Below are 121,075 nucleotides of genomic sequence, written 5' to 3'. Positions count from 1 at the left end.
TTACTTTTACTTGAGAGCTCATCATTCAGGGCTTATAAAATATCAGTTGGGGACTTTGACCACCAGAACACTGACAAGTAAAATCGTACCCCTTGCGGAAACAGTAAATCGAGATCTCTTGACAAGGATTACAATTCCAAATAATGACCCTGAATACCCAAGAAGAAGCTGGCTCAGCGTCTTCAGGATGCTGAGGAGGCTGTGGAAGCAGTAAATGCTAAATGTTCCTCTCTGGAGAAAACAAAACACAGACTGCAAAATGAGATTGAAGATTTAATGGTGGATGTGGAGAGGTCAAATGCTGCTGCTCTGGACAAGAAGCAAAGAAACTGACAAAGTCAATATATATATATATATATATATATATATATATATATATATATACATACACATATATTTTACCATAAGCTCAATATCTTTGTTTATTATGCTCATTTAGGGCCCATACACTGGTGGACTCATAGTATGATGAGTAAATTTTATACAGGTTCACTTCACATACTTTCTCTTGCAACATTATTTATGCGCACAATAGATTGCAATTCTTGAACTCTTGCTTTACATCTTCATTCTCAGGTTCTGTCTGAGTGGAAACAGAAGTATGAGGAATCTCAGTGCGAGCTGGAGGGCTCCCAGAAAGAAGCCCGAAGTTTGAGCACTGAGCTCGTCAAGTTAAAGAATTCGTACGAAGAGTCTCTTGATCACCTAGAAACTGTCAAGAGCGAGAAAAAGAATTTACAGGGTAATATGAGGACATCTACCTGGCACAGATGATATTTAATTGAGTTATTAAGAAACCAACTAATTGTAAACATTTGCCGACAATAGAGGAGATCTCTGACCTCACTGAGCAACTCAGTGAGGGAGGAAAGGCTATTCGTGAGTTGGAGAAAGTTCGTAAACAGCTGGAGCAGGAAAAGGGAGAAATTCAGCCTGGTCTTGAGGAAGCCGAGGTAAACTCGTCTAAACTTGGGTTTGTTTGTGCCATTTACAACCATTACACAACTGCATAAATGATTCAACAATTTGGGATTTGTGACAGGCCTCCTTGGAGCATGAGGAGGGCAAGATTTTGAGAGCCCATCTTGAGTTCAACCAGATCAAGGCAGAGATGGAGCGCAAACTAGCAGAGAAAGACGAGGAGATGGAGCAGTGCAAGAGGAACATGCAGAGGACTATCGAAACTCTGCAGAGTTCTCTAGAAGCTGAGTGTCGAAGCAGAAATGAAATGAAAATAACATTTGAAGAAGAAAATGGAGGGCGACCTCAATGAAATGGAAATTCAGCTAAGTCAAGCCAACAGGCAGGCATCTGAGGCTCAGAAGCAACTCAAATCTGTTCATGCACATCTGAAGGTAAATTGCTACAAATACACTATAGAAGTACTGGTTACTAAAACGAATATGGTTGATGTCATCATATGAAGGATTGCCAACTTCAGCTGGATGAGTCTGCCCGTGCCAATGATGATCTCAAAGAGAACATTGCCATTGTGGAGAGACGTAACAACCTCATTCAGGCTGAGCTGGAGGAACTGAGGGCTGCTCTCGAGCAAACTGAAAGAAGTCGCAAACTTGCTGAGCAAGAGTTGCTGGACGTTACTGAGGGTGCAGCTGCTGCACTCACAGGTGAAAGACCTTTATTATTGCACGGCAAAAACACAGATGGTTTACAGAAATATTGCACATTTTTCAAAGCCTCTGAAACTGTGAAGCTAAAGTTCTTTGTACACTAATATTTCTTATAATATCTAGAACACCGCTCTGATAAACCAAAAGAAAAAACTGGAAACAGATAAGCCAGCTTCAGACAGAAGTAGAAGACGCAGTCCAGGAGTGCAAGAATGCTGAAGAGAAGGCCATCACAGATGCTGCCATGATGGCTGAAGAGTTGAAGAAAGAGCAGGACACCAGTGCTCAAAGACCTGCAGCACCGTCTGGATGAAGCTGAACAAATTGCAATGAAGGGAGGGAAGAATCTTGAGGCTAGGGTAAGAGTAAGAATTTTGGTTTGCCATTGGAGATACCATTTTTTTTATTCTGATGCTTATTGTCAGAATAACTACAAGGGTTTAAAAAAGACATAATTTGAATTATGAATATTTGATTAACTATTGTAAACAATTTTAAAAAGCTTGTTAAATTTGAACACCATATTGCAACTAGATTCAATATTTAAAAGTTAAGTTTGTCTGTCCGTTATGACTTGTTAGTAAGTAGATAGAGGTAGATATCATCAATGTCTTTCTGGCTAGTCGTAATTACATTTTGAATCGTTCAATTTTGGCGTCATGAACAAGCTTTACACAGTAGCTGCAGTTACGCTTTAGGCCAGAGGTGTCAGTCACGAGTAAAAAAGCAACCAAGTCCACAATGATCATTTAAACCAAAATTAAACTTAAGTTTCATCTTACATACGAGTATAGCGTTAATATTTTAGATCATTTGGGCGAGAATAATATTAGATCACAAAATGTAAATTTTCTTTGGAACACACTTACTTTGTTGATCAGCAAGCAGACACTTTTTGGGGGCTTTTTCCACTCCTGGTGTAATCAATCCCTATCAATTGTGTTATTGGCAATAAGTTATACAGTTCATCATAAATTAGGAGATGAAAGTATCTGAAAATGTTTGGGGAACACTATTCTCTAGTAATGCTATAGAAACTAAGTTGTTCAAACTTGCTTTTGTGTGTAAACATTTTTTTAAGAGCTTTGTCCTTTGTTAGGTTGAAGAACTGGAGAGTGAGGTGGAAATAGAACAGAAGAAAAGCAGTGAAGCTGTGAAGGGTGTGCGGAAATATGAACGTCGTATCAAGGAACTCACTTATCAGGTTTGATGTTCATCTTTACCACAGAGACACACTCTTTCCAAATTATGCCAATTTCGCTCTGATTTTGACAGACTGAGGAAGACCGCAAAAACCTTGCCCGTCTCCAAGATTTGGTCGACTGAAAGTTAAAGCCGTTTCCCACTTTTTATATTTATACATATTTAAAACAGGAGGAACAAGCTAACGTTCATCTAGGAAAGTTCCGGAAGCTGCAGCATGAACTGGATGAGGCTAAAGAGCGTGCCGACATTGCTGAGTCTCAGGTCAACAAGCTGCGCGCCAAGAGCCGTGATGCTGGTTCCAAGGTTGGAGCATGATGCACCTTGCAGCAGACACACCACCTGACCTTTACACATGCTGCATTCTCTTGGCTGCATTTCATTTCCATGCTGCTTTGAAACCAAATCATTACTACAAGTCTCCTATTTTAGCACCTCACATGATTGTAGTCATTATTTTGTTTAGTGGTACTAAAGCAGCACTAATCTGAAGACCCAAAAGCTGTTTTGTTTTGACCCCCCCATTTCCAATGGCAGCAGCAGAAAGGCTTTGAGGAAGAGTGAAGCGTGGAGTGCCCCTCAACTGTCACCATTCACTATCTGTAGTGTCTAATAAAAGCTCATCAAGCATTGCACCGCCCTTGTATTTGTCATTGTTCTTATTTCTTGTCAAATGAGGTTCACTGTTAATCTATTTCTTTGGCGATATTTAGTTTTAGAGTTTTGAAACATATCTTCAGCTGGACCAGTGTGGCTAGGGTCAGAAAGTGGTTGTCTCTCAACCCGTTAATCAGTGGCGTGCACAGACATTTTGGGGGTGCAAGTGCTCTGGGGGGAAGAAAAGGAACACTTTTGCGCTTTTTATGGAATACCTTATTGGCAATTACCGATGCAACACAAGCCAAGATGGCGGTCAATTTGCTGAATCTATCCGCTCATTGAAAAGCACTGGACTTCGGATCGTTGTAATTTGACTTGTGAGGATTATTTAGATTTAAAATGTGATGAGATGTCATTTGACTACTATAACAATCGGTGTGACTTGTATGATGGTCACAGCCAAAAGCATTACAATGCGCCGTTTGCTTTCACCATATAAAGGAAGCATTTGCATTGCATTGCGGAAGTGTCAGAAATGCCCGGATGTTCAGAAATGTCAGTACAAATAATAGAAAAAACAACTAAATAAACACTACACACACATATATTATTATTAATAATAATAATTAATAATACTGTACACCACAGCTAGTTTTAATAACAGCCTATTAGGGCAACACGACTGCAAGACTTGAAGCATATAAATAACTTAAAGTTATGGTTTGTACAAAATAATAGCTAATAATTTAGCTAATAATAGCTTCATGCCTGCTGATTTAGTACAAACTACTTACAAATAAAATATGAACAGCTTTTAAGATTTTCAATAAAACTAACCTTAAGGAGCAAATCAATATTAAAATGGGAGCTTTAAAATGTGCCAAACACTAGTTAACATGATTCTCTCTGGCTTAGACTCTGACCTTTCATCATCATGTGTCTTTGGTTTCATCCAAGAGAGCAGAGAGATGCTTACCTTGGCTGCTTGTTGTAGCTCATTTTCTTTTTCCCTTTTCAGCCTCTTGTTTCTAGTCATTATGCTACAATTAGTAAACAAATAGACCAATTGTAGCCAAACAGACCAATGGCATGAAAATGAATAAGACTGATTGTTATCATTATCATTCATAAGGCAAAAGGGTATTTTTCACAGGCAATTGACAATTCCAAACATCCATGCATTTCTGATATTTCCACAATGCAACTCAATGCAAATGCTTCGATCACCAATGACGTATTGGATTGTTTTTGCCTGTGACTACTAGCATAATACAAACCAGACACAAACGGCAGTTCATCACATTTTGAAGTCAAAATAATCCCCACAAATCAAATTACAATGATCCAAAGTCCAATGCCTTTTGAAATGTATCTTCTGCCCAGATTTAGTCATAACTGTTTTAATTTCCTCATTTCCCCAGTAGAGCTTTGTTCTGCGGATGTATCCTTGTGAGTGTTATCTCAATTTCTGCCAGGTGCAGTCATGACTGAATAACCTCCTCTATTCCTCAAATGGGCTTTGTTCTGTGTTTGAATGATGTCCTTGAGTTTTATCTCATGTCCGGTCAACTCCGGTTGAACTTTTTACTGGAAACTGTGTGGTACCGCCCTTCAAGATAGTATAAGAATATTGTAAATCCTCTGTAATCTTCTCACTTGTGAGAGGCTACAGCCATTGTCTGTAACTCACCTGTGCCTGGAATATTCTGTAGAAATAAAAGCTTTGAATGAACTGTTCATCGATCTCCAGCCTGTATTCAGATAACCAACATTCTCACTACCCGAAAGAAAACGAACACGCGGAGGAAAAGATCTACTCCACAACACTTTCAAAGCACGGACAACAGAGCTTCCTTTCATGGTCATTAGTTGTACCCTGTGGTGGTCATTACGTTATCTATTATTGATTTAGCGTATAGCGTTAACTAGCTAATTAGGTGGCCATTCGGCTAATTTACTAAGTTGTTGTTTGTGCTGTATGAGACATGCGACTACACAACAATACACAACTAAATGTTTATAGGTAGAATATAGAGGGCAAACAAACAATACAATTTCACTAACACAGTTACCTGGCTGGGGTGGAGCAGGGGAGGGAGATGCGTGTGTCCAACCGCGACCGTGGCTTGCGGGGTGGGCGGTGGGGTGGGGGCAAAGAGGCAGAGAGAGAGAGAGAGAGACATAGCGAGAGAGGGCGCACGCGGCGCATATCATCAGGGCTTTTTATTCCCCCACAAATTTAATCGTGCAGCTTTTCTTAAAGATTGTGTCAACAGTGACCTGTCCTCAGTAAACTGTTTATTAAATAATAATAATTTTTAAAAAACAAACTTTCAAAAGGGCACTTTTTTGAGAGAGGGCAGAGGGGCAAGGGTGTCAGCACCACTAGGGGTCTGCATGTGCACGCCAGTGCCGTTAATTGTGATTAACACCCAGGTCCCTCATGTTGAGGGATCCTCGACCAATCACATAATCCATTAATCATTGTATCTCAGACACGTTGCCCAAAAAGAATTTTAATAGCCACAAGGCAAAAAACAGAAGGCCCAGTGTCCTTGTTGATATGAGTTCTGCAGCTCAGGATGTAATTTCTATTTTAACATGTAGGCAATCTAGGCATGCGTAGTTACTGCTCATCTCGCTCCTCAAAATTAACATCGCTTTATGGATAATGTGGGCATTAGGGTTTGGTCCAGAAGGGTTTAACTGTTGCATCAGTTTTTATTACATTTTATAAGGCCTGAATGGAAACAACACAACACTCACCCAGTTTGGGGTGTTGGGACGTCTGAGTTTGAGCAAGGGGGAGCACAAATCTCCCGATCCAAAAATAGAGTTAATGAAATCCCGTCTGCCAGGGCCTCAAGGTCAACAATAAGGCACATATAATCCTGAGCAGCTGCGCAGTGAATCCCTGCTGAAGTCTGCCCGTTTCTCCAAATGGCTATGGCAAATTTCAGCGAATCCATTTCTGTGATTCTCAATCTAAATCTTCAAAACGTCACTTCCAGTTCCTGAAATGCTTTCCTCTTTCTAAATTTACACCTAATTATCATATTATGATTAAGTGAAATATATTTTGTTTCTTTTACGAACATCTTAGATATCATGATTTACATGTAGCTATACTTCTGTTCTAATCTCTCTCTCTCTCTCTCTCTCTCTCTCTCTCTCTCTCTCTCTCTCTCTCTATATATATATATATATAGACTGAAATATGTCAGTCTGGAGGGATTTTTTTTTTGCTGTCTTTTTTTTTTTCTGCTGGCGACTGGCTAATGATTTGATGTAGGAGGCAGGAGAGGGAGGCCCCAGACACTCTTGGTGTGAAATTCTGTGAGCCCTCAGTCTTCTCTTATTACAAAACACATCCTTAATTCCTTGAGGAGACAATCAGGTATCTAAGAGCTAATAAAAGGAAATTCACACATCTGCATAACTAGGTGAATAATACGCGCTAAAGATTAACAGCATTAGTTTTGGGACATCTGAGCCTTGGCCCAAGTGAACATCGCCAAAGACGAAGCAATAGGCAGTCTTAACACTTCAACCTCCAAAATGATACATCATTACTGTATGTCAAGATATAACAGCACTGATGTTGTCATACGGCTTTTGATGGTAAAGGATTATTATGATTATGCTTCTAATATTACACATTATTCTGGTGAAACAACCCCAACAAAAATTATAGTAAAAACTTAACATTTTAGAGAGAAACCACCAAAATTTAAGATACAATACAACATTAGGAAAGGAAATATAAAGCACTACTTTTAATCATGCACTTTGGTAAGTGAGTGTGTTGCAGCTGATATATATTGAAATTTTTGTTATACAGGCCTGTATTGAGGTTGTTGTTGTGGAATGCACCTATTTATATTTGCCATGTTTGTAAATGTGTAAATGTGTTATGGCATACACAAAGTATGACACTAAGTGTGTCTCCTTTAAAGAGTAGAAGTTTGACCTCTGATCAGACACATCTTCACTTGGTCTTTAGCAGCTGCAAAGAATTTCACGCTTCCATTTGGCAACCTGACGCCAGCTGTCAGTAAGGGGGCTGCTCACTTATTTGAATGGAAATAATCTCAGCACTTGTCAGCAGTTGTTGACCTTCTTTTTATCTCTTAACCTCTGAAGGGACTGTGATCACCGGTACTTAGGACTGTCTGTCCAATCCCTGTTATAGGACACATCCAGTATGCAGGCACGTTTAAAAGATGGTGGGACAAATTATAAGGGGTTTTGCTTCTTTCTTCATGACAATACAGTTATTTTTGCTTACTGCGAGTGTATGTCTAGACAGGAATGACATCAAAAGGGGAGGCGTAGCCTATCACGGCTGACTTTTGCCGTAAGGCAGAGTGCACCCTGGACTGGTCGCTAATCAGTCACAGCGCACATGAACGGTCACCAAGGGGAAACTCAACCGAAAGCCGAAGCCCAAACAACAATTATTTTCCATTTTTAGCTTAGAACGACCCCCACAGACCAGTAGTCAAATGTTTGCATTTTCAGGTTTAAAAGCACACATGTAATCAAACTGCCATTTTCAGCTCAGTGAAAATTAACCAAGACCACACATCTGGTCGTCAATGTTAGAGTAGAGGACAAAGACAACAGAGATTAAATATATGATTCAGGAAGTGCTCTAGTTTAACCTCTTGCTCAAGTGAGCGACATTTGAACCCGAGCACAAAAATGTCAAGAGGACTGGCATATACCTGTCAATCTCTGTGTATTTATGTGAAACAGGCGGTGTGTGTGGCCAACATGTGCTGCTGTTGATCCTTGATGCGGGCAAAGCCTCTGTGGCTGCTCTCCTCAATCAGTGCACGGTTTTAAGAAGGCATTTCACACCGTTATCTTTGTACTCAAAGACACAATGCCACATCAACAGGGCTGTTAGGGAGCAGCTTTTTAACTCATTCACTGCCATTGACGGCCATAGACGTCAAAAATTCATTTGAACAATTTATTAGTTTCACATTTTTTCCACTTTTGTTAACAGTATGAGTATGAAAACCTATAAAAAATGTTTACTGTACATTTAGAACATATATAAAATTTGTGATTAATTATGAGTTAACTAGTGAAGTCATGTGATTAATTAGAATTAAAAAATGTTATCGCCTGAAAAAAGAAGAAAAGATTATTAAAAATGAAGGGTGTCAGACAATTTAATTTTTTAATTGTAATTAATCGCATTACTTGAATAGTTAACTCACGATTAATCACACATTTTATATCTGTTCTAAATGTACAATAAAAAAAATCTAGGTTTTTATACTCTTGTTAACAAAAGTGAGGAAAAAAAAGTAACTAATAGAAATAGTTCAAATAAATTTTTGACGTCTATAGCCGTCATAGCAGTGAATGGGTTAATGGTAGGGGGCTACTCCGTTGTGACCTTGGCATTACATTGGAGTCTATCATACTGGCACAGCCCACTGTTATTTGTCATCATTACAGCCTTTCAGTGAATCTCAGGCATGTCTCCTGCTGAAGACTTTTTGTCTGTGTTGCCTCACACTTGTCGCCTGGATAATCTCACAAAGCAACGTTCTTTATTTAGACCTCCCTACTTACCATCTCATTCTGTTTGTGTTGCAGCAGTGGCCGTATGATAACTCACCACAATATGTTACAGACACCACTTAAGCCCCCTGAGTAACTGAGACCCCTTCATAACGTAAAACTTTTCGCAAAGCTACCTAGCTTCTTTCTGTAGCTAACATTGTTGTAGGTACAAAAGGATATATATATATACTATAATATATATATAATATACATTTTTTTCTCCACTTTTGTTAACAAGAGTATGAAAACCTAGAATTTTTTTCATTGTACATTTAGAACAAGTATAAAATTTGTGATTAATTGTGAGTTAACTACTGAAAAATTGTAATCGCCTGACGCCCCTAATTTTTTTTACGTCAGGCCATTAAAAATTTTCATTTTAATTAATCACATGACTTCACTAGTTAACTCATAATTAATCACACATTTTATATCTGTTCTAAATGTACAATAAAAAAATGTTTTCTAGGTTTTCATACTTTTGTTAACAAAAGTGGAAAAAATTTTATACTAATAGAAATAGTTCAAATGAATTTTTGACGTTTATAGCTGTCAATGGCAGTGAATGAGTTAAAAATTAAAAGTAAAAAAAATAAAATAATACAATGTAGTAGTGCTACATAGTCTTGAGGATGCTTGTCTTCTAACCAACATCCATTGTTCCCCAGCAGCAGTTGCATGTTGGGATGATGACAAAAGAATTCCTCCCTGTGTCTATTTACGGATCGAGTCGTGTTTCCCTGCCTGCTTAAGGATACCTATGATTAATCGCCACCCTGCAATGAGCTCCTAATATGGCCTCGTCAGGAGACCCCATCACTGATAAGACTCTGACCCGCTGATTTCTTTATTGCTCTCCGCCATTCAGTAACCCCCCCTCCTTCACTTACCCCCAATCTGACCAACCCAATTCAGTCACAATAGCATTCTTGGGCCTAACAGGCATCCTCCATATATGGCGGAGGGGCTTCCTTTATAAAGGGAACTGATTGTGAAAGCCACAATAGGTCACCATTCTATCACAAGGTAAGATGTGTGGATATTGACTTCACTATTGCACGTGTCATCATGTTCTCTATAAGATACTCTCTGTTATATTTCTCCACACAGGGCCATAGCACCTCAGTCTTATCTGTAGCGATTTCTAAGGTAAGGCTGAATCGTAACATTTCTTATAAACGCATACTGAACTGTATTTTGTTTTCTTTGTGTACTTAGCAAGCTTAACAATGGGCGACGCCGCCATGAGAGAGTTTGGGCCAGCGGCCTCCTACCTGAGGAAATCAGACAAGGAGCGTCTGGAGGCTCAGACTCGTGTATTTGACATGAAGAAAGAATGCTTTGTTCCTGACACTGATGAGGAGTTTGTGAAGGCTTCCATCACCAGCCGCGAGGGGGACAAAGTCACTGCTCAAACTGCAAAAGGGAAGGTCAGTCATCTGGCAGGGGGCTTCCTAACCACAAGTGTCACAAGTGTAGAAAGCAACCTATTTAGTGAGAAACTGAACACGAAAACACAAGGAGCCAAAACAATGTACAATTCCATGCTACACATACAGTGCATATTACTATTTACCTGTGTACAGTATGTATGCGTTAATATGTAAACACACATACAGGTACACACACATACTTAGTACTTACATGCAAATATATACTGAATTAATTGCTTATATGATGTCAGTTCTAAATGTACAATAAAAAAAAAAATTCCCCAAGTTTTTCAAACTGTTGTAACCTAAAAGAACATAACATAAAAGTTGACAAATATTACCTAATACTGTACAAGTAAGGTTGTAACTTAATTCATTGATACAGTAATTTATTATAATTTATAAAATCATTTGTTAAAAATATATACTATACAGTATTTAAAAGTAGCAACATTGAGTCAGATTTGTTTTGAGGTAATTTTTCTGCCACTATGTGGCATAACGTTTCATGTTTGACATTGGTGACATGAACAGTATGTTTTTCTGTTCAAATGAAGAACAAATTAATTGGAAAATGAAGGAACTTGTGGATTCCTGCGCATTTTGTTCATTGTAAATTACAAGTTGTCCCCAGTCTTACAAATATATATAAAAAATAATGCTTCTGTACAGCATTTTTAATGCCATTGAATTTTCATGAAATCTATTTAATGACTTATAATGCTTTTTAATGACCCACTGAAGCCCTGTATAGGCATACAAGTTTTTAACAACTGCAGTACCACTAATGGTTATTGGGTCTACTTCTATATATTCTTCACTTTAAATAAAAAGTTTGTTCAAAATTAATGAAATTGTAGTCCACTTGCTTACAATCAAGGAGTGGCTCACCTTAACCCCTTCAGACCCGCATTTTTTTTGCTGTTTTTTTTATTTTATTTATTTTTTACTGATTTTGACTCTTTTTCCCACCCAAGAACAACATGGAAAATGTTGTTTTGGGGTTATTTTATGTTTTTATTTGTTATAGTGGATGTCAGGATAGTATGGTTGTAACGTGTTGTAAACTTACCAAGCTTATATGTAACATTTTTACCATGAACATCATGCAATTCAATTTACGATTGGTTAACTAGGATCCAATCATGAACCAGAAGTGTTGACATCATCCAAATTATGCGTTTTTATTGGTTTAGACACGCAAATATATCATGTCCACTACAATCATCTATGGGTCCGAAGGTGTGACGTTGATGCATATGAATTATACACAATGAAAAAAAGAAGGGAAAAACACTACCAAATCAAGTTGCCAATCAATGTGTGCAAATTGTTGGTACGATATGAGCCAGTAGTAATGTACAACGATGGCCATTGTGCGATGGTGTTTTGCTTAAAAACATTGTATTCTCTTTGTCTTCAGACTGTGACTGTGAAGGATTGTGACGTGCACCCTCAGAACCCGCCAAAGTTTGATAAAATTGAAGACATGGCCATGTTCACCTTCCTCCACGAGCCCGCTGTGCTGTTTAACCTCAAAGAGCGTTATGCAGCATGGATGATCTATGTGAGTTAAGATCTTTCACAACTATGTGAATGATGTCGGCTTATAATTACTGGAAGTAGTGTCAGTTATGCCAGAGCATCTCCTTGCTTTTTTCTGTCTTTGCCAGACCTACTCGGGTCTGTTCTGTGTGACTATCAATCCCTACAAGTGGCTGCCAGTCTACAACAAAGAGGTGGTTGCTGCCTACAGGGGAAAGAAGAGGAGTGAAGCTCCTCCTCACATCTTCTCTATCTCTGACAACGCCTACCAGTACATGCTAACTGGTTATTATAGCTTTATAATCTGCATGCTCACACATTAACTCATTCACTGCCATTGACGGTTATAGACGTCAAAAATTCATTTGAACTATTTCTATTAATTTGACATTTTTTTCACTTTTGTTAACAAGAGTATGAAAACCTGGAAAATTTTGTATTGAACATTTAGAACAGATATAAATTTTTTGATTAATTGTGAGGTAACTAGTGAAGTCATGCGATTAATTACGATTACAAATTTTAATCGCCAGACGCCCCTGATTTTTAATAATATTTTATTTTATCTTCTAAATGTACAATAAAAATGTTTCTAGGTTTTCATACTCTTGTTAATAAAAGTGGGAAAAAAATGTTAAACTAATAGAAATATTTCAAATGAATTTATGGCAGTGAATGAGTTAATGGGTCAGATTTCTGGCGGTTATGTATTTTATTCTCAAGTCCCTCTTCTTCCTTTCCAGACAGAGAAAATCAGTCAATTCTCATCACGTGAGTCAGATTTTAGTCCCTTTTTTGGCAATGTTTTAGTAGTAGAATAATGCCCAAATGTAACCTAGTGCTGTGCATGTTAATGCCATCGTTACTAATATTATCATTTAATCAGCTGGAAGACATAATTCAAGCCAACACTGTCAATTAAAAGTCAGTGTCATTACACATTTATCTTCCTATATTTAGCACACTAATGTCACTCAGTGAAAAATTGAGCTGCTTTTCAAGTTTCTGTATCCAAGCAAATCAATTTGTTTCCATAGTGGAGAATCTGGTGCTGGGAAAACTGTCAACACCAAGAGAGTCATCCAGTATTTTGCCAGCATTGCAGCTGGCAGTGGAAAGAAAGACACAGGCTCTGAGAAAAAGGTGTTGAACCTGATTTCGATAAATGATACATTACAAGGTTTTCCCCCCTGTTGTTAAGTGCTGAGTTTGGTAAAATTGCTGTGCTTTACAGGGTACCTTGGAGGATCAAATCATTCAGGCTAACCCAGCTTTAGAGGCCTTTGGAAATGCCAAGACCATTAGAAATGACAATTCTTCCAGATTTGTAAGTTCCACACTGTTTATTTTATTTTATCATTATTTGCCATGTACGTATTGTAGGTAAAAATGTTTTTTTTTTTTTTAAACCAGGGCAAATTCATCCGAATTCACTTTGCTGCCAGTGGAAAGCTTGCATCGGCTGATATTGAGACATGTCGGTACCATTTCATATATCTAATTGATCACGGCAGCAGCCAGGCTTCAAAATTATTCATGTTCCCACCATTGTTTTTAAAATACGTCAATAGATCTGTTGGAGAAGTCGCGTGTCACCTTTCAGCTTAAAGCTGAAAGGGACTACCACATCTTCTACCAGATTCTCTCGCAGAAAAAACCCGAGCTGTTAGGTAAATAAAAACAGCTGACATTGAGATCTTTAAAGCTTGTTTCGTTGTGTATGATACAAAAAGTCACTTTTTTGTTCTACTCTTTTAGAGATGCTGCTCATCACCAACAACCCCTATGATTATGCGTTCATCTCCCAAGGAGAAACAACTGTTGCCTCCATCAATGATGCTGACGAGCTTATGGCCACTGATGTAATGATATTGAATATTCTGCTTGTTTCAAATGAGATATGCTTCAAAAGTCACACTAACAATTCATGGTAGTCGGGTCAATTGTGTAGTCATTTTGAAATCATTTTTAATGCTATTACAACAGTGTTACACTTTTTCTTTGTAGTGTACAAAAAATACTTTTATCATCAAAAATGTCGTCTGCACATTGATCTCAGGATGCATTTGATGTGCTGGGCTTCACCCAAGAGGAGAAGAATGGCATTTACAAACTGACGGGTGCCATCATGCACTATGGTAACATGAAGTTCAAGAACAAGCAGCGTGAGGAGCAGGCAGAGGCTGATGGCACTGAGGGTAAAATGGACTCTCTGGATGTCCAAAACTATCTATTAAGATAATAAATAAATACATATATTTTTTTGTCATACTCCTATTTTCTCAGATGCTGACAAAGTTGCTTACTTGATGGGCATGAACTCTGCTGACCTCATCAAAGGTCTATGTCATCCAAGAGTTAAAGTGGGAAATGAGTGGGTCACCAAAGGACAAAATGTTCAGCAGGTAAATGCCAAAACAGGGGTATGAAATATGAATGTTTTTTTTATTTTGCAACACATGATAATCCTTGTCGCACACGTACCATGTACCAGTGTGTCTATTTTATAGTCCAGTGATTACATGTGATACAAATTTTAATCGCCAGACGCCCCTGATTTTTAATAATCTTTTATTTTATTTTATTTTATCTTCTAAATGTACAATAAAAATGTTTCTAGGTTTTCATACTCTTAAAATAGTATAAAAATAAAATCAAGATGGGGGTAGCATTAGGAGAGCACTACAGTTTTCCCATTGCATTATTTGATGCAAAGCAGTACTATTAGTATAGTACAGTGTATATAGCCCACTAACTAACATCACACATCATAAGTGGGCGAATTTCTTGTTTCTTTTCTAGGTCTATTATGCGGTCGGTGCATTGGCTAAGTCAGTGTACGAGAAGATGTTCCTGTGGATGGTGATCCGTATAAACCATTCTCTGGACACCAAGCAACCTCGCCAGTACTTCATTGGTGTTCTAGATATTGCTGGATTTGAGATCTTTGATGTAAGATTTGTCAAGTATTACTTTATATGAGGATTATATTCATTTAGTTGTGTTTTATGCACGTAACGATTTGGGTGAGAAAATAAATGTTTATCCACTTTCCATTCCAGTTCAACACCTTTGAGCAGCTGTGTATCAACTTCACCAATGAAAAACTGCAACAGTTTTTCAACCATCACATGTTTGTGCTGGAGCAAGAAGAATACAAGAAGGAAGGCATTGAATGGACCTTCATAGATTTTGGTATGGACTTGCAGGCCTGTATTGACCTGATTGAAAAGGTGATTATAACAAACATTTTTTAAAAAGCTTGCCCAAAGATAGTTTTCATTACTTCTAATTTTTCTTCCTCCCTAGCCCATGGGCATCATGTCCATCCTTGAAGAGGAGTGCATGTTCCCCAAAGCCAGCGATGCAACCTTTAAAGCTAAGCTCTATGACAACCATCTAGGAAAATCCAGCAACTTCCAGAAGCCCAGAATCGTCAAAGGGAAACCAGAAGCCCATTTTGCCCTGATGCACTATGCCGGAACTGTTGATTACAATATCAACAACTGGCTGGTGAAAAACAAGGATCCTCTAAATGAGACTGTTGTTGGACTGTATCAGAAGTCTAATCTCAAATTATTGTCTTTACTCTTTGCAAATTATGCTGGATCAGACGCAACTGCAGGTAAGAATGAACTAAATGCACAGTGTGTTTATCCATTTTTCACTCCTTGTGTTGCTATAAATTAAGTATACTTAAATTTGACATTTGTTAACTAACAGATGGTGGAAAGGGAAAAGGAAGCAAGAAGAAAGGTTCATCCTTCCAGACTGTGTCAGCCTTGCATAGGGTCAGTACAGGCATGAGATCATGTCATGTGGAAGCTTGACACTTAGGTGTTAAAACAACAACACAGTTATCACCTAGATTTATTGTACATTGAGTATCACTACCTTCACAGGAGAATCTCAACAAGCTGATGACCAACCTGAGGTCTACTCACCCCCACTTTGTACGCTGCATCATCCCCAATGAGACCAAGACTCCTGGGGCCATGGAGAACCCTCTGGTGATGCACCAGCTGCGCTGCAATGGTGTGCTGGAAGGCATCAGAATCTGCAGGAAGGGCTTCCCCAATAGGATTCTCTATGGGGATTTCAAACAGAGGTAGCACATCGAAATAACTTTTTTTCCCCCCACAACAACAAAGCAATTGTAAATTCATTGTTTTATTTAGTTTTTTTAAATATTTGATCCATTCATTTTCAGATATCGCATCCTGAATCCTGCTGCTATCCCTGAGGGTCAGTTCATCGACAGTAAGAAGGGTGCCGAAAAACTTCTTGGGTCTTTGGATATTGACCACAATCAATACAAGTTTGGACACACAAAGGCAAGTTATAAAGGGACTTATCTAAAGTAAAAGTGTTATATAGTTTTTGAATTATCAATTTTTTTCCAAATAGAAGTGAAGTCCTTAATGTAATATTTATAACAACATAGAATGTGGTTATATGACCTTCATTTGATTATAACTTCATAAAAATGAACATTATTCAGATTATTACTTAACTTTAGTAATAATAAGGGTGAGTTAATAGAGCACTATAACACCAAGCATATATTTCTGAACATTCAAATAAATTCCTTGAGAAGCATCATTTGGTTTACAAGCGAACCCAAAAAGCTAGTAGATAAGATTGATGTACATTTTCCAAAAGGTGTTCTTCAAGGCTGGTCTCCTTGGGCAACTCGAGGAGATGAGGGATGATCGTTTGTCTCTCATAATTACCGGAATCCAATCTAGATCGAGAGGCCTGCTGGCAAGAGTGGAATATCAGAAGATTGTTGAGAGGAGGTTAGAGAATAAACGTTGGCTGTAATTGTGTTAATATTTGTGCATACTTTTGAACAAACAGTTAAAACAATTGATGATCTTTGACAGGGATGCATTATTGGTAATCCAGTGGAACATTCGTGCCTTTATGGGGGTTAAGAATTGGCCTTGGATGAAGCTGTTCTTCAAGATCAAACCTCTTTTGAGATCTGCTGAAGCAGAAAAAGAAATGGCCAACATGAAGGAAGAATTCCTGAAGTTGAAAGAAGCGTATGCAAAGTCCGAATCTCGCAGGAAGGAACTGGAGGAAAAAATGGTGTCTCTTCTCCAGGAAAAAAATGACCTGCAGCTCCAAGTTCAGGCTGTAAGTTTATTCATTATTCCCTTTTTAAAAACTGACATTCATAAGCATGTATTATTAACATTGTGTTTACTATTTAGGAGCAAGATAATCTTGCTGATGCTGATGAAAGATGTGAGGGATTGATCAAACACAAAATCCAGATGGAAGCAAAAGCCAAAGAGTTATCAGAAAGACTGGAGGATGAGGAGGAGATGAATGCTGAATTAACAGCAAAGAAGAGGAAGTTAGAGGATGAGTGTTCTGAGCTGAAGAAGGACATTGATGACTTGGAGTTAACGCTGGCTAAAGTGGAGAAAGAAAAGCATGCCACTGAGAACAAGGTAAGACAACTGCTTAACAAGAACGTTCACAAATTTTGTGATACCAAATTATGAATTGTCACATTGACTTTCAGGTAAAGAATCTGGTCGAAGAAATGGCAGCTTTGGATGAAATCATCGCCAAGCTGACAAAGGAGAAGAAAGCCTTACAAGAAGCTCATCAGCAAACGCTGGATGACCTTCAGAGTGAAGAAGACAAAGTCAACACTCTGACCAAAGCCAAGTCAAAACTAGAGCAGCAAGTGGATGATGTATGTGTTTTAGTATTATTTACTTGAAAAGTATGTTATGTTACTTCTCTAGGCACCTTGGAGCTAAAAGTTTTGAATGGATTTTTTTCAATAGCTTGAAGGGTCCCTTGAACAAGAGAAGAAGATTCGAATGGATCTTGAGAGAGCGAAGAGAAAGCTAGAGGGAGACTTAAAGTTGACCCAGGAGAGCTTAATGGATCTGGAGAATGATAAGCAACAACTGGAAGAGCACCTGAAAAAGTAAATACCATAACAAGTATTCTTTCAAGATAGACAATATAGCCAAGGAAATAAACAAGCAAAAGGTAAAGAAAATAATTCCTATAATGATAAATATTCCCATAACATTTCATTGCAGGAAGGACTTTGAAGTCAACCAGCTGACTAATAGAATAGAGGATGAGCAGGCAATTGCCATTCAGCTTCAAAAGAAATTGAAAGAGCTCCAGGTAACAAATGATTCATGTAACGGTGTGGACATTTTCTTCTAAACAGTGATTAACCAGTAGTGTCTGATCAGGCCCGCATCGAGGAGCTGGAGGAAGAGCTTGAGGCAGAGCGAGCTGCTCGAGCAAAAGTGGAGAAGCAGAGAGCAGAACTGGCAAGGGAGCTGGAAGAGATCAGTGAAAGGCTAGAGGAGGCTGGTGGAGCAACATCTGCCCAGATTGAGATGAACAAGAAGAGGGAGGCCGAGTTCCAGAAACTACGAAGAGACCTGGAAGAGGCCACTCTGCTTCATGAAGCCACTGCAGCCACACTGAGAAAGAAACAAGCTGACAGTGTTGCTGACCTGGGAGAGCAGATTGACAATCTGCAGAGAGTCAAGCAGAAACTGGAGAAGGAGAAGAGCGAGCTCAGGCTGGAACTGGATGATGTCATCTCCAATATGGAACATATTGTCAAAACAAAAGTTAGCTAAACATTTGTCTTTAGTTTGAAGTCGATGCACTTTAAGCTGATACAAATGTATTTTGGTATTGATATCAATATTACGATTGCAGACAACTCTTGAGAAGACATGCAGGACTGTAGAAGATCAGATGAATGAATACAAAACCAGGTTTGAAGAAGCCCAACGTAGCATCAATGACTTCAACATGCAGAAAGCAAAGCTTCAAACTGAAAATGGTATATAATGTGTTGCCTAAATGTGAGGTCGTTCACCAGCACTATGTTCCGGACATTAATAAAAATGTGGCCAAAATGCTAGGTGAGCTCTCAAGACAACTTGAGGAGAAGGAGTCTCTGGTGTCTCAACTCACCAGAGGAAAAATGTCCTACACTCAACAAATTGAAGACCTGAAACGACAACTGGAGGAGGAGACCAAAGTAAGATGACGTCTGCTGTGAGGCAGGTGCCTCAACATTTGCAGTTTAGTCGTAAAGTATTTGTTTTCATATTTAGTACGTATATAAAATTTTCCTGACAGGCCAAGAATGCCTTAGCCCATGCTGTGCAGTCCTCTCGCCATGACTGTGACCTGCTCAGAGAGCAGTATGAGGAGGAGCAGGAAGCCAAGGCTGAACTGCAGCGCGGCATGTCCAAGGCCAACTCTGAGGTGGCTCAGTGGAGGACTAAGTATGAAACTGATGCCATCCAGAGGACTGAAGAACTGGAAGAGGCTAAGTAAGGGTTTGATAGTCCTCCATGACTAAAATGTAACTCATTATTTCACCGTGACTCTACTGTCTGGCAGATCAGCTTTTTGTCTAGAGACGAACAAAAACTTTGTTGGATAAATGAGCAGCCATTCATTGAATAGTTTTGATTGTGGAAACGTAACTATGGAAGTGTTAAAAGGTTAAAATGATGGTTTCTAAAGGAAGAAGCTGGCTCAGCGTCTTCAGGATGCCGAGGAGGCTGTGGAAGCAGTGAATGCAAAATGTTCCTCTCTAGAGAAGACTAAACACAGACTGCAGAATGAGATTGAAGACCTCATGGTGGATGTGGAGAGGTCAAATGCTGCTGCTGCTGCTCTGGACAAGAAACAAAGAAACTTTGACAAGGTGAAGTGTTCCTATGCATGCAACATTTGTGCTTGTAGGCCACAACATTTAACCAACCATTGTGTACATGGTAGCTTGATGGATTAAGATAGAGATTCTCCCCACAATGATTGTTATGATTTGATGAGGGACAAATGTGAGTTATTTAACCATAAAGTACTTTGACAGTCAATTAAAATGTGAAAATATAGTTGAGGTCTGGATAGTTTGACCTTTTCACAGTCTTAAAACCTTGGAAACAGTATTTTGAAAATCATCACAAATACACCATTTTAAAAATACTACAGTAGAATGGCTGTGAAACAAGAAACCAGTAAACTCAAGGGTCAGTCAAAATAAACTGTACGCCAAGCATCAATACAAGTTACGGGTCAGATACATATAGATACAGCTCTACTGTACTCATTGTGGCATTTTTTCCCCTGGTAGGTCTTGTCTGAGTGGAAACAGAAGTATGAGGAGTCTCAGTGTGAGCTGGAGGGCTCCCAGAAGGAAGCCAGAGCTTTGAGCACTGAGCTGTTTAAGTTGAAGAATTCTTATGAAGAGTGTCTGGATCAGCTGGAGACCATGAAAAGAGAAAACAAGAACTTACAGGGTATGCGCTACTGCTGATGTGTACATCCCATTTTATTAAAACACTTAAAGTGATAGTGTACACAGTACATCTTTATCTCTAATGGTGCTTGATGTTCTACAGAGGAGATTTCTGATCTCACTGAGCAACTTGGTGAGAGTGGAAAGAATATTCATGAGCTGGAGAAATTAAGAAAGCAATTGGACCAGGAGAAGAGTGAGATCCAATCTGCTCTAGAGGAAGCAGAGGTTAGGAGATTTTAGCATGAATAGCACACGACCGTATTAATCTCAATGGTAAATTATTTCAGTGAATCCTTGTGTCTGACAGGCTTCCTTGGAGCATGAGGAGGGAAAGATCCTAAGAGCGCAGCTTGAGTTCAACCAGATCAAAGCTGACATTGAACGGAAACTAGCTGAGAAAGACGAGGAGATGGAGCAGTGCAAGAGGAACATGCAGAGGACTATCGAAACTCTGCAGAGTTCTCTAGAAGCTGAGTGTCGAAGCAGAAATGAGGCCCTCCGTTTGAAGAAGAAAATGGAGGGTGACCTCAATGAAATGGAAATTCAGCTAAGTCAAGCCAACAGGCAGGCATCTGAGGCTCAGAAGCAACTCAAATCTGTTCATGCACATCTGAAGGTAATCTAGGAGCAACGCATTTTCGCAAGATATTCGACTGATTACTAATGTCATGTTGATTGATGTCATCCCATTGAAGGATTGCCAAATTCAGCTGGATGAGTCTGTCCGTACTAATGATGATCTCAAAGAGAACATTGCCATTGTGGAGAGACGTAACAACCTCATTCAGGCTGAGCTGGAGGAACTGAGGGCTGCTCTCGAGCAAACTGAAAGAAGTCGCAAACTTGCTGAGCAAGAGTTGCTGGATGTTAGCGAGAGGGTGCAGCTGCTGCACTCACAGGTAAAAATTCCGTCATGGAAATTGTAAAATGCTTGGTGAGCGTCATTATCATACATCATAATCACAAAGATGGCTCTCTGCTGCAGTATTTACTTATGAAATACTTTACTTACTTTTACTTTATGAAATCTTTCAAACAATACACAGAACACCGGTCTGATTAACCAGAAGAAGAAACTTGAAGCTGACGCATCCCAACTTCAGAATGAAGTAGAAGAAGCCGTTCAGGAATGCAGGAACGCTGAGGAGAAGGCCAAGAAGGCCATCACAGATGCTGCCATGATGGCAGAAGAGCTGAAGAAAGAGCAGGACACCAGTGCTCACCTGGAGCGGATGAAGAAGAACATGGAACAAACCATCAAAGACCTGCAGCACCGTCTGGATGAAGCTGAACAAATTGCAATGAAGGGAGGGAAGAAGCAGATCCAGAAGCTTGAGGCCCGGGTAAATCTTACAAAAACTCATGCAACTAGAAATGCTGACTTAATGGTAGCATCCCTGATGATAATCCTGATTGTGGCCGCGATGGCGCAGGAGTTCGTCTCTCAACTGCAATGTTTCAGAATTTATTATGTTCTCCCCTTCAGCCCTCTAAATGTATCATTTACCAAGATACAGATTCTTATCAATGAATCACAGTTTGAAGGAGACAATTTACTTTTATGAGAATAAACAATTACAATTGAAACTAACAGTCCTAGCATAGTGTATCAAGAGCAAAACTGGCCTCTGGTTTCCATTTAACTATTATAGGCTTCTAGAGGTTGTTGGATATCTCCATCGGATGAAAGGAGTAACGTATTTGACTTAAATAATCCTATATGCCCATCGCAAAAGAACCAAATCTACTATAAAAGCTTTGTTTCCTTGGGAAATGTGTTTGACACTATCATTAACAGCAATACTGAGTTAATATGTGTTGGATTAATGATACTTTGTAGTCTTATCTGATCACTAGAGTTCAGGACAAGCAGTCACAAAGAGCCCGTTCATCTAATTTACCAAGTTACCTGTTAATATCCTAAAAATGTGTTTTCCTTTGTTTTGCTTTCAGGTGAAGGAGCTTGAAAATGAGGTGGAGTCCGAGCAAAAGAAGAGCGGCGAAGCAATAAAGGGAATCCGCAAGTATGAGCGACGCCTCAAGGAACTCACCTATCAGGTGGGATTTCTCTTTTAAGGTAGCAAAAATATTATCAATACAAATAGCATTCATGCTTCTTTACACACTGTCCTTTTCTTAAATAATAAATATTAAAAATATATTCCATCATTGAGGTATGCCCTACAGAGATTTCAATGTTTCTTATTATATGTAGATAACATTAATGAGTTGAGAGAGTACTTCCACTGAACTTGTGTGTCTTACCTAGTCCTTATAATTACAGACTGAGGAAGATCGAAAGAATGTTGTGCGTCTCCAGGATCTGGTTGACAAACTGCAACTGAAAGTCAAAGCATACAAGAGAGCTGCTGAGGAGGCTGTAAGTAGTTTTTAGAGTGTGGTTCAGTAAGCTTGCCTTCATTCACACTTATGGCATACTTTCTATAGGCCTACTCTTCACTAACCAGAACATTTAATATTTAGATCGACTAAAAAATAGCTATAGTAGAATAATGCAGCTAATACTATAAACAAAAAAAAAAATATATAGAGATATTTTTCCAGCATATTGTTGTGGGTCCTGGTCACCAAAATAATAAATTACTTACATACTACATATGTTTTTTATGACTCTCATTACATTACACATTAACTCACAAAAAGTAAGATATTGTGCTCCCGAATGAAATTTCAGCATTAAACTAAAATGGACTATAATCTTTATAAGTGAATTTATTTTGACCTTCTCTAACAAGGAGCTGGATGGTAAAAATCATAAGGTGTTTGAGCTATAAAAAAATTGGGGAAAAAATGGTGCATAGAAAAATCTTATGTTTCGTGGATCCCATTTACATTGTTATTTATTTTGTGCCCTCCCCAGTCGCTAATCTGCCTTTGTGTAGGTATGCGTATGTACAGGTAGCTGTAACAAGCTAGCGTCACAGGTGCAAACAAATACATCCTTACCTTCACTTCAATTTACCATGTGTATTTTGTTTTGATGTATTCAACTACAAAACCGCAAGTAAACTGTCTAAATTCATTTATCATATATTGTATATAATTTGTGTTGTATGTTTTTTTTGTATGGATTCCCGTAGGAGGAACAGGCCAATACTCATCTGAGCAAGTTCCGTAAATTGCAGCACGAGCTCGATGAAGCTGAAGAGAGAGCTGACATTGCTGAATCTCAGGTCAACAAGCTGCGCGCTAAAAGCCGCGATGTTGGCGCCAAGGTAAATAAATGATGCTTCCACATTGGTAAATACATTTGACAAGTAATGGACATTGCAATTGATTCACTCCTCAGTGTTCTTTGATGTAATGTAAAACAAATGAAGAGTGCAATTATTAATTTAAACATCTCAAACAAAACTATAAGCATGTTTTTTTTAATTTAATGGTAAATGGTATCACGCAAGTCCTAGAATGCAAAAAAAAGAAAAGAAGTTCATCCCAAAAGAGAGTGCAAGGAATATTTGGCGTAAGGATTTGGAACCACATTTCAATACCTCAAAATACTACTTTCTCGGTGGGCAGCACTGTGGCCAATGGTTAACATATCTGCCTCACAGTTCTTAGGTTTGGGTTTGTGATCTTGTCCTTGGCATTCCTGTGTGGAGTTTGCATGTTTTCCGCTGCTTGATTGTACATTGGCTTTCTATCTGTATTCCAAAAACCTGAATGTTAGGTTAACTGAAGACTCTAAATTGTTTAGAGCTGTGAATCGTGTGTGTGAATGGTTGTTCATGCCCTGCGATTGATTGGCAAGCAGTCCGGTCCTCACACTCAAAGTCAGATGGGATAGGCTCGAAAATGGAAGGACAACAGAACACATTTTACCCAAACTTCTTCAAAATCTTTTTCCAGGAGTTGTAAAACATACTTTATTATTTAGTGTTATTCGTTTAGTCATGTGTCACTAAATTATCTCACTTTGTGTATTCTTTATTACAGAAAGGACTAGATGAGGAATGAAACCCACAGACAGCCAAGCAAGAACTTTGGGCTCATCTGTAGTTTACTGTCTCCAAAGTATCTGTAGAATAAAGCAAATGTGCAATAAAATATATGCTCATTGTTGTTGTGTTTTTTCCCAAGCAAATCCAATATAATTTGTACTTGTGGCGTGAAATATAAGTCAAATGTTCAGAAAGACGTTTTCATTCAATAGCATGAGGAAGCTACCACTGTGAACTTCATACTGACTTTGGACCGTTATCGAGACTGATGACTGTATTATTTTTGTGGCTCTGTTATTTATCTGCAAGGGTAAATAGAAGATTGATATCAATGTATTATATTTATAGAGTTTTTAATACAATAATATTGCTACCTTTAAGAACTGCATCTTAAAAGGCATTGTTGGATTTCACTACGGTATTTGCAGAAAACAGCAGTGTCAAAGTAATTTCCATGGCTGGACCAGAAAAAGCACGCATTACATACATCGACACTGCCGACACACAAGCACATACAGTACGGTAAATTAAATATCATCATATTCATGTTACGGCAACATGTTAAATTGTTTTTTCATTATGAAGCCAAGCTTTATTTTTACATGTGCCTTCCAGCAATAGGATGTTGCTTTCATTTTATAAACAAACCACCAACAGGACTAGTCATCACTCAATGTCAACCGCAGGGCACTTATAAACAACCATTCCCACTCAAATTCACGCCCATGGGTAATTTAGTCTTCAGTTAACCTAGGAACCATGTTTTGGAGAAGAAAACCCATGCAATAACTTTCTGCGGGGGTGGGGGTGTTTGCATATGGTGAAATCAGTACTATAAAGTACAACAATCAAGTAAACATGATGAACACACTCGTAAATAAGATATTACTGTACTTTTACTCTACCGTGAGAAATGGTGGAGTGGTCCCTCCTTGGCAGAAATCAGAATAAAGCAGAAGATCAGATTTGTCCCACACTGCCTGTTATTCCAATCCGCATATAAAGTACAGAAGATGGAAATATTCTTTCTTAATTCTAAAGAAAACATGGACAACAAAATCATAGTGTTTCCCTTCCTGCTTAGATTTGGACTATTGTTACCTTTAAGCTTCTTCTACAAATGACTTTAGCATGGGGGAGTCTCGAAAATTCAAAAACTTGAAGGTGTGATATCACCGGCGAAGATGGACAAGACAGTTGAGAATGATGCCAACAATGTGAAAACAAATTCAGTGTTTCGCTACATAATTGCACACGAATTTCGGTCATTCAACAAGTTATGTCTATCTAATAATCAGATTTTGACCTTAAATGAGCTAGTGCTTTTTACAAGCATATCGTCACTGCTATGTGAAAAACACTTATGTCCACTTTTGTCATTTAAAAAAAATATATATTTTTTTTTTAGGATTTTGGAATGAAACTGAATGCAGACATCACAAAAATGTAAAAACCTGAGGGGAAAATGGATATAAGTGTATTTCACACAGCAGCGCTGATATGTAGAATAGGTGTGACGAGAATAGAATGAATTTGTTGACATTGTATTCTGTTTAACCCGTGGACGTTATTTTGTTTTGATTAAATTCTTGTAATTTTTGCCCAAATCAGGCTTTTTTTTTTTTTTAAGTGTGATAACTTAGTCATTTATGAATATTTTTTTCACTTTCAACCGCTCAAAATGTTCACTGGCATCAGACCTATCTATACATATATAGTTTATAGTTTTTTTTAATGCCCTCTATGGACAATAATAGCAGTATTATGCTAACAGCAAAATTAACTATGCTGTGTATATATGTAAAATAAAAGTCTAATTTGAATATTTCATATGACATAGCTAGAGGCTCAAACAAGTACATAAGTCATAACAATATAATTTTTTTATGCATGCCCAGTTTTTATACAATGGCATTTTTCTGAATAGCGCAAAACTCTTGTAATTTTGCCCTAATTAGGCATTTCCTTTGAAGTGAGATAACTTAGTCATTTATGAATATTTTTTCACTTTCAACTGCTCAAAATGTTCAGTGGCATCAGACCTATCTAAGCATATATCGTTTTATTTTTATTTTTTAATGCCCCCTAAGGACAATAATAGAAGTATTATGCTAATAGCAAGACTAACTATGCTGTATATATATATAAAATAAAAGACTAATTTGAATATTTCATTTGACATAGTTAGAAGCTCAAACAAGTCCATAAGTCATAACAATAGATTTTTTTATGCATTCCCGGTTTTTACACAATGGCATTTTTCTGCATAAAAATCTTGTAATTTTGTCCCAAATCAGGCTTTTCCTTTGAAGTGTGATAATTCATGAAAACTTTTTTTCACTTTCAACCGCTCAAAATGTTCAGTAGCATCAGACCTATCTATACATATATAGTTTTTTTTTTATGCCCCAATGGACAATAGCAGTATTATGCTAACAGCAAAACTAACTATGCTGTATATAAATATTATGGATAGATATAAATCAAAGTAAAATATTTCATATGACATAATTAGAACCTTGAATAAGTCATAACAAGATATTTTTTTCTTTAGAATAAGGTCAAAGTCACAATAACTGATTTTGATGACAGGATTTATGAGTAACACTTTAGAAAAAAATATGCAGAATTCATGAACATGAAACACCAGTTACTGAAACGAAGAACTACTACTAACTAAACACCAGAACTACTTTTTTTTTTTAACATTTCATGCAATGGGTCTTGATGTGTTTTTTGCAAATGTAAGTTCCACATTTTGCCCAAAACGTTTCAAGCCCGAAGTGGCTTTGTGCAAAGGCCACATTGTTTGCGCTTAGGCGGGGCCCAGCACGCTGCTCTGCATGCTCCACCAAGCCTTCGGCAGAAGGCTTTGCTTCCCGTTTCAAAATTTCAGGCCAAATTAGAGCCTTGCCTAGTTCCTCAAGCCGCTTGAAGCTTTTCTTATGGTTCGTTGTATGATGCCCTAGTTGGAAAACAAATCTAACGCAGTTTCAGGGCTGCTGCTTCTGGCTACTGCGTAAAGGGTTGCCCCGGGGTTAGGAATGGGATGGGGGAAATAATGTGTGGCCATTTCGTGAGTAGGAGACCATAATAGTTTTAAATTTTTTGAGAGACACTCACTAATTTCTTTGCCCTGATCGCCGTCATTTTCATCATCCTCTGCCTCCTCGTCGTGTTCATCTACACCCCTCCTCGCTCTCACCTCCGCGATCATCTGCGTCCACTTCCCACACCTCGTCATGCTCATCTCCGTATTCATAGTCATCATCCTCTTCCTTCTCTGGCATTCAAAATCCAAGAGTATACTCTTTAACCTCTTCTGAGCTCTCCGAACTAGCGTCTGAATAAAATTCTTCTTCGGAATTAGTACTTTCTAAAACGAGCCGAATCGCGTCCTCCAATACCATCTTTCTAGCCATTGCTACCAGTTGTGGTGAAAGAAATGCAAAGTAGCGATCATCGCGAGAACGACCTCAAAAATGCCCAGAACCAATAAGAGTAAAGAAGTTCCAACACCCAACCAGTAAGAGTTGAAATTCAAACAATAACAATAAACAAGATTTTTTTTTTTTTTGCATTTGTGGGCAGTACCTTTGTATTTTCTTGTGCATACCTGCAAATATGCGTGTCCAAATAGACTGAAAGTGAGCTCAGACACATCAACACCAAACTTTTTTGTAATGCCAACCGTTTTTATCACATTCATTTTGACCAATCTACAGCGGGCTTTGCACAAGCAAATTCATTTATTAGCCTATGGCGCCACCTAGTGGATTTTGGGTGTTAACACTCTCAACACACAAATTCCTCTATTTTCATGTTTATGACTCATCAAAGAAGCGATTGCATCAGTAATCACGGAAAATGCATTATAACACATCAGGTTTACAGCATATCAAAAACTGTGATTTATAACGGGAGTCAATGAGCCAAAATCGGGCATTATTACAAGAATTTCGAGTGAATCTCTCCCTCCTGTTTGCAATAATTAAAAAATTGCAGCATGGCGCCATTTTGAACTTCTACATTTTTTAACAATCCTGGTGAAATGTCAGGTCCCTAGCGCATTTTTTTCAAATGCTTTTTCTTTGATGAAACACAGAAAAACATTAAAATGCCAGAAAATGGACAAATAACACCAACGGGAGAATATACAGTAGCTAAAGATTCTGATCACAGAAAAAATACATATAGTTCCAATAAGATAAGACATTTGCACCTGTTAACCCTCATCCATCATGAGGGTGGACAGCTGTTGCGTTTGTCAAATAGGGAGAAACAATCCAGACAAGAATTTCACACGGTTATCTTTATCGTCAAGGCCAAAGGAAGAAGAACAATGCTATGACGACACCAGGCGATAAAGCGTGTAGACCTTCCAGGGATTTGCAGTTGTGTGAGTGAAGTCAGTCCATGACCTTCGGGCTCACTCAACAGCAGCTGCAACAATTCAGTCTCACAAGGTGTGTCACAAATGTGTTGCTACCACCTTCACAACTGACCTTTAGTGAACTTTTTGAGTAGGTGACCACAGCTGATTCAATAGATGACAAAATAATTTTCTTGTTTTGTTTTTTGAACTCCAAATTGGAAGACAACTGAGACAACATTTCAGTTCAATTTATTCATTGTATCTGTCTGTGGATATATCGGATTTAAGAGCTGTCTGTCTGTTGCATAAATCTTATTTGGCTGATTCAACTTTTGAGTGGGTTTGTAACAACATTTTATGATGGCATGTACTGTACACACTGTATGAATTATTAAAACCTGATTGTTTTTTTTATGACACATCTACAGTACACAGTGTCATAATCTGGAGGGCACCAAGTACTATACATGGTGGTCATCTATGAATAAATTTCTATTATGTTCCGTAAATGCGGGAAATGATGTCAAACTGGTCTGTGATTTGCCACCTCACCGCTCCCCACAGGCCTTGCTGGTCACAAGATGAAAGCAACCAATAGCAGCAGAGCATCCCACCCAATTAAGAGAATGCTTTTTACATTGTGCAACCTTTATTCAAAATTGCATCCCATATTTGGCAGACAAACAACCTTTATTAATGGAGAGAGGACTGCTGTAAGGTACATGCTTCCTCACTTCACTTAGCCAACAGGTAAGCGAAGAATCATACGAAGTTAGTAATATTTTTCACATATTGCTGTGATTATTTTAACATTAGGTGATTGGCTTTTTTTTTTCTTCTTTTTTTTTTTTTAAATTAGGTTGGACTACTGTAAACGGATTCCTGTCTCAAACCAAACCATAGAAGGTAAGGGGGATTTATTTTTATTTTTAACATGTATATTTTAATGAAATACCATTATTGACACCAAAGGTTTAGCACACAAATCATTTTATGTAAGTGGAAGTTTCAGGGACATGTATTTATTTAATTTGCATCTCACTTATTAAGTCTGTAATTAGTTTTAAACTGACATATTCAGATCTTTGCTGTAATGAATAACATTATATTCATCATAAATTCAACAGCATCATGTCATAGTCAGTCTCTAATTCAGGGGTTCTTAAACTTTTTGACCTTTCTTCAGTATGGAGTGGCCTGGGGCCCATTCATAAAATGTGATTATTGTTATTTTTTCTTTATATTCGTTTGTCAGGTTGCCCGATCTGGGCTCTCATCTCATGACCTCCGTTTACAAAGCCGTACTTTATTAAGTCTAAAATAAATCGTCCTTACCTTTTAACTTTTTTTCTCCCCTTTTGATGTGGTTTGGCATCACCTCCGATTTCCATTTGTGCTTTTTTTTTTTAAATACGTATCACAATTTTAGCTGTTAGGTTTCTTCTAGTGCTTCTACTTCTACATACATGCAAACACTGACGCCTTACTGTCAGCTAGTAGCAGGAAGCTGAATTGTAATTGAGCATCTCTTTGGCAACATTTATACTTAATTGCAAAAATGTGCTGCCCTGTGGCCCACAGGTGCAAAATTTTAATAATTTCCCCACTAGTAGGTGCCCCATGGTTAAGAACTACTGGTCTAATCAATTGAATATTACACTTGCATGATACATATTGTATTATCTATAAACTTACTCATCCTAAACAGGTTAAAATGGGCGATGCTGCCATGAAAGAGTTTGGGTCGGCTGCTCCTTATTTGAGAAAGTCAGATAGGGAGCGCTTGGAGGCTCAGACCCGTCAATTTGACATGAAGAAGGAATGTTTTGTTCCTGACACAGAGGTTGAGTTTGTAAAGGCATCTATCTCGAGTCGAGATGGTGACAAGGTCACTGCTGAGACTGAGTTTGGAAAGGTACGCTCTTCCAAGCCGTTTCATTCAGACAACATCACATGAAATATTAACAATTATTATCTGTCTGCAGACTGTGACAGTGAAGGATAGTGACATACATCCTCAGAACCCACCAAAGTTTGATAAAATTGAAGACATGGCCATGTTTACTTTCCTCCATGAACCCGCTGTGCTGTTTAATCTCAAAGAGCGTTATGCGGCATGGATGATCTACGTAAGACAATCATTGTAATTTCCTGTCATTCTTGATGTCATAGAATTTAAAACATTTGTTTGTTTCATTTTTTTTATGGCAGACCTACTCTGGTCTGTTCTGTGTGACTGTCAATCCCTACAAGTCGCTGCCAGTTTACAACCAAGAGGTGGTTGTTGCCTACAGGGGAAAGAAGAGGAGTGAAGCTCCTCCTCACATCTTCTCCATCTCGGACAACGCCTACCAGTACATGCTGGCAGGTACACAATTTCAAAAACTCCCTTCTAATGTAGACGTCATAGTTTAGATCAGGGGATGCGGATTGTGGGCCTGTGATGCACTTCAGACTCTTTTGTGATTAAGGGACTTGAATGAATTTGAATGAACAAATTGTTTTTGATTTACAGACAGAGAAAACCAGTCCATTCTTATCACGTATGTCACAAAAAATGCACTTTTTAAGTACTTGAAAGTTAGAGATCTTGTTCTAAACCGATGCTGTCTCTAATGGACTCAGCGGAGAATCGGGTGCTGGAAAGACTGTCAACACCAAGCGAGTAATACAATACTTTGCCAGCATTGCTGCAGTTCCGAGTTCTGGAAAGAAAGATGCAGCTGTTGAGAAGAAGGTTTGTGTTACATGTTTTTATTTTTTTTATTTTATGTGATTAAAATGTGTTGGATAACTATTGTATAGTTATAATGAAACAACTGAAAAGGGTGAGGAACATTTTGTCTGGCTTGATTTAATGGATATGAATATATGTATCTTAACAAATCAGGGTACCCTGGAGGATCAAATCATCCAGGCAAACCCGGCTCTGGAGGCCTTTGGAAATGCCAAGACCATTCGAAATGACAACTCTTCCAGATTTGTGAGTGGTTGTGCTCTACAACTTCTCAACAAAAATGAAACAAGAAAACTTAGTGGTTCTTTTCGATGTAGGGTAAATTCATCCGAATACATTTTGACAATCGAGGAAAACTGGCCTCTGCTGATATTGAAACTTGTAAGTGGAACAATTTACAACAATTTTAAGATCCTGCTCAATCAATGTGTCACAATAACATTCAAATTGTTACTAGACCTTTTGGAAAAGTCTCGTGTGACATTCCAACTCAAAGCTGAAAGAGACTACCATATTTTCTACCAGATCTTGTCTCAGGTGAAACCTGAACTTCTGGGTAAGAAACAAGATATTGATTTATAATATAATTGCAGTAAACTGTTAAACATTATTATAGGGGCATTTTCAGGCACTCTAATGAAACAATATTTTGGGTTTTTGTTCAATCTAACTTTAGAAATGTTGCTCATCACCAACAACCCCTACGACTATGCATTCATCTCCCAAGGAGAGACAACTGTAGCCTCTATCAATGACTCTGAGGAGCTCATGGCCACTGATGTGAGCGAATTTTCTCATTCACAGTATCTTAGCAATTGGTTGTATGTTCAACAATTCATTCCACAAAGAGAAAAAACTCACATCCTATTTTTTTCTTCTCTGTTGATCAGGATGCATTTGATGTGTTGGGCTTCACTCAAGAAGAGAAAAACAGCATCTATAAGCTAACAGGTGCCATTATGCACTACGGTAACATGAAGTTTAAGCAGAAGCAACGAGAAGAGCAGGCAGAGGCAGATGGCACGGAGGGTGATTATATTATTATAAACTAAATAAATAAATAAATGCAAATCCATCAAAGTGCTACAACAAAGAAACAAGCGCAATACTGTATTGTGAGGCACTGGCTGCGATGACCATCATTTTCTCTGACGCAGATGCTGACAAAGTAGCTTATCTAATGGGCCTGAACTCTGCTGACCTCATCAAAGGTCTCTGTCATCCAAGAGTTAAAGTAGGAAATGAGTGGGTCACTAAGGGACAAAATGTTGCCCAGGTTAAGTGTGTTTTCTAATCTTACAGTACAGTACTTTCAAGATCAATTCTGAATATGTGTTCAGTTTGATTTTACTTTTAGGTGTACTATGCTGTTGGCGCACTGTCTAAGTCAGTGTACGAGAAGATGTTCCTGTGGATGGTGATGAGGATTAATCAATCTCTAGACACCAAGCAGCCTCGACAATACTTTATTGGAGTCCTGGATATTGCTGGATTTGAGATCTTTGATGTGAGTTAACTCATGAGCATGAGTGATGCTGCAGAAACTGACTGAACTGCTGCACAGTGTGTGTTTTCTGGATTTTTCATGCCCAGCGAAATTCTAGTATTTGTGAAGTGTGGGAGGGATGTGATGGAGCGATGGTTCATTTCACTCATGTTAAGGTTGTGTCCTTTTGTTTGAATAGGCTTCAAACAAATTAACGTAATCATAAGCATGGCCTTTGTTTTTGCAGTTCAACACCTTTGAGCAGCTGTGTATCAACTTCACCAATGAAAAACTGCAACAGTTTTTCAACCATCACATGTTTGTGCTGGAGCAAGAAGAATACAAGAAGGAAGGCATTGAATGGACCTTCATAGATTTCGGTATGGACTTGCAAGCTTGTATCGATTTGATTGAGAAGGTGAGAGACTAGTTGTAACAGGTCAATCACATTTTCAAAAATCTTAATCAATGTAGGTTTTACACATCATCTCGTCTGTTCTCCCTAGCCCATGGGTATCATGTCCATCCTTGAAGAGGAGTGCATGTTCCCCAAAGCCAGTGATACAACCTTTAAAGCAAAGCTCTACGACAACCATCTAGGCAAATCCAACAATTTCCAAAAGCCCCGAATCGTCAAAGGGAAACCGGAGGCCCATTTTGCCCTGATGCACTATGCTGGGACTGTTGATTACAATATCAACAACTGGCTAGTGAAGAACAAGGATCCTCTGAATGAAACTGTTGTTGGGCTTTATCAGAAATCAACACTTAAGATGCTGGCTTTCCTCTTTGCAAATTATGCTGGAGCTGACTCAGGTTTGTATTTAACAATAACCACCAATTACAGTTGAGAAATGAATAATACAATCTTCTCATCTGTTGTTTGTTAATTCCCTGCGGGCGTCATGCCCTGTATGGGGAATCGCCACTGTTTTTCCTCTGTCCTGAATTCTCAGCAGTGTCCAAAGGCCTCCCTTATATCAAGGTGTTTTCTACAGTGGCTCTTAGGCCACTGTATCCCAGCTTTCTCTACAACGCTTTATTCCGTGTCACCTGCCCTGCTGCTAATTACCCTCCTATTCTCCAATTATCTCTCGCCGTGTTTAGTTTTTACCATTTGCATGAATAGTTGTTCCAACTATTATCAATAGCTGTCTGTTTCCAGGTGTGGTCCCCAAAAATGGAAACATGCAGTTCGACTTTTGATATTAAAAACAAAAAAACTGGACTTGATCCTACAGCCCTTGCTAATTTCAGGCCCATCTCCAAACTGCCATTTCTCTCAAAGATCAGTGAGAATATAGTTTATTATCAGTTAATGCATTTCTTACATAAATACAGCTTTTTAGATGTCTTCTAATCCATTTTTAATACTCTGCAAAGCTCAGAGTAAACAAATTTAAAGGGTTTTAATTCAACCTTTTTAGCGACACATTCCGGTGCTGCCTGTGTTATCCTTGCACTTTCAGAATTAACTGCTGCATTTGACTACACAACCCATGACATCCTGAGAATCCTGAAGCAGTGGGTCAGCATCAGGGCCAAAGCGTTGAAGCGATGCAGGTCGCACGTGACTGACAGGGCCTTCTCTGTCAGTCGAGTCCCTTGCTGCACTCACGTGTACGGTCCCACAGGGTTCAGTTCTAGATCCTCCTTTCCTTCCTCTCTATTTGCATCCATTTGTCTCCTTGATCAGTGCCAAGAATATTAGACTCAGACTGGCGGGCAGTGCACTCCAAGATTCATTGTAAACATTTTTAAAAATTATCAAATGGTCTTGCCCCACCCTACATCCCAGAGCTTCTTCACCCTTACAAGCCCACTCGCTGTCTCACATCAGTTGACTGTCCCTAAAACCAGACTGAAGCTCAGAGGAGAGCACTTTTGTGTGCTGTGCGTGCTTTAAAAGTGCTTAGCAAATATAGCTGGTTTGGATAATTTCATCTCCCCTCAAATGATCAATGACTCCATTATATCTTATTCCCCTCAAGAATCGGCCGCTAAGGGTAAAGGGACCAAGAGGAAAGGTTCGTCTTTTCAGACAGTATCTGCCTTACATAGGGTAAGATAAGTTTATTTACAATGTATCTTGTACAATATTTTAAAATCATAAAATTCTGATAACTGATCAAAGTCTGTTTTCTGTGCTGAACTCACAGGAGAATCTGAATAAGCTGATGACCAACCTGAGGTCTACTCACCCCCACTTTGTACGCTGCATCATCCCCAATGAGACCAAGACTCCTGGGGCCATGGAAAACCCTCTGGTTATGCACCAGCTACGTTGTAATGGTGTGCTAGAAGGTATCAGAATCTGCAGAAAGGGCTTCCCCAACAGGATCCTCTATGGTGATTTTAAACAGAGGTATTGTTAAAAACAAAATAAAGAGTCTACACAATGGCTTTACTCATACTCATACATTCTATAACCAATGCTCTGTAATTTAAACTTGTATGCATTATTTTCACTTGTGTTCCTTTTCTTTTCTTGTTTTACTTTTATCTCAAAAGGTATCGCATTTTAAATCCTAGTTCTATCCCAGAGGGACAGTTCATTGATAACAAGAAAGCAGCTGAGAAACTGTTAGGCTCTTTGGACATCGATCATAACCAGTACAAACTGGGTCACACCAAGGTAACAATTTAAATTCACACATTGCAAAATATAATAGACTAAAATAACTATTTTCACAACTGTGTTAGTGGGACTGACTTTCATTAACACGTCATTTGGACATCACTTACATATTGGCAGTTATGGACCCAATCGGTGTGAAATTGACATCATATTGTTTTTACAATTTAGTTTTTTTTAATCAGGTGTTCTTCAAAGCAGGGCTCCTTGGTCTGCTTGAAGAGATGCGAGATGATCGTTTAGCTCTGATAATTACTCGAATCCAGGCAAGGTCACGTGGTGTTCTGGCAAGAATTGAATTCCAGAAAATTGTTGAACGCAGGTATGTGTATGTTGGGCATGTTTAAACAGATGACTCAAATGGCTCATTCAGGAATAAAACTCTTTGATTGCTCTTCATAAACGTTAGGATAGATAGTGTTTTGGGTTGGGTCGTGGGATTTGAATTGTTATGGTCTTGTGAATGATTATCACAGGGATGCACTACTTGTTATCCAATGGAACATCCGTGCCTTCATGGGAGTCAAGAATTGGCCCTGGATGAAGATGTTCTTTAAGATCAAACCCCTTCTGAAGTCCGCAGAGACTGAGAAGGAAATGGCTAATATGAAGGAAGAGTTTGCCAAATTAAAAGAAGCATTTGCAAAATTAGAAGCCCGGAAAAAAGAACTGGAAGAGAAAATGGTCACACTTCTACAAGAGAAAAATGACTTACAGATCCAAGTTCAGGCGGTATGTTCATAATCTACAGCTTGAGCAAAGCAGCAAATTTGGAATTTCTGTGTAGTGTTCAAACTAATCAATTCTGTGTAATTTGTAAAAGGAGCAAGATAACCTTTGTGATGCTGAAGAAAGATGTGAGGGTTTGATCAAGAGCAAGATTCAGCTGGAGGCCAAAATCAAAGAACTTTTAGAAAGACTGGAAGATGAGGAGGAAATGAATGCTGACCTAACATCCAAGAAGCGAAAATTGGAAGATGAGTCCTCTGAGCTAAAAAAGGACATTGATGACTTAGAATTAACTCTTGCTAAAGTAGAGAAGGAGAAGCATGCCACCGAAAACAAGGTAGGCTACCGTACAACCAGTGATACAATCCAATCCCTAGAGAGATTAATGCATGAGCTGAAAATAAAAATAAATTTCCATGAATAGGTGAAGAACCTAACTGAGGAAATGGCTGCTTTGGATGAAATCATCGCCAAGCTGACAAAGGAGAAGAAAGCCCTACAAGAAGCTCATCAGCAAACGCTGGATGACCTTCAGAGTGAAGAAGACAAAGTCAACACTCTGACCAAGGCCAAGTCAAAATTAGAGCAGCAAGTGGATGATGTAAGATTCAAAATGAAAGGTAATTAGTGAATAATCAAAGCTAGCTAACAAACTAATTCTGAGTACCCCCAACAGCTGGAAGGATCCCTGGAGCAAGAGAAAAAAGTGCGAATGGACCTTGAAAGGGCAAAGCGAAAGCTTGAAGGGGACTTAAAGTTAGCTCAAGAGAGTCTCATGGATCTGGAAAATGACAAGCAACAACTTGAAGAGAGGCTGAAAAAGTAAGAGGTTACATGTAAAACAACAACAACAACAAAACCCCACACAAGTATGTTTTAATTGACTGAAATTTATTCACGTCCTTTCACAGGAAAGATTTTGAAATTAACCAACTCGTGGGCAAAATAGAGGATGAACAAGCCATGAGTACGCAACTCCAGAAAAAACTAAAGGAGTTGCAGGTAATATCATATTAGTCTATAAAAATGTAATTTACTACACTAATGAAAAGTGAAATACTGTTTATGACAATTAATAGCGCCCTATCAAAAATTTGGTTTCATACCCCAAAATGGGCCATTTGATGAATATTTGTTGTATTGATTAAAATTGGTTGTGTTGTTAACTATGCAATCCAACTTTGGGTTTTGAGTTTGGGAAATCCTTGTAATCAGTAGTGATCAGTTTTTGTATTTGACTTTATATGGGTACAGGCCCGCATCGAGGAGCTGGAGGAAGAGCTTGATGCAGAGCGAGCTGCTCGAGCAAAAGTGGAGAAGCAGAGAGCAGACCTGGCAAGGGAGCTAGAGGAGATCAGTGAAAGGCTGGAGGAAGCTGGTGGAGCAACATCTGCCCAGATTGAGATGAACAAGAAGCGGGAGGCCGAATTCCAGAAACTCCGCAGAGACCTGGAAGAGGCCACTCTGCAGCATGAAGCCACTGCAGCCACACTGAGAAAGAAACAAGCTGACAGTGTTGCTGACCTGGGAGAGCAGATTGACAATCTGCAGAGAGTCAAGCAGAAACTGGAGAAGGAAAAGAGCGAGCTCAGACTGGAACTGGATGATGTTGTATCCAATATGGAACATATTGCAAAGTCAAAGGTAATTATTATTACAGATTTGTAATTGTTGTTTTGCTTACTCCGAATCACCTTTTTATGTAATCTGTTGTTTTTAGAATCATTTGGAGAAAATGTGCCGGTCCCTGGAAGATCAGATGAGTGAATATAAAACAAAAGCAGAAGAGGGACAGCGCACCATTAATGATTTCACGATGCACAAAGCCAAACTCCAAACTGAAAATGGTATTCCATGTGTATTATAATTGGCATTATATCACGTGTACCAACCAGTTATTCCTTTTTGATAATTAGGTGAACTTGTAAGGCAACTTGAGGAGAAGGATTCACTGGTGTCTCAACTCACAAGAGGAAAACAGTCCTACACTCAACAAATTGAAGACCTTAAACGACAACTAGAAGAGGAGGTCAAGGTAACCCATATCCTGGTGATGAAAAGTTACATATTGCTGGTGTGGGGTCAAAACCTTGTAACTGCAAAATAGTCACTTTTCAGGAGACCCCAAACCGGCATGTGTGTTCAATCATTAAAGCTGCTCTTTGTAAAAGCATCTTTACAATAACCTTTATATTTGAACATTCATGATGGAACATCTCCTAATTAGCAGATTAACACTTAAACTGTTCACAATGGATACTCCTGCAAGCCTCTAGCCAATAGTTTTTAGTAGTGATTCCAAATGGAATTTTCTGCATTCAGCAGCTTTAAACATTGCATCAACAAAGAGAGCAAGCCATTTTCAACCCTTTAGATTGGGCGATCATTTGTGAAAATAACACCCACATGTGTGGACTGACCAACAGTATAGATTTTTGAAAAAATATGAAAATTACCAAATTGTGACTTATGGGTTTTTGGCCCGACGCCAGCGATATACTACTGTGCAAAAAGTCTTAAGTCCCCATTAGATTACTGGGCGATGATTATACGTCATGAGTGTAAACCACCACCAAGGTTGAAGGTGCAGGACTCTTAACAAAACAATATTTGTCTTCTGCATTTGTTTTCACTTTATTTGATTTGTTTTAATTTGTTGTCAGGAACATATGATGTGATATATGACACATACTAAGATTTTAGGGAGACAGGTCCATGATGCCACTGTCACTGAAACAGTGAATGCAATACTGTATTTTGCACTTCCATCCAATAATGAAAGGGTTCTTCCTTGACCTATGTGCCAGCAATTTACAAATGTTTGTGGAAATTTGCATTATTATTTTGAAATTCTGTTTATTGTAGTTGTCCTACCATTTATCTGCCTAGCATAGTAAATGTTATGAAAAACGTCATTAAAACAACAATGTGGTGTACATTTTTACCACAGTACTGCATGGTACATACTACAGATGTGTGCATGCGAAAACTTTAGTGCCCTGGCAAATCGATGTGGAAGCTGATCTACTAACTGTATGCACCCAGGATCGCATTTGACAAACAGTCAAATCTGGGAGGAATATATGATAATAGGTGAACGTACAATGTAATTGATCAAGCCTGAGACTACTTGTAATGCCTGATTTGACGTTTTAAGTGCAGTGTCTGCTGATCATTTCGGTCTTTGAGACTCGCGTAAACATTATTGAATTGCAGAAACAAATACAACATTTAGTCTGTTCAGCAATGCAATTTTGGAGCTTCTGAATGACTTAAGGCCTGGCCTAGAGCCGGTCACAAGAAGGAGTCATGCCATATCTATAGCCACGTGTCTTGCCCCAAAAAATCGGCCTTTCTGTGCGTTTAGGTCAGTAAAGTACTGCGGCAACTGAGTTAGAGTGAGTGAAGACACCATTTGGATCCCACTATTTGAGATCTTAGTAAAATGCTACAATTTTAGTAGTTCACACATATTTTGCCCACCAACAGCCACTACAATGTGTCGGAGTGAACACGTAATTTAGTTATGGCTAATTATGGTCAAAAAAGTATTTATGTTGAAACACAAAGTCTGCCTTTTGTATTTCATTTCAGGCCAAGAATGCCTTAGCCCATGCTGTGCAGTCCTCTCGCCATGACTGTGACCTGCTAAGAGAGCAGTATGAGGAGGAGCAAGAGGCCAAAGCTGAACTGCAGCGTGGCATGTCCAAGGCCAACTCTGAGGTGGCTCAGTGGAGGACTAAGTATGAAACTGATGCCATTCAGAAGACTGAAGAACTGGAGGAGGCAAAGTAATTTGAATGTACTTTAAAGAACAGCCAAGTGTTGTACCAGAGTAAAAATGTGTTTTCATTATGCAGGAAGAAGCTGGCTCAGCGTCTGCAGGATGCTGAGGAAGCTGTGGAAGCAGTTAATGCTAAATGTTCTTCTCTGGAGAAAACCAAACACAGACTGCAAAATGAGATTGAAGACCTCATGGTGGATGTGGAGAGGTCAAATGCTGCTGCTGCTGCTCTGGACAAGAAGCAAAGAAACTTTGACAAGGTCCCAGAGCATTTAATTTACTATTGTACTAAATCAGTGAACAACATATAACAGCAAAGAACATGATCTGTCAGGTCTTGGCAGAGTGGAAACAGAAGTATGAAGAGTGTCAAACAGAGTTGGAAAGCTCTCAAAAGGATGCCAGGTACCTGAGCACAGACCTTTTCAAACTGAAAAACTCCTATGAAGAATCTCTTGAGCAACTGGAGACTATGAAGAGAGAGAATAAGAACTTGCAAGGTCAGTTAATACCAATCCTTCAAATTGTCTCAAATATTTTCAGAAAATTTTCATGTACTGTTTATTTCATTTCAATGAAAAGAGGAAATATCTGACCTCACTGAACAAATCAGTGAGAATGGAAAGAATATCCATGAGCTCGAGAAGATTCGTAAGCAGTTGGAACAGGAAAAGTCTGACATCAAAACTAATCTGGAAGAGGCAGAGGTAGGTTGTGTGGTCTGATGAGGAATATTAAGCAACTCAATGGTCTTCATCACTCAAAATAGATAAATCCAGAGCCACAGATGAGCATCTCTTGCATCAGATCAAGGAACAGTGAATCTACGAATACATGGCATTATTTTTCTTATTTTTAGGCCTCACTGGAGCATGAGGAAGGAAAGATTCTCCGAGCCCAGCTTGAGTTCAGTCAGGTGAAGGCTGAAATTGAGCGCAAGCTGGCTGAAAAAGATGAAGAGTTGGAGCAAGCAAAGAGAAACCAACAGAGGATTGTGGAAAACCTTCAGAGCTCCCTTGAGGCTGAGACTCGAAGTAGGAATGAGGCCCTTCGTTTGAAGAAGAAAATGGAGGGAGACCTCAATGAGATGGAAATTCAGCTAAGTCAGGCCAACAGGCAGGCAGCTGAGGCTCAGAAGCAACTCAAATCTGTTCATGCACATCTGAAGGTATACAAATGGACTGAAACTGCACAACACCAAACAATGTTCCTCGCTAATAAATCATTTAATTTTCAAGGATTTCCAACTTCAACTAGATGAGTCTGTCCGTACCAATGATGATCTCAAAGAGAACATTGCGATAGTGGAGAGACGTAACAACCTCATTCAGGCTGAGCTGGAAGAACTGAGAGCTACTCTCGAGCAAACTGAGAGAAGTCGCAAACTTGCTGAGCAAGAGTTATTGGATGTTAGTGAGAGGGTGCAGCTACTGCACTCACAGGTAAGAGAAACAATTAAAATCTATAACCTACCTTTTTGGTAGTAAATAATTTGTTGCATATTTTTGTTAAATTAGAATACTGCTCTGATAAACCAAAAGAAAAAACTGGAAGCAGATACTTCCCAGCTTCAGACAGAAGTAGAAGACGCAGTCCAGGAGTGCAAGAATGCTGAAGAGAAGGCCAAGAAGGCCATCACAGATGCTGCCATGATGGCTGAGGAGTTGAAGAAAGAGCAGGACACCAGTGCTCACCTGGAGCGGATGAAGAAGAACATGGAGCAAACCATCAAAGACCTGCAGCACCGTCTGGATGAAGCTGAACAAATTGCAATGAAGGGAGGGAAGAAGCAAATGCAGAAGCTTGAGGCCCGGGTGAGTATATCATTCAATGATATCATTCAATATATATATATATATATATATATATATATATAGTGAAATTTGTGACACCTGTAATTATAAGTACTTTAATAGCGACTATTTTGTAGGTAAAGGAACTTGAAAATGAGGTGGACAGTGAACAGAAAAAAGCCAATGATGCTGTGAAGGGTGTTAGGAAGCATGAAAGACGTATCAAAGAACTTACATATCAGGTAATTACCCAAAACCATAGTTTTGAAGTTTGTCATGCAATTCAACCTAACTACAATTGAAACTAATGTATGCCCACAAAGACTGAAGAAGATAAAAAAAATCTAGTGCGTCTTCAAGATCTGGTGGATAAGCTTCAACTTAAGGTCAAATCCTACAAGAGAACTACTGAAGAGGCGGTAAGTACAATGATGTTCTTTTTATCTAAATTAACATACAATGGCAGATATTGTAAGTATGTAGAATAATGTTGTCTTATTTTAAAGGAGGAACAAGCCAACAACAATCTTACCAAGTTCCGTAAGATTCAACATGAGCTTGATGAAGCAGAGGAAAGAGCCGACATCGCTGAGTCTCAAGTCAACAAGTTACGTGCCAAGAGCCGTGATGCAGGCTCAAAGGTTAGTACATTTGAGTAGAATACTTAATGTGTCAGGATTTTGCACATTATTTCATTGGCACAATTACAACTGTAACATATTATTGTAAAAACTGTTGTGAAATAAGCACAATTTTAGTTATTAAAGTTTTGCACATCATACACTACAATCATTCCAGGCTTTAATGTTTTCTTAAGACATACATTTCAAACCTGTATGAATATATTATATTATTCTAATAATTAATCATATTCTAGACTCATTTAAACCTCACCACACTCATTCATGAAGCGTTTTTGTCTCCCTTGTATTCGCAGAAAGGTTTTGACAACAAAGAGTGAAGCACCCAGAAGATGGATTTCCTGATATGTTGTTTTTGACTCTTCTGATAAAGGATAATTGTGTGTCTCCATAAGCATGTTTTTGTTGAGTAGAATAAATTGGTGTGCACCTAAAAGAGCTTGACTTTTCATTGACAGAAATTCAAATGAATATATAAGATCATGATGTAAAAAAACAAACAAAAGAAACAACATAATTATTTATTGAAATAAATGCAGCACAGCATATTGTTTATTGTTTAAAATGAGATCAGCATTAGTTTTCACAATGGTGAAACTATTCTTCCTGGGGTCCCTCGCAGAAACTACAAATAAAGCATCATTCTTTACAAAATCATAATCAACATAATCAGCATCATTTACCTAAACATTCCCAAGTGCATACATAAAATAAAAAAAACAGAAAGGAGCCTGCAGCTAACATCCTAGAATCCGAATTTTTTTTAAATTTGCTTTTAAAACTTAGCGTTTTAACCATAACAAGCAGGTATGGGGAAAGATGGTTCCAGTATGAAATTGCTCTATACATTACTGTTCTTTTAAGTGCATTAGTTCTGGGAATAAGCTGTCATAGTTATGCCTTTCAGTGACTGATAGCAGAGCAAGAACAAGAAGCCGGGATTACCTGAAATGTAGATATTTCTTAAAAACAAAATAAGTCGACATGCCAGTCTTTCATCCACCATCATCCAAGGGAGTCTGACATGCATGCTGTCAACACTGCATCTAATTGAACAAGGGAGGGCCAAACGAGCCGCTCTATTCTGAATAGCTCTATTTGAAGCTTTGTAAGATCTTGTTTTGATGCACTAGACCAAACTGTTGGGCAGTAGTCCAAATGAGACAAGACTAAAGATTTAATTAACAATTTAACTGTAATTTAATTTAACAAGTCGGTACTCCTGCCAATATTTGAGATATTCCTGCTCATTTTAGACACAACGTCATTGATATGAGAAGACCCTAACCCTAACCCTAAATCCTAACCCAAGATAAAGTTTCATCAACAGTAACTCCCAACAGTTTGGCTTTTCTCACCTGTTCTATGACAGCCCCATTCATAGACAGATATAGCCTAGGATTCAGTCTTATGGCATGTTTGGTACCAAAAACAATACACTTTGTCTTCAAAACATTAACTGTTAACTTATTTTCAGTGGCCCAATTAGAAATTTGCATCAGTTTATCTTGAAGCAAGCAATTTACAGTGCCCATATTTTCTGCAGCGACATACAGTACATGGTGGTATCCTCTGCACACATCATTACACCTACATTGTTTTAGTATGAATGGCATATCATTAACAAATATGGAATAAAGGAGAGGCATACTAGTTTCAAGAGTGACAATGTTTGACAGTGTGCCATTAAACAATATACATTGTTTTCTGTTTGCCAAATAACTTTCTATAAGGTCTACCGCTGTATAATTAAACATATGGACTTGAAGCTTCATCAATAATAATTCATGATCAATAATATCAAAAGCTGCACTAAAATTTAACTACATTGGTCAATATATTTTAACCAGTCATCAGTGAGAGATGTCAGAGCAGTAACGTGGAAAACCTGCCTTATAAGCATGTTGGAAATCAGAATAAATTCTGTTGTTTTCGAAATACTGCTGAATCTGCTTAAATAATATGCCCTCCAAGATTTTACTCAAAACGGGTAGAATACTTATTGGTCTACTGTTAGGTCCTGAAAACTGCTCTCTATTGTTTTTACCTTTGCTGTCTTCCATAACTGCAGAAACACACATTCATGAAAACAATAAATATATGGAAAATTGGCTGCAGTCTGAGCTGGAGTTTGGGCTGTGCTCAAAGCCGACCTCTTCTTGTTTTGTTTTGTTTTCAGTTTCCATCTCATTGTGTCATACGCTAGCTAACACAACCCCGCGGGGATGAGCGTGACGTCAGCCTCCATCCCCCCCTGAGGAGTGTTCGGCGTGAAATGCTCTGAACTGTAGGGAAGATCCAAGCTGATAGGCGCAGTCACAGTGAAAAAGTCAGGGCTCTTTGTATTCATCTGGGCATCGGTGGAGCATGCATGATGTAGAACATCTTTAAATTTGTGAGCACGAGCGGCCACAAATCAAGTTTCCATGGCATAGTCCAAGATGAACATGGCACGGAGTTGTGGAGGGGAAAGAAAATAATACATGGCTTTCATGAATTTTTTCGATGAATAAAAATCTGAAAAGTCTGGCATGCAAAGGTATTTTTCCCTCTTCACTCTGACTCCAAAATAAATTCCAGTCCAGAGTTACCTTCAGAAGTTACCCAATTGGTCAATAGAGCCCAACTGTGTGTAATGTAATATTATAAATACGTGTTTCACCAAGTACCCGTACCAATGCTGAACCCAAATTTTTAGTCGGCAAAAAGGACTTGATACTCCCATTTTTACTTACAGGTACTGTATTTGGAAAAAATAAAACAAAAATGCAGCGAAGTGACTCAGTTCTGTCAAAAGGGATGTGAGACGGTGCTGCATGAATACAGAATCAGACGGACATAGCTGCAAACTCTCTCACGCTTGCAGTCTTCTAAACTCATCAAGAACAAACAAGATGCACACGTCTGTAACTGTTTTGCCTCCATGTGCGACAGGTAAGCAGTATTGAACGGACACGCAGAGAAAGTCTGTCTGCAAGTCATGTTATAAAGCTACCCGCGAAGAGCTCATTGAGGGCCGGACCGGACGTACGAAAATGTTGCAAATTCAATGAGGTACAAGTGAATTTGTGACACATTTCAAACACTTTCCTTCATGTCAATTGTGTGTGAATTATTTTACGATCAGTGTTCTTCCAGATCGGTTTGACGATGCACTGCTTGCATTGTACTGTATGTAGCTTGCGCCGCTGTGCTGGTTGTTCTGGTAATATGAGGGCGTTTTTCTATTACATGCTCTAGGGCACCTAACAATTTGGTGACAGAAAGTAGACTAGCTTTTAGGCAAGGTGAAATCAGGTCCAAGTTGTGGCGCATGTAGAGTAACACGATTTTTGGTGGATTTGATCGAGGAACAGGTTGCACTCAGCTGATACAGTATGTGTGGTGGATGTCACCGTATTTTATTAATAATCATCCACAAATGGAGAACTTTTTGCAATTCCGATAAAAGCACTGATCGCCTGCACGGACTCCAGCGAGTCTGTGATGCTTCCGCCATGTGGACTGCGCACTTCTCCTTCACTGGATTTGAAGAGAATTAAGGGAGCCACTTTGATTTAGCATTTGGACTTTGAAACATCGCAATAACATGCTTCAAAACCTTTTGATTGTTCTTTCCATTTCATGTGCAATAAGCTTGTTTGCAAAAAAAAAAAAACACACTTTGTATTGGTCTATGTGTGGTATGTATGTAGCATATAAAGTTTATATTATATAAAGATTTACCCTACTTCATTAGAAGAACGCCACCACCATGATACATTAAAAATAGTACTTTACATTAGTATCGGTATTAGTATTGGCAATGATATTCTGTAGCCTATTCTTAAAGAGTAAATGTAAATGGTTTTGAACACCTGTATACATTTATACATATACATAAATATATATATATATATATATATATATATATATATATATATATATATATATATATACATAAATATATATATATATATATATATATATATGTATACATATATATATATATATACATACATATATATATATATATATATGCATATATATAATATACATACATACATACACATATATATACACACACACGCATATATATATATATATATATATACATACATATCTATATACATATCTATAAACATATATACATATCTATATACATATAGAGATTTATTTATTTACATATATATACACATATACATACATATATATATACGCATATACATACATATACACATATATATATATATATATATATATATATATATACATATACATACATATATAAATATATATACATATATACATATATATACATATACATACGTATATATATATAAACATTACACTGCAATTTATTGGTGAAATGAATAATTAAATAAACAAAGATACATAACTAATTGATATTTTGGCACACTTTTAAATTACTCTCCCCGAAGTACAATCCCTACGAAGCTGTATAATATCATTAGTCATAGAATTCAATGCCACTACAAATTATATTATAATAACTACTTGACAATTAAAATACTTATCTTTCTGATACCAGATTTTGATGCCACTTAAGCTTTACATTCAATTATAATTTTCTGGTATATAAGATGCCCTATTTTCACTCATATTTGCATTCACTGAAAATGTAATCGAAATAAGTCATTTAGTTGATGTTGCAAAATTCAATCAGCAGAGGGCACTTGCTAACTTGATAAGTTCCTAGGTGTTAAAAAAACTGTAAGGTGTTTGTGGTTGTTTTCCCTCACGTTTGTTGAATAAAACACAGAAGATATGATAAACTGGAACTACTAACCTTTGAATCAGTGCAGATTTTTTTTTTTTGTCTTTTTCGATCATCATCTTCTTAAGCGTCTTGAAAGGAAGAGACAAGGGTAACCTGTGGCCAAAATAACACAAACATTCCACTTGATTATTACTGCAAAATCTTTTCATCATCTGAGGAACTACATTACCTTAACCGTGTCGCCTTCTCCTTGTCTGCATTAACTGGACACATATCTTGAGTCCACACTGAGGTCCACACACTAAGGGTGAGGAGAAAAGACAAGACAAAAGAAGAATCAACTCCAGTGAGCCTCCACCTGAAATGAACACCCCCTTGAAAGTGACATTTCACAATTGTATAGAACAAATACTATTAATAGCTTTGTGGGCTCTTGTTTCATACTCAAGGTGCCTCACACCTTCCTTTATGTGCTCATTAAAAAACTCAGACTTAGAAGGACTGGTGGTGACAGCTGAGTATGAGACCTTTGGTGGAAGGCGGCGTGTGCTAAAGTCTGGATACAGGCTAAAATTGATAAGCAAGGGCAATGATTTTTTTTTTTTCATTACAAAAGGTAATCAATTTCAGGGTTTTAAAGAAGCAATGATGGCGCTAAAAAGGAAATCAGCCAAGGTTGCAAAGCTTTAGTGCAAATTTCACTTCTTGGATGCAATGATCTCTCATATTTAAGTATTACAGAATTCTTTCACACAGGATTGCGTGTGTATTACAAGGTATGTGATGTGATCTGTTTCATTAGATCATACACACTGCACATTGTTGTTTGCTTGTAGCGCTGTCACCTGTCACTGCGAATCAATAGAGAAATGGAAATATGTCCAGGTCAACTTGTGTCCCGAGCTGTCCTCTAAATGAACAAACTCCCAGGGGTAGCGAAGAGGAATTTAACAAGTTATCTTTGTACTCAATTGTACATAGAGGACAACAATGCCTTGCCAACGGCTAAAGTATAGTATGCACTCTTTTGCATAGAAGCTAGTAGTATAGGTCATAATTGTTTAAATTTTATTCAATGATCTTTTTTTTTTTACATTGGTGTTTATTTTATTTATTGTGACATTGTATTAAATATATTGTATATTTTTATTATATAATTTGATTCAATGATCTTTTTTTTTACATTGGTATTTCGTTTATTTATTGTGACATTGTATTCAATATGTTGTATTAATGATTGTATATTGTAATTAAGATTGTAAAATCAAATCCTTCCTTTAGTGTAGGTAACCTTAGAAATAAACAAAATAAAATCTTTATACAATTAATATTTAGCCCATAACTGATTACAAAGATTGAATGATCTACAATAGGTGGAGAGATGATATCACTACTGGTAATTTGCTTTGAATTGATTATTATAAACCCCATAAACACTCAATAATAATAATAATAATAATAATAATAATAATAATGCCGTTATCAGATTTATATATCGCTTTTTTGGACACTCAAAGACGCTTCACAACGGATACATTATTCACGTACTCGCACATTCCCACCCTGGTGGCGGTAAATTACGTACAGCTGTCCTGGGGGCAGACTGACGGAAGCGTGGCTGCCAGTGTGAGCCTACTAACCCTCCGACCAAACATTCACACCTTGCATACATCAGTGTGAGTGACACTTGTGTGCAGTTGTACGGATAATCACAATAATGTACTGTATTGGTAAAAGGCATTACAGGCAACTACCTAAATACATAAAGAGTGTCAAGATATAATAAATACGACGCATCTATAGAAAACAGAATGCATACATATGCAGAATGATTACGGTTTCTGAATTTCTTCTCCAATATTCCTTTTATGGGGGGCTTTTAGATTGATTTTCGTGTGTAACGGCATCCACTGAGAAGGTACAATTGAAAAATTTTAAGAGCTCTGGGACCGAGGGTATAGATCTACAGTAACTGTAAACAGTGATGAGTGATCATAAAGCGATGCCACAGCTGTGACCTTGGCCCTGTCTTGTCTCATTGTGGATAGCAGCTGCAACTCTCCAGTCACCCTCTTGAAATGTATTTCACACCATGTCACTTGACGTTGTTGCCTATTGTTGATCTCGATGTGTTTGGGGTCTCATAAATCTGCTTGCTTGCAGGGCCGCAACACTTAATTTAGAATAGGAACAGGCCCAATGTCTGTATAACAAAATCAGACATGATTTATCATATATTGTCATAAAATCTGTGCAGTATATGCATTATTGTTCATGCGTTTTGTCCTTGAGATTTTGCGAGTCATGATGATAAGTAACACAAACAACAATTAGTAATAAAAAAAAACAAGAAAACATTGTAAACCAAATAGACTAACCCAATATTACAAAAAACAACAACATATACATAAGATGTTCTATTTTGCATCCTACAACAAAACTGCTACTATTAAAATTGCTGTTATAGTATAAATGTACTTAATAGAGAGCAGTCTGCTGCCCCCCACCTACCACCACCCCTTCCTCTGTCATGTCCAATCTTGCTTATTGTTCTGTTGTGGACAAGGTGATAGCAATAAATAGCAACACTGGACTCTTCCCAATTTGGGGGGTGTCTTTTTCTGATATGCAAATGAGATTCCATTTCCCTCACATCCATCACCTTATTTGGCTGAGTAACAACCTTTATTAATGGAGACGACACCTGACATCAGCTACCAGAGCCATCATTTCGTTTGACAGAGGTTGAGAGCTTAAGGTATGCGCAAAACTACACTACAAATTCACTCACTAAAAAGATCACTTGAGTTTACTGTTAAATGTAAAATTCAAGATTGTTTTTTTCTGAACTTTACCGTTTTTGTTTTGTTTTGTTTTTTACCAATTTTATTTGAATTCTGTTCTTTCTGGTAGGTGCTTTTTATTTTATTTTATATCAGGTAAGCGCTTGAGGAAATTCATTGTTGTGGTACTGATCAAAATGGATGAGAACATTCAAATTTGATATATTACTACTTTACTACTGTGTAAATATTTTCAAAAGACATAACTTATTTGGCGTAGTTTCAAGAAAAATGTGCCGTTCAAAGCAAGTTACAGTACATTGTCTCTTCCCAGAAAAAGACAACAAAGAAGCAAAATGGGTGATGCAGTAATGGCAGAGTTCGGGCCAGCTGCTCCTTTCCTTCGAAAGACAGACAAAGAGCGTTTGGAAGCCCAAACTCGACAATTTGACATGAAGAAGGAATGCTTCGTTCCAGACGCTGAAGTTGAGTACGTCAAGGCATCCATTACAAGTCGAGATGGTGACAAAGTCACTGCTCAAACTGAGTTTGGAAAGGTACTGCTCATGGTCATTTTGTTGAAACCCTAACAAACACCTAAAAGTTTTCATTTTTGACGAATTGATTTTATTTTACAGACTGTGACAGTAAATGAGAGTGACGTACACCCTCAGAACCCACCAAAGTTCGATAAAATTGAAGACATGGCCATGTTCACCTTCCTTCATGAGCCTGCTGTGCTGTTTAACCTCAAAGAGCGTTACGCGGCATGGATGATCTATGTGAGAAAATCATTGGAATTTTACTGCCATTCTTGATGTCACAGAATTTGAACATTTTCTTTCTTTTTTTTGTTATGCCAGACCTACTCTGGTCTGTTCTGTGTGACTGTCAATCCCTACAAGTCGCTGCCAGTTTACAACCAAGAGGTGGTTGTTGCCTACAGGGGAAAGAAGAGGAGTGAAGCTCCTCCTCACATCTTCTCCATCTCTGACAATGCCTACCAGTACATGCTGGCAGGTACACATTTTTTGTCAAAATACTTACCTCCAATACTCAATTCTTGTGTAAAACCTATGATTGATAAACACTTCTTTTTGTTTTGCAGATAGAGAAAACCAGTCCATTCTCATCACGTGAGAAAGACCAAAAGCATGTTTTTGAGCACTTAATGTTATTCTTGACCTAAACATGAACTTGTATGTACAGAGGAGAATCTGGTGCTGGAAAGACTGTCAACACCAAGCGTGTCATTCAATACTTTGCCAGCATTGCTGCAGTTCCAAGTGGCAAAAAAGATCAAGTTGTTGAGAAGAAGGTGATACATACTTCAGAATGAAGAAAGGGCGAACATTGCACTCAGATTTACAATCAATCATTTTCCACAGAAAACAAGCTATGAGCACATGGGTGTAGAAAAAAGATCAACTGTTTAAAAGTGAACCATAAAAAAAACAAATATGTTCTTTCATTTTCATTTATAACACATACATACAACAATGGAGAAAGGCACATTTTCACCCCTTACTTAATTACAAAAGATATGCCTTTGTTTGACTTTTGAGGTTTTACCAATTTAAAAGTCAAGTTTATTTCCCCTACACACTTTGTCCCAAAGATAGTAATTCAGATGTTTTGTCTTCAGGGTACCCTGGAGGATCAAATCATCCAGGCTAACCCTGCGCTGGAGGCCTTTGGTAACGCCAAGACTATCAGAAATGACAACTCCTCCAGATTTGTGAGTATATTTATTCATTGAAGCTTATTTTTGATAAACATTAGGAATATTTCTCCATTATCAACATAAATATTCAACACTTTTCTTTCCAGGGAAAATTCATCAGAATTCATTTCGATAATCGAGGGAAGTTGGCTTCTGCTGATATTGAGACCTGTAAGTGAAGTACTGTATTATTTCGCCACATAATCTTTCCAAGACAAATCTTCTCAACGCTTGTGTGGTACAATCTAAATGCATGAGAGAAAATCTGAGACAGGCAAGTCATGTTAAGTGATCAGAAATCAACTGACTTGGTCGGTTACAGAAGAGATCTGGGCCAAACACACAGACAACCATTCAACTGCTAAACTATGGACTAAGTTAGACAACTATTCAATTATCCTAATTTACTGTGCATGGAAATTGCACATAGGAGTAAGTAGGACTAAGTAGGACCAACGACATAAGTAGAACATGCAAATTTCACTCAAAAAGATTTGTGCTTAGCTTCAAGCAACAATGTTCTTGTAAGCAACTGTGCCCACTGTACTGTTTTAAAAAAACATACTTTATCGCTATTTTGATATCTCTTAAATGTTTACAAACGTAGTGACAGGAAACAGCAAAACAGTTTTTTACTACAACATAACATTGCATTCGTATACATTAAACAGATCTTTTGGAAAAGTCTCGCGTGACCTTCCAGCTGAAAGCTGAGAGGGATTACCACATTTTCTACCAAATCTTGTCTCAGAAGAAACCTGAACTTCTAGGTAAGTAGTCAACAGCAAATTATTACAAAATCAATATTTGCCTAAATAAATTAATCTTGTATTTAGTCTGTGTAACATATTTGTTTTTTATTTTTATTTTATTTTTTAGAAATGCTGCTCATCACCAACAACCCATACGACTATGCCTTCATCTCCCAAGGAGAGACAACAGTTGCCTCCATCGATGACTCTGATGAGCTTATGGCTACGGATGTCAGCTAACAATTGATTAGAGTACAGTCTTAAATCCAAATGGGTTTTTTTTTTCATTATTTGTATTTTTCAGGAGGCTTTTGATGTGCTGGGCTTCACTCAAGAAGAGAAGAACAGCATTTATAAGTTGACCGGCGCCATCATGCACTACGGTAACATGAAGTTTAAGCAGAAGCAGCGAGAGGAACAGGCAGAAGCAGATGGCACTGAAGGTAACAATTCATTTAGTAATCTGTTAGCATGGCACAACCTGTATTAAGAATATTTCCCCACTTTTCCGTGACAAATATATCTGAAAAGAATGTGTGGGCCTGGTGTTATGGTCAAACCCAAGATTCTCTAAGAGATTTATTACGTCTAGATTCGGTTATACTACAGTACACTATAATTTATAATGGCAGTAAAGTATGAGTTCAGTTGCCTTTAACATACACTCTTGTAACCTCCTCTAGCAATCACCATATATCAATGCATTATTAACAAAAAAAAAATAAAAATTTAGACAAAAGATGTTCAACAAAGACATGTTGTATACAAATATTTTCCCTACAGATGCTGACAAAGTTGCGTACTTAATGGGCTTGAACTCGGCTGACCTTGTCAAAGGTCTCTGCCATCCAAGAGTTAAAGTGGGAAATGAGTGGGTCACCAAGGGGCAAAATGTTGCCCAGGTTAGTATTAGTGGACAATCTTTTGAGGGAAAAATGGAAGTCAGAAGTTGATCAATTCTTTTCTAGGTTTACTACGCTATTGGTGCACTAGCCAAGTCGGTGTATGAGAAGATGTTTCTGTGGATGGTGATCCGTATCAACCAATCTCTGGACACCAAGCAGCCTCGGCAGTACTTCATTGGTGTTTTGGATATTGCTGGATTTGAGATATTTGATGTGAGCTGTGTTTATTATTCATGGAGTAAAATAAATACTCCTACTCTTATTTTGGTTTACTGCACGTGAGAGTTGAAAAACGAGAAAACTTTTTCCATTCTCCATTACAGCTTAACACCTTTGAGCAGCTGTGTATCAACTTCACCAATGAAAAACTGCAACAGTTTTTCAACCATCACATGTTTGTGCTTGAGCAAGAAGAGTACAAGAAGGAAGGCATTGAATGGACCTTCATAGATTTCGGTATGGACTTGCAAGCCTGTATCGACTTGATTGAAAAGGTGAGGTTAGTTGTAACGTGTTAATCATTTTTACCCAAAATGTTTCAGCAACCCAGATTTTACAAGTCGTCTTTTGTCCTCCCAGCCCATGGGCATCATGTCCATCCTTGAAGAGGAGTGCATGTTTCCCAAAGCGAGCGATACAACCTTTAAAGCTAAGCTCTACGACAATCATCTAGGAAAATCCAACAACTTCCAGAAACCCCGGATCGTCAAAGGAAAACCGGAGGCTCATTTTTCTCTTGTCCACTATGCTGGAACTGTTGATTACAATATCAGCAACTGGCTGGTGAAGAACAAGGACCCTCTAAATGAGACTGTTGTTGGCCTTTTCCAGAAGTCTAACCTCAAACTATTATCGATTCTTTTTGCTGGGTATGCAGGAAGCGATTCTGGTATGTTGAGCTTTTAAATAAATAATCATTGTGAATAAATCAAGTTATTCAGGAATACAAACCTTAAACGTGATTGCTTCCAATGCATTATGTTTTTATGATGTATGTACAATTATGTACAATTTATGTTCATTTACCTCAAGAGTCTGGCGGCAAGGGAAAAGGTGCCAAGAAGAAAGGTTCTTCCTTCCAAACTGTGTCTGCTTTACACAGGGTAAGAAATTTTCTTTTCTTTTTTTTTTATGTATTTTTTTTAAGAGTTATCCAACTTTATAACTGTTACAGACTCACTGATTGTATAGGAACATTAAAAACAGTAGCACCAGAAAGGTAATGGTCATGCTCAATAACTCTTATTGACAAGTTATCACAGGCTACATTCTGCTTTTTTTAATTACTTTTTTTATTTAAAATGCTATGCGATTTTTGAGATAAAATAATAAATTGAATGTTGTACAGTCGAAATCTACATTAAAAGAAGGGAAGATATCATTACATCAAGCACTGGCTTCTAACACATTTTTCAAGGAGTGGACGGAAAAGCAATCTACACTGCAACCACCATAGGGTCCTGTTCATATGTGGGATTGTAGAATAGACTTTTTGAATGCAAAAAAATCATAAAGTAATAGAATAATTAATTGATGCAATGTACATTATGAGTTTAACAATAGTTACAAATTACAATTGATCAAAATCCGTTTTCTGTACTGAACTCACAGGAGAATCTGAACAAACTGATGACCAACCTGAGGTCTACTCACCCCCATTTTGTACGCTGCATCATCCCCAATGAGACCAAGACTCCTGGGGCCATGGAGAACCCTCTGGTGATGCACCAGCTGCGCTGTAACGGCGTACTGGAAGGAATCAGAATCTGCAGAAAGGGCTTTCCCAACAGGATCCTCTATGGAGATTTTAAACAGAGGTTTGCATCTGAGTAAATTACCAATTCGTAGCACGTTACCTGAATCAATTGGATAATCTCACAAGGAAAATGTTTCATTTCCATTAAAGATACCGTATTCTGAACCCCAATGCAATTCCTGAAGGACAGTTCATTGACAACAAGAAGGCTGCAGAGAAACTGTTAGGTTCTCTAGATATTGACCACAACCAGTACAAGCTTGGACACACCAAAGTCTGTATTTCATGCCTTGTGTAAGAGTATATTATTTTGATATGATTTTTTAAAAATACTGAATAATGCGATCCGACAGGTGTTTTTCAAAGCTGGACTGCTGGGTCAGCTTGAAGAGATGCGAGATGAGCGATTAGCACTGATCATCACTGGCATCCAAGCTCGGTCAAGAGGTCTTCTAGCAAGAATTGAATTTCAGAAGATTCTTGAACGAAGGTAAAATGTCAAAGCCAAACTCAGTAAAATATGAATATTTCATGATAAAACAATTGTAACTACATCAAACACTGCATGAAAGTCTAAAACATGCACGCTAGGCCAACTGAAGACTCTAAATTGGCCAACCTCCTTTATATAGAATATTTATTTGCAATCGTTCCAAAAACCAGAGCAATAAATAGCAATTTAACCAACAAAGCAACAACAATACAAATACCTCAACATTACTAAACTTACAAGTGGTCTAGTGTGTAGTCCACCTTCATCTATACTCTGGGACAGGCTGAAGCTAATCATTTCAAAATGAATGAAGGAATTTGGAAGATCTCTAGCAAGTTCCAAAATAAAATCAATGACAATCTGTTATCAACAGGGATGCATTACTTGTAATCCAGTGGAACATCCGTGCCTTCATGGGGGTCAAGAATTGGCCCTGGATGAAGATGTACTTCAAGATCAAGCCTCTGCTCAAGTCAGCAGAGTCTGAAAAAGAAATGGCCAACATGAAGGAAGAGTTTACCAAACTAAAAGAGGCTTATGCCAAATCAGAAGCCCGGAAAAAGGAACTGGAAGAAAAAATGGTCACACTTCTCCAAGAGAAAAATGACTTACAGCTTCAAGTTCAGGCTGTATGGCTACCATCAGAAATACCAATCATGTTAAGACTAAAATAAGACTGCCAACTCATCATTATGTGTATTTGTTATTAACAGGAGCAGGATAATCTTTGTGATGCTGAAGAAAGATGTGAGGGACTGATTAAAAACAAAATCCAGATGGAAGCAAAATCCAAAGAGCTAGCTGAAAGATTGGAGGATGAGGAGGAGATGAATGCTGAACTAACAGCTAAGAAACGTAAATTGGAGGATGAGTGCTCCGAGCTAAAGAAAGACATTGATGACTTAGAATTAACCCTTGCTAAAGTGGAGAAGGAAAAACATGCCACTGAAAATAAGGTATAACCAAGATACAGTCGTAAAGACGATCATGGGTGAGTTGAACATGTACATTTCTGTGATTAGGTGAAAAACCTGACTGAGGAAATGGCAGCTTTAGATGAAATCATCGCCAAGCTGACAAAGGAGAAGAAAGCCTTACAAGAAGCTCATCAGCAAACGCTGGATGACCTTCAGAGTGAAGAAGACAAAGTCAACACTCTGACCAAGGCCAAGTCAAAACTAGAGCAGCAAGTGGATGATGTAAGATTCAAGATGAAGTGTAATCAGCCAATAATCAAGGCTAGCTAAACAAACTAATTGTGACTAACCTCCTACAGCTGGAAGGATCCCTGGAGCAAGAGAAAAAAGTGCGAATGGACCTTGAAAGGGCAAAGCGAAAGCTTGAAGGGGACTTAAAGTTAGCTCAAGAAAGTCTTATGGATCTGGAAAATGACAAGCAACAACTTGATGAGAGGCTGAAAAAGTAAGAGGTTACAGGTTTTAAAAAAAAATACACAAGTATGTTTTAACTTATTTTCTGGAATGACTGAAATATATTTATGTACATTAACAGGAAAGATTTTGAAATTAACCAACTTTTGGGGAAAATAGAGGATGAGCAAACCATGAGCACACAACTCCAGAAGAAATTAAAGGAATTGCAGGTAATATCAATATATTGTATGAAATAATGTTTCATACAGAAGCATTCTTGGTTTAACACATGGATATCAATGTAACAGTTCAGTGACTTGATTTTATATTGGACTTTATATTGATGTAGGCCCGCATCGAGGAGCTGGAGGAAGAGCTTGAGGCAGAGCGAGCTGCTCGAGCAAAAGTGGAGAAGCAGAGAGCAGAACTGGCAAGGGAGCTGGAAGAGATCAGTGAAAGGCTGGAGGAGGCTGGTGGAGCAACATCTGCCCAGATTGAGATGAACAAGAAGAGGGAGGCCGAGTTCCAGAAACTCCGCAGAGACCTGGAAGAGGCCACTCTGCAGCATGAAGCCACTGCAGCCACACTGAGAAAGAAACAAGCTGACAGTGTAGCTGACCTGGGAGAGCAGATTGACAATCTGCAGAGAGTCAAGCAGAAACTGGAGAAGGAGAAGAGCGAGCTCAGGCTGGAACTGGATGATGTCGTATCCAATATGGAACATATTGTAAAGTCCAAGGTAATCTATGCTAAGCTTATTATCTTTCCAAAGTGTAAGAACAATACTTTATTTTTGTTTATCTGCAAGAATTATTATTTTTTTTAATTTGTTATTCACAAATTGCCAGTACATTTAATATTCACTATTATATTAAGTAATTTGGGCTCACATTGCTTTCCACAAGTATAAAGTGAGTACATCAAACTGGTAGGGTTTGATTGATTTACTTAAGGTTTGGGTGTGTAAAAATGGATGCAAACTTGATTGCGCATGCAAACTTGATTGCGCATGCAAACAGATGTGCAAGTTGATTTACTAACCAGGTGCACCCAGGATTGCATCTGCCAAACGTGTTGAAATGTCACAGAGCTAATTCTGTGTATCGTGGGAGAAGGATTATGCAAATAGATGGATGTGAAATGTGAAATCACATTGCCTCACGCAATATGATTTATTAAACCTAAGACAAATTGCAATGGCCGAGAGGTGGATAACTTTTCTTATTTGAGATGCCAACCAAAATTATTGTGACGTGTTCTCTATTCAGCAATGAAACTTTGGGCTTCTAAATGCCAGTTACAAAGATTCATGCCATGCTATGACAAAACTCCTTTCAACTCCACGCATATGGGGCTTTCAACACTGTTACAATTGGTGCTGGCCTCTTCCAGAACAGTTTTTCAGGTGTTGCATAACGTTAATAATAGTGACTGAGACACATGCTGGAAAACTTTTCAAGTAAACATTTTTCTAGCTTATGAAAGAAATGGACCCCTCAGGTACGCATTCACACACACAAAACATGGCCACCAACAGTGCACACAAATTGCAAGAGCAAACAGTCTAACACATTTGGTTTAACATCAAAGACGCCAAACACATATTGTAACAGTAGATCACGCATCACTCAGCTGATTAAGTTTAGGTGGGGACTGATCTAAATGTGATAGGACAAAGTTCACAATTAACACAGAAATTATCAACACAAATGATCAAAGTTGTTAATAAGGACTTTCCTTTTGCCCATCTGTCATATATATGACAGCACAACCGAGCAAAACAAAAAAAGTTATATCGTTGCACATTGTATATCAAGGGACTTGATAGGTAGATGTGTTACATCATGGGTGAGTTATTGTATTGATTACTAACACTTACATCTGTTCAATAAATGTATTATAAATCAATGTTTTCTACTTTTCAGAATCATTTGGAGAAAATGTGCAGGTCCCTAGAAGACCAGATGAGTGAATATAAAACAAAGGCAGAAGAGGGACAGCGTACCATCAATGACTTGACAATGCACAAAGCCAAGCTTCAAACTGAAAATGGTATTTATGTTGGTTTCAATTTGAATTATATATTAATTATATATAAATTGTATTTCCTTCTGCTCCATCACACCTGCTCCTAATTTTAATGCACCACACACACACACACACACACGCACACACACACACACACACACACACACACACACACACACACACACACACACACACACACACACACACACACTTGTATTTATACACTGGGTGGGGTCAGATCCACGGTGTAGGGGTATAAGCTCGCCATACGGCGAGCTGGCGAACTCTGTTACAAGGTTAGTTTTCACTAGGCACGCTGGCGTGACGACTGGAACCTTTTCCTGCCGGGCGTGGGGGCTGGGTTGTGGTGGGTGGCAGGTGTGGTTGGGGGGTCGTGGGGGGAGTGTGGGCCGGTGGGTTGCTTGGTGGGCCTGCCGTGACCCGTTCTGCTGCGTTGGGCTTGGGGTGCAGGCCGTGTTAGGGTGGGGGGCGCTCCGCACTCCTGGGCTTGCTCTCCGGCCGGAAGCCCCCGCGAGGCCCATGGGTTGTGACCTGGCGCAGCCGCGGCCTGGGGAGGGTTGTGCTTGCCCTGTCCTGGCCGTGGTCGACGGCTCCCTTCTTTGGTGGAGGTTTTCATGCATGCCAGATCCACCACATGCTGAATCGGTGGAGGCTGATGTGTGTGGATCTCACTGCTTCATCTATTCTTCCTTTCTTCAGTCTTTCCTTTGGTGTGTCTTGAGGTCTCCCTAGTTTGTTGGAATTGAGATGTTTCTGGGGTTGGTGAAAGATTCTGGTTTGTAACCCTGTTGTGTTGTAGGTGGTGTCCAGTCGGTGCTGGATTTCACTTTTCTTTCTTTTCTTTGATCCCTCCTCAGGTCTAGCGGGATTCTGAAGTCTTCGGTTTAGGTGAAGGGTACGGGATTTTTAATAGGTTTCATGTACATTTACGAGCACAACTGTTAATGTACAAAAGTTAAATGTGGCTTAATGACACACAATTGCTATGAATCGTCTCCAAAATTCACATGCACATCTTTACTCGTGTAAACTTCAACCTCTAAAAATATCCAAAGAAATGCCACAGTATTTTTGGATTTTATGGCAATTAAGCCTTTTTCTCACTATGCATACTGTGCGATCATAATTTTACATACCCCTAGGGCAGGGGTGGCCAAGTTCGGTATCTAATGATCAGCTCATCAACAAGCTTTGCAGAAGCCTGATAACGATCCTGATGATGAATTAGGTATTTTAGTTGAGAGAAGCATGGAAAACAGGCTGGATAGTGGCTTTCGAGGACCAAACTTGGCCACTGCTGCCCTAGGGCATGTAAACGTTCAAACACAACTGTATTATTACTCTGTAAAAATTAGGTGAACTTGCAAGGCAACTTGAGGAGAAGGATTCCCTGGTGTCGCAACTCACTAGAGGAAAACAATCCTACACTCAACAAATTGAAGACCTTAAAAGGCAACTGGAAGAGGAAGTCAAGGTAACATGTCCTTGTGATGAAAATATTACACATAAGTGTTAGTATTACAACATGGTGCACTGCCAAATATTTTTCATTTTAGGCCAAGAATGCTTTAGCCCATGCTGTGCAGTCTTCTCGTCATGACTGTGACCTGCTCAGAGAGCAGTATGAGGAGGAGCAGGAGGCCAAAGCTGAACTGCAGCGTGGTATGTCCAAGGCCAACTCTGAGGTGGCTCAGTGGAGGACTAAGTATGAAACTGATGCCATCCAGAGGACTGAAGAACTGGAGGATGCTAAGTAAGTAAACTAATACTGCATAGCCAACAGTAATACTGACAGTGTCACAGTAAACTAAGGATCATTAATGAAAATGCAGGAAGAAACTCGCTCAGCGTCTGCAGGATGCTGAGGAAGCTGTGGAAGCAGTTAATGCTAAATGTTCCTCTCTGGAGAAAACTAAACACAGACTGCAGAATGAAATTGAAGATCTCATGGTGGATGTTGAACGGTCAAATGCTGCCTGTGCTGCTCTGGACAAGAAGCAAAGAAACTTTGACAAGGTTTAAATAATTTCATGTTGAGTGCCAGTAACTTCTTTTTTTTTTCACGAACACAATTCAAAGTATTTAAAAACATGAACAATCTATCAGATCTTGGCAGAGTGGAAGCAGAAATATGAGGAGTCTCAGACAGAGTTGGAAAGCTCTCAAAAGGAGGCAAGGACTTTAAGCACAGAACTTTTTAAACTGAAAAACTCTTACGAAGAATCTCTTGAGCACCTCGAAACTCTGAAGAGAGAAAACAAGAACCTACAAGGTCAGTTAATATTAACATAATCATTAATTTCGATATAATATGAACATCAATATAATTGGCGAATTTGTTTCATTTGAATGCATAGAGGAAATCTCTGACCTCACTGAACAAATCAGTGAGGGCGGAAAGAGCATCCATGAGCTTGAGAAAATACGAAAGCAGTTGGAACAGGAGAAGTCTGACATCCAAACTGCTTTGGAAGAGGCAGAGGTAAGTTGTGTTGTCTAAAAAAAGAACATTCAATTTAAACCAGTCTCTTTCATTAATAGATCAAGCAAGTGCAGTGATACATTATTTGATCTTTCTAGGCCACATTGGAGCATGAGGAAGGAAAGATTCTCCGAGCCCAGCTTGAGTTCAGTCAGGTGAAGGCTGAAATTGAGCGCAAGCTGGCTGAAAAAGATGAAGAGTTGGAGCAAGCAAAGAGAAACCAACAGAGGATTGTGGAAAACCTTCAGAGCTCACTTGAGGCTGAGACCCGAAGTAGGAACGAGGCCTTCCGTTTGAAGAAGAAGATGGAGGGAGACCTCAATGAAATGGAGATTCAGCTAAGTCAAGCCAACAGGCAGGCAGCTGAGGCTCAGAAGCAACTCAAATCTGTTCATGCACATCTGAAGGTATGAATGGACTGAAAAAAAAGCCCTCTAAGCTACCCTTAAAAAATATACGTTAACAGTGGGGTTTTAATCTTGAAGGATTCCCAACTCCAACTTGATGAGTCTCTTCGTGCTAATGATGAGCTCAAAGAGAACATCGCCATAGTTGAGCGACGTAACACCCTCATGCAGGCTGAACTGGAAGAACTTCGGTCTGCTCTTGAGCAAACTGAGAGAGGACGCAAACTTGCTGAGCAAGAGTTGCTGGATGTTAGCGAGCGGGTGCAGCTGCTGCACTCACAGGTAAAAATTCCGTCATGGAAATTGTAAAATGCTTGGTGTGTTAATGACCCCCCCCCCCCCCCCCCCACCCACACCCACACCCTCTATTCACACAGAACACCAGCCTGCTAAACCAGAAGAAGAAATTGGAAACTGACACAGCTCAGCTTCAGAGTGAGGTTGAAGATGCAGTTCAGGAGTGCAGGAATGCTGAAGAGAAGGCCAAGAAGGCCATCACTGATGCTGCCATGATGGCAGAAGAGCTGAAGAAAGAGCAGGACACTAGTGCACACCTGGAGCGGATGAAGAAAAACATGGAGCAAACCATCAAAGACCTGCAGCACCGTCTGGATGAAGCTGAACAAATTGCGATGAAGGGAGGGAAGAAGCAGATACAGAAGCTTGAGACAAGGGTAAATCTTACAAAAACTCATGCAACTAGAAATGCTGACCACATGCAGTTACAAGTTACCTGCTAAAAAATGTAGTTAGTAACGTAATACAAGTACAATAATATTAAAGTAATGTAACTGGATTACTTTTGGATTACTCCAATATTGAGTATGCTCATGAAGACAAAATAAAAATAAATATCACCACATTATATATTCGATACAATGTGCCCCTGCTATTTGCGGGTGATAGGGACCCGGGCAACCTACAAATAGCAAAAATCCTTGTGTAATTAAAAAGCATGTAGGCTATTGATTGATTGATTGAAGGCCATATGCTGTTTACGAACTTTCACTGAAAGCAACCATACCTCAGTTAGATAGATAGATAGATAGATAGATAGATAGATAGATAGATAGATAGATAGATAGATAGATAGATAGATAGATAGATAGATAGATAGATATCCAATGAGAATGACGATGTGTGACATCAACTGCAAAATTAACTTTTATCCCAGTCACAAGTTTAGCCGTGTATATGTTGTGTATGATGTTTAAATAGTGAATTGGTGGGAGGAAGATTTGTTTGGAAGGTGTAACTCACATTATGGCTGTAAGCTAGCGGGCTAGCTAGCAAAAAGCTATAGCGCGTAGCATGCAGCTGGACTCTCAGCTCAAACTTTCGTTTCGAGTAAGTTCCAGTGAATACCGGTCGTCATTTCCTCCTCCCGTCCGTGAAGCTTTTTCAAACTGCCCGCGTGTGGCGGACAGGACTCGTCAGTTCTTTCGTCTCCACCTCCCTGACATGTAGCAACGGTCCCACTCTCTCGGCGTGCACGCTCTCTCTCTCTCACTGTCTTTCTCTCTCTCTCTTTCTCTCTCGCCCTCTCTCATTGTAGAAATTGTAATCCGTCAAAGTAATCCCCATTTTTGATTTGTAATCCGACATGTTCAGAATATAGTTAAATTTTTTGTAATCTGATTACATAACCGCGGTACATGTATTCCGTTACTCCCCAAGCCGTATAGCTCAACTAAAAAACCCCAACAATAAATCTTTTGATAGCGGTGAAAATAAGCATTGTGGTTTAACAAGTGTGCACACAATCTTATAACTGGGGGTGTAGCTGAGTTCAGTTAATCAATCACGCTTATTAACTTGAAATCAAGTTCCGCTTTTATAGGATGCCTTTCCAGATATATTTGCTTTCTAGTTAAAGGCGAAAGGTTTTGGGCCAAAATGGACTCGTACTTGGATCGTGAGAGCTCTCGAGAGCACAGCGTGGGGGAGGGTGACTCTCCCGATCGTATTTTGTTTCTTTAGGAACGCTACGAGGCTTTCTTTATATCAGTTTCGCAATACTCAGCAGAGAGCCAGCCGCCATTCTACGTCACTACGCAGAATGTGTTTGGTACATAAACAACAATGACGGCGTATGTACAAATAAAGTTTCTACAAAATGTATTAAACTGGAAATTATTTTTGAAAACTGAATCTCATAGTTATGTTAGTAACAACCAAATAAATCATATGGAGCAAACTTGTCATTTTAAAATATATATATTTTTTCAGTTGTTTTACAAATTGGTGGTGACATTACAAGTGGAAAAGGTTTGAAAATGGTTGTAAAAAAAAATTTGTATCACCAAAACTTGACAATTGAACAGGGGTGTATACTTTTTTTTTTCTAATTTATCTTTTGTTAGCGCTCAAAATATAGTAACCCTGTATTAAATTGTAAACAGACATCTAGGATTTCATAAAAATAAAAAAAATATCCTCCTAACAGATCAAAGAGCTGGAAAGTGAAGTAGAAATCGAACAAAGGAAGTCAAGCGATGCTGTCACGGGAGTACGGAAGTATGAGAGACGCATTAAAGAGCTAACCTACCAAGTAAGATTTAATCAAATATAAAACATGTAACAACGCTTGACGTTTTTTCTATTTAATATGAAAAAGATGGGTTGATGTATTTGTTCATATTTATTTCAGACTGAAGAGGATCGCAAGAATCTAGCCCGTCTGCAAGATCTGGTTGATAAACTCCAGTTAAAAGTCAAATCATACAAGAGGACTGCTGAGGAGGCTGTAAGCACTCATCATGTATCATAATACTACTATGAAATCCTACTAAAGTGCATAGTAATCACTTAATTAAAAAGCCTTTTTTTAATCAACATTTTTTGCCCGCCAAATTTGAAGAGCACCTGTTATGTGTTAATTATTTTGTCATTTAATGTTATAAGAAAGTCTTCAACATTTTACGATCCACTGCACACTCTCATCCTCCTCTTTTTCTAATCAGTTAATTACTTGCATAGTAAAAAATAATAATAAATGACCTCAGTAGTTTGACATGAACAAATATTCTCAATGTCATACGCAAACATTTATTAAATGCATGTAGATATATTTATTAAAATACAACCTGTGCTACCTTTAACGTAACCATCCGCAGTCAAGATAAAGGATAATCTGTGGTCAAAATTAATAGTGATTAATCTGCATTAATATATGATTAACAAAATAAATTTTTGTGATTAATTAATTAGTTAACGCTTTAACTTTGACAGCACTACTTAAAACGTGATAATGTTTTGTCTATAGGAGGAACAAGCCAACAGCAATATGGCCAAGTTCAGGAAAATTCAGCATGAGCTTGATGAAGCAGAGGAGAGAGCTGACATTGCTGAATCTCAGGTCAACAAGCTGCGTGCCAAGAGTCGTGACATTGGCCCAAAGGTCAGTTTCGGATGTTTTGTTCATGTGATAAATACAACAAATGCATCTTGTGGACATCATTGGAATGGGGTTATACAATATATTATGAATTAAGCCTACTGGTAAACATTTATTGACAAGATATTAGTTGTTGCTACAGTCGACAGAACAACAAATATCATGACACAATAGCACATTAAATTTCTGCCAGATATAATGAAAATAAAGTAAAAGCTAAGTGGGGATATTTCCATATTTACCCTCATTAGGAGATTTCCTGTTGTTGTTTTTTATTATCATGATAAAACGATTTTATAGATAATCCTTGACCAAATGAAATGTCTAAATCAGACAAGTTAGACAATATAAATTCAAAACAAAAACGAATTACAATTCTAAGAAAATTGTTAGATTCACGTAGTCTTTTTTTCTGTTATTGAAGAAAGGACAGGAAGAAGAATGAAGCTCCTGGATCATCTATTTGCCTCTGAGTCACCTGTGGCCTGACTGTTGGTGATTCCCTAAGCGTGTTAATCAGTAGAATAAAGTAATCTGCATCCCACACTGTGCTTTGCCTTTTTTTATTCCAATTCCATAAAGATTCCTACTTTGACACTTTATCTCCACAAGTAACAGATTTTCAGAAATTATTTAAAACATGTATTTATATATATATTTAGAAACAAATCTCCAAATTCACTGTAAAGGGTCTTAAAAGTTGTAACAAAGAGATTCAGTTTTTAGTTAGGGTTGATATCTCAAGTAGTACTGTTTCAGTAGCAATCAGTCACACATAATAAAAGCCACATAAACTGAACAGTATATACATTAGAATGTCAGAAATCTCAATTATAACCCAATGATTGAAATCAAATATAGTTACATGATTTTATAAGAATATTGGACTTTAGTCTTGTACATGTAGTGTTTTCTTTCACTCATTAAATTATGAAAGTGATAAAGTGGATTAGTATTAAAATTAATCGAATCAGATTTGTGAGCTCAATGACTATTGTAGATGTGACAGAATAAATATGGAAATGTTAAACAATACCTTTTGTATTGTGAATTGTTTTTGTAGAACGCGATATATGACTTACCTTTATCGTGTTTCTCCGTCATGCACAATACCCATTGCACTTTTCCTCAGCAAGAGTCCTTCTGAGTGTTAAGATCCCAACGCATTGTCTGAATGGACGCTGGGATGAAGGACAAGACAAGAAAAGGACATATGGAGGCGAGGTCCAATACTCAACACCTCCTCAAGTGACCGGCTGTAAATAAGCATTCTAACAATAGCAGCTTCATCTGACAGACTTCAACTTTAAGACACACAGAGTTCCTCACACCTTGCCTTTGTTCACATGCATGTGATTGCGTAAGTGAATAAAGAGAAGAGAAGTGAATGAATGATACAAGGACTGGGGACAGCTGAGAATGGCACATTTAATGAGAGGCTTAGAGTTCATCCTTATCCTTGAAGCCGGGAATAGATTAAAGATAAGTAATGGAGTTCAGAAACTAAGAAGTCAAACATATAAATGATATGAGATTGTTTAAACTCTAATACCAACCCTGATGAAAGAATCACAAATCTGACTCTTATCTCAGTTGTTAAGAATGATTTTTAAAACAAAAAAACACATCAATTTATTAATTCAGTAATGTTCTTTGTACAACTTTTAGTTGAGGTATTTTTTCTGGAAATATTTTGTCAAGTTCCAAAGTGCCATTCAACTCATTTCAATGGCAAAAAACTTGACTCACAAGTCATATGCATACCATACCTAAGGTTGGGAGGGTTACTTTTAAAATGTAATCCATTACAGTAAAAAAAAAAAATGAAGTTAGTAACGTAATCAAAGTACCATAATATTAAAGTAATGTAACTGGATAACTTTTGGATTACTCCAATATTGAGTATGCTCATGAAGACAAAATAAAAATCACCACAATATATATTCTATACAATGTGCCCCTTTTATTTGCGGGTGATAGGTACCAGCCAAACAGACAGCAAATAGCAAATAGCAAATAGCAAATAGCAAAGCAAAGAAAGAAAGAAAGAAAGAAAGAAAGAAAGACAGACAGACAGACAGACAGACAGACAGACAGACAGACAGACAGACAGACAGACAGACAGACAGACAGAAAGACAGACAGACAGACAGACAGACAGAAAGACAGACAGACAGACAGACAGACAGATAGATAGATAGATAGATAGACATCCAATGAGGATGACGATGTGTGACATCAACTGCAAAATGAATTTTTATCCCAGTCACAAGTTTAGCCGTGTATATGTTGTGCATGATGTTTAAATAGTGAATTGGTGGGAGGAAGATTAGTTTGGAAGGTGTAACTCACATTACGGTTGTAGGCTAGCGGGCTAGCTAGCAAGAAGCTACAGAGCGTAGCATGACGCTGGACTCTCAGCTCAAACTCGTTCCCACCTCCCCGACATGTAGCAACGTTCTCAACGCGCTCTCTCTCGCTCTGTCTTTCTCTCTCTCTCTCTCTCACCCTCTTTCGCACTCTGTCTCATCGTAATTGTAATCCCTCAAAGTAATCCCCATTTTTAATAAATGTACCTGTAACCTGATTACATGTTTTTTCCTATAACTGTAATGGAATATAGTTTAAAAAAAATTGCCATCTAATTACGTAACGGCGGTACATGTATTCCGTTACTCCTCAAACCTGACCATATCTTACTATGGCTCAGTTTAGCTAGTATGATTAAAGCTTCAATCAGTTAGCTTTTTGTTTGAGCCTTTTTGTAGCTTTTTTGCTCCGCTTATGTGAAAATTAACAGCGTGTTGAACTATCCATCCATTCATAATCTGCATCACCTACCTTCACTAGGATCGCGGGCAAGAGGCCGGCCGGGTACACCGTGAAATGGTCGCTAGCCAATCTCTAGGCACAGACAAACACCCATTCGCACTCATATTTAACACAACATTTTTAACTGGAATCACAATCTATAACAGGCGATCATTCCTGTCTGTGTGTGACCCACGAGGCTTTCTGTCTGTACACAAGCGCATGAGCACATACGTCAGTTAGCTAGGCAATAGGAGCACTATAAGTTTTAAAGCTGCTCTATGTAGGAAATTTAATTTTTGCACGCACTAATAGGAGCAAAACTTTATTACGGAAGACTAAGCACAGAGGCTTTTAAAGAGGCAAGAAAAGTTAGATAGGGCCGTGAATGTTCTTGGCATAGTAGTGTTTCATTCTGCTACCATGCTGTAGATACAATAGGCTATCATCACTGAGGAAAATAAAGATGACATTTAGCCTCAATGGAACACCACGGAATGGAACGTCTTCTCTTCATAACATCATACTTCTCAATTTTGTCCATTCTTGGCATTCCTTTCATGCTAAATGTCACCGTCCACTTTCACCCTCAATTACGACAGAAAAGTGTTTGAGATTGAGGTAACTGCAAATTTAAAACAACAAAACACGTTTTTTTCTAAATGCCAATATCACTTTTTTTTATGTAGAAAGAAAGACATTTGGTGCATCGCTTTTCAAGCCCAAATTCAATCTCGTCTCTCTTCGCCGCTCAAATGTGAAACCGATGTTAAGCCTACTCGTTATTGCCCGGCGTTGGTCAATTTCAATAATTTTGTGGCACTTGTTTTTTTGGTGTTTTTTTTTAGCCTTCTGCGGAATACCTGTTGGTATCTGGAGGGTGCTAGATGGTGATCTCTTCTGAACTAATTTAGAATTCATTACAGCCAAGCTCCTGGTCGTGACTGTGAGACAAGAAGCGAACACGAGAACGCACATGACGTCCCATCCGCACACAGAGGGTGGGAAATTCAAACCCAAATCCAGTCTGAAAACTATTAGCCAGAGACTTGCAGGAGTACCCATTGTGAAGAGAATATATTGTCAAGGTGTAAATCTGCTAATTAGAACATGTTTGAGTCATAAATAGTCAAATAAACAGGCTATTGTAAAGATATTTTTGGACAAAATCCTACATAACTCACCTTAAATTTTAACACACAATTTCACGCAGGCTTGTTTCTCTTATTCCAATCAAAAAGGGCCATTGTAGGTCTACTGTTTGTTTTTTTTCCCTTTATTTCTTTACTTTATTCTTAACTCTTTCACTGCCAGACGTTTTCAGAAACGGGTTGTCCCCACTGCCAGCCGATTTTAAGCATTTTGAGTGATCTTTCAAGGTCCACAGAAAATGTTGTGTTTGGACTATGGAAACACACATACTATCAAATGAAAGATTGGACTCTCATCTTCCATCAGAAAAAAAAGTTTGTTTCTACCTTATTCCGTTCTTCAGTAATCAACAATAGAAAATGGTTACTTTCACCAAAATTCTCTCTTTTGAAACAAAAAACGGAGAAAAAGAGCTTTTTGTGAAACGATGTTATTTCATGCACTCTAGTGAATTGTACACTTCTTTTTGTCCATGAATGATGCCACAAACACCTAAATAGTGCTTTACTTCTGTAAAACGCTTTCACCAATAATGAAAAAGTGTTTTTTGATTGCAAAATACGTTTATTTCCATTCAACAGTGTAACAATTTGACAAAACAATTTCGCAAACTATTTACAAATGTGTGCAACTGTGGTACTACTTACAATTATGTGGATGTTTCAAATACAGTTTTTCCTTTTGTAACGCTCTCCTGCGTGCAAGGAGACGCCAGGACTCGCACAACAGTTTACTTTCACTTTCGCATTGGTCCGTTTTGCGTGCAAACGTTACACTTTCTTGACGGCCTTTTATTCCGGGGAATAAAAAGCAATTAGCAGACTGTACACACTTCCTCCGATGAATATGCATTGGACTCGGGGCACTCTCCGTCGTCCGATCGAACGTCCGCCTGTGCGTGCTCGGTTGCGCTCCGCGTTACGACACCGTCATAGCCGCCGCGTCAGCGGTTCCAATTTCGCCGTCAAGCTCGGATTCACCTTCATCATCATCGATGATGATCATCGTCGTCATCAATGTACTATTTTAGCGTTGGTCGATGCCTTTCGTCTTGTAAGTGTAGAGCTGCTTGCAAACGCTCGCCATTGCCCGTTCCCTCCTCCATCTAGCTCCATCTAACGTCTTCTACTGCCGCGTCAATGCTTCCCAACCACGGAGTCACCACCCTCATCTTCATCATCGATGATGATCATCGTCGTCAACAATGTGCTCTTTCAGCGATGCTTTTGGTCTTTGAAAAAAACGGCTCGGACGTGAGCTCCTCGCGATCGGCCGCCATTTTTCCTGTGTCTTCCATTCTCATCTCCTGCTCGACGCTCTAGCTCTGCCTCTACTGACGCCCACCCGATCTTGTCAAAAGAGAGTCATCGCTGCCCTCTAGGGGCCAAAAATAGTCATTAGGCACAACAGACAGGCTGGAAACTTTCACCAGACATGCGGAAGGGTTTCCTCTACCAGTTTCAAAAAAAAAAAAAAAAATCATTGGATGACGTCTTTTGACGTCATTGGCAGTGCTCCGTAGGTTTTTACTTGACGTCTTTAAACGTCATTGGCAGTGAAAGAGTTAAATGTTTTTAAAGTTTTTGTTTATGTGTTTCATCGTTGTCGTTGTCATTGTCATTGTATGTTCTTTTAAGTTACTTTTGTTGTCTCCGTTTTGTTTCTGAATGTCCTTAATTCGCCCATTATCCTCAACTATTTCACACATTTTACCCTTGGGGTCAATTTGACCCCAGGGATATTTTCCTCCAGAAAAGGATGTACATAGACTTGTTGACAGGCACTTTGTTTTATTTGTTGAATACATAAATACCACCTAGATACCACCTTGATAATGGAACTCTGTCCTTTAGCGCCACCATCAGGCCAAACTTTAAAATTAGAATGAATGTATCTGACAGTTTTTCTCTATAGGTTTGGCACATTTCTTGAAACTGAGATGACATTTTCAAAATACCATGGACAAATCCCAAAACTACCTTACAATTGGTCTCAACTGAATGGCATTTCTCATTGCTTTCGTCAAATTGCCAATGTCTTTCTTAGTACATGTCTCAATTGCCTCAGCGGATCTGTGCAAATGGTTATGTAACACATACAGTTAGCACAATGTGAGGATGGTTGAGAGTCTCAACCATAACCGGTTTGACGGTAAATTATGATATTAAAAGTCAAGATTTTTTAAAAACCTCCCAAACCGGTAAATTGTTCAGCCCCGGCCCCGACTGGGGGCGTACGCCTGAAATGGGCACCTGCGGTGTGCACTGTGCAGCGGCGGGCAGCGGCGGGCAGCGGCAGCCTCGTTTCATTGTTTACGTCACGTTAGTGTGCCTTTGCTGCAGCAGCCAATCACGTTACTGTCGAGCTGGAGGCGTCCTGCTTCGGGGAATTCATTACTAATAAATCTCACAAACGCGGCTCACCATCGATGATAACGTAACTAATTAGCATGGCTAGACATGTTAACATCGACTACAAGCGTTTTATGTGACTCGCCTGAGGTAGGAGGACGCGAGCACTGAGCGAGCTGGAGGATGGCTGAAGGAGGTGAACCACCAAGCAAACTTTCCCCCCGTCCAAACACAGTCGGCTATAAGGGAATTTTTCGGCTTTCGAACAGAAATGGCGACCGTGGCTTGAAGGAAGGCTGTACTACTTGCAAAATGTGCTTCAGAAGAGTGGATGCCAAAGAGCACCACCCATCACTGTTTGATAAACTCAAGGTAAAATAACATAACGCTGTCTGAAAAATGAACGTTTGCAACTACGCTATGAATTAGTAGTGTGTCTTATATTGTTGAACAAATACTGAGCTATCAAGGCTGATAGGTGTCTAACTAGCATGGCTAACATGTTCACATCACAGTGTTACTCTTTCTGCAAAATAGTTAATTTTACCGTTGCGCTCAAATTTAATGTAGCCGATATGTCTATAATTTTGTTTAAGGTTTCCACCATTTTGTAAATAGTTAAAAATCATGACATAAAAAAAAAAACTGAATGGAGGCTGTGCAGAAAATGAACACTCATGCATTAACATAAATGCTAAAGTCAATATTGTAATTTTTTGTGTTTATCGTGCTGTAAATTAATAATTATACGTTTCAGTTTAATTTCATTATCAAATATTTCATTATTCGTTTATTGTTAAGCTGCAGGTTTTGCCATCACACCACAACAAAAAAGGTAAGGTCTTTTTTTATTGTTTAAATACTGTACAGGGTGCAAATGTAAAAAAAAAACAAATAGAAATTAAAATGGGAATTTTCTGTTTTTGGGAACGGATTAATTGCATTTACATTATTTCCTATGGGAAAAATGCTTCAGAGGTTGAACAACTCGGACTTTGAACACTTCGCAGGAACGAATTGTGTTCAAACTCCGAGGTACCACTGTATGTGTGTGTGTGTGTGTGTGTGTGAAATATGTAAATGACACTGTTTAAGTTTTTGAAAATTTTTGTTTTTGCATTTTTGTATTGCAGAATTGCGTTGTTTTATTGTGCTATTATAATATAGTACTTATAGTATAGATACTTTTATTTTGAAGGATACAGGAAAAGGTCTTATAAACCGGTAGGAACTGAGATGAGTAACCGACGTATCTGGTAGTCTTCCAAGTGCAGAGAAGACGTGTGCGCGCCACAGGAAACCAGAGAAAACTGAAGTTTACAACTAATTCAGTGAACGATTCTTTAGCACCTGGTTGAGAAGGGAAAGAGGTTCGTATTGGAGCAATGTTTCATTGTTTAACTAATGTTGCTAGATTTCATGTTCATTGTGTAATTTACTGCATAGTAAAACGTTACCATTTTTGTCCACTGGAGTGTGCTAACGCTCCTTGGTAAATATTTAGCAATGCTATTGCTCATGATTCTGTTTTATTGCCTAAGAATCTGTATTTCTCTATGGTTTATTTTTGTTTGAAGGTATTTATAAAGGCAACAGGCAAGGTTAAAATGTTTATTTACAATATAAATTGTACTCAAGAGATTGTCAAGGCTATAAAGGTAATAATTTAAGGCAATTCATTTATAGTATATGGTATGGTGACCAAATAAATCCTCTTTTGGGATGACAGACCATTTTCTTGCGTCCTGTTGGGGCGTCCGGGGTTTTTATAAATTCATGAAAATGCCAGGTTCGCAATGCGTAACTAATAGGAGGTGAAGTACACTGTGTAACTGCGACTGATACCAAAAGGCCGGGGGCAAGTGTCCTCTTTTTTTGGGAAATGGGAATATGGTTACCCTAGTATATGGCTTAAATACGGCAAAAGGTCACACAAAACATACCGTTTGAGTTATTCATTGCTATTTTTGTTTATTTGTATTGTAGCTCTGACAGTGTGTTCACACAACGGAAGGTTAAATAAAAGTTGTGAACCAACAGTTGGTTTATTTCAACCGAGGATGCTACAAAATGTTATTAATGTTAATATTTTATTTATTTTGCAATATTGCATTACAATTCTATTTATTTTACATTATTTATATATGTTGTATTATACCGCATATATATTTTCGATAATAATAATTATTTTTAATGACTTCTAGTCCAAATAAATATGAGATCGTGACCTAGCACCCTGAATTTGATCTGCTGCTGCTGCTGTTTACAGGGAAAAGTAGGGGGAGGGGTCGTGCATCATCTCACAGTGTTAGCGCTATTGACAGATGGATGGCTCGCTTATGTTGTTGTCTATACATCAAAAAGTTTTACAATGGTAAGATCCAAACCCTCAGGTACTGCATTAAGAAAGCGTGAAAGGAGGAGGAAAAACGGGCCCAGGGTGGAGGCATGTATGTCAGTCAATCAGAACTGTCTATAAAAATAAACATCAAAATAGCATTCATTTTCAGCAATTTTTCTAAGTTTCCCATCAATTGTTAACAAAATGGGCGTCCGAGATTGACCTAATTATTTTTACTACTTTTTATATGTATCTTACACAAATATATTGTACATAGTTTGAAAACATTTTGTAGTTAATAATGTCAGCAAAAATTGCACTTAACAGTTGTATTGCACTGTACTTATGCTATATATTTGTATTAGTTTGTATTGTAGTTGTCTGGGAGGGGGGCTACAATCTAGATTTTCGCCTAGGGCACCAAATCACCTAGGGTGACCCTGCTGCATGTGTTGTGTCTTGTATAAAGCACATTAAGTTACCTTGATTATGAAATGTGATATATAAAGCTGCCTTGCCAACAGTTGTCGACGACGTTTCCTAGCATGAAAAGATACTTCAGCTAACCCTAGTAGCCTACCTTGCTACCTTACCTTGTAGCAACTTGATTGAACAGTAAATGCCGTAAACCAGTAGCCTAGAAATGGTAATAATGTGTTGGTATTGCGGAGAAGGTAAGAAATGTGAGACATATCCAGATTAAAGCAAGGTACACTCACTTATTTTCACTCAATATGACGGGAGGTAAGATAACAGGTAGGGTAAGGTGTCCACCTCCAAGCACGCAGAATCCCCCCCGACGCTCAACTACAAAGCAATATTGGGAGGGGTGAGGTGGATCAAACCATTTTGAAGAAAAAGGAGGTGGGGCTAGTGAATTTTTGTTGTTAAAATATTACGTTTCAACTTTGTACAATACTGTATGCCCCACCCCCTAGTGATTTAGCTTGTTCAACACAAACACAGTAAAAAAAAAAAAATTAAAAAAAAGTAATACAACAGTAAAAAAAATAAATTAAAAAAAGTAATACAATTATATACAGTATAGTTTACAGTATATGAGCTGGATATAGGCAATGATAAACTGTATGTGTTTGAATATTAAAATGTATTACGCTGCTCTTGTGTACATTGGTTTAATTAAAAAAGAAAAGAAAAAGGGTATAGAAATGTTGTCCTTCCTTAAAAAGGCATTTTAGGTATGCATCTGGTCATTACGTGTAAACAAAATCAAACATGGTCGTACAGTTTAGTTGTGGTGAAAAAGGTGAACAAATAAAAAAATTGTGGTCCCCTTAGTTGCAATTTCACATGCAATATTGCATTATGCAGTGCATCAGATTGGGTGGCAAAGAAATGACAACCATGTTGACGTCTGCTCTTTTTTTCATCTTTTTATTTCATGATGAATATTCACATCACTGGTTGACAATCACAAAGAACATCTCTTTCATACCAAATATTCAGAATTGGAGGGGAAGATGAGCTAGGTAGCTAAAAAGATGGATGTCTCTAGCAATCAGCAGTTGTCTTCCGCGTGCTCTTTCTCTGGTGTTGTGCCCGCCACAATAACTGCACACACTACAGTGGGCCCACTAAACAGCACTGAAAAGCAGTTGCTTGTGTTCTAAATGTGAATGTTGCACACACGTGCAATGAACGTAAGTTCATGATTGTACAAGAAAACTGTATACTTGTACCGTCCAAAAAGGTATACAGTAAATTGAAGTTTAGATTTTTCCCACTTGGAAATGTATTTGTAAGTGGGACAATGTAATATAATTTTATGCAATGGGGATTCAAGGTCCGCTTTTCAGTGCTGAAATGCTGACAAGGCTTTGTAAGTGCTGCATATCCACCAACGCTCTTTATTTTATTTATTAATTCTCAGATGGTTTCAAAATGTACTCCAGGCAAAAATACATTTTTGATGGAACAAATAATTTATGGTCCAAAATAGTCAATTTTCATCATTATTTTTGAAAATCCCAGCCATCATTAGTCAAATTGTATTTGTGGGTATGTCAGCATTTTCATTAGGAGGCCGTGTAATCAAGAGCAATACTTTAAAAGACATGCCAAAAGACTGTAGTTGCTTGTACTCAGTCCATGTTGGGGAATGGGAGGAACTGGAAGAAAGGGCTCGCGAGTGTGTGTCGTCTTGTTCAGTACCAAATACTGCCAAAAGTAGACATCTTATTTCAGCTGATATATGATAACATCTTTAAGTTAAGTTTGATTCCACTTTCAAATTATTTCATGGCTGTTTCTAAGCGTATAAACAACACTTGCTGTCCTTTCCACGGGTTATTTAATTCGATTTTGATCCATCGTCCACAGCATAACAGGAACAGACCTCATACATGAATTATAAAGCTTACATCTTTAAAATGTTTTAAAACATTCTTGTAATATCAGAGTCCCCGAATTGGGACTAATTTAATAATAATACCATTAGAAGTTGCAACAGGTCTGTCAACATCCACAACACCCTGTAGACGGGTATGATTTTGTTGTTGTTTTATAATTACATCTGGAGTGATAAAAAGTTGGTGCTATCTATATACAGGGGATAGTGAAATCCTAGTGGGAAAAGTAGAATTCCAGTGATATAAATTGGACACAAACACTCATGGGTGGACATGATCTAATTATTGTTACCTATGGTGCAAGTTGCAGAGCTGTGCATAACTACATCATCCACACACTGATTACTTTTGATTCCAAAAGTACAATCCAATGTTAAATCAATATCATACTCTTTGTAATATCACTCCTTCAAATTTAAGCCATAACTTTTCTACTGTTCATCTTTGCTACTGATTAAGCACATAGCATGTCAAATATGCGTGTGTTTGGCAGCCTCCGGGGCGAGCCAACAACTTGTACTCTTCAACTGCAGATCAGTAAGGCTCCCACTTTTCAGGTCTTTTCCACCAGTCCAGTAGTTAGCCTTTTTGACCCTAAAAAGGTTGTGTGTATCTTAACGCATCACTTCAGGCTGCCCAGAAATTACTGCAGCCTTCCTCTCAGAAACGTCTATGGCCATGACTGGGGATTAGGCCGTTTTTGTTTTTTAAAATACAATTTTCATAACCACTTCTGCTACTGCTGCTACTACTACTACTACTAATAACGTCTGCAAGTATCCAACATTTCATCACTGGATGCTTATGAGGACAATTAGGAGTGTCACCAAAGATTTGGGAGCCACGTGAAAAATATCACATTAGTACCATTTCAGAGAATCATCATCAGATGAAAATGACTGAGCATACATTACGCCCAAACTGTAGAAACTAAAATATGTTTTTTCGAGGTTAGGTGAGGGCACACTTTTGCGCTGCTTTTTAAAAGTGGCACAACACCAATGACCAGCGTTTCACCAGAATCCACCAAACTGACGAGAATGAAGGTGCATCCAGCATACAACTCAAAGCCATGGTCACATACTCTACTCAAATCCAAGACATTAAAACTATTACAAGCTCAAATTGCCAGACACATGAACAACTTACTATTCCTATCAAAGTGCTGTTATCCCTTTAGTCATTTTGTGAATTATAGTAGAATGCACAATTTAATTTCACGCATGATCCACATACAATATGTTACCTAGAGGCTTCTCATGGATATGATTTGGAGGGAGCAGTACAATATCAAATAGGATTATATGATGCTTTTATTGTCTAGTTATTCTTGTTACTTGGATTATCATAAATTGAACTACCAAGACTAGTTGGTTCCAAAAAAGCACAGATGTACAGTACACAGCAGACATTACCCATATGTAGTACTGTTAAACAAAGTTTCTATCACTTTAGAGCCTCCAGAAATGAACAAGACTGTATTCAAAGTGCACAAGACTTTTGGTGTTTCGAAGGGAGCTGTACATTATGAATATGATTTGAATAGCATTTATCTGCCAGACACACACATATAAATAGCACGAGACACAGCTCAGCTTTCTGAGACAGCCTTAAGGTTTCAGAGCCAGACTATCAGTGTTCCAGAGGCTAAGCAGCGCTCTACAAGATGGATGATGCGGCAACACTTCACACATCTGACATCTACGGCCACAAATACCTCACAAAACCTTCACTGTTTAATGCAGGCCACTAGAGCGGAAATTCATGAACTAAAGGCCCTTCGCCAAGTCGATGGTGGGCTGAACCTGTATCATACCAGACAGAATGTCTGTAAATTGCTACCTCACAGTGTAAAAAGCTAAAATGTTGTTAATGGAGCCATCTCTTAAAGTTCAGCAAAAATAATGCTCCATCACAATTTGGGTTCATTCGTTGAATGTCCGTCAATAAACAGGTTGATTTCTATTTCTATAAAAGTAAAAACAAGGTATCCTCTAATATTACTGAATGGGTCCCATCTACAGTACATGCAGATCATTGCTTAAGTACAGCTGCATTGACGGCCTTCATCATTTGCAGTCCAGTGCAGTCAAATGGTTCTCAGTTGTTGTTGTTGTTGTTTTTTTTAAATATATGCATATTTTTAGGAGTAATAAAAACAACAATATTAAATTATTACAATGATGGTAATTGCTGTATTTTGGTGTGCTACACAAACAACACCAAAGATGCAAAAAGTATAACAAGCTGAGCAAAATGTTTAAAAAAGCATCTAAAAAACAAACAAACCTACCAGCTTCCTTGTATTTACACTACAAATCCAAGCTGAAGCAAAACAAGAAAATGAGATTTGACCTGTACTGTTAATGTGCATTTAATTTCTTTGTATCGGTATCTTTCAGAGTGGTTTATCCAGAAGACGACACTTTTGATGAATCATGTCTCTCATTCTGCTAAAGGCTGCCTTTTCCACCCATGTGTCTGCATGGGTATGTAATTGAAAGTGTCACCAGTTAGGACCACCGTATTGCTCTAATAAAAGACGAGAAGTGGAACTAGATGAATCAATGGCTGAGTGAGGTAAGCTCACAATGAACAGGATAGGAATAGCAAATCAAGTCGTTATGGCTGTGCATTGTGGGCATTTCCTTGCATGTGTGTACTGTACTTGCATGTATATGTACTTGGGATACTTTATGTGTGCGTAAATCAAATGAACTGGTTCAACAAAGCACGTTATCGAAAGCAGCAAGAAGTGTGATGTCCCTGTTACTCATTGACCACGCTAAGAATGATGCAGGTTTCATCACTCAAGGCCCAACGCATACTGAGCAATGCGGCCAAACACGACTGAAGTGGACCACCGCAAAAAAAATTACAGTTGGCGTACATCTACTGAAGCGCTGCACGTAGAAAAATGGCAACCCTGTATCTGGTCTTGGTTCTTAATTAAACTACGAAAACGTGGCGTGATTGTCAAAGAAAGGGAATAGCCACTAAGAGGAAACAAGTGCGAACAAAGAAGAGTGGATATTTTGAGAGGTTGTTGGCAAGCATCAATTGCCTAATTTAGTGACTGCACTGGTGCTTTTCAAAACAGAAACTCTGTACGCTTTGCTTTCTAGCCACAGGTACATATGAAATTATTAATATAGTTGAGTATTATTGCAAAATACAATAAATTTACTGTTTGGATTGTATAGGTGCGGGTTGTGGTTAAATTCTGGAAACATGTTTGCGAAAGCGTGCACATTTATTGCTTGGCTGTTACATCTACGGCGGCAATACATATTTGAATGGCGGCAAAACTAATAGCTGATGGTTGGCCACTCATGAAAACTAGTTGCACAACCCAGTACACTGCATGAGAGTTCAGTCGGTTTTGGCTAAAGTGCTCGGTGAGGCTGGCCAAAGAGATTGAGAATGGAAACCTCATCTATACAGATCTAAAGAATTAAGCCATGACAATCAGCTTTGCCCTTAAAAGATTTATCTAGTCCACCGGATTTAGATTAGCTCCCCCATCCCCAAAATGTAAGAACCTCAACTAAACATTCCTGCCATGCCGCACTGGTCTTGTGCTAAAACCATGTGATCAGACACCTTAGTCAGTAAAATGTCAGAATATACTGTACACAATCCAACAGTTTAGAAGGGCTGACACAAAGCAGCCTACAGTAAGGCTGGTCTATCAATAGACAATGATCACATACTGTACAGCTTACTGAATATTAATGTTCTTATGTCACAATTTATATGCAATTTTAAATGGTGCAGCAGCAAGCAGTTTACAAATCAAATGCAGATAAATTAGGGTGACACAGCAATTAAATACAGACGCTCAAAGCTGAACCTTTAAGTACACGTCACGCATACCTGGTCTGATAACCGTGTTATACCAAAAGCATTATGAGCAAAGGCGATTGAATAATGACTCTCATATTGCTTTATCACCTTTACCTCCAGGACTACTTCTGACTGATTTCATTTTCCCCCCAAACCTGTTCAATCATCATCCTCATCATCAACTGTCTTTTCACTATCTCTTACTACATGATACCAATGTGTAACTGCAGATATAAGGGATTCAATAGAGACAATGCCAAGCAAGCTCTAGTTACCTACAATGACACATAGTGCAGCGCTGTAGTTACCATAGATTTACAAATTATTTATTGTTGGCTAAAAGGATAGGCGTGTCCATTTAAAGCAGACGGGAATTATTTGCTATCCAGCTGAATTCTTAAATATGCTTCAGCTGTTTAGGAAGGCGTGGAGCTGGATTATGAATAGAGGTGAAGATAAAGTTGTTTGCTACTCATTGGAGGATTAGTGGATTGGTGAGTAAATGACTAAAGTAGGTGAAGTTACTTTATGGAAAAAGTGTCCAACTAAAAATTTTTCTATGAAGCGTTGGAGTGTACAGTGATGGGATTTTAGATTTGCGTTTACGTCCTCTATGCCAGTGCTCATGAGGAGTACTATGAGACAAGTTTCACAGACATTTAAGTGCTCTTCTCTATGGTGGGGAGAGCCAAAGGTCAACCCACTGGCATCAAAGGTCGGGGTTGGTGCACTGGCAGGTAGTGGAGCCCAGAGAAACACTAAGAGGCGGACGTTCAGTTTGGTGCCGCAGGAGGCGAGATGGAGGGCAGGGCCAAAGGGGAGTGACCGAGGAATGGTTGGTTGGTCAGCCGGCGAGCGCTTGGCGTACCCCACCAAATCTCTTGTGCTGAGATTCAATCTGGGAAAGGGAGGAAGGAAGTCACATTAAAAGTTGTATTGCTCAGTCTACACTTTTTTACAAATACCCTTCTTAAGGTGAAAGTCAACCTTAAACGTTTCTTAACAATAATATGTTATATGTGACCACACTAGTTTAAATAATAATAATATTAAATTTGTGGAATATGAGTTATGCAGCTCCACCTGAATCCAACTCTCAGGAGAGTGGTTCGCAGCCAAGTGCGAAGCGGTTGGGATGAAAATCAATCAGCACCTCCAAATCTGAGACCATGGTCCTCAGTCAGAAATGGGTGGAGTGCCGTCTCCGGGTCGAGGATGAGATCCTGTTTTAAGTGGAGGAGTTAAAGTATCTTGGGGTCTTGTTCACGAGTGAGGGCAGGAAGGAGCGGGAGATCGACAGGCGGATCAGTGCAGCGTCTGCAGTGATGCAGACTCTGTGTCGGTGTTTACCGGTCGATCTACGTTCCTACCCTCACCTACAGTCACGAGCTCTGGTTCGTGACCTGAAGAACAAGATCCCGGATACAAGCGGCCAAAATTCGACTCGGGGTCGACTCCGCGTTAAGAGGAACCAGTTGAGGTGGCTCGGGCATCTGGTTCGGATGCCTCCCTGGAGAGGCGTTCCGGCCATGTCCCACTGGCGGGAGGCCCCGGGAACGACCCAGGACACGCTGGAGAGACTATGTCTCTTGACTGGCCTGGGAACACCTTGGGATCCCGTCGGAGGAGCTGGTTGAAGTGGCTGGGGAGAGGGAAGTTATGCAGCAAAATCCAGCCGTTTTCATCCATCTCGGGGGGGCGGCCATTTTGCCACTTGCTGTCGACTGAAGATTACATCAATGTTGCCCAGGGTTCAGGCAACGACCAATCACAGCTCACCTGTTTTTTGAAGATGCACAACTCATATTCCATTCATGCAATATTGCCCAGAATACCATATTTAGAGTAGTGGGGCTGCATAGAACATATTATTTAAAACATTGGATTGACTTCCCCTTTAACTTTATTTATTGTTTCATGCAATTTTATCGTCATACAGTCATCTCTTTTTACTACAGCTAATCAGTGGAAATTTGCTTATCTGGAGGGTAAGCTGTGGAGAAAAAAAGCACAAAAACTCAACAGAATTTGTTTCAAATTGTTCCCCAATGTAATCAAAGTTGGACAGAGCAGTAGCCAGGAAAAATGACATCTTGTGGACCCTTTACGGCCACCACTTAGGCAATCAGCATGAGGTGTCCAAAGTAATGACTTATTATAATATTCTTCTGCAAATAACACTATCAATGTGTGTTTACACCTACTTTTCTCAGCAATGCGCCTGTCAATACTAAGGGGGTCCCTCAGTCCGTCTCCTCCAAAAGGAGTAGGCGTGTTCTCCTTAACCCCATTTTCCTTCGCACCGACTCCCGGTGCTGTCGTTGCCTTGGCAACACCTGCCGGTCCTGCGCTTGGAGTGCTGTTTGGGGGTGACGGTGTCTTTTCCTCTGCTCCATCCTCCTGTTGCAAGTTATAGACACACATGCATGGTAGGCAAGGACACAGATGCACACATACAATGTATTACTAATTATCCCGCTACCCCATCTAGTGGTGATGACTTGCATGAGCACAATGAGTCAGCAGACGCATCCATCCATCCATTTTTAAATCTATATTAGAAACTGGAGCCTATCCTTTGATTTTGTGAAAACAACCATTCACATCCTTTGGAATGTGTGTGTGTAATTCAAATTCCACACACGAGCCAAGAATGAACACTATCAACATTAATTGTGAATAAATGATAAAATTCCACCTTGTGCCCATTCGTCTGTCCCACGTTGTCCAGTGAGCCAATCTTGGACTTTGCCTTAATGTTCATCTTATGAGATTCAATCTTGACGTCACCACCACCTGCAGTAAATGTGTTAATATGAGATCAGCTAAAAGAAAAGCCCAGTTCGATTGGTTGTAGAACACACGCGCAAGAGAGACAACCTGGCTTGTGCTTGATGTTGTCCTTGGAGCCACATTTGGATGTGACCTTGCTCACATCGACCTTCTTGTTGAGGATCTGCACCTAAGGAGCAGAGATTTCAAAAAATGAAAATTCCATTACCGCAAATATGCACACTGATCAATCCGCCATCCATGATGCTGCACATCTGGCCCATTTATAGAGAAGATGAAAAAAATACCTTTTCCTGAGAGTGTGGGAAATGACACTCACCCTCAGTGCTGTCAACTGCATTCAGAAAGAATGGTAAGCTAATTATTTGAAATCATGATTAGTGTTGAAAATTATGTTTGAAATTTAGTATTGATAAGATGCTCTATACGGCATGAATGCATATGCAAATAGAATATTTGAGTGCTGTATGACTACTAACCAAAGAAGTACAAAGGAGTTAACTCAAACCTATCTTCAAACAAATTAGAATGTGTGCGTTATTTGGAAGGTGAATTACAATCTTTAATTTTTGCAGGTTTTTGGGGAAGCACACTTAGAAGTAAATACCGCAATGAAAACAAAAAAGGAAAATTACATAATGCATTCATAAAAAGGATAAAAGTGCTGTCAGGACTGTCAAGTATAATAAAACTCATACAAACCTTCCTTCAGAATTACTTTATCCCCAAAAAGTTTTCGTAAGACAAAAAAAAAAATTTGAGGTAGGAAAATGAAGCGCCCTAGACAAACCCCTGGATCGATGTATAGTTGTTAATAGTACTTTATTTTCTTACTTGCTATTAGAAATGCATTTTCTAAATGTGGGGTTGTATTCCCGTCTTTAAGTTTTGTCTGAAAGTCTCGGAAAACTGCTCAATGACAAAAGTATTAAAGAAGTTTATTGCCACTATGACCTTGTTGTTTTGTTGGGAGTCGGGACAAATACAAAACATGCATAAAACTATTTCAATTAATAAAGAATGACTTATTTTAAGATCCCATTCAGACGAGTTCAGCCTGAAATTATTTTTCAACAAGATCAAGATTGGTTGTAAAACTACCTGTGATGGCACAAATCATGCATTTGGATACATGCAGTAGAGTTAAGGCACATATTAACTCTAACGATGATGAATGCTAAACTTTCACATTCATCACCAGGCACAGTAAAGCAACGACACAAAACATACCTTTAAGAGTGGCGGGGGGGATTTAAAACAGCAGTGTGAAGCTTACTAACGTCTACATGATAAAATATGCACACAGCCATGTACCCAAACTGCTGTTTTGTGTTGTTTTTTCAGAAAGCAATGTAGGCTTTTCGTGGCTGCTACAGGATAAAAAGAGCTTCTTAAATACACCACCAATTTGGAATTTGCTTAAATAATGATGTCAAAGTCTCATGCCAAACCAGTCTACTCTCATCAGCAGCAGCTTTACTTACATTGCCACCTCCAGGGACATGTTTGATATTGTCCTTGGAGCCACAGCGAGACGTGACATGGCTGAAGTCCAGCTTTTTGTGCACTATCTGAACCTAAAGACAGTCAGGGAGACACATAGGCAAGCAAGAAAATGATAGGTATCAGAAAGAGGTGTTAGGAAAGGAAGAATACAGACAGAAATAGAAAGCGAAAGAGAGATGAGAGCAGCAGATCAGCTGGCAGCTTTAAGTTCACAGGAAACTTGCACTGTTATGGAAGTGTTTCTGTCATCCAAATCAAAAGCTTCCTCTTAAATTAGCTCAGTGTTGCAACATCAGGTAAATGGAGCTGATGCATTAGACTGTGCTTTTTGCCACCACCGCTAGGCAGTCTTAAATAGAATGGAAGGAGCAAAATCAATTCCAGTTCCAAAAATGAATGTTGAATATGAAAAAGATGACTGACTGACTTAATAACAAAGCGCTTCCATTGACAGCATAAGATAAAGCTAGCAAAGGACAGGTGAGACAGAGCACATGCAACACAATACGCTACTACACAAAACATTCAGGGCGAGTTGTTTGTGGCAACTCATGCCATTCTACACAGAAAACTAAATGTTGTTCAAGTCACCAGGTTTGAGCAAAGACTACCAGAATGTTGGACTAAGGATGGTACGCACACACACACACAAAAGAACATCGATTTCCTCTGCAGTGTCAGGTCAAGGTCAAGCCATCATCATGTTTGATGCAATTTGAGACTACAGCAAAAACTCGTGAGGCTTTGGTGTAACTCAGCCAATCACTATTGCGTGTTTTCCTTTTCATTAGCTTTATTTTTTGTGATGGTTATTCCAAATGAAGCACCAGCTTCCACAGAGCATACTTAGATACAAACATGAAGAAAAGAACAAGAATAAATAGCAGACTTCATATTCCCATTTAAAATCAGTGCCTCACAACTACGCGTGTAAGCATTATGTAGTATAGCAGCAAACGAAAAAAAGCGAGTAGTCCAGGAAGTGTAGCTAACTGCTACATTTAGCACTAGCCGCTAGCAACCTGTCCACTACCAGACATTTGAGTGTTGTGACATTGCATACTAGGTTAAAGCTGCTCAATGTAGAAAATTGCCCCAAAATATTTTTACAATAGCCTTTTTATTTGGCCATCTACAACTCAAACATCTTCTAATTAATAGATTAACAACGGCCCTTAGCTGTTCATGATGGGTACTCCTGCAAGATGTGGCCAATAGTTTTCACAGTGGATTCGGGTTTGAATTTCCCGCCCTCTGTCTACGGATGTGGCGTCATGCACAAATTGTGTAGGTGACGAAGGGAGTGTGCAGTTTCATTTTTCGGCCACATGTGGCAGTAGTGATTTGAAATTTTATTTCCTGATCATCAGTGAGGTACATCTGTGACTTATTATTTATTACCTCTTCAAGTGTCATTACAGCATGTTTAAGAGTGGTTTTGTTTTAATGTATTAATATTAGTGACAAAATTAGTTTTATTCTTGTTTTACTGTTAGCAATGTTACAATACTAGCGAGGAGTGGACAGTTTGTCTTTTCTATTCAGCATGCTGAAACTGATGTTGTAAGAGAGACCATTAAGGTTTCATTGCTTTTCAACATGTCATGTCTCCTCACATTTCACTTTAATCAATTGTTTCTCATGCGACACGCAAAGAGAAATTAATATATGACTAAAGCTCCATATGCACAACAACAAAAAGTGAAGTACACTCTGGATAATAATTTGTAGTAAATGTTCCACAGCTCATTTGGTGTTTATGAAGTAACATTAGAATTAAACACGAGGTAAAACTACAGAAAACAGCCCCTGTCTTTGTGTATGCGTGCATTCATCTCCTTCCGAATTTTACTTGGTATCGTTTCAGCCAACACGTTGATAGTAAATAACATGGTTTGGGAACAATAAAAGTCACGGCTGAAGCAAAACAAATGCATCCAAATTTATGTCTGTCAGATGTAATATTTCATCATTTCATTCATTTAGTCCTTATCAAATGCACTCAAAGGCATTAAAAGGCTGTAAAAACCCAGAGGTACTAAACGATAACATAATTCAAAATACTTTAAGCGGGCATGTGTGCTACCTTGCGCTATCTTGAGAAATATAGGTTTTCTTCCAGTTACTGTTTTGCTGCAATCTGCTTAACCATATGTTTCACAAGTGATTAATTATTATATATATTTTTTTCATGTAGTCAGATTTTGCATGCAGTGGCACTTTCGTGTTGACATCCTAATGGCCCCACTACTTGCACAACCTCATTCTTTATTCAACTGTGTTGTTATCTTTTAAATTTGTCTGTAAATATCTCCAGTTTGACTGATGATTTGTTGCTTTGTTAATCTTATGGCAAAATCCTAGCACTTACTGAAAGTCCGTTGTAGTCAGGCTAGCAGTGTCATGAATTCAATAAAAATACAATTAAAATCTTTAAAAGAGACAGACTGGGTGAAAGAAAAATGAAGCAGTGGGGAGCCACCGATGACAAAAATGGCCAAATACTGCCAAGCCAGCACAGAAGCTACTAGAATCCTCTTCCCAGAACAACTAAATTGCACTCAACAATATAAAAAATCATGCACACAACATCAAAGGAAAACTGTCATGTACGTAATACATTATTTGGCAGATAAGACACACAGTTATCCTGTACAAGTGAGCAACAAAACAGAGTGAAATGAGCTGGACAATTAATTTTGCAGCCAATCAAGCAGCACCAAATGTAATCAGTTATTCCACTTGATGGTTGGGTATCCATTGGGATGCAGATAGTAAATGTCATCCATCCATTTTTTATAGCACTTGATCTCATAAGGGTCGCAGGTGAGCTGGAGCCTAACCCTGGGAATGCCCTGGATTGGTCACTAACCAATCACAGGCCACATAGACCTTCATACTCATGTTCACAACTTCACACCGATGCATAATTTAGAGTCTTCAATACAAATTGTGTATTTTTTTGCCCGAGTTCCAACATTGCCACAGAAAGGCAAAACCATACATTTAAAGACAACCCCTCAGACAGTAAGAGTACAGTAGTTTTCCTGGAATATAGTGTAGTGGAGACTGTGCCACAATGTCACAGAGAACCATCCTTTTTTTTTTTTTTGCTTTTGTCTTTTACCGAACCTCTCGTGCATGGTGTGACTTGCTGCAATCCCTCCATTCACTATAGATATACTTACTTATCTCTACAGCCCCACAGCGGGTAGGCATGAAATGCCGTCTCCCATTCTCTGTCTTCATCTCTTTCTCCAGGATGAAAATGGAATGCTGACGCAAGTGGCGTGGCAACAGCATAGAATGACTCACTGAGAAGCATGCACACACTCACACGTGTTCACACACAGAGACAAAGTCTCACCTTTCCCTCGAAAATATAGGCTCTAAAATTATCTCTAAATTATAATACCGGTACCTTATAGCTCATGCAGTATAGTTGGAGTAAAAATTCTATTAAAAAAATCCAAAACAGCAAAACAACCAAAAAGCCTCATGCTCAACAGTTAATAGCTATCACTGACGTCTAATATCATGTGATCATCTGCAAACCTGAATCGAGTTCACAAGCGTGGATAGTTTTCAGTGTTGGTCTACAATTGCCCATTAACCTAGCTCCATGTACATGCGTTAGATTAGCGGCATGGGGCTGTTTCCCCCACACATTTACTTTGCTACTGGCTCCATTCCCACAATTAAATGAACATCTCTCTCAGCTACTCCGACATCCCTAAGTGATATTTGAGAGAGCAGGAGTAGAACTGAGTAATTCAGTCATAAATTTCCAGGGCCACCTTCCGCCATGTCCATTTCATCTGCTTATAATGTATTTCCAGGCAGGTTCTCTTTGTGACACATACCCTTCTTCAGTTATAAGGGCCACTCAGGAACAATTGAATGCTTTGACCAGCCGTACTTAAAAATTACAGGGTGACAAGATCAGCCCAATTTACTGCCCAAAAAGAGCACTCATGAGTGAGTGGGGAAGACTTTGTAAAAAAAAAAAAAAAAAAAAAAAAAAAGTTAGACAAACGTTTTTTGGATTACATAAAGGCCTCAATGCACGGGGCGAGGCCTCATACTACTGCTTGTAAAATCACATAATAATGTGATCTACAGTATGCGTGATTCTATTGGCTCTCAATTTAGGCTGGCTCTTACATCTGCCCAATGGACTGCCAGGCACATTACTGTACATTGTAAAATCTTGATTAATGTGCATTGTCCCTTTTCAAATAAATAAATACATACATAAATCTATATTGTTTCTGTCTATTATAGTGCCCATATTTAATGATGTGAGATTGTGAAAGATGATGGTTCTACATCCTCATGGGGATCTATACAGTATATACTTACATTTTACTGTAGTTACCAGTAAAACTTTAGTGCCTGTCCGGCACCTTTACCCTCTAGAATTCCAGTTTTTCCCAATTAAACGGACAGTGTGTAGAACTTTTCAATTTTTCAATGTTCATTCATTTTAAAAACCTGCTATTAATTGTAAAAATATGTAAAAAGAAAAATAAATGAAAAAATATACATGTTCTATCACATCAACGTACTTGTTTTTTTCAATAGGTCTAGTAATCACTAATAATTTTACATAGTGTGTGCTTACAGGAGGTTGACATGTTTCACTGCCTTTTTCTCCTATGGATACCCAAATGAGAAGAACTTTGCAAACTTAATAATTGGTGGTAAGCTTGCGAAGTGTGATCTCTCTGAGTCACCATAGTGCATGTGCTTCAAAACGCACGTGCGTCGAATTTAGGTCATTGCATTCTATTGATTCACCGCTACATGGAAACATTTTCTACACAACGTCTCTTTAAGCAACAATCAAAATACTGTCTACTGTATTCTAGTCTGTGACATGGGTAAAAGTTTTAAGAAGAACTAGGCTTGTTTAAAAAAAAAAAAGTGTAATCTGCACACAGTGGAGTCAATTATGGAAAAAGATCGCTCGAAGATATTTAAAGAAGAAAACTGTAGCGTGATTAAATATACTGAACACTTTTAAGTATGAGTGTAATGGAAATGGAGAGGAAACTAAATGAAAGTGTGGATTTTAATACTGATTAATCCATGAATTGTTATGTTAAGTATGCTATATACACGGGAGCTGCAGCAGGAGGGAGATGATCTTTGAGCTAATTCCAGAAGTAGTCCTAACACATTGAGAGGGAAATGACTCTTTGCAAGGAAATGTTCCATTTCAGCCTGACGAAAATGCAAATTGCAAGGAGTTTGAATGTGCAGCTTGGGAATTAAAGTTTTTTTTTTCTGGGAGCCATAAGATTCAGGAATTTTAAACAAAACGTTTGCAATAGCATTGTAAACTGTGTTACATAGTTCGCCTCATATCTTTCATGTATTTGTGACTGATGCTCTCATACCACTATTTGTTTTCAGTTATTGTCATATAATATTATCCTTAAAAAAAAATCTGACCATTAGGGTGTATTTGGGATGGTTATAATAACTGATTGGTTGATTGTTGTGAATTCTGTGGAATTTTGAAATAATTTTTCATCAATTGCTTCTTGGGCGCAACGAGCAGTTGATTTGGCATCGACTGGTTTGTGGTCTGAAGAGCAACAAAATGATGTCATGAGTTAGGCTAATCCTTGGATCCATTTCACAAAGCAGGTTTAGTGAGAATCCTGAATCAATACACCCGGAAATGTGGGTAACTGAAACCAGAGGAAGAGGCAACTCTAGCCTGTGTCATAACAAGAGGTGATTTAAGCTCTTGGTCAGTTACCGTAGTAACAGAGTACATGAACCTAACCTGGTCGGTTGCAGGTTTAACACAATGAACCTCGAGTGTTTCCCTGTACCCGCCTCTTTTCATCCACACACGACATTTCATTTCCTCATTCATAAAGTCCACTGTGGCGAGTTTTTGCTTAAATACGCCTATAGTCCAGAGCGTAAAGTCCACTTTTGTCACAAACATGTCATGTCCTTTTGACAATGGCCCTATTGATGAAGGTGCCGCATTAATGCGCAGGGAATTAAATATTTGACGTGAAAATTTTTATCAGACCACGCATAGGTATGCTGGCAATTTTTTATTTAATCTTAAGTTTTTTATATTTCATCTTAAGTCTTAAGTGTGCTTCGCCCTCGCAGCACACCTTAATGAAATAAATGAATGAGCTACCATTCCCCTGTAATATTATTATGATTGCAAAAGACTACATTTAAATTTACGCATTGACCCGAGCAGCAACGTTCTCCCACGCCGCCTCCCTCTATGAGGCGCTGCTGTGGTGTTGCACTTTTTTTCTAAAGACATGTTCAAATTCGCCATATGATCACATTTAGATTTCTAACTGAGAGGGCGGCGCCACCCTCTGCTTCTCCGGGGCTCCATTGATGCGGTCTTTTTAGTGTCGCGGTAACGCCAGGTGAAACTACTTTGCTTTGATATAACTACCTCAAATCAACTGTCCTGGAACCGAAAACTCAGAGTTTCTGATCTCAGTGTATGTCAACACACTGTTCAGGATTAGTCTCAGTGTTTGTTGAACATGCTTTGTGAAATGGACCCCTGATGGCCATCTAATCCTTGCAGACCTCCTCTATATTGTACAACAGCTGCGTCATTGAGGTGATGGAAAAGGAGCCCAGAAAATTCAGAATATATATATTTTTAGCCTTCCTGGACCTTACTGCATCTTTCATTGGCCATAGGACACAATGATTTACAATATGTAGTCAATGCAAAGAGGAGAAGGAAGTTAATGGTGTGTAGAAGTGAATATGTGGCTGGCGGACACTCACTCTGGCCTTGGAAGGATTGGATGGGTCTGTTGTCTTGTTGTTCTGTATGGAAGAAACCTGGGGAGACACCCACCCCCTGGTTAATAAAACTTGAAGTAGAAAATCTTGCTCTTTGTACTTATACTGTATATGGGATCATTAGCTTCATTATGAAACATGCTAAGATGGTGAACTTAAGATGCCTGTTTGATTCAAGTTGAAACGTCTTCAACAACCAAGAAAAAGCCAGTTTCCATGATTCAACTTTTGCAGCTTACCATGACCTGGATGACAGAATCACCACACTTTCCTCTCTTTATTGGCTTTGAAGTAACAAGGGCTTGTACTACAGCTGGCCAATTTGCTTTTTATGAGTAAACTTTCCAAAAAATTGAACGACTTTTTTGAATGACTGACCTTTACTTAAAATGTCATTTCTGAACCGAAATGTCCTATTTTTGTTTAGTTTAGTTTTTTAATTCTACACTTAACTCATTAACTGCCATTGACGCCTATAGACGTAAAAAAACAACAACATTTTAACGATTTCTATTAGTTTAACATTTGTCTCCACTTTTGTTAAAGATATGAAAACCTAGAAACATTTTTTATTGCACATTTAGAACAGATATAAAATTTGTTATTAATCGCGAGTTAACTAGTGAAGTCATGCGATTAATTACAATTAAAAGAAAAAATCACCTGACGCCCCTAATTTTTAATAATCTTTTCTTTTTTTAATCGTAAGTTAACTAGTAAAGTCATGCGATTAATTACAATTTAAAAAAAAATTATCACCCGACGCCCCTAATTTTTAAATAATCTTTTCAAAAAATATATATATAAAAAATATATATATAATAAATTAGGGCGTCAGGCGATTAAAATTTGTCAGCTTAATTAATCGCATGACTTCACTAGTCAACTCACGATTTTATATCTGTTCTGAATGTACAATAAAAAAAATCTAGGTTTTCATACTCTTGTTAACAAAAGTGGAAAACATGTTAAACTGATAGAAATATTCCAAATGAATTTTTGACATCTATAGCCGTCAATGGCAGTGAATTATCACATTTTGATTGCTTTGTTTCAAATTGTGTTTTGGTGAAAAACTACTGTGAAATTTGAGATTTAATAAGCAATATGAAAAAAACAAGACATATAAGCCAAATATCAAACCACAAATTGAGTCAGATTGCTTGTTAGTGAAGATGAAAAAGGTTACTAAACCAGTGGGCCTATGTTGGAAGCAAAACAATGCATGAGGGTACATAATAGACAAACAAATAGCATCACTAAAGACCAAATGAGCGAGTGCAAATAATTACGATGCAGGAGGTGATGTGCTGGACCGTGTATGTCATTTAGCTTCACTAAGGTTGGTCAAAAGAAGAGAACCGTGAAGGAGAGGGGATTGAATTTATTACAGAGCACTAACAAGAGCAAGAAAAAAAAACACTAGAAGAAGACACACATATGGGTTCTTTTTTTGTAGATAGTGCATCTGTGGCCGAGCGCAAATGCCAACGCATCCTGAGGCGCGTTTGCTAATTTGTCTCACCGGTCTGTGCCAAGCTGGGTATCCGACAATTTGGGAGCAGAAATTCAATCTAAACATACACCTATTCAGACCATGTCTTGGCACAGGGTAGACAGGTAGACAGATACCGAGCTCCATGGACATATTTAAATCACAATCGGTTATTACCAAGATATTCTATATTTAGTACGTGTACTAGGTCACACATTGTCTGTTGCTGCATCATGGCCAGAGTAGCAATGCTCCGCTCATGCATGGATTGCTCCGATTACGCATCGTCCTCTGAATGATATCATGTTGCCATGTGAGACTGCAAGTGAGCCACTTTCATTGGAGGTGAGTGAAATAAAGAGTCCACAGTAGCACAATCCACCCAATGTCAGACCTGAAGGACTGTGATATGAAATTATTAACACCGGTCTAACCTGCCTCCGGTGCCGCCCCGCAGCACAAGATTTACACATTCACGAAAACAGAGCCGAACATCTTCTACAAGCTCTCCTGCTAACAGGTTTTGATGTGTTCCTTATATACCTTCATTAACATTTATCAACATACAAGGCAAAACAATACATTAATAATCTGATATAATGATGAAAATGTGACATTTGCATAGGAGGAAAATGCACAAGGTTATCACACCATCCCACCTTTACAGGTACTCCGCCTTAATTGCCCTATCGATGGGCCAGCAGCATCTCACTCTCCTCTCAAGGCACCAAACTTGGCCCCGTTAGCCCCAGAAATAGCCACAAACTAATTTTGCAAGTTTGTTTTCCACTTTGCCACCCAATGAAATGTTTTAGAATTGATAATACTAGTTTTTTTCTTCTTTTTTTTTCTTCTTTTTTTTTTTTCTCAGGAGAGCTCAGTATTGTTCATTTGATTTGACATCATCATTGCTCTCCTTTTTTTAAAAAAAACAAACAAACAAATCAATTAAAAAAAATTAATAAATGTAAATAATACTAGTTTTAAAGTTTAAAGTTTTTAAAGGAGTTTGTTTTGTTAAAAATATGCTGCCCTATTATAAGGACATTTTCAAACTACTTACTGATAATAAAAGATGACAATTTGTATACTGAACAGGTTAGACTGATTCCCAAACTACCAATAAGAAATTTAAAGTGAAAAAAGATGAGGTCTCAGGCGTTATAATATTGAACAACAATTATACCTGCAGTGATCAATTTTGGGCCAATAATATTTGTGATGATAATAATAATAAACACAAAGACATTTCCCCCAAGAAACATATGTGTGCACAAGGCATGAGAAGAAAGAAGGGTGCACCTTTGTCACTGAAACAACGTTGAAGTGTCAGTGAAGGTGTGATACCGACCGTGAGGTACAAATGGGCGCAAATACAAGGCTCAAGAATGAGGACTCGACAGAGAACCATCATTACAATGAAGATGGCATAACAAACAGGATGGCACATGTAAAGATTTTTGATACGCTTTAGATTTTGTATTTTGTAACTTAATTTTGGCATACATAATGTGTGCTAATTAAACCAGCAATTGTGCGAGAATAGGATCTTATTATATTTTTACCCAATTGTGGGTTTAGTTGTGGAGTCAATAAATTAAAATTAGCTTTGCTGATGATTTTTTTAGAGATGTCACATTTCTACAATATTAGTATGTTACAAGTTCGCAATAAATATTAGCAAAGACATACAAAAATATTTCAGCAACTTTGGATCCAGTGTGGCGGGAACTCTTTGATTAGCAATTTGTGAACTAATCATTGCATCATGATTCACAAATGTATCTCGTTTGGTTGTCCTACCTTTCCTCCGCCGGGCTGGTACTTAATGTTGTCAGTGGAGCCGATCTTGGAACGGACGTTCTTCAGGTCTGGTGTGGGCGCATTGATGGGCCTGAGGGTTCGAGGAGCACGGGGCGCCGCTGGCTTCTTTTCCAGAGCACTTTGCTTGGGGACAGGAGGCTTGGTGATGACCCGGCGACGTTGGGTGGGAGCGCCTTCACCGTTGGCTGTGTTAGCTGGAGTCGTTGGAGAAGTGGTGGAGGCTGGACGTGGACGAGCTACACACAAAACATTAAACATTAAATCTCATAAATGATGAATTGATAGTGACATTTGTTGTGTCAATGTGACAGCCATTCCTTCAATAATGTACTAAATACAGTGGTCACTTGCTACTTTGCGGTTCACTTATTGCGGATTCACCCTATTGCGGATTTTTATCCCACATTTTCAATAGTGAATACCCCATAAAAATCTTTATTTATGCTGTTATTGTTGCCCTTTTTTGTAAAATCTGAGTAAATATAAACAGCTTTCTTTCACTCAACACAATCTATTACACTTTTAATCAAAATATAGCACGTATGGTAAATTAAGAAGCATGTATATAGTGCTAAATTAAAAAAGAAAGTTGACATTTTACTTCCATTAAAGGGATTAGATCACAAAATTTTAAGCCCTTCCACACAATTGGCATATAATGATTAAATCTTACCTTTGACACCATGGCGATGTAATTTTTTATGAAATATTAGGTATTTCGCTGGCTATTTTTCTAATGCGGAAGTAAAAACGCCTGGTTCATTAAAACCCCGCCTCTCCCCGTGTGGTTGCCTTCCCCTCTCGTCCAAGCCGGCTGCTGCCAAGAAGCGCTGTGGCCACGCAAGACCGGCCAACCGTTATAGTACAATCGCGTCTTCTTTAGATGTGGAAATTGGATGGATGTTCAATTCTTCAATAAACATTTGCTCCTTGCCGCAAGAAATCTGTTATGTTTTTGTTTTGTAGGGGTTGGATTTAGTTAATTATGGGTATGTTTTGTTGTTTTTGTCTGTGGTCTCCCCTTGTCTCATTATGTCTGATCACGTCCACCTGTTTCTTCCCTTCCAAGTGTTTCTGACCAATCGGTGCCCTCAGCCTATTGTGTTCCCCAGGTGTGTCTCATTATTGTTGGTGTATTTAGTCTGTTGTGTTTGTCCAGTCTGGGTCGGTCCATTGTCGTTTCCAAGTTTTGTCGTTTCCCCACATGTCTTGCTAGTTCATCGTCATGCAACTTCAGTTTGCTTTGATTTAGGACTTTGTTGTTTTTTGTCGGCACATTGTGCACCACTTTGTTTTTGTTTAATTAATAAAACCCTTTTGTTTTGGACTTTACCTCGGCCTCTGTGCTCTGCCCCCCCACACTTGGGTCCAAAACCACAGCTAACCGTGACAAAATCGTAGTGGAAAAGGAGGGGAGAAAAGAGAAGAAATAAAAGAAGAAAAAAACAAAACACAGAGGGCAGGACACGAACTGGCAACCTGCTGCAGACAGGTCAAGCACATTAACCACTACACCATTCATTGAGTTAGCTATAACAGCGCAAAAGTTTTACCTGTAGTTTACACAAGTGTCAGCCAGGTGGATTTTAAGACTGCTAATTGTCATTGCACTTTGGCATTGCAAATGTGAAGGATAATTGTTTGCTTTGAATTCATTTGGACAGAATGTTTACTGTTAAAGGCTACTTTTAACACTATCCTGCGAGCATGGAGGTCTCAGAGATAGTGGGCGTGTGTTTAGTCTGCATAGGCGTTGCGGTGGTGGGTCCGCACCTAATGACGTCATAAAGTGAGCACACGCTTGTTTTCACAGGTTGGGAGGGGCTTGTACTTGGAGAGCAGAATGACTGACCTAGAATTTTGAATAGAGCGGCGAATGAAGGAAAACACCACTTTGGTAATGTTTTTGTTGAGGAATTAGCATTTTAACATGCCTAAAAGCTCCAAAAAGTTATTTTTCACGTTACTGTCCTTTTAATTATTTTTAGCAAGTCAGTGTGCCATCACTGGTGAGCTATTTTTTTTAGAACAGATATCAGTTACTAGTACACAATGTATGCCCCTACATGCACAGTGCACTTGAAGTTAATTGAAGGCAAGGAACGTAGCACCTACAAAAAGTGAGGGGACACTGTTATGCCATTTTTTTTAAGCTTATTGAACATAAGGTTATTGTGTGCCAACTTTGTGTCAAAGCAAAATGCTGTAACATTTGAAACCAGTAACACATCCAAATCAGTTAAGTTTCTCACCTGTAGGTTTGGTTTTCTTGGCTTCTCCCGACTTGTTCTCAGTCTTGTCATTCTTGCTTGCTGTAAATAGGAAACAGCAAACAAATGTCACAGCACACTTTGACAAATAAGAACCATTGGGAATATCGCGCGCTATACCGCTTATCCTCATTAGTGTCGTGGGTGAGCTGGAACATATCCCTAGTGATGTGACGTTCACCAACAAATCGAGTCTTTTGAACGGCTCTTGAATGGAATTCAATACAATATAGGATAGATGTGAGAGCTAGACAGTCAAAACATTGCTGGTGCACGCGTCAGCGTCAACATGTTGGCCAATGTATGTAAAGTGTTGTACATATTTATATTGTCTTATGTTCTAAGAGAATAAAACCATATTGAATGTTATTTTTTAAAGACTATTCCATATGTCAAAATGAAGCAATGTTTGGTACAATTCCCAACATGCCAAATGTACCACCACCTACTATGACATTAATTCCACCCACGTCATTAAAACTTAAAAATATTTTAGAAGGCCATGGTTAATGTCTTAACTAATGCCTACACACTTAAAGTATACTGTAGTGTATACACTAACTATGACATTAATTGTGATGTATCACTAATCTCAGTGTTGATTTTAAGAGTAAAACATTGATGATTCAAAATAATGCTAAAAAGCATAAAAGAGCCAGTGTTTTGAACGGCTCTTTTAAGTGAATGGTTCCTGGTTGAACGGCTCCCGTCAAAGAGCCATAAGTCCCTTCACTAATCCCAGCTGACTACGGGTGAGCGGCGAGGTACAGCCCGGGCACATACAGTGTAGACTGTAGAAAAACAACCACTCACACAGGAAGTCCGGAGCTCAGGTTCAAACCCCTAGCCTCACAACTGTAACCATGCCATCACAACATAGCACATAAGACAATTTGTTCCAAAACAAAAACTGCTGTACGCTTGAATGCTAAACCAAGTTTTTTTCTTGTTCCATTAATTGATCATTAGTTTTAAGCATTTTAAAATGCAAACAAATTAGAGGTCAACTAACATCCCAGATGGTGTTCCACTTGACTCTACTGTAGATGACTTTTAGGTGAAGTCCCAACATGGGCACTGAAGTGTGCGTGTGTATATATATATATATATTGTATTTGTGTTATGTAAACGTGTGTGCTTTGATTTACCAGCAGTTTTGGTCCCAGTAGAAGCAGTGGAGTTGTTCTTATTGGCAACTGATCGAGGAGTGGGAGTGGCCTTTTGCACAGCTGGATGTTTTTCAGCTGCTCCACTTTCTGGAGTCTGAGAATCAAACCGAAATAGATGTAAATTATACGTGTGTTTGTGTGAGTGTGTGTGTGCCTGTGTCTGTCTAAAAGGTTTATCAAATTAGCTGTGTGCAAGTTCCTTTGCCGCCACTTAATTTTTTTAAAGGTCAGCATTGTGCAGAAAAGGACAGCACAGAGACAAAGTTAGCTGACCCGAGTCATTAAAAGGACGTGAAGCGGCAAGATTAATGTGTTTCCAAATAATATTCGCTGACATAAAGCAAATAAAAGCAAGTTCAGCCACAAAAACATTGGAGAAGAGTGTTTTAAAAACAGCTTTGCAAACAAACAATAGGCCGTGAAAAACAGTGCATCACAGTGTTTCACTTTTGCCCTCAAAATTCTACATACAAAACCCTATAATGATAATGTGCTTTTTTGTGGGGGTGTTCCAAATAATGGAAAAAAAGAAAAAGAAACTAAGATATTGCTTGCACTCGAATGTTCCTAGCCTTTGCCTTTGCAGCTCAAAGTTGAGCTCAAGGTGCATCCTTTTTTTACTTATCATCCTTGAGATGTGCTATGTGAGCTTAATTGGCGTCCAATTTACCTGGTTTGGACATGATTTGGAATTGTGTCTATATAAAGTCCCGACGTTGCCAGTGAATGTCAGAGCACAAACCAACCATGAAGCCAAATTAATTGTCTTTAGTTCTTCAAAGCAGGATGGTCTTGAAACACAGAAATGTGAAAGGATATATAAAAAAATGTCAACAGCTTTGTTAGTCCCAAAAGGAAGAAGTTTAAAATCAGCAGGACTCTTTCCAGAGCTGGCTGCACGTCAAGAGGGAAGGGGCCTATCAAATTCAAGTAGTCCTCTGTGGAAAGCGAACCTTCCAGACGAACAACCATCTCAGCAGCAATCCACAAATTAGGCCAGTATAGTAGAGTGAAAAGCATCTATAGGAGTCTAAGATTATTAGAGAGAAAATCGTGTGGTCTGATGAGACAAAAAAAAAACAACAACTAAACATTGTGTTTATAAGAGGAACCTGGCACCACTCAAAACATGACCAATACCATCCCTATAGTGAACCATGCCGATGGCAGCATTATGCTGTGGGGATATTTTTTTACTGGCAGGAACATCATTTAACAGGACAATGACTATATGCACATAGCTTAATTATCAAAGGAGTGGCATCAGGACAACTCTGCTAATGTCCTTGAGTGGGCTAGCCAAAGCTCAGACTTGAATACAATTGAACATCTCTAGGGGGGGGGATCTGAAAAGCGCTGTGCAGTGTGCACCGATGCTCCCTGATGGAGCTTGGCGATATGCTGCAAAGAGGAATGGGCAAAACGACCCAAAAAAAGTGGCATGATGATCAAGACTTGAGGCTGTAATTAATACCAAAGGTTCATCAAAGTATTGAGCAAAGGACAGTGTATACTGTACATGTGATGGGTTTTATTTTTAATAATGTAACAGTAATTCCCACAAACATTTTGAATATTGTCATAATGGGTTGTTGTGTGTAGAATGAGAGGTAAAAATGCAAAATTTTGGAATAACATAACAAAATGTGTAAAAAGTTGAGCATTGTGAATACTGTCCAAATGCACTGTCAATAGTACAATACGATAATAGCTTTCTTACTTTTGCAGATCCAGTTGCCACTGGAGGCCTCTTAGCAGCAGTGGGCGTTGCCGCCTTGGGCAGAGGGCTTTTTTTATTAGCTGGGGTCGTGGTTGGGGAGGGACGTTTGGCTGAGGTGGCCTCGCCATTGGTAGAGAGTGTGGACGGGCGAGATTTGGATGCGTTTGTTTTGGTCGAAACCACCTCAGTCTAAAGGTTCAATTAAAATAAAATGATCCAAAAGGACACAGTAAGAAATCAGAAAGAAAAAAAAAAGGATACAGAGAAGAAAAAATGAATGTTTGGATCAAATAAAACAGGGAGAGAAATAGAAAAAAAAACAAGCAGAAATGTCATAGCAAAGCTCGCACATTGCAATTGCAACAGTTCATCCATTTTCTCTACTGCTTATGCTCATTAAGGTTGTGAGTGGATTGGAGCCTGTCCCGGCTGACTGCATGAGAGGCGTGCGGGGCCAGCCAACAGCGGGGCACACAATATAGACCAGGGGTCACCAACTCCGGTCTTTGAGTCCACCAATTCAGCATGTTTTGGATTTTTCCGGCCTCCTCCAACACACCTGATTCATATGATAAGCATCATCTCATCAGCAAGCTCTGCAGAAACCTCAATAACAATTCTGATTCTTTGAATCAGGTGTGCTGGAAGAAGAAAACATCCAAAACATGCTGGATAGGGGACTTTGAGGACCGGAAGTGGTAACCCCTGATATTGACAAACATGCATTCACAATCATATTCCCACCTGGGGGGCAATTTCGAGTATTTAACCAATCACAGTAACATGCATGTGTTTGGAATGCGGGAGGAAGACGAAGTAAGGCCATACGAGCACAGGGAGAACATGCTAACTCCACGCAATCCTGAGCCAACATTCAAACTGTAACCTGTCGACCGTAAACACGACGTGTTAACCACTCTACCAATCCAAACAGAGCAGTCGCAAGGTTAAAAATAATAACTTCTTCATCAACATATTAGTAAATTGTCATCATGCTCCAGTTCCAATGAGCCGTAAATTATAAATGCAAGTGCCAAATATGCAGCAGTCCAAATGCACATAAAAAAAAATAAAATCAGGTCTTAGATACTTGACATGCACAAGCACTGAATATGAACTGTACTGTAGTTGTATGTATGAAATGTTTTTTATTGGTGTATTATTGTCATATCTCTACCTACACTGTTGGACTGTTGTTAAAAAAATAATGCCAAAAAGCAGCCCGAGTACCGGTAGTTTAAAGTGGAAGTCAACCTTAAACATTTCTTGGCAATAATATGTTACATGTGACCTCACTAGTCTAATCTCTGATTAAGACAACATTTGTGGAATATGAGTTATGAAGCAAAATCCAGCTATTTTTATTCATCTCAGGAGGCGGCCATTTTGCCACTTGCTGTGGACTGAAGATGACATCAATGTTGCTCAGGGCTCAGGCAACAACCAATCACAGCTCAGCTTCAGGCACCGACTAATCACAGCTCACCTGTTTTCTGAAGCTGAGCTGTGATTGGTTGTTACCTGAGACCTGAGCAACATTGATGCCAAAATGGCCAACCCCTGAGATGGATAAAAACGGTTGGATTTTGCTGCTTAACTCATATTCCACTAGCGCAATATTAACAATTTTTTTTGGGCTAGTGGGGCTGCATAGAACATTTTATTGTAAAAAATAAATAAATAAATAAATGGGGGGTTGACTTCCCCTTTAGCAACTTGAGAGCACTCAAAGTAATGAAAGGAGATTTTAGATTTTAACAACCTGATAACAGCTGTACTAGTAGTTTTAACCCTTATCATAATCATTATATCAGTAGAATACACTTCCATTTAATGACTACTACTAAAGAGTAATCAATACTGTTATGTGGGGTGAATTTTCATTGCATAAATGGATATTAAAATGAGATATTTTGTTTTTCCAATCTTCCTGGTAGGTGTACACATTGGGAAGCTGCAGAATTAGAAGTACATTGACAGAAGTCCAATCTTATATTGAGCGTGTTAGTGTGTAAAGCCAAGTGTTTGTCTCTTGCTATTCCTAGATGTGACACCTTGAGCGTGTGAGGAAATACTGCATGTGTTAAATTTGCGTGCGTGTGTATGATCCACCTTGCTCTTGCTGTCGGGGCTTGGCAGGGTCTTGCTGCCGTTGCCTGTTGGAGACTTGGCCATCCCTTTTCCTCCTTTCTCATCCTTCTTTTCAGTCAGCTTCTTTTCTTCTTCTTTGTTGGTCTTCTCTGGCTTGTCCGTCTTCTCTGCCTTCTCATTGACCTTGTTGTTTTTCTCAGCATTCACCTTGTCCAGCTTTTCTTCATCTTTGAGAATCTTCTCAGGCTTCAGGTTCTTGTCTGGGCAGTTGTCTTTGCTCTGCTTCTCCGCCATGTCCTTCTTGTCAAACGCATCCAACTTTTCGGTCTTGCTGGGCAAGATGTCTGTCTTTTCCTGCTTGTCCTTGTCAAATTTTACTGAGGATGTAAAGAATGACAAAATTAGTGTCAGCCTATTTTACCCAAGACTGAATTACGAAAAACATAGAAAAAATATTCCCAATAATGCATTAGGAAATAAATAAATAAAGATTCTTGCAGGGCACTTTATACTGGCCTTGTAAAAAAAAAAAAAGCTAATGGAAGATAATTTGAATATCACAAATCTACAGTCGCCGTCAGAAGTTTACATAGAGTCACCATGGGAAAAAATTTAATTTTCATTTGAGGTTTGTAGTGATTTGAACCGTTCTGTTTCCTCTGTGAATGATTACATACATCATCCATTAATTTTCTTAAAAAAGAATTGGGTGAACAAGCTTTTTAATGCTTGCTTTTTTGAGTTGTTGAAATTGAAAAAATATTCATAAATGACTGAGTTATCACACTTTAAAGGAAAAGCCATACTTTGGACAAAATCACAAGAATTTTATGCTATTCAGAAAACTGCCATTGTGTAAAAACTGCGCATGCATAAAAAATTATATTGTTATGACTTATGGACTTATTCAAGCCTCTAACTATGTCATATGAAATATTCAAATTTGACTTTTATTTTATATATATATACAGCATAGTTAGTTTTGCTGTAGCATAATACTGCTATTATTGTCCATAGGCGGCATTAAAAAAACTAATTAAAAAAAACTATATATGTATAGATAGGTCTGATGCCACTGAACATTTTGAGTGGTTGAAAGTGAAAAAATATTTAGAAATGACTTAGCTATCACACGTCAAAGGAAAAAAACATATTTTGGACAAAATTACAAGAATTTAATCAAAACAAAATTATGCCCACGGGTAAAGACTAGTGTAAATACAAACACTGCTATCAGCCATCAAATAAAGTGTTAGAAGCTAAAATACCCAAACAAACTCATGTTTCTGATCAACATTAACCAACACAATGTGATGAAATGAATACAAAAAGGAGTGAAAATTTTGGTGCGCTGCAACATTTGGACAGAATTACATGCAACTCTGGAATCTAACATAAGACAGACATTATTGTGACAATAATTAGACACATTTAATTTTTCATTTACAATTGGACTGGTATGGTAATAATTATGCATGCTTAGATGGGTCGCAAGATCCAGCCTCCCAGCTTCTGCTTCTAGATCATATCTTACATAAGAGTGATAGCGGACATCTGCTTACGCTCCATCTTATTGCCACCATTTTCCTCAGTGCTCATCTTTGCTTAGTGAACACTGTGCGACCCACTTGCCAAATTATTTCTGTTGTGCTTTTACAATAATGAGGGAGATCATTTGACAGCTTCCACAACTCGGGCTACCTCCATACAAAAGCAACAAAAGCGAATTTGTTTAAAGTGTGTCTTTCAATTAGGTCAGCACGGAGCCTAAATCAGACACAGGCTTTGCTGATGAACATCGATCACTGTTACATGTGTGCTCAGGCGGTAATTGATCACCTAATTAAATAGCATTGTTGGAGTACAATTCCTTTTGCAGAACAGATGCCACCAGGCTAGTTTAATTTTTCCTCTGACAAAATTTGCCAATATGAACACATACGTACGACACAATTGTTCAGTTATGTTGTTATACTACCCACATCAACAGAGCATACTGTATGAAGCTATTTTTCTTTATTTACAACATGAACCCCGACACTACCAATGCCTTTGTAATATAAAAAATAAGTCAATAATGAAAGGGGGTGGGGGGAGCAACATTCTTGTGCAATTTACACCTAAAAGAGTAATTAAAAAAACTCTAACTCAAAATGTACAGTAGAGTGAGAAAGTAGGATTTTAAAATTGATATATCTGTTAAATACTTACACTGTAATTCTGCACTAAAGGTTCACAGTGAAGTCTGATCAGCATCTGTTTAACAACTTGATTATATTTGGTAGAGACTGCGGTGAGGAGCTTGTTAGTTCAACCACTGATCTAAAAGACGCAGATACAGATCCTGCTGTCTGTGCAGCTGTGTCTTTAAAATCTTGAAGATCACGTCATTAGAAACTCTTCATGTAGACACACACAGGTGTGCGCTTGTGTGTGAGAGTGAGTGTGCATGCACAGACACAGCTCAAAATAGCTGCTCTATATTTGAATGAGTGCAGTCAATGTCTAATCAATGTTCCAGCTTTTTCCTGATAATTGCTGTCTCTAAACAGCTCTTGATGCTACATAATCTATCCATTCATTTTCTGTACCGCTTATCCTCACGAGGGCATTCTGTATACTATTTAAAAAAAAGTAATGGAATAGACTACAACAGAAGAAATAAAATTGCATACGTCGTTTATCTTTAATTAGCTTGATATTTTGTTCCTACATTTACATCATGGGAAAATTTTGCATGTGAAAGAACGCTTAGAATTTTTGGGGAGCAGCCAAGTTTTATACGATATCTGCAGTACAACCAATACAGAGATGCGCTGATATCAGTGAGAGTAAAAAATGACAAGGTATACAGCAATTGAACTATCACATACAGTCGAACCTCAGATTACGAACTGAATCCATTCTGTGACTTTGTGAGCTGCCATTTCCGATTACAATGAATGGAAATGCAATTAATCAGTTTCCTCCCCAGAAACGTTATTCATACCCTTTATTTTATTTTTTAAATCAGTATATGGTTACAAAAAATACCATGTAATATGAAATAGAAATATATAAAAGTCATTGAAAATTACTTGAAGAAATAGCACGATACTGCTTTGCTAGCAAATTACTGTGCAATATCTTAGGCTTTCACATACACACAGTTCTGTGTGCTCTGGTAACCGGGTTGCATTATTGGGTGTGGCGGCCATTTTGAACAGGGTGAATGTAATCAAGGGTGAGACCTTGCTAACGCTATCACCAGCGAAACTTTTATAATCTGGTCGAAAGTGAAACCCAAGCAGACTTTCACCTTTCTAGGTGCAGTTAACACTGGCTGTTTTTTGTTTTTTTTACTAGTTGGTTGAGCTCATTTATTTGGTAAAATTGTGAATATTGCTGCAATGACAATCTAATTTACCTATAGATAGATAGATAATATCTATCTACCGTACCTATCTATATATCTATCTACTGTATCTACCGTATGTACCGTATCTACCGTATCTATCTATCTATCTTTCCATCCATCCATCCATCATCCATCCCTCCCTCCCACCCTCCCCCCATTCATCCATCCAGTGAGCAGAAGTACACCAGAACCTTGCCTGACAAATGTTTAAGTTTTAAATCTGACAGTATTTTTTCAACAGCAATTCTAAACAGTAATCCATGCCTTCGTCACATCACAGCTGGATTACTATATTGCACTTGACTTTGGAGTCAGCCAGTCCTCATTTTTGTCTCAAGTTGGTTCAAAATGTTGCCGCTTGCCTCTTAACTGGAACATATAAGAGGGAGCACATAACTCCTATTCTAGCCTCCTGCCACTGGCTGCTTATGCACTTTACCATTTCATTTGTTTTTAAATAAACTCTCTTAGTTTTGAGTGATTATGTTTTTACATTTTTATTTAAAAAGTAAATTAAATAAAAAGTACCACGACTACTGCATTTAAATGAATGTAGCTGAGTTCATTATAGTATTAAGTTGTGTTGCGTTGACTTGTGACTGCCAGTGGACATTCTGTATTTTTTTTCAATGGAAGTTTTTGTAACAGTGGACATACATACCTGCCGGGGTTGGCACAGAAATCAAAACATTGGTCTCACAGCTCCCATGATGTCTCCTAGGTGGTGGAGATGATGGCAAAACAGGTGATATCATTAATGGAGATGACAACATTGAGGCCATTGCAGCTGAGGCTTCCGTGGTGTCTGTCACCGTGAGCGAACGCCGGACCGCCATTTGCGGGTAAGGCACCCTGAGCGGACACGCTGTTCCCATCACGGCAAAGTTGGTCAAGTTAGACGTTATCGCTGATGTGCCTTGTGTACTGTTGAGACACATTTCAGCATTTAATGTAGGAACAGACAGGTGAGAACAGTCAGACATTGCTCGTCTGACCACACTACGCTGGGGCAGCATGTTGGTGTGATTATTTTTTGCCTCATTGTCTACTGTAACATCTTTACAGTCTTCATTAGGATTCGAGTCTTGGGACTTAGCATCCTTATTTTCTTTGCCACCTGTGAGAAGTGGAGCGCCCGACTTTTCAGTATGGTTCACTATGCCCTCCCCGATGATGTTAGCTTGGTTAGATGAAGTCATGTTACTTCCTGTTGGGTTGGCTATAGATTGAGCAGCAGGTTGTTCATCAGGATTTTGCCCCCCTCTAGGTGACTTCAGTCCTGTGCCTTCAATTAAGCAACCCGTTGTTTTTTCTTCCGAAATATGTTGATTAGTCTTATCTCCTGAACATGGACTGCCACTTGCTTCCTCAAACACAGATCCCCGTTTTGGAGGAATAGACGTGCCCTTTCCTTGTCTAATTTCTTGGGATTGCTGAATGTAAAATCCCTCTCTGCTTGGGAGAGAACCGTTCAAGTTTTGCTGTAAAAGGTTTGGTCCAAAGTTAACAACGTGTGATCCAGGTTTAGGTTCTGGTGCGGAGTTGAATAATTTCCCAGGTGAAACTGAAGGAGAAGTTAATGAAGAGGAAGGGGAGGAATATGGAGAAAGGGGGCTGCTGGGAGTTTGTCCTGCACTCCCTAGTGAAACTCCTTCGTTTTGTTTGTGATCCTTCAGTCTCCCACCTGTTGGTTTGTTATCCTCCACCATCAGCACAGGCATATTTAGACCCAGGGTCCCTGGTGTAACTCCAGAGGATGTTCTGCCACACCCTAACCTCAATTCCTCTTCAGTGAAAGTCACGTTGAATCCCCCCTCCGGACTGGTCGCAACCTTCCCCTCAGGTGCCATCTGGCCTGGGTCATGCAAATCACTATGATGGGCAGAGGCCAAGCTGGAGGGTGACAGTGGAGAGGAGGCCAAGACCGCAGGGATGTTGGCAGCTGCGAGGCTAACTGCAGGTTTTGGTTGCTGCTGTTGATGCCCTCTGGAAGGTTGTCTGCACCCGTTGTTACCAGCAATAATGCCAGGCTCTTGCCACTGTGAGCCAGACAAAAAGGACATTTTCCCGTTGCTGTGTCCGTCCTTTGTTACTTAACCCTTTTTAATCCGTCTTGGTCTTTTTTGCTGTTTGAGTCCTTCTTCTTCTCAGTTTTCTTTTTAGTATCCAGTTAGGGTCATTGAGGACTTGTCCAGAAGGGAGAAACGCTCTAAATATTACAGTTTAAAAAAACGGGAAAAAACATCCTTTAAAGTGATGCCTTGAAGTGGTTTGTGTGCCCGATTGTGCCGAAGTGCATGCATGTAAAGTGTATGTGCATGTCTTAACGTGAAGCATGAGGAGTCAGATAAGAGCGAATGTGCATCTGGTTGTCTTGCTTCCTCTCTGAGCAGTGCACATATCAGCTGTGGGGATAAATTACACCTTGCTCTCTCTCTTTCGCTCCCCCTCTTGCTCTCTCTATTCCTGACATCACATGGTCACATGACAACCAGGAATATTCCCTCATTCGCTGGCGCTAAATTTCATCTACTCCCTAGCGACAAACATGCACAAGCATACGTGAGAACGCACAGTTACATGCACTTTAAACGGCCATGTTCAAATACAAATCAATGGCTGTCATGGTTGTTCAGCTGGCAAATGACAACTGCTTTTCTTATGTTGACTGGGAGGCGCATGGAGAGATTCACAAGAGAACACTGAGGACCGCAATTATCCTGACAAATCTGATGAGGTTGTTCCTTCTTGTGATTGGCAACGGAGGCAAAAAAAAAAGTATATACAGAGATATAATTAAATTAGGACGGCTTGAGTACTGTCTTAAAATGTATTTTATTGCCATTTTATGTTTATATAATTGACCGTATCACTTATTTTTTTAAATCCTACTTTATTGCAGGCAAATGCAGCTCAACTCATGGAGGCTGCTGTTACTTCCTTTGCCCCTATAATAAAGTAGCTTAACTCTTTGTTATGTTTCGGTTCTATGGGGTTTGTTTTTTGTTTGATTTTGGGTGTTCATGTTCTTTTTTGTCTGAGTTCAGTGTCCTGTCTCGTTATGTGTAACCACGTCAGCCGCTAGTGTCTTCCCCAGATGTGTCTTGTCCAGTAATTAGGTGTATTTAGTTTGTGGAGTTTGTTCAGTCAGTGTGGGTGCATTGTTGATGTTATGTTTGGAAGTTATTGTGTCTCGTCTCGTCACAGCCACGCCCTAGTCTCAGCCAAGCCCTAGTCTCAGTCAAGCCCTAGTCTCAGTCAAGCCCTAGTCTCAGCCAAGCCCTAGTCTCAGCCAAGCCCTAGTCTCAGTCAAGCCTTCACGTCACGCTCGTTCCAGTCTAGTCACGTCCTGTCCAATCACGGCGACCAGTCTAGTCAAATCCTGTCTAGTCACATCCTATCCAGTCACGATGACCAGTCTAGTCACGTCCTGTCCAATCATGGTGACCAGTCCAGTCATGTCTTGTCACATTCTGTCCAATCATGACAACCGACCGTCAATCTAGAGCTCTCCAACATACACGCTACTATTCTTTGCCTTCTTTCTCCCCACCCTTCAACTACCTCACCCAGTCACAAATCATACTTGCATTATCTTCATGACCTCCAGGAAAATCTGAAATTACAGAACTCAGGAACATTTTTGCTTAACACAACTGCAGGCTTGCAACAATATTCAATGATTATTTTGCGCACCACTCTTTGCAAATTATCGCTCTAGCACAGCCGCGACCCTAGACGATGGATGAAACACACACACAAGTAAAAAGCCCGCCACAGATTGGCTTTAGCAACTCAACTGGTAGGTAAACGAGCTTGTCAAGAAGAAGTGTGCCTTGTATTTAAATGTCTATTAACTGAAACAAATTAAGTCTAGTCCTCTTTCAACCGCAATGTCGCACACATGGCCTTGTGGAACACATATCTTGTGATGATGTGAAGAGCCATCTGTGGAGAGTCATTAGGTTTGATTGCGGTGCCTCCTTGGATAATGACCATTTCATGAATGGCCATTTGGTAATAATAGTTCAATAAACCACTGATAATTGAATTCAAACAAAGGCAAAACACAATCAGTGATATTGATATTCAGCTATTTTTGAACTTGGGATTTTTACTCTTTCAACCCCAATTAGTATGTTAATTCTCCATTTTTAATATACGTGTACTGTACATGTCAGAACAGTCCTGGTTATCACATCTGTGTTTATCAATGCAGACTATGGGCCACAGCACACTGAGCAATGTGGCGGAACTCCACTGAACACTCATGCAGTATGAGGGGTTCTGCCACAAGTTTTCACAAGTGGCCAAGTCTTTACCGATATATCAATTATAGCCAATCAAATTGCACAGAAGCTTTCACACAGGCGAAAAATCTATTTCCAGGTTATTAGTAAAGTGAGCAAAGCAAGCGATATAAATACAGTATATACACTACACATATTGTTTTTTTACAACAATACTTAACCATATTTAGAATTTTGCATTCTGTGGATGAAATAGCAAAGCTTGTGTTAAAAGATGAATGCGAGCGGCGTACGTACCACACCAACATTCAAATGAATGGGAGCAAAACGTCCCCATTTTGTTCGTCTTTATTCTTGCCCATGTCTTTTTTCTGTAGCACCCTGCGATTTCCTTTATCGACACGCTATCTTTAAAAAAAAAAAAAGTGATACAGAACTACATATTTCATGGAGGAGCCTCGGAACATAATACAGGCTAGCACAGTTCACATCGCAAGGAGTATTTACTGTATGCTAATTGCTAAATCACCCAATGTGTGTTTGTGAGTGGCCAGCTGTTTTGTGATGGTCATGTCCTAGTCGGATTCAGAAGCATCACACAGTGTGCGACAGCCCAAACAATATTAAAAGGCGTAACCCTGCGACATGATGGTATATTTTCCTCATGTCAGAATTGATGAATGGCATTTCAATAGTTCAATAAGCAGATTCCAGAACAACAAAGGGAAGCACTACATTGATTTTTTTTAAATCCACTTGTTGAAAACTGAGTAAAGCTACAAGCTGCAATGTACAAGTAATAATATGAGTAGTGTTTGGTTGCGAGCAACAACTACCCCAGTTTCTCCCAAACTTTATGGTAACCAATGTGAATCTAATAGTTTGCGTTGATCAAGACCGTCATCTTTTGTTTTATGGATTGGACTAAACCTGTTAGAGTAATCACTGTCACACACATTGCTTCTTTTCCCACATGGCCCATTGGTGTCAGAAGCCACATAACTCCACTTTAGTCCACACAATAAAACAGCAGAATCGCTACTCACTACAGTACTATAAATTAAAAATTTAAAAATCCTAGGGCAGGGAAACCTTTGAAATAATGCATAGTGACCCTGTTACTGACCGTATTACTGTATGTGAATTCTTGCAAGAGCTCTACAATCTCCATCTGTCAGCGAGGCAGTGAAAGTGTCCAAGTGTGATTTGTGAATGACTGGAAGAAGGAAAAAGATCCGAATGCCTACAAGATGATGGCTTCAACAAATCACTGACTGGATGTTTTTATTGGTGTGGTTACGGCTGACATTAATCATTCATTTTCTCTATTTTAAAGGTTGTTGATGGACTGCTCAGCCTCATTTCATCATCCAAGCAGACACTACAGTAGATACTTTTTCTGTTACAGGACGGTGTTTGGTGAGTTTAATAAAGGTTGCACGCCAGCTGTTCGTTGCGGCACTGAACACCTAAATTCTTGCTCCCCAACCCCCTTTTAACTTGGAGCTCTTTTGCTGAACACATTAAGACTCTGTTTGTCTTGATCTGTGTTTTGTTGATCACGTGGATTTAGTTGATTTTAGTTTTCATGTTTTATTTGCGTACCCTTTTGTCAATGTCTGTCTTGTCAAGTTGTATTGTGCTTGTCAACCCAGTCCCTTGTGTCATCCAATGAGCTCTCTCAGCCACGTGTGTCTTGTCCAGGTGTGTCCAGGTGTGTCTCATCATCTCATTCTATTTAGTTCCCTGCTTTCTTTTGGTCCTTGTCGGTTTATCGTTCTTGCCATGTCTTGTTTCCTGTTTGTGAACAACTGTGTAAGCAAATAGTCTAAGTTTGGAACAGCGTTTCTCAAAGTTTTCATTGAACTTAGGGATTTTATCATGTACGGTCCATCATATCATCAAAACATTCGGCGAATCTGGAGAAATCTCTGCAAGGCTGAAAACCAACATTGAATGCCTTTGACCTTCCATCCCTCAGGTGACACTGCATTAAAACCGGCATCAAGGATATTGCCACATGGGCTCAGAAACAACAGTTAACATGACTTGACACGGAAACAGCCTCAGCTACTTTGGGTCCGAGCGCATCTGAGATGGACTGACTACAAGTGGAAAAGTGCGCTGTGATCTGACGAGTTCACATTGAAATTGCTTATGGAAATCATGTATGTCATGTATTCTGGCCCAATGAGGAAAAGGGCCTTCCAAACTGCTATCAGCACAAAGTTCAGTATCTGTGATGGTATGGTTCGTGCCCATGACTAACATACACATCTGTGAATGCACCATTAATTCTAAAAGGTACATACAGGTTTTGGAGGAATATATGCTGCCATCTAGGGCAGCTCGATTATGGAAAAAAAATATTATTATTATATCATGATTATTTTTGGTAATAATTGAAATCACGATTATTCAAAATGATTTTTTTTTTCAAAACAATAAAATGTTTAAATATTTAAAAATATTAAGACATCCATCCATTCATCCATTTTTTTAACAAATAGGATTATTTGAAATACTATATTTATGCAAGTTCTTTTTGGACCAAATTTATAATAATATATATGATTTATGTTTGCAAAAATTTGAAGTGTTGGGGTGGGGTGCAGCATGTGCATTATGGCTTGTGGGGTGCAAACTCGTTTTTACAGGGGGGTGTGGTGAAAGAACTTGTGTGGGCGTGCCTCACAACAACTCAAAATTAATATTATTAGGGCTGCAGCTATTGAATATTTTGGTATTCAGATGTCCTACTGAAAGTTCTAGCAAATAATTGGGTATTTGGATAGAAATAAAAATATACCTGTATATACTTTCTTGGTTAAAGACCAATTATAAATACAGAACACAAAAAACACATTTGCATGTAATAATTAACAACCAACTGGTTTTCATTTTTTAGAAAATAAACATCTTTTTTTCTTTTTTCTTTTTTACTTAACCTGTGCTTGTCAGCAAACTATTTTCCTCTGAAACAGTGAGATTTTAGACAAATCTCTCCCCATAGATTTTGGTCAATGGAACTAAAGTGGCGTCAGACCCACAATAGCGATTTTTGTCGGCTAAATAAATAGCACATTTGAGTAAGCCTGGTTTGTTAATAAGTGATCAGTAGGAACAGCAAATTAGTCAGGCTGTGAGCATCAAAGTGTGCGCAGTCCATCAATCCATTTTCTGAACCGCTAATCCTCACGAAGATCGCGGACGTGCTGGTGCCTACCCTAGCGCGACTAGCTTGCTGCTTGGTGCTGGTAGCTCGCTGTTGGATAGCAGTTGCTAAACGCTGGCATCAGTACAGTACAATACAATGTCAGCATAATTATGTCTTAACTGGAGCTTGAACGTGACTTCAGGACTTTGTCTTACTGACGTCTGTCGCGACAATTTGGGGCATTTCTATTGCCGTTGTTCACAAAACTCTGAATTGACGATCTGACGTCGTCAGCCCTTATACCGCATCGACACGTTTCCGGAAACAACTTCAAAATAAAAGCGCGTCAATGCATTGATCTACATATACTACTTGGTAAGGTAAGGTTTATCTTGAAATTCGGTTTCTTTCAGTGTTAGTCCCGTTTACTGTCATGCATAATGCCGTTAGCTTGACTACGACTATCTCAACGGGTATCCGAGGCAGAAATAATGAGGACTCGTTGCAGGCCTAGTATTAATAATCGTTTTTGTAATCGTGGAGGGTAATAATCAAAATCGTAATTGAATTTCGATTAATTGCACAGCCCTATTGCCATCCAGTAAAAGAGTACTAGACTGGCCTGCCAACAGTCCACACCTGTCTCCCAATGAATATTCTCTGTATGTGGACATTGGAGACCCCGAACTGTTGAGCAACTGAAGTTGCACAACAAGAAAGGATAGGAAATAATTAGAGCTCAGTATTGTTCATTCGGTAATTTTACCGATTTGACATGTCATCATCATTGCTCTCCTTTTTTTTTTTTTATATACACTATACAGTATATATATTTTTTGTATTTATTTTTTTTTGTGTGTGTGTGAAAATGTGTACGTGTGTGTGTGCGTGCGAGTGTGTGTGTATTCATTAGTTCACCTAAAACCTATTAAAAAAATCCCATACTGCTCAACTAAACCGAACACTTCCAGCCAGAGTCGTGAGGCCGTCAGGAGACCCGAGGAAGGACCAAAGATAAGAAAGGAAAGTGAAATCCAGCACCGACCAGACACCACCCACCACCCACCGGGCCACCAACCAGAGTCCTTCACCAACCCCAGAAACATCTAAATTCCAACAAATCAGGGAGACCTCAAGAGACCAAAGGAGAGACTGAGGAAAGGAAGGAAGGACAGACGAAGCAGAGTGAGATCCACAGACACCAGCCTCCACTGATTCAACGACCAGAGGAAGAAGCAGATTGTGTTTCAGTTTCGATCGATGCCGGTGTGGTGGATCTGGCATGCATGAAAATCTCCACCAAAGAGGGGAGCCGTCGACCCCTGCTAGGACAGAGCAAGCGCAGCACCTCAGGGCCCCCCAGGCCGCGGCAGCGCCAAAGGACAACTCCCGGTTCCCGCAGGGGCCACCGGCTGGAGAGCAAACCCAGGAGCAGCAGCGCCCCCCAACCCAACGCAGCACGGCACGCCAGGAACCCCACCGGCCCACAGCCCCCGCTCCCCCCACACCCCCCATCCACCCTGACCCAGCCCCAGCCGCCCCCGCTCCCCCCACACCCCCCATCCACCCGACCCAGCCCTAGCCGCCCCCAAACCCCCAGACACCCTCCCACCAACACCCCGCAAACAAGGATAGGAAATAATTCAACGTGCAATGCTTCAACAATTATTCTCATCAATTCCCAAGTGTTTATTGAATGTTGTCAGATGTAACACAGTGGTGTACATGCCCTATCCTAGCTTTTTTGGAACATCTTTCAGGCATCAAATTTAAAATCAGTGAATACGTGCAAATTAACAATAAAGTTTAGCAGTTAGAAGTTATCTTGTCATTGTAGTGTATTTATTTGAATATATGGTGTAATAGTTTCGGTAAATAAATGAAATTAATGGCATTTGTCTAACAATAATAAGTGGATTTAGTGAGTTTTGCAAAAGAGAGGAAAAAAACAAGCAAAACAACACCAAGCAACATTATGCATTAGTTCTCTTTTTTAAAAAGTGTAACAAAACTCTTGATAATGTAATTCCTTAACAAACATTAATAAAGCATAGGGTACAAATGAGATGAGACTGAAGAAGTATGTTTTCTACACAGAAAGACTCATAGAGGTCATTGTAAATTGGTCTTTCTGAAGGTCAGATATTTCTGAGCAGCTGGAGACATGGGAGCCAAGAGGAAACAGAGGATGCTACAGCTGCCTGCCTGTGGCGCTGGGGAAAGAGACAGAAAGGGTGGGGGCTGTAGGAGGGACTGAGGGTTGGGGATCTTGTCACAGCGTTTCTATTTTTACTCTTCAGCCTCACTGACTGTCACACCCAGTCCGCTCCTTCTCTTTTCCTCCATCCCTCACTTGCAGAGTGGTTTAGTTGCTGTGGCAACCGCCTCCCACGTCTCCCTGACAACGCCTTCCCCTCTCCAGCAACACCCTCAATTGCCCACCCCACCCCTGCAGTGCAGATGCAGTGATTATTTCGGTGTGGCGGAGACTCGGAGAATGTGGGTCGCCCAATGGATGACAGAATGGGAAAAACATGGATAAAGGAGAAAAACATTTTGCAAATGTGGACATAAAGAGAGCTAACTTTACGTTACAAAGAAGGGAAATGGTCAAATATAGGAAGACCAGACAAGAGAGAAAAATAAGGCACAAAATTAGACTGCTCCTGATCCAGTAGATTAAATGTGGCCCAAATCTCATGCACTTTCAGATCAGTTTGAAAAATAATAAAATAATGAAATGATGAAAAAAAAAAATGCAGCAATTAAAATAAATTTGCAAAAAGAATATGTTTTACGGTTTTGAGTTTGAGTTTATTTGAACATGAAAAAGAATCAAAACAAAACAAAAACAATATACATACAACAACAAAAAACAACTACAAAACAAGCTAAATTCAACAAAGCGCACTTAACAATGATTTTCCATGTTCAAAAGGGGGTGGGAAGAAGTCGCAAGACTTATTAAATCCCCTCCCTTTTCCATATTTTCTTAGTTTATATTAATGGTAATTAAAATTTATATATATATATATATTAGGGGTGTTAGAAAAAATCGATTCGGCAATATATCGCGATATTACAGCCCGCAATTCTCGAATCGATTCGAAATGCGACCGAATCGATTTTTATTATAATATATATATATATATAATATTAATATTCAACAAAACGTTTTACTTAGGGTTAGGATTCACACATTAAGCTTGGAAGATTGTTATATTAATGGAACATTAAGCCCTAATATTTTATTTCAGTGCTGTTCAAACATGAAACAGACTGCAACCTGTGGCTCAGTTATAGGCCTGAATTTTTAGATAAATAAATACATTTTTATACAAATCTTACAGTGTACATGTACAAGTTTACTGATTAGAATTTCTAAGGTTGAGTAAAAAAAAAAATCGCAATAATATATTTTTAGATTCGTATCGGGATTAATCGGTATTGAATCGAATCGTGACCTATGAATCGTGATACTAATCTAATCACCAGGTACTACTAGGCAATTCACACCCCTAATATATATATATATATATATATATATATATATATATATACTGATTGAATTTATTTAATTATCACCCCAATTCTCAATGCAGTAACTTAAATATGGCAGAATTATGGAACAGTACAAGATGGGGAGTGAATTGTAATCAAGTATCCATTTGACTTTATTCAGTACTGCAATGCTTTTTGATAATTTGGTATGTATGTGTTTAATGTGTGGCTTCCAACTAATTTTCTCATCTATTATGACACCCAAAAATTGATTTTCTTGAACCTTGTCAATTTGTTTTGACCCGGAAGATGTTTTTCTTTACTATTCTCTTAGGTCGCTGCTGCTGTAGTAGCATAGAGAAAGAAAAAGTAACAGCAAAATGTCTTTCTGTCAAGGCAATGCAAGCTCGAGGGAAACAAATTAACAGTCATATTTTCCCCCTGATTTGTGTTAAATAAACACGTTAGAAGATTCGATTAGACTTATTTTACATTTTTTAATTTCCAACTTTTAAATGAAAAACGGGAGATGACTCCTTCGTGTTCAACGGAGACAGCAACACTGCCTCCTAGTGGACGGAGGAGGGACGTGTCAAACGTGAATGTTTGGAACTTGCGTGAATATCTTAACGCTGCGTGACAAATTGTGTTTGCCCGCTGATCAATTGAACCTCAACAATTCACAAGCAGAATTGGAAATTTACAAATGATAAGTCATGATAAATGCTCACACAACATTAACACGTCTTAATTGCGCATATATTTGTGGATCTCAAAAACACATGAAAATCTTGAAGATATTTGTGCGAATAATTCTGAAACAAATGATTAGGGCTACTTTGCTCCCTCGGGACCTGGATGACTTGCTGTGATTGATGGAACCATAAATTCTGATCTTTACAAAAAAATCACCTTTAGCTGATGTGCATTTGGGTTTTGTAGCAGGTCAACGATTCCCCCAAAAAGCAAAAAAAAATGTGTGAGCATGAGCGTCTGTGTGCATTATTGCAATATAGGCGTGTCGATTCTCATGAGAATCGCGATTCTCATTTAGTATGATTCAGAATCTATTTTAAATGTCCCAAAATCGATTTTATTTCAATTATTTTATATTGTCTTGCCCTTGTTTGTGTGTGCCTTTATTGAGAGCACTGTTCATGTTGTGCACGATTTGGCCACCTAGGGGCAGTGTGGTTCCGCTTGTTCTGATACACTTAAGCTGTAGCCACATTAGAGAGTAGAAGCAAAAAGTCATGATCAAGTTATTCCAATAAAAGTTTAGTTTTTTTTGCAGTGTAAGATGCTTCTCTGTATACATTCCTGAAGCGTTTTGTATGAATAGACGTTCTTTTGAGAGATAAAAGTGCCACGAGTAGCGCGCTAATTAGTATTAGCGAGTCAGACTGGAGTAGATCATGACAATTCTTTGCATATCAATAAATTGAAGCATAAATCATTGTCAATCAAATATTTTTTTAATCTAAAAACGGTCTGAATCGATATTCGATTCTGAATCGAATCGCAGGCCCAAAAATTGGAATCGAATCGTGAGACAGTCAAAGAGTCCCAGCCCTATTGCAGTATCACTTTGCTAAGAAAATAATTCAATGATCTTGTGGTTGATTTATTTTTGAAGCATTCATACTTGATTTTAGTGAGACTCAGAGTCACCATACGCAACCAACCTTTTTCCGCATGATCAATTTTAACTATCGATGACCACAAGCTCAAGCAACTTCCGTCAACCTTGCAGAAATTGCCAGTAGCTGATGATTGACAGAAGTGCAGTGTTTAAACAAATTCTAATGGCAGTTGACAAATGCACTTGAAACGAGTCACAGATAAACGGAGACACAACAACATCATGGCAGGCTAGCTCTTGTTGACATTTTAATATTTCATTTTATATTTTAACTGTTTTGAATTTAGTTACAGCTGTGAAGATGTACATATAACTATGTTAACTTAATATAGCTGGATGAGTAATGTTTTTCTCCTCTTTGTTATCTTTCGTCCTCTTTTGCCAGAAATGAGAAAGTTAATAAGTGTCTTTTATTTATCTAAGAAGTCTAGTTTCTGTTCGTCAGAAATCCGGTTTTTGAGAGTTCAAGGACCATCTAGTATACTGGGAGAATGTAATCTGATTTTGTACTTGGAGGGAGGGGGAGGCGTTTTCTAATAAAAGGCCCATAGGTCTGAGAGAGACGACACACATTTGGACAGAAACATGGCTTGGTGAAATTCCTTTGTGTCATCAGAAGCTTGATTAAAAAAACCTTGCAAGGACCCTCTTCACAAGATCTCAACTCTGATTTATTTGAACACGCAAAAGATTACAAAAACAGCTAATCTAACACTCTCTAAGCATAAATTTCACTGCCGTTGAGTCTAAAAAAATCACAAAAGTGTCTATTCAGCACAGCTTGCATCAAAAACTCGTTGCAACAACACTTGAATCAAAAAGATCACAGAGGCAGCCGCCGAAACAACAAAACGAGCACCAACCGATGTGACTGCTCCAACACAATGTAATCAAGTGCTAAATATGGTTTATACACACTGGCTCTAATTGAAAACAAATGAGCCAAGACTGAGCCACACAACACTATTAGCAGCCAATGCAATTAAAAGGCGTCATTTCTCATGCACTGTGCCTGTGACTGCTCAGCCTTCTGCACGTCCTCAGCAGGAACAGGTTCGTCAAGATCAAGAGGATACAGTACAAGCAGATATGAGTGAGACCACTTTGAACACTATTTAACGAGAGAGGTGCAGAAAGCTGAGACTAAAAGTATACAGGAAATGGAAAGATTGCGTACAAGCCACTGAATGACACACCCTGCAAAACAGCTACCGACCTTTGATCTGATAAATACGTACAGCAGATAAATCTATCGAACAAGACAGATGCTGTAAACAGCCTGCCTGCTTGCAGACAGTCACAAGCTTAATACAAGGCACACCTCTCTCTCTCATGGAAATGTAAATACCAATGAAGAAAAACATGAAACGGTGATAGCTGCAAGCAGAATACAAACAATACAAACCATCAAATGACAGTTTGGCAGACTTTAAGGAAGAAGAGTTTGTAACAAAAACAAAAACACTTGCTCTCATCTTTGTGAAAACGGTCAGTCTGACTTGACACTGGTACATTAGTAAAATGATCTGTGGCATAAAACATCCTCTCTACCTCCACCTTGAACCTCTAATGTGATTATTAAGGAATCACTGCGCCTGAGGAAACACAACCAATTTGAGGCAGTGGGTATGGGGCCTGACGTGTCAATCAATCAATAATGTTACCGTACTCAATATAAAAATGCAAAACGAAAAAATGACTGAATATAGATATATCTCAATTATTTATATGAGGGGAAATTACTTACCAAAACAACAACAAAAAGACAGCTACAATGGATTGTATTGTATTGTATTGTGGATCGCATTTTTTAGACTCTAAACATGAACGAAAACTCACCAAACTTTACACACACACATGGAGCCTGGTGAAAAATGTCATATTTTAAAGTTTTCATACACGATTACAAAAAAAAAAAAAATGAGTGTCTGTAGCGCCCCCTACAGAGGTTTAAAGGAGCCTGTCCCGTTACGTTTAAACTATGGCTGTGAGAATTGGGTGGCAAAGTGAAAAGGCATAGAGCTATGAGGATTTGTATTTTGGGTTTTAAAATTCCCCGTAGTACGTTTCGCTAAGAGCCACAAACATTTCAAGGCATATCCAACAGCCCTTGACATACAAAAAAAGACTTTTGGAGCCAAATGCTAAACCAGACAGGAAGTGCCCCTAATTCTTGTTTCTGTAGGAATTCTTAGGCCGAGGAGCGAGTACCCCAACGTGGTCAGGGTTGTTTTATTATTCATTTATATTTATTCGAAAATGAAAGCGTGATACTGATATGACTAATTGAAATATGACTTACCTGGCGCTACTTCGTTGACAGCGTTGTGAGGGCAAGAGAGATGGAGAGAAAGAGGAGGAAAGAGAAAGACAATTTTAAGAATGGTCATGCTTGACACACACAATTATTACCAACTAACTTAAACATTTCACTACTCATTAACTGTTAAACAATAATCTGAATGATCACAAAAATGTAAATTCAAGGAAGTGCAAAAACATGTCCAGTAAGAAATTGCAGTTAACTGTTCTCAGATTGGTCCCAATTACACTAGAGGGCCCATGTGCGGTTTTGGGAAAACACTACACTCAAAACATATTTTCTCACCTACAGTAGCATTAAATCAGTAAAATATGAATTGAGAATCTTCGCCATGTCTAATTTGAAGTATGTTGAAGCACACTGCCACTTACTGGTCAAGTTGTAGTGACGAAAATTAATGCAGCACAATATATCATGAAAATAAAGCTTCATTCAACAGAAAACAGATCAAGCATTAAGTCAGAAGCATTATATGAGTGAATACAATTCACCCCAGATTACAGGACAAAAGGCATATTAGAAAACGGTTACACCCAAGATGGTTGGTGGTGATGATGATGATGATGATGATGCTCATCTAAAGTATTTCATTTTTGCACTTTTTGTTGTACCGCTTGAGTGGAAGCCGACTGACAAAGGGTAATTAGTGTATTAATATATACAGTAGCTTGTAAATGACACAAAATATAGGTCATCTTTTATAAACTAGAAAGTAACATTATGCTTAAGGTCACAATAAAACTTTTTAGAGTATGGGAAATCTGAGTTTGCCGTCTCACAAATACAGTGGATATACTTTAAAAAGTCTACACACCCTTGTTTGAAGGCCGGCTTTTTGTGAGGCTTCTACAAGGAAGCAAAAGAGAATGCCTACTAAAACAACTGAAGTTTATAAGGTGATAGTCAGGGAAACCTGAAATGGTGGCAGGTGTGTGCTGACTCTCATTTAACATGAGTTTG

At 38.7% G+C, this 121,075-nt stretch overlaps 4 protein-coding genes, 1 long non-coding RNA gene and 1 pseudogene across 8 annotated transcripts in view; 4 read left to right on the top strand and 2 right to left on the bottom strand.

Annotated features, from left to right (window-relative positions):
* Nucleotides 1–3,321, top strand: part of LOC144042878 (myosin-6-like) — a 10,005-nt pseudogene extending 6,684 nt beyond the window's left edge. The window contains exons 20-26 of the transcript XR_013291000.1: nucleotides 577–742; nucleotides 829–953; nucleotides 1,043–1,355; nucleotides 1,427–1,628; nucleotides 1,755–1,990; nucleotides 2,731–2,835; nucleotides 2,907–3,321. The product of XR_013291000.1 is annotated as a myosin-6-like (transcript). The remainder of the gene's footprint in view (nucleotides 1–576; nucleotides 743–828; nucleotides 954–1,042; nucleotides 1,356–1,426; nucleotides 1,629–1,754; nucleotides 1,991–2,730; nucleotides 2,836–2,906) is intronic.
* Nucleotides 3,322–10,127: 6,806 nt separating this feature from the next.
* On the top strand, nucleotides 10,128–24,392 carry LOC144042877 (myosin-7-like). The gene is made up of 38 exons (XM_077555916.1): nucleotides 10,128–10,166; nucleotides 10,236–10,447; nucleotides 11,874–12,017; nucleotides 12,124–12,280; nucleotides 12,739–12,766; nucleotides 13,033–13,138; nucleotides 13,230–13,322; nucleotides 13,409–13,472; nucleotides 13,567–13,665; nucleotides 13,754–13,857; nucleotides 14,055–14,193; nucleotides 14,282–14,400; nucleotides 14,798–14,947; nucleotides 15,058–15,228; nucleotides 15,305–15,620; nucleotides 15,719–15,786; nucleotides 15,898–16,103; nucleotides 16,206–16,329; nucleotides 16,658–16,794; nucleotides 16,882–17,137; nucleotides 17,215–17,457; nucleotides 17,532–17,708; nucleotides 17,803–17,948; nucleotides 18,067–18,157; nucleotides 18,229–18,618; nucleotides 18,710–18,836; nucleotides 18,919–19,037; nucleotides 19,139–19,335; nucleotides 19,532–19,715; nucleotides 20,145–20,310; nucleotides 20,413–20,537; nucleotides 20,620–20,928; nucleotides 21,008–21,211; nucleotides 21,359–21,655; nucleotides 22,266–22,370; nucleotides 22,597–22,692; nucleotides 23,414–23,548; nucleotides 24,270–24,392. Exons 2-38 carry the CDS (start codon nucleotides 10,247–10,249, stop codon nucleotides 24,288–24,290), a joined length of 5,814 nt encoding a protein of 1,937 aa, XP_077412042.1. The 5' UTR covers nucleotides 10,128–10,166; nucleotides 10,236–10,246; the 3' UTR covers nucleotides 24,291–24,392.
* A 4,857-nt stretch (nucleotides 24,393–29,249) lies between these two features.
* LOC144042875 (myosin-7-like) lies at nucleotides 29,250–42,915 on the top strand. The gene is made up of 39 exons (XM_077555913.1): nucleotides 29,250–29,399; nucleotides 29,509–29,555; nucleotides 30,358–30,564; nucleotides 30,635–30,778; nucleotides 30,861–31,017; nucleotides 31,165–31,192; nucleotides 31,275–31,386; nucleotides 31,540–31,632; nucleotides 31,704–31,767; nucleotides 31,844–31,942; nucleotides 32,063–32,166; nucleotides 32,277–32,415; nucleotides 32,544–32,662; nucleotides 32,744–32,893; nucleotides 33,120–33,290; nucleotides 33,379–33,688; nucleotides 34,864–34,934; nucleotides 35,032–35,237; nucleotides 35,384–35,507; nucleotides 35,693–35,829; nucleotides 35,984–36,239; nucleotides 36,331–36,573; nucleotides 36,661–36,837; nucleotides 36,913–37,058; nucleotides 37,148–37,238; nucleotides 37,491–37,880; nucleotides 37,957–38,083; nucleotides 38,153–38,271; nucleotides 39,831–40,027; nucleotides 40,097–40,280; nucleotides 40,355–40,520; nucleotides 40,603–40,727; nucleotides 40,880–41,188; nucleotides 41,259–41,462; nucleotides 41,538–41,834; nucleotides 41,951–42,055; nucleotides 42,137–42,232; nucleotides 42,320–42,454; nucleotides 42,751–42,915. Exons 3-39 carry the CDS (start codon nucleotides 30,364–30,366, stop codon nucleotides 42,772–42,774), a joined length of 5,820 nt encoding a protein of 1,939 aa, XP_077412039.1. The 5' UTR covers nucleotides 29,250–29,399; nucleotides 29,509–29,555; nucleotides 30,358–30,363; the 3' UTR covers nucleotides 42,775–42,915.
* A 135-nt stretch (nucleotides 42,916–43,050) lies between these two features.
* On the bottom strand, nucleotides 43,051–74,752 carry LOC144042880 (uncharacterized). Its single transcript, XR_013291001.1, has 6 exons — nucleotides 74,669–74,752; nucleotides 66,377–66,475; nucleotides 54,991–55,133; nucleotides 47,404–47,475; nucleotides 47,244–47,327; nucleotides 43,051–44,839 (listed from the first exon to the last, which is right to left on the bottom strand). It is a non-coding gene; the product is annotated as an uncharacterized LOC144042880 (long non-coding RNA).
* Nucleotides 50,104–65,838, top strand: LOC144042876 (myosin-7-like). The gene is made up of 37 exons (XM_077555914.1): nucleotides 50,104–50,514; nucleotides 50,596–50,739; nucleotides 50,821–50,977; nucleotides 51,066–51,093; nucleotides 51,167–51,275; nucleotides 51,603–51,695; nucleotides 51,788–51,851; nucleotides 52,352–52,450; nucleotides 52,560–52,663; nucleotides 52,737–52,875; nucleotides 53,216–53,334; nucleotides 53,401–53,550; nucleotides 53,661–53,831; nucleotides 53,917–54,226; nucleotides 54,370–54,440; nucleotides 54,949–55,154; nucleotides 55,244–55,367; nucleotides 55,447–55,583; nucleotides 55,960–56,215; nucleotides 56,300–56,542; nucleotides 56,609–56,785; nucleotides 56,863–57,008; nucleotides 57,099–57,189; nucleotides 57,309–57,698; nucleotides 58,885–59,011; nucleotides 60,364–60,482; nucleotides 60,565–60,761; nucleotides 60,841–61,024; nucleotides 61,115–61,280; nucleotides 61,366–61,490; nucleotides 61,589–61,897; nucleotides 61,976–62,179; nucleotides 62,275–62,571; nucleotides 64,344–64,448; nucleotides 64,548–64,643; nucleotides 65,163–65,297; nucleotides 65,719–65,838. Exons 1-37 carry the CDS (start codon nucleotides 50,314–50,316, stop codon nucleotides 65,737–65,739), a joined length of 5,814 nt encoding a protein of 1,937 aa, XP_077412040.1. The 5' UTR covers nucleotides 50,104–50,313; the 3' UTR covers nucleotides 65,740–65,838.
* A 565-nt stretch (nucleotides 74,753–75,317) lies between the features above and the next one.
* On the bottom strand, nucleotides 75,318–107,684 carry LOC144042873 (uncharacterized). 3 transcript variants are annotated; one of them, XM_077555908.1, is made up of 12 exons: nucleotides 105,904–107,682; nucleotides 101,867–102,222; nucleotides 99,755–99,943; nucleotides 98,014–98,128; nucleotides 96,848–96,907; nucleotides 94,575–94,831; nucleotides 91,259–91,315; nucleotides 84,442–84,534; nucleotides 83,045–83,126; nucleotides 82,863–82,960; nucleotides 82,369–82,564; nucleotides 75,318–81,062 (listed from the first exon to the last, which is right to left on the bottom strand). In XM_077555908.1, exons 1-12 carry the CDS (start codon nucleotides 107,303–107,305, stop codon nucleotides 81,058–81,060), a joined length of 2,910 nt encoding a protein of 969 aa, XP_077412034.1. In that variant the 5' UTR covers nucleotides 107,306–107,682; the 3' UTR covers nucleotides 75,318–81,057. The 3 variants fall into 3 exon arrangements, with proteins under 3 accessions (XP_077412034.1, XP_077412036.1, XP_077412035.1); XM_077555910.1 differs by lacking the exon at nucleotides 99,755–99,943 and having other exon boundaries at nucleotides 105,904–107,684; XM_077555909.1 differs by lacking the exon at nucleotides 84,442–84,534 and having other exon boundaries at nucleotides 105,904–107,675.
* Between the last annotated feature and the right edge of the window lie 13,391 nt (nucleotides 107,685–121,075).

This window comes from Vanacampus margaritifer, chromosome 2 (assembly GCF_051991255.1).
Source record: "Vanacampus margaritifer isolate UIUO_Vmar chromosome 2, RoL_Vmar_1.0, whole genome shotgun sequence".
NCBI classification, from domain to species: domain Eukaryota; kingdom Metazoa; phylum Chordata; class Actinopteri; order Syngnathiformes; family Syngnathidae; genus Vanacampus; species Vanacampus margaritifer.
Note: the sequence above shows the minus strand (reverse complement) of the source record. Positions and strands in the feature narration are given on the sequence as shown.

What these genes read in the sequence shown, in the direction of transcription:
- LOC144042877 (XM_077555916.1), top strand. Translation starts at nt 10,247, where the DNA reads ATGGGCGACGCCGCCATGAGAGAGTTTGGGCCAGCGGCCTCCTACCTG. An exon ending in AAAGCTTCAAACTGAAAATG is followed by an intron (nt 18,837 to 18,918) that starts GTATATAATGTG and finishes CCAAAATGCTAG; the next exon opens with GTGAGCTCTCAAGACAACTT. An exon ending in GCCGCGATGTTGGCGCCAAG is followed by an intron (nt 23,549 to 24,269) that starts GTAAATAAATGA and finishes TCTTTATTACAG; the next exon opens with AAAGGACTAGATGAGGAATG.
- LOC144042875 (XM_077555913.1), top strand. Translation starts at nt 30,364, where the DNA reads ATGGGCGATGCTGCCATGAAAGAGTTTGGGTCGGCTGCTCCTTATTTG. An exon ending in ATGCGGCATGGATGATCTAC is followed by an intron (nt 30,779 to 30,860) that starts GTAAGACAATCA and finishes TTTTTATGGCAG; the next exon opens with ACCTACTCTGGTCTGTTCTG. An exon ending in TATGGTGATTTTAAACAGAG is followed by an intron (nt 35,238 to 35,383) that starts GTATTGTTAAAA and finishes TTATCTCAAAAG; the next exon opens with GTATCGCATTTTAAATCCTA.
- LOC144042876 (XM_077555914.1), top strand. Translation starts at nt 50,314, where the DNA reads ATGGGTGATGCAGTAATGGCAGAGTTCGGGCCAGCTGCTCCTTTCCTT. An exon ending in TATGGAGATTTTAAACAGAG is followed by an intron (nt 55,155 to 55,243) that starts GTTTGCATCTGA and finishes TTTCCATTAAAG; the next exon opens with ATACCGTATTCTGAACCCCA. An exon ending in ACAAGCTTGGACACACCAAA is followed by an intron (nt 55,368 to 55,446) that starts GTCTGTATTTCA and finishes GCGATCCGACAG; the next exon opens with GTGTTTTTCAAAGCTGGACT.
- LOC144042873 (XM_077555908.1), bottom strand. Translation starts at nt 107,305, where the DNA reads ATGTCCTTTTTGTCTGGCTCACAGTGGCAAGAGCCTGGCATTATTGCT. An exon ending in CAACATCAAGCACAAGCCAG is followed by an intron (nt 82,961 to 83,044) that starts GTTGTCTCTCTT and finishes CATTTACTGCAG; the next exon opens with GTGGTGGTGACGTCAAGATT. An exon ending in GACAGACGAATGGGCACAAG is followed by an intron (nt 82,565 to 82,862) that starts GTGGAATTTTAT and finishes AACTTGCAACAG; the next exon opens with GAGGATGGAGCAGAGGAAAA.